The sequence below is a fragment of the Prosopis cineraria genome, unplaced genomic scaffold (assembly GCF_029017545.1).
Source record: "Prosopis cineraria cultivar Desert tree isolate PC_DT_omini unplaced genomic scaffold, ASM2901754v1 PC1, whole genome shotgun sequence".
NCBI classification, from domain to species: domain Eukaryota; kingdom Viridiplantae; phylum Streptophyta; class Magnoliopsida; order Fabales; family Fabaceae; genus Prosopis; species Prosopis cineraria.
The window spans coordinates 54,044,361-54,148,905 of NW_026555332.1; the positions used below are offsets into that span (position 1 = coordinate 54,044,361).

At 33.1% G+C, this 104,545-nt stretch overlaps 11 protein-coding genes across 25 annotated transcripts; 2 read left to right on the plus strand and 9 right to left on the minus strand.

Annotated features, from left to right (window-relative positions):
* Positions 1-8,136: 8,136 nt before the first annotated feature.
* LOC129285381 (TLC domain-containing protein At5g14285) lies at positions 8,137-9,551 on the plus strand. Its single transcript, XM_054921050.1, has one exon. The coding sequence runs from the start codon at positions 8,516-8,518 to the stop codon at positions 9,269-9,271; it is 756 nt and encodes a 251-aa protein (XP_054777025.1). The 5' UTR covers positions 8,137-8,515; the 3' UTR covers positions 9,272-9,551.
* A 2,635-nt stretch (positions 9,552-12,186) lies between these two features.
* On the minus strand, positions 12,187-15,374 carry LOC129306597 (lysine histidine transporter 1-like). Its single transcript, XM_054947276.1, has 8 exons — positions 15,214-15,374; positions 14,972-15,129; positions 14,495-14,878; positions 13,329-13,722; positions 13,123-13,228; positions 12,918-13,009; positions 12,624-12,692; positions 12,187-12,529 (listed from the first exon to the last, which is right to left on the minus strand). The coding sequence occupies exons 1-8, from the start codon at positions 15,325-15,327 to the stop codon at positions 12,431-12,433; spliced, it is 1,416 nt and encodes a 471-aa protein (XP_054803251.1). The 5' UTR covers positions 15,328-15,374; the 3' UTR covers positions 12,187-12,430.
* A 3,529-nt stretch (positions 15,375-18,903) lies between these two features.
* LOC129306656 (lysine histidine transporter 1-like) lies at positions 18,904-23,170 on the minus strand. The gene is made up of 8 exons (XM_054947356.1): positions 23,018-23,170; positions 20,804-20,961; positions 20,334-20,717; positions 19,841-20,234; positions 19,636-19,741; positions 19,461-19,552; positions 19,296-19,364; positions 18,904-19,190 (listed from the first exon to the last, which is right to left on the minus strand). Exons 1-8 carry the CDS (start codon positions 23,063-23,065, stop codon positions 19,092-19,094), a joined length of 1,350 nt encoding a protein of 449 aa, XP_054803331.1. The 5' UTR covers positions 23,066-23,170; the 3' UTR covers positions 18,904-19,091.
* Positions 23,171-37,272: 14,102 nt separating this feature from the next.
* On the minus strand, positions 37,273-40,841 carry LOC129322812 (uncharacterized). Of its 2 annotated transcripts, XM_054969229.1 has the most exons (3): positions 40,104-40,841; positions 39,146-39,998; positions 37,273-38,771 (listed from the first exon to the last, which is right to left on the minus strand). In XM_054969229.1, exons 2-3 carry the CDS (start codon positions 39,851-39,853, stop codon positions 37,488-37,490), a joined length of 1,992 nt encoding a protein of 663 aa, XP_054825204.1. In that variant the 5' UTR covers positions 39,854-39,998; positions 40,104-40,841; the 3' UTR covers positions 37,273-37,487. The 2 variants fall into 2 exon arrangements, with proteins under 2 accessions (XP_054825204.1, XP_054825196.1); XM_054969221.1 differs by having other exon boundaries at positions 39,146-40,841.
* Positions 40,842-45,642: 4,801 nt separating this feature from the next.
* Positions 45,643-47,065, minus strand: LOC129296328 (glyceraldehyde-3-phosphate dehydrogenase, cytosolic-like). Of its 4 annotated transcripts, none has more exons than XR_008589765.1 (5): positions 47,013-47,065; positions 46,464-46,854; positions 46,327-46,387; positions 46,098-46,187; positions 45,643-45,899 (listed from the first exon to the last, which is right to left on the minus strand). XR_008589765.1 is itself a non-coding variant. In XM_054934919.1 (5 exons), the coding sequence occupies exons 2-5, from the start codon at positions 46,498-46,500 to the stop codon at positions 45,857-45,859; spliced, it is 231 nt and encodes a 76-aa protein (XP_054790894.1). In that variant the 5' UTR covers positions 46,501-46,583; positions 46,716-47,065; the 3' UTR covers positions 45,643-45,856. The 4 variants fall into 4 exon arrangements, 2 of the variants coding, with proteins under 2 accessions (XP_054790894.1, XP_054790901.1); XR_008589764.1 differs by having other exon boundaries at positions 46,464-46,902; positions 47,013-47,064; XM_054934919.1 differs by having other exon boundaries at positions 46,464-46,583; positions 46,716-47,065.
* Positions 47,066-47,190: 125 nt separating this feature from the next.
* LOC129296307 (glyceraldehyde-3-phosphate dehydrogenase, cytosolic-like) lies at positions 47,191-48,710 on the minus strand. Of its 5 annotated transcripts, none has more exons than XM_054934895.1 (4): positions 48,372-48,710; positions 48,035-48,128; positions 47,814-47,913; positions 47,191-47,439 (listed from the first exon to the last, which is right to left on the minus strand). In XM_054934895.1, the coding sequence occupies exons 1-4, from the start codon at positions 48,457-48,459 to the stop codon at positions 47,377-47,379; spliced, it is 345 nt and encodes a 114-aa protein (XP_054790870.1). In that variant the 5' UTR covers positions 48,460-48,710; the 3' UTR covers positions 47,191-47,376. The 5 variants fall into 5 exon arrangements, 2 of the variants coding, with proteins under 2 accessions (XP_054790870.1, XP_054790878.1); XR_008589752.1 differs by having other exon boundaries at positions 47,200-47,332; positions 47,791-47,903; positions 48,035-48,199; XR_008589747.1 differs by having other exon boundaries at positions 47,200-47,332; positions 47,791-47,913; positions 48,035-48,199.
* A 3,623-nt stretch (positions 48,711-52,333) lies between these two features.
* Positions 52,334-55,742, minus strand: LOC129292219 (cytosolic Fe-S cluster assembly factor NBP35). 3 transcript variants are annotated; one of them, XM_054929798.1, is made up of 4 exons: positions 55,448-55,742; positions 54,811-55,085; positions 54,588-54,689; positions 52,334-53,553 (listed from the first exon to the last, which is right to left on the minus strand). In XM_054929798.1, the coding sequence occupies exons 2-4, from the start codon at positions 54,845-54,847 to the stop codon at positions 52,643-52,645; spliced, it is 1,050 nt and encodes a 349-aa protein (XP_054785773.1). In that variant the 5' UTR covers positions 54,848-55,085; positions 55,448-55,742; the 3' UTR covers positions 52,334-52,642. The 3 variants fall into 3 exon arrangements, with proteins under 3 accessions (XP_054785773.1, XP_054785766.1, XP_054785758.1); XM_054929791.1 differs by having other exon boundaries at positions 52,334-53,571; positions 54,811-54,904; positions 55,448-55,737; XM_054929783.1 differs by having other exon boundaries at positions 52,334-53,571; positions 55,448-55,737.
* Positions 55,743-61,867: 6,125 nt separating this feature from the next.
* Positions 61,868-62,889, plus strand: LOC129302489 (L10-interacting MYB domain-containing protein-like). Its single transcript, XM_054941429.1, has 2 exons — positions 61,868-62,185; positions 62,266-62,889. The coding sequence occupies exons 1-2, from the start codon at positions 61,868-61,870 to the stop codon at positions 62,887-62,889; spliced, it is 942 nt and encodes a 313-aa protein (XP_054797404.1).
* Positions 62,890-66,621: 3,732 nt separating this feature from the next.
* Positions 66,622-70,621, minus strand: LOC129303578 (F-box protein SKIP14-like). Its single transcript, XM_054942989.1, has 2 exons — positions 69,037-70,621; positions 66,622-68,392 (listed from the first exon to the last, which is right to left on the minus strand). The coding sequence occupies exons 1-2, from the start codon at positions 69,973-69,975 to the stop codon at positions 67,733-67,735; spliced, it is 1,599 nt and encodes a 532-aa protein (XP_054798964.1). The 5' UTR covers positions 69,976-70,621; the 3' UTR covers positions 66,622-67,732.
* A 2,244-nt stretch (positions 70,622-72,865) lies between these two features.
* On the minus strand, positions 72,866-78,669 carry LOC129294760 (glucose-6-phosphate 1-dehydrogenase, cytoplasmic isoform-like). Of its 2 annotated transcripts, none has more exons than XM_054933249.1 (16): positions 78,475-78,669; positions 77,679-77,910; positions 77,361-77,446; positions 76,906-76,972; positions 76,611-76,797; positions 75,927-76,084; positions 75,775-75,843; positions 75,477-75,535; positions 75,176-75,212; positions 74,845-74,916; positions 74,619-74,766; positions 74,314-74,409; positions 73,773-73,843; positions 73,569-73,684; positions 73,365-73,410; positions 72,866-73,252 (listed from the first exon to the last, which is right to left on the minus strand). In XM_054933249.1, the coding sequence occupies exons 2-16, from the start codon at positions 77,850-77,852 to the stop codon at positions 73,085-73,087; spliced, it is 1,554 nt and encodes a 517-aa protein (XP_054789224.1). In that variant the 5' UTR covers positions 77,853-77,910; positions 78,475-78,669; the 3' UTR covers positions 72,866-73,084. The 2 variants fall into 2 exon arrangements, with proteins under 2 accessions (XP_054789224.1, XP_054789218.1); XM_054933243.1 differs by having other exon boundaries at positions 77,679-77,926.
* A 9,345-nt stretch (positions 78,670-88,014) lies between these two features.
* LOC129287852 (plant UBX domain-containing protein 1-like) lies at positions 88,015-93,546 on the minus strand. 4 transcript variants are annotated; one of them, XM_054924107.1, is made up of 7 exons: positions 93,391-93,546; positions 92,099-92,195; positions 91,905-91,970; positions 91,092-91,159; positions 90,830-90,959; positions 90,219-90,323; positions 88,015-89,001 (listed from the first exon to the last, which is right to left on the minus strand). In XM_054924107.1, the coding sequence occupies exons 1-7, from the start codon at positions 93,472-93,474 to the stop codon at positions 88,793-88,795; spliced, it is 759 nt and encodes a 252-aa protein (XP_054780082.1). In that variant the 5' UTR covers positions 93,475-93,546; the 3' UTR covers positions 88,015-88,792. The 4 variants fall into 4 exon arrangements, with proteins under 4 accessions (XP_054780082.1, XP_054780077.1, XP_054780102.1 ...); XM_054924102.1 differs by having other exon boundaries at positions 91,905-91,973; XM_054924127.1 differs by having other exon boundaries at positions 91,092-91,169; positions 93,391-93,535.
* Between the last annotated feature and the right edge of the window lie 10,999 nt (positions 93,547-104,545).

Here is a 104,545-nt window from a genome sequence, read left to right on the forward strand (position 1 = left end):
CAAAATCCATCTCAATTTTTTAACATGATTCAATATAGAAACTTATGATGAAATTTCTGTAGCCATTTAAAAATTATGATTTCATTCTAATAATTAAATTTTATACTCTTATATTTCTATATTTTATTAATTATTTGTGATTTTAATATTAAGTTTTTTAAGTAGAATTAAAATTGTGATTTTTTTTATATACTTTGATTCTAAATACATGTAACTAATGCTAATCGGCATGTTGATGATATGATATTGATATTAATATTTTATTATGCGACAAATAAAAATTGAATAACTACGCTTTTTTAATAACATTGTATCATGTTAATCTGAATAATAAATTGAATAACTTTGCATGGTAAATGGCATTGTATGGAAGTTATAATTGTTTAAAAATGTCACCATGACACTCCTTTCATCTCCATATATAAGGTATTTTTTAAAAATTTATTTTATCTTTAAATATAAAAAGTGTTATGATGTTTTTAAATAATTAAATAATTTTGCCTTTATCTTGAAAAATGAAGGAGACATTAATTATGTGTTATACCAACCATACGTGACATTATTAGAGACAAAATTGAAAAATCATTTTAATGTTATATTATTTCGACTAAATAACAAACGTTTATTGATGTGTACGATTTGATTAAAAATATCTTATATATAAAGACAAATGAAAGTAGTCTATAAATAAACGGTATTGGTGTGGTAGTTATGATCGATTAAAAAATGGGTTAATGGTATTGGTATGGTGGAAATTTTTTTGGAAGCAATGTTATCCCAAAATTTTCTAAAATAATGTGATGTTTACTATTCCCTCCGTCAAAAAATATAAGACATTTTTTGAGGAGATAGATATTTAAAAATGTAAGGTATTTTTAATCTTTTGATGTGTAATCATTACCTTTCCTCTAAAAGTATCCATATTAATAATGATTTTATATTTATTATAAAGTATTTGATAGGGTGAATATGAAAAGATAAGGATTAGTTTGAAAGTAGATAGCTACTTTATTAAGGGGTGAAATTCGATTAAAAATGCCTTACATTTTTAAAAAGAGAGATTATTAAAGTCAAACTTTGATCGTAGAAAGTTTCACCTGGCTTTTTTCCCCCTTAATTTTCTCTTATTGATTAGGCATTAACCATTGCTTTGCTATGTCATTAATCTCTCCTTCCTCTTCATTCTTCTTTTTCTTCATCGTCTTCTTTAGCTCACGCTTTTTCCTTGCAGATCTTGGTTAGTCTCAATCACATTGCCCTCATAAGAAGCCCTGAAGATCTCCCTTTAAATTATCAGGATCGAGAAACACAATGCTTATGAGAAAACCAGGGTTAATGATCTTCTTCGATGAATCATATGCAGTTTTTAACACTCCTCCTTGCACAAGCCAAGGAGTGGTTTCTCATGACTATAGAACTTCAAGTTTCAAATCAAGGACAAAACCCTAGCCACCTAATTTTAAATCTTAGAGGTGTTAACTATTCCTCATAGGAGGTCATCCATACCCAAATCTGGTTCCCACTGCACCACCATTGATTTCTAGGTTATTAATTCTTCAAGCTCTTCAATGATTTTTATGGGTTATGGGATAAATTGAGGAATGAGCTTTGTCAAACATGGCGATGGTTGATTTAAGGGAAAGAATAATTTTGATTTTGGGAACCTCGGTCGAAGATGACAAACATTGAGGTTAAACTTGTAAAAGAGTACTAATCAATAGAAAACATGGACATTTGCGATGGTTTTGGATTTGTTTCAATTCATTTTATTCGATAATCCTAACTTGCAGTGGACAATGGGAACACACACATCTGCTGCATTAGGGGGACACGTTGCTCTAACATAATGATGTTCATGGATTGCTGAGAGGCCTTTTTTTGAAATATAAGAGGCAAGCTAGGCTTGGAAGAAGTTTAGCAAAATAAAACGGAGGTTAAATAAAACATTGATCCCCTAAGTACATAGCAAGACATTCATTAGGAACACAGGGTAGTAAAGTCGTCTCAAGTGGACTTGCTTGACCTATTTTAGCCATATAGTCTGTGCATTGAATAATCTCTCTGTGGGAATGTTGCAATGTGACTCCCTCATTTAGGAAGAGGAAATTCCTGATAAACTCTATGTCATCACGCAATGGGTGATCAAAGGCTTGGTCATAATTCAAAGTATGGATGGCTTCCTTGGAGTCTGAATATATTTTAATCTTTTTGGAGTTTAGTTAGTCGCAAACCTCCAGCCCTACTTTAATGGCTAATATTTCAGCATTTGTACTCTGACAAGGGCCAAGGTTTTTGTGAAAACCTATTACCCACTCGCCTTTGTTGTTCCTGATTACTCCCCCACAGGCAACGTGATGTTGATCTTTTACAAAACTATCGACATTAAGGCGAACATGGCTATTAGTGGGTGGAGTCCAGACGTCCTCCATGGACAAAGTGCTGAGGAAAACCTTGTGAATTAGTTAGTTGTTGATCACTTGTTCTAACAATAAATCAATGCACTTGTGTATTATCTCATTTGCTTTGGGCCTTTGACCTTCAAACACAAACTTGCAACGAAGGTCCAAAGGCCCCAACAGACCAGACTGAAGACACACGTCTAGGGCCATGATTTAAAGACACCATATCCTGGAGAGTGTGTAGAGTTCCAATTGAGCCAGACCTACAAATCACCAATAAAAAAACTAGAAGTAAAGTTAGGTGATAATATCCCTCTCTAAATTTGTTTCACTCATTCACAATCTCTCAATAAATGGATTAAACTTTCCTCATAATGACACTCGAAAGGGCCCTCAAAGTTATTTGTGAAACCTCTCAAGGCTCTGAGTGAGTTTGTAGCAACTCTCTCATGGGACACTTGCCACATAAAAAGTTTGATTTTTTCTAAAACCTGCCATCTCCATATTCTCACCCAAAAGGGTTCCTATTATTAGCAGAAGGTTAAGTGAGATAATCATAGGCGTTGTTCATTGTAAATTGGCCATCTGTAGATGGTCTCTACCAATACTCATCAGTTCTAAATCTAGTGGGTGGTTTGATAGATTTAACAACATTTATGACCCAAGAAGGCAAAAAATTATACCAAGGAGATATATTCCAAAGCCCATCATAAAGAAGCTGGTCATGCACTGTGGCTGCTTGGTTGAGGAGGTTAAGATTTTGTTCAACATAGCATATGAGTAGCTTGGGGAGAGGCATTCAGAGGTCAAGCTCGAAATGAGTGTTTTTGCCACTATTAATTTTCATTCCCGAGGCTTGCAAGAATATATCTCAAACCTTACAAATAGATCTCTAAGTAAGCGAAGAGTTTCTTTTTTTCTTCACAGATTCTAGGTGGTGGGGGTTACAATTATATTTAGCCTTTAAGCAGCAAACCCATAAAGTGTTAGGCTTTGTGATAAGATCCAACAAAGCTTGAGAATGAAAGCTTTGTTTTGATTACCTAGAGATCTAATACCAAGACCACCATCTTTTTTCTTATTGATCACTGTATCCCATGCTACCATATGACTACATTTAACATCTTCATTTTGAGACCAAAGGAAGCTTCTGCTGATTTGTTCAATTCTAGCTAGTGTACCTCTAGGCAATAGAACAAATTGCATCTGGTAACTGGGCATAGCAGATAGAACTGCTTTGATGAGAATAGACAACCCTGTTATGCTTAGGTATTTGCTTTTCTAACTAGATAGGCAGTTGCTAACTTTTGAACTAAGGGGTTGAAGGTGGCTTTAGTGACTTTTTTGTGGATGATGGGGACACTAAGGTACTTTCCCAAGTTCAATGCAAGTCCAATCCTTAAAGATTGACTGAGTTGTAGGGCATGATTAAAACCGACATTACGAGAAGCAAAGACTTTAGATTTATCCAGATTTACTCTATGACAAGAAGCAAGGCAAAATTTGTAACAGACCTGATTTTTACCATAATTTTTTTTTTACAAAAGAAAACCTCCCCCCTTTATTTTTATAAATAAATATTTTTTAAAAAATGTGCCTGTCCAAACAAAGTGATATCAAGATTAATAATTACCACTGGGTTTAGCGCAGATGAGGCCCAATAAATGATTTACAGCAAGTCCAGGGTTTGATAATAATTTATAGATATAATCAACTATGCTAAACACACATTTTTCTTATACCATTAATATGTACAATCCAAAATAAATAGGCTTGGCCTAATAGAAAACCATAGTCTAGATTGACATGTTTAAAAGTTATCCAGCTCAAACAAAAAGATTGAGTAGTTATAATCGAATAACCTATAACAATTATCTAAAATAAAATTTATAAGGGTCCTTAGGTCATGGTAACTATAATTACAAAATAAATAAAAAACTACATGCCAAGTCGAGAGAAGGGAGCCTAAGCTCACTTCTTCAGTACCTTCCCTATAACTTCACTTAACTACTCACCTAAAAATGATAACAAGTAACATGTAAGATTAAAAATCCTAATAACAGTTGGTTATTCTAATATATACCAACATATTTCTTGAAATCAGTTCACAAACATATCTATAGATATACACATGCATTTCATAATCAATACACAAAACAAGAAATGCAATATTCATAATTTTATAATAATTTCTCAATCAATGTCAAACTAAAACAATAATGGTACATTTTCCAACCTCACCCTTATGGCTCCCAACTCCCTTATTACCACTAGCTGGAGCCTAAACTGAGGTTATACCCGGTTAAAGGTACATTGCCATTAGAATAGGACTCCATTTCTTAAAAAAGGGGTGCCTATCATCTCAAAATGTCAAAGACATTGGGAACTACAAGAAAAAGCCCAACCACTATGCGCGTAGTAAAGGCAAACCACGCGATATAATATTCAATCATCAATCCCAAACAAACAATCATATTACTAGCCATCTTTATTACCTCTTTTGCATCACATAAAACAAATGTCACATTTTACAATAAAATCACACAAGTATTAATATATATGTAGACAATACTAAAAACCAGTATCTCAATATATGAAAGAATATTCCAATGTTACCTCTTCTTCAAGCTATAACTAACTCAGACTTGTAAGGAACTTCTTAACCACGATAATAAATTAATCTACGACATTGAATAATATAAATACCATTAGATATATATATATATATATATTGTAATTTATCAATTAAATATAAAATTCAACTAAACTTCCCAAATTTACAATCATATCCTTCCAATCTAAATCCCTCTGATAAAAACCCAAAATTAAATTAAATTAACTTATTTAAATCCTAAAAGCATAATTTAATCAATATAGATATCTTATACATCAAAAATCACAAATTTTATAGTTAAAAACTTAATTTTAAACTCTTAAATCAGTTAATAAAACAAATCTAAACTGATAAAATTTAAGTACTAATTTATCTCTATTAATTAATAGTTTTCGTTATTAAAAGTTAATACTTATTCTAAGTTTAAACTTTAAAATTTGCTTTACTTATCAAAATTTTACTATTATTCGAAAGTTTTGGATGAGTAGGAAAATATTTATAAAAGAAGTTTTTAGAATAGAAATAGTTTTTAAGCATAAAATCTTATTTCAAAAGCCTTCAAGCCCTTATCCTTCTCCTCTCTCTCTCTCTCTCTCTCTCTCTCTCTCTCATCTTGTGCGTGAAAATGAGATATATGAGAGAGCAAAGCCAATAAAATATATGTATTGGCCTTAATTTTCACCGCCTCTTCTTCTTATTCTCTCTCTTTTTTTTAACTTCAATACACTTCCTTATTAAGTCTTCTCTTTATTATATATATATATATAATCACTTATCATTATTATTTCCAATTTCTAAAAGTAAAACTTAACATGAAATTATATCCTAAGTTAAACAAAATCTCCTAATTAATTTATTTATCTTCAAACATTCTTTCAATTTTTATTAATTCTAATTAACTCTAAAAATTAAAGTAGAATGTTACAGAAATTGTGCATGACATGTCATATTTCTTCCATTTGGTCAATTGATGCTTCTGTGAACAAGATAAGGTCATCAGCAAAGAAAAGATATGAGATTTCGGGGCCATTCCAAGTGAATCTAAATGGTTTCTAATTTTTTGATTCACATTCAACTTTAATAGAATGTCCAAGCCTCTCCATGCATAAAACAAAGATATAGGGGCTAAGAGGGTCACCTTGTCAGGCTAAGAGAGTCACCTTGTCGAACGCCTCTTGATGGCCTAAACTCTTCACTTTATTCACCATTCCAAAGGATACAAATTATTATTGAATTGATACATGTCATAATAAGGTGGATGAGGTTCTATTCAAGGCTAATGCAATTTAGTGTATCTTCTATGAAAAGCCAGTCAAGTCTATCAAAAGCTTTTTTCATGTTCACTTTTACAGCAACATAACCCTTTTCCCTCTTGGTGCATCGCATGGAATGGATGACTTCTTGAGCTATTATAATGTTATCACAACTAGATCGCCCTGTGATGAAGCTACATTGCTCTTGCCCAATCGGTTCATCCATAGCACTCTTAAGCCTGTTTGCCAATAGTTTTGTGACAATTTTGAAACTCACATTACAAAGGGAGATGGGCTTGAAATCCTTTAAAGAAGAGGGGCTGTCACATTTAGGAACAAGAACAATGTTGGTCTTGTTGATACTAGTAACTTGAGAAGGGTCGACAAAAATATCTTTGATCAATTTACAAATAGATGTTCCGATTGTGTTCCATTGAGTTTGAAAAAGGTGGGCTTGATTGCCATCAAGACCAGAAGCTTTGAATGCAACCATAGAGAAAGCAACATTTTTTATTTCTATATCATCAACTTGTCTATGAATCTATGATAAAACAAAATCATGTAGCCTAGGAAAAGCAAAAAACTAACCATTTGGAGGTGGCACAGAAGGATCTTTACAATAAAGACTTTTGAAGAAATTGTGTGTCATTTGCTTAAGGATGGATTGTTCAGAGATCCACATACCTTCATCATTTTTAAGAGAGGTGATCTTCTGTCATTTCCTTTTTACGATGGTTGATGCATGAAAGTAGCTGGTGTTTTTGTCTTCCCATCGAAGCCAGTTACAACGTGATTTTTGGCACTAGATCATTTCTTCTTGATTAGAAAGTTTGATGTACTCTTACCAAAGCTTATCTTCAAGCCTTTTGAGCCTATTATGTGAATTTGTCTTTCTGCTCTTATCTATCCCTTCTAATCTTCAGAGAACCACTAGCTTTTTCTTCAAAATGTTCCCGACATAGGAATTATTCCATTCAGTGGTAGTTCTTTGAAAAGTAGAGACTCCATCAGTCCAATTTTGTTGATTCCAAGCTTTTGCAACGAGTCCTTGGAAATCATCCTCCATGGTCCATGCAGCTTGATATGAGAATCTTTTTGTTTTGGGAGGAAGAGGTTGGAGGCTTTCTGAGCTAAACAGAGTAACTCTATGATCTGATTTGTAGCGGAGATCGTGAAGTAGAGATGAGGTAGGAAATTTGTTGATCCAGGGGAAGTTTACAAAAGCCCAATCAAGATATTCTTTAACACTTGAGAGGGCTTTGAATATTGTTCAAATTGTTCAATTATTAGGACTCGAATATTGTTAATAACTTAAGTGCTTACAACTCTTTTCCACATCTGTTCAATTGTAGATTTTGATTGTTGTTGAAAATTTGGATTTCATTTTTCAGCTTAGTGCTATGGGTTTGATTTTAGTTTTTGGTGTCCTGAGTTTGATTTTGATTGTACAATGGATAATAAAGAAGCACACATTGACAAAGATGAAGCAGACTGGATGAGGATGCATTTTTTTCATTAATCAATTATCTATCTCAACATGCCATGTGTATATTTTCTGGTCAAACGAAGTTAAATTTCTCTAACTTAAGATTTAACTGTGGCAACATTGGTCTCAAAAAAATTTAAAATATGAGTTGTCTTTTGAAAAAAAAATTCAAAACATTTTTATCTTTTTACCTTTAAAAAAGTGCTTTTTATAAGAAAAAATCGCTTCCTCATTTATAAAAGATAGCAAAAAAAATTAACCAAAAAAACAAAAAAGATAAGGGTAATACCAGAGCATGATTTCAAATTCAAATTTATAGCCGAAAAATACCTGAACTCGAATATTGTTTCACATCACACGTCAGGCTAACTGCTCTTTAATCCAATCTTGTGGAAGGAGGTGGAAGCAGCAACCTCTCAAAATTTGTAAAATCAAATCATATCAAAACTAACGCCCGATTAGCCTTCCAAACTCAACCTCCATTGATTGAAGCTCCCGTCTGAGTCTTATTTTATCAGATTGCTTCTTCGTCGTCGTATCTACCCTCCCTACCTTGCTCTGCTTCTCGGCCTCTTGAATGTTTCATCCTTTCCTTCCTTCCCACCAAACACGACTATTGATACTAATGTGAGTTATTCTCACTCTCTTTCTCACCCACAATTGGAATCAATTCCTAATTTCCTTAGAGAATATTCTTCTGTTTTAATAATTCCCAATTCCCTCCCTACCTTTCGTCCCCTCATCCGAGGCTAAGGTTTTTCAGATGGAAACTTTTGCGGTTTCCGATTCCCGTTCCGTTCCCGTTCTTCTTCCTTTCTTTTCTCTCTTCCTACTCTCCTACCTCATCGCTTATTTCATCGTATTCCGTAACTGGAGCCCTAAGATCCGACCCGAAGCTTCTAGCTGCTTTATTTCTCTTCTTCACGGCACCCCCGCCGTGGCCCTAGCTACCATCGCCATCCTCTCCGACTCAAACCGCGGCTTCGATGGTTTGAACACCACGTTTCAGAAGATGGTTCTCGATTACAGCATCGCTTACTTTCTCATGGATCTTCTGCACTACATTGTCTTCTTCCCTAGCGATGTATTATTCATAGGTCACCACCTGGCCACCCTCTTCGTCATTTGCACATGCCGCTATGTCGTCTCGCACGGGGCTTTCGCAATTCTCTTCCTTTTGATTCTCGCCGAGGTGACCAGTTTGTGCCAGAACGTGTGGACGCTAGCCGGTGCGCTGAAGAGCGACGTTCAGATTGCAGCTAAGGTGTATGATCTTTTGTCTCCTCCATTTTATATTTTGTATTCGCTGGTTAGGGGTTTTGCTGGCCCCTATTTTATCTTTAGAATGGTAGTGTTCTATGCGAGCGGGCTTGTCGATGGTCTAATACCAAAGTGGGTTTGGATTTCTTGGGTAGGCGTGGTGTTGACGGCTATTGGTGTGAGCATTATGTGGATTTCGAATCTTTGGATTGAACTTTATAGGGAAAGAACCAGAAAATTAGAGGAGAAAATAAGATAGGGCTATACAGCAGCGTCTGAATATCTGTAACTCTGTTTTTCAGTTATTATTGGTACTGATTATAAAATACCACAATTTGGATCCAATTCCTTCTTGTTCCTCCTTTGGGTACTGGGGATGGTTGGCTCTAGTGTAACTAAGAACTGGGAAAGGGTGTGATGGGAAGTTCAAGGTTTTTCATGCTGTTCCAGAACACCTTTTATGTGTTTTTTTTTTTTGGGTATAATTTCTTTCTATGAATAAAGATATATAATCGAATTCACAGGAGTTTATTTAACAATCAGTGCCCATACCTGTGAAGCATGCTGAATTGATTTTTGACACCGCCTTTACTGCTTTTAGAATGGGGGAATAAGTTTTTGCTCAAAAAAAAAAAAAAGAATGGGGGAATAAGTTGTTAATCTTGGACAGATAGATTCATTCAAGTTGTTTCAAAGTTTTGGTCTGGGAGAAAACCATGTCCATGTTGAAGCGATCCTTAAAACATTGTTCGGCAGTAAAACGCTAATAAAGATTATGGACATTACGCATGGCATTTAAAGACTATTTAATGTCCTTAGCGTTGGTATCGTGGTCATTCAAGAACAGAGGTACGGACAAGTGAAGGGGGTAGAAAAAACACGACAAATGACTTTGACGTCACTGATAGGGCTAATCTCAAATGCGAAGGTGTGGGGACTGACGTCACGTGAACATAATTAAGTTAAGGGCAAAGTTTGCCGGTACAGAAATCTTACAGGTTGTGGGCATTCATTCCGGGAAGAACATTTAGAATCTCTAAAATGCACACGAGCACTTATAACAAAATTTTGACAAGTATTTGATTTGTGCACATTTTTATCTGATATTTAATTATTTTAGTGGTCATTCATTGATATTTAGCCTTCATCCCATGTGCAATGTGTCGCATTCTCACACACTAATCTTGAACGTGAGTGCGACCTCGAATGGCCTTGAGGAAATTTGACATTACATCAAGAAAGCGTGTTGATACGTAATAGTTACTCCTTTGATTCTCTTTTTAAAATTATTTCTATCAATCTTATCAATATTAAATTACTAATATAAAAAAAAATAAAAGTGTATAGAATTTTAAATATGTCCCTATATATAATAAATTAAAAAAATTAATCATTTAATCCTTATAATTTTGATTAAGTTATAATTCAATCTCTAAACTTTAATTTGTTATAATTTAATAGTTAAAGTATTGATTCAGTTGTAAATCAATTCCTGAACTTTGCTTCTTGTAATTTAGTCCCTATAGTTTTAACCTTTAAATATTGATTTTTATATTAAAATAAAATAAAATTATCAAAATTAAAAATATTTTAAAATTTTAATATTTATAATATTTATGAAGATTAAAATGGTTTAGTAATTTAAAATATTTGTAATAAATTTTAAAATATTTTTAATTTTTATAATTTTATTTTTTAAAATATAGGAATCAATATTTAAAAGATTAAAATTTTAGGGATTAAATTGTAAGAGAAAAAGTTTATGGACTAATTTATAATCAAGTTAAAATTTCAGGGATTTAATTATAATGAGTCACAAAGTTCTAGAACTGAGTTACAACTCAATCAAAATTATAAGGATTAAATAATTAATTTTTTCTAATAAATTTAAAAAGTAATGTTATACTCTTTCGTCTCAAATTACAAGACATTTTTAAAAGAGTTTTTCCTTCTCAAAATATAAAACACTTTGAATAGATTAAAATTTTATTAAATGCGTCAATTCTAATATTACCATTTCTCTTTATAATTAATTTTCATTCTTTTTTAATATATTAAATGATATGTATTTTTAAAAGTTTATATTTTTATTTTAAAAAGATAAAGTTGTTAAGCGTATTTAATAAAATTTATTGATATATAAAATTTTATTTAAAAATATTTTATAATTTAAAATAAAAGGAGTATTATTTTCTTCCTGGAGAATAACTTTTAAAATATTTTTAAAATATATTTGTTTAAAAAATCGTAGCGTAATTTATAAAGTGAATCAAATATGAAGGAGGGTGTAGATGGAAAACTGTCACTTTGGTATATTCTGGCCAGGGTGTGGTTAAGCATTGGTGGTCGAGTAAGCTTAGAGAATTGAAAACGAAGAAAACAGAGAACGAGATAAAGGTGGGCCCCTACGAAGCTGACACCGGCGGCAAACCCTATGAATTTCGTTTCGTTCAAGGACAACAATTTGGGTTGTCAGTTGTCGAATTGGAGAAAGTCGCCTTGTTTAATTTTCTTTTGGTTTTAGTGTCTGGAAGGACATTATTTTCTACCGTCTCCATTCTCTGAGTCTCAGCAAGGTCGGTTTATTTTCCGCTGAATAAAAAAGAGATGGATAACCACACAAACTACATGGAGAGAAACAGAGGGAACTACGTGATTTGTTTGTCTAAATTCATAATTTATCTCTAAATCCTATGAGTATTTGATATTTGATCAAGTTACATCGTGCGTTATTAAGTTACTGATGTGTCTTGTAATATTCAGTTATCAGCATTCGTTTAATATATAAAATACAACTAGTAATAAGTTATATTTCCAAGTCATGAAAAATTCAAATCATTTTTCAAACATCATGTAATACAGGGAAACATATTTAGCAGCATGATAATAATTATCCAACCAATCTTGTGACTGTTTTTCTTTCTTAGTTGCAACTTGTTTGTGATCGACTTTCTTTTCGGTTGAAAAACGAAAATATTCTTCCGTAGAGTATATCGCACTCCGTGCTGAAACGTATTGTGTTTGTTTCTTCCTTGATCATGTCAGTTTAACTTTTTCCGATCTTTCTGGAAACTAATTAAAAAAATACAATACCTGAGATTAAATTCCCTTGCGAAAAGCATGCACCTAAGCTATTAAAAAAAAAAAATTCACGGATCTCATACGCACATCGCATTATATCTGCCCGGGAACAGTGTGCATATATTATATATCGATACATAATTAAAACTGTAATCAGACACAAAACAAGCCGTGTGCAGAGAAAATCAAAGCGCAATACAGGGAAGGAAGATCTCCGTGTTTTGATATATATATATATATATATATATTTTGGTCACGTAACTGGGTTCCACTAGTGCTTATATTCGTAGCATGATAGAAGAGGATGGGTCTTGGTGACTGGGCAATCAGCATCATCTTATTGGTAAAATCCATAGGTCTTGGCATTGAGTATAATCAGCCTTAGTCCTCCGATAGGTGAGAGAACCATCAGTAGAACTCCTAGAATAATGCAGATCTGGAAACAGTGAAAACCAGTGAGTAAACTAAGATCCCTTGATCAAATTTATTCAGCAAAAAATGATAGAAATGTATCATTCAAGTGAACGTACCCAATTGGTGATCCAGGACAAGCTGAACTTCCTAGGTTTGTAAATAGCAAGCCATATTATGCAGGGGAGCTGTCAATTTAGATTATGTCGCAAAATGGAGTTAGCCAGTTATGACCTATCTCGTTTTTTAGTAGGAACAGAAATCACATAGGATTTTGGTTAAAGTAAAGTTCTTTAAGAGTTACATATCAAGTACTGTTGAACTGCAAAATGTGTCTGGTTTTGTCCAAAAAAAAGAAAACGATTAAAAAAATTATATATTGATTACGTATAAAGGAGCATTGAGGGATTTACAAAGTAGGTTGTTGGAGCAAAAGCAAATCCTCCGAAGAATCCAAGAAGAGCGCCGAAGAAGGGGAATGTAATTCCCACAAACATAGTGAATGCTGAACCAAACCATTAATATGCTAATGAGAAGCAGATAGATGTGAATCCAGTGAAAGGAACTTGACACAACTAACAAAGAATGAAAAGAGAGAAGGGATTCTTCTGCTCTCACCAACGTATAAATTGCGAACAACAAAACGTAGCAGACGGGAGGGTCTGAAATGCAATTTCTTTACCATCACAGTCTCAATCATGTCAAAAACAGGCATAGCATATAGCTGCAGAGCCAGAGACGCGGAAAGAGGCAAGAAACTTAGAAATGATTCGATCATAAAGAAGAAGAATTATTTTCGTAGGGAAATCACTAGTTGCACGTACCTGGTAGCTTCCAATGACATGAATCACGACAAATAAGTTTGCGGCTACTATGAGCCAAGTTGGCTTCTCCAAAGAGATGAGGATGTTGTCTGCAACTGCATTGCCAAACATCCAATAGCCTATAAGAGCGACAGGGAAGTAGCACAAGGCCACAACTATGTATGCTATGAGCACTCCTTTCCACATAGGTCCCTTTGATGGCTTCTCAGGAGAAGAGGGGATGGTGGCTTGGATCTCCAACACCACATTGTGTCCGGCGTAGGCGAAAGCGACGTCTCCCAAAGCATTGAAGAAACTGAAAACCGTACCTGGTGAAGTACTGGCTTTGTACCCATACTGCACATCTGGTTGAACACCCTTGTGCACAGAAGCAGCCCAGGCAATAGTTGAGTAGCTGCTCAATCATGTAACATCCCAAACATGTTTTAGTTAAGTTTGAAGACAAGAGGGTCAAGCAAAGGAGAACGGAATCAGAAGACTGTTCTATCAGGAACCTGTACAATTTCTCACATCTGTGATCTTAGTTCAAACATTTAGTGACGTTTCTAGCTCAAAAGTCTGATGAATGATTAGAAAAATGTCAACAGAAAGGAAAAGGGACGGAAGAAAATTGTGAAAGCATTTATCTTTTCAGGGAGGTATTCTTGGATAACTTATGTTTACAGCATCAACTATGAATCACACTTCGTCAGAAAAGATTGGAGGAATGCAAAGTTGTTTACATGACTAGAATAAACAAAGTTGTCCCTTCTTATAAAGTGTTTAGTTTTAGTCTGCAAAATTAATGAATGCAAAAGTAGTCCTAAAAAATTACAAAACACATCATAGGTCAGACATTTAGTATCCATGAATTATTTGACAAAATAACTAGGATGAAATTAATGTCATTTTCAAGCAACTTGCATGCTTACTTATTTTTAACAAAGAATGGATGGCTCTAATAATTCAGAAACCAAGCGTTTTTATTGACAACCTAGCAACACTACTCTTTTGTCCTTGATAGCGAAAATAGTGTTAACATTTCAAAAGTGGTGGCCCAGGTTTTGGAAAATAAGGAATATAGACATAGAAAAAGAAGATGGAAAAGGACATAAATGAGACATCTTTGGTTTACTTGAGCGAATGGGTTGACTCGCCATAAATGAAACGTACTAGTTAGTTCTCACCTCAAAGACATGACTGCCGCAGCGAGAGAAATTCCAGCAATGGAATTGAAATTGGGAAGGTGAGCGAGAACGAAGTGAACGGAGGCGAAGATCATGATGAAGTAAGAAGTTTTAATGGCCTTGCAATTATGACACAAAAGGTTATGAACTTTCTGCAGAGACTTGCCTCCGGTGACCATATAAACGATGTCAACACCAACTTCACATATCAGTTGCTGAGGCACCACAATCCACAGACCCAGCTTCTCTCCAAAAGCATGCTGCCCCAACTCATGGTATCTGTCAAACCTCTTTCCCGGCACCATCTCATGCATCTCCACCATTTGCCACAGCGTGTACAGAGTTATTATCCATGACAGTATCAGAATCACCACACCAGGTCCCCTGTAATTAATACCCAAAAAAATTGGACCTGGACTGAAGATTTGGATGAAGAGAATGGCAAGTGTTGTGAAGATGGTATGCTATAGGATGTACCAGCCGAGATTTGACATGGCGGAGGGGAGACTGAGGACGCCGGCGCCAACCATGGCGGTGACGTTGTGGAAAGCAGAGTACCACCATTTTGCGTTCCGGGAAGATGTGATGGGAAGCCATTCATCTATTGCCTTCAGCTCCTCTGTTCTTTTGTCTGTCTGCCATTTTTTTTTTTACCATATTCAACAACAACAACGAGAACGAGAAGGCAGAAATAAGCAAACCAAACACAACAAATTTACCTCGAGCGACGGGAAAGAGGCTTTCTCTGTCGCTGCATCATGAGCAGTTAGATTCGATGCAGACTCGGACTCTGTTCCCATGGAGATCAAGGTTGGAGTTTTGCCATCGCCCATCCCTGAGTGGAAGGAAATGAGCTGTGAAACAATGAAACGGGAGATATATTTTAAACTTAAGCTGAAATCAACGTCAACGGTATTGTAGTCTGACGAAGACTCTCAAGATAAGTCCGTCTGCAAAGACAATACACGTATCTTCCAAGTCGGCAATTTGTTTCATACCATCAACAATTAATTCCTTGACAAATATATATTATATCACACCATATTCGTCATTCATGTTCTGTGTTAATGCGTAATTAATGTATGATTATCTGTTCAAGTGATTAACGTGCATGCATTTATGCATGAAAGGTAAATATATATAACTGTTTGAAAAATACTTTAATACATAGAATGCATCACGTCATTTATAATATATTCAATTAAAATATAATATTTAAATAGTATTAAATATAAATTAATTTTAATATTAATAATAATAAAAAAAAAGTAAAAAATTAAATATGTATCATGTTATAAAAATAAAATTAATTAAAAAAATATCACATAAAATTTTATCTAGATTATTTAAAATATTTAATTAAACAGAATACAAATCACAGTAGTGCATATAATCTACTTAAGTGTTTCTCTTAACTGTTTATATACCGATCATTAAGTACAGGATGAACAAAGGGCGAAGAATGAACGTATCACCCTCTGTATTCAATGAACATAAAACTAAATACATTTTCATACGTTGTACGTACAACAAACGAAGAGTTTCATGATCTTTCGCTGCTGCCGTAAAAAAATCAATATATTGTTCTGTGACTGTGGTGGAGCATTGCGCTTTTCAAGCTTGAAAAATATTTTTTGAGTTTTTTAAAGAATAATAAAATTTTTAGTTTTTTAAGTTTATTGCTTTAGCTATTGATATAGTTCTTTAAATTTATTTTTTTACCATGTTAATCCCTCAATTTTTCTTTAAATGTTAATTTAATCTTTATTATTTAAAAAAATAATATTTTTAAAATACACTGACATGAATAACAAATATTAATAACAGTTGTGTATATTAATAAAAAATATAATTATTTAAATAGAAAAAGCTCAATTTTTTTTGAAAAATAAAAGAACAAAATGCAACATGAGATATTATGTTGATAAAAATTAAATTAATTCAGAGATTAATTTGTTATCGTAAACATACCAAATCACAACATACTTTATTTTGTAGTAAACTTATATGATGCATATTTTACATTGAGATTACTAGATAGGTCTACATAAATTAATTTTGTAGTAACTAGAAACTTTTTTGATTGCAGATTGAACACTAGAAAAATCATGATTTTGATAGCCAAAAAACTACAAATGATTGCTAACCTCTCACAAAAGAAGGCGATCGTTAATTAACATTGGATCAAATACAAGTCTTGTCCTTTAAAAAATTAATAGCATTAAATTCTTCTTTTCTATATATACCTTCATAAATTGGAATGTAGAAAAAAATTAATAAGAACGAAATTGAAAGTGATTAAGATATAATGATTTTAATTAGAAAATAACTTTAAAAATAGTTACAACTTTTTATTATCATCATAACAATACAAATCACTTTTAAAGGGAGTTAAAACCGAGAAAGAAAAAAATAACCTTCGGCTGCAAAGCCTTGTAAAGGGCGTTGTTCTAAATTTTGACTGAAATTTCTGATATATTTTGATAGAATCAATTCTCGAGGTTAATGTTTTTCAGTTTTTGTAGTACTTACGGAGTGGCACGAGGCGACAACTCCCAGGCCCAAGTATACACAAGGGAACACGGTGCTTTAATATTATTAAGAAAAAAATATACATTTAAATTCTTATATTTTACTTAAGTTTGATATAGATTTTTATATTTTTTTTTAGTATTTTAAGTTCTCACATTTTTTATTTTTAAGTATTTTGGATTCCAATAACACTGCTCATGAAGGGATTTCAAATATTAAAAAATAAAAATATAGAAACTTAAAATATTTAAAAAAAATGCAAGGATCTATAATAAAATTTAAATAAAGTTTAAGGATCCAAAGCCTTCCTTTGATTAAATAGGAAAAGACTTGTGTACTTGTTACTTAGTCTTGTGTATTTAATATATTTTTTACCCAATCATATCAAGAAATAAATAATTTGTAAAAGATTCACATATTGTAATTTAATTGGAACAAGCGTCTTAAATATGTAAGATTAAATATATAAATTTTTACTGAAATGAATAAAAATTGGTGTTAGTGGCAGGGAATCTCTTTACTTAAGTAAATGGTTGGGGTTTTGATGATTTAAATCTCAACCTTTGTATATGCAATTTAGTTGAAAAATTTGTACATCACTACCATATGACAAAGAGTTGACATTGTTGTATTCTTTATGATATTTGACTATCTTCTTCACTTTTTTTATCGCTCACAAGTATTCTCTTATTGAAGATAATTTTATTCAAGATATAATTAAATACTAAGGTTATGTTTGCTTACTAGAATGGAATGGAATATATTAAAAAAATAAAAGTAAAAATAAGATGATAAAAGAGGATAAGTAAGCATATTTAGAAGGGGGTAATTTAATTTATGAAATTAGGAATCATGATTCATGAGATTTTTAAAGGATGTGATGATTTTCACATTTATAGTATATATTAATAAGTTTTATCATACTTACCATAGGAGAAAAAGTGATTTAATTCATTTTTGTCTTGATTTTTTCAATCAATTTTATTCTATTATATTCTACTATGTAAATGTGACCTAATTGCAAGCATATCTTCCAACAAAAATTCAAATTTTGATTTATCACATTATGGGATAAGTAGTTTTTTCTATTAGACTCAACTCTCATTAATTATTATATACTTCACTTTGAAAATTAAAACATTGTTTTTGGTTTGATATATTAATCCGAAATTTATTTTCCTGATTTTTAACAAATATATGTTGCTACTAGTGCATTATCTGTTTTTGGTTTGATATATGTTGACTTTGTTGAGATTATCTTTTACATATTTGATCATCCACTTCCTTGCTTATCTGAAAGGGGTGAATTATGAATGATTCAGCTCTTATTTAATCTTTTGACTTGGTTGTATTTCTAGTTATGAATGCATTTCAGTTTGATTTTTTTAAAAAAAAAAATTGGTTATTCCATGCGGTACCGATGCAACGTCGGGTGTTAGGCAAAAATGGAAATATGAGATCTCCCTGCATTTTCCAGCATAGTGCTGCTAATCAGTTTTTAAGTTCTTTGATTTATTATTGCTTAGTCTCTCCAACAATTAGTTTATAAACCTTAAATGACTTCATTGTTATTGTTTTGATTATTATTTTTTTACATTGTACATATACGTTCATTTCCTAAAAATAAACCTGTTTATTTTGATAATTAATCAAAAAAGGAATAAAATTACGTAAAAGCCCCTTATAATTTATAAATGTTCCCCATCCCATTCCTTCCTGGATATTTTTGTAACTGAAACAAAAAGACAATGGCACATTTTTGGAAATTTAATGTGAATTCACCAAAAAAAAATTACCATTCCAGTTTTTCCAGGACATGCACAAAGGCAATATGTACTTGTAATAATAATTAAGAAAAACACACGAAAGCCAATATATATAATAAGACCCTCTGGCCGTAGTTTTCTTTAATTTCCACCAGCTGGTTGATAGATACATCATGAGCCAACCTTTTTCAATCAGTTGTGAAGATTTGCAGGTACGTCCTACGAGTCTGGCTCTTCACTACACAACCATCTGTTTCATCCGTTTCTCGCATTAGCATCACTCTCCAGTGAGTGAAGGTTTAAGAGTAAAATTTGTAGGTCTTGGCCTTAATTATGATTGTCCTTAATCCTCCAATGGGTGATACAATCATTAAGCACAATCCAAGCACAATGCAGATCTGAAACAGTGAAATCCATAAAGCAAGAGTTCAATCCATTTAATCCGATTCATCAAAAAGCAAATGATTAAAACAAAGGAAACAAAGAAAGAAATTGTAACATACCCAATTAGTCCACCAGGACAAGCTAAATCTCCTTGGTTTGTAGATAGCAAGCCACATGATGCATGGAAGCTGAAAGTTCAAAGAAAATGCATTGTTAGCACGAAAATGTTAGTCCTCAGGAGATCTTGCTGACTACATTGAGCTTTTCAATCATTCGAGACTTACGAAGTATGTTGTTGGAGCAAAAGCAAATCCTCCAAAAAATCCTAGGAGACCACCGAAGAATGGGAAGGTGATAGCAATAAACATGGTGATTGCTGCAACAAACATTGTGCACGTTACAGATCATAGCATATCGACTGAAAATGGTATAGAAGCCCCTAAGAGTGAGTGTACTCACCCACATACACATTACGCACAACAAATCGAAGCATTTTACTAGGCCTGAATTTCAGTTTCTTCACCAGCACGGTTTCAATCATGTCAAATACTGGCATTGCATAAATCTAGATCAAGAAACACAGAACAACAATTTGGTTAGTTTCAGGTGGAAAAGGGAGAGCTGCAGCCTCCAAAAAGTACAAGTCACAGCAAACTATCTTCACCTGATAGCTTCCAATGACATGGATAACGACAAACATGTTAGCCATAGCAATGAGCCATGCTGGTTTCTGTAACGTGATGAGAATGTTGTCCTCAACCTGGTTTCCAAACATCCAATAACCAATGAGAGCAACTGGGAAGTAGCACAAAGCCACGACTATATAGGCAACAACTACTCCTCTCCACATGGGACCCTTGGATGGCTTCTCTGGCGTGGATGGGATTGTTGCTTGGATCTCCAGCACCACGTTGTGCCCGGCATAGGCAAAAGCCACATCCCCAAGGGCACTAAAGAAGTTAAACACATTTCCTGCAGTGCTGTGACCTCTGTAGCTATAATCTACGTTGTCTACAACACCCTTGTTCACAGAAGCTGCCCAGGCAATTGTGGAGTAACTGTAGCACGAAGAAAAGATATGCAAAATTTGTTTGTTTGGTCATGTGTATCTATCTATTGGAAGCAAGCTAAAGGAAGGGCCATATACGTAAACACACCTCAAGGACATGACCGCTGCTGCCAAAGATACACCTGAAATAGCGTTGAAGTTGGGGAGATGGGATAGCACAAAGTGAGCAGAAGCGAAGATCATGATGAAGTAGGTCAATTTGATCTTATGGCAGTTGGAACAGACGGTGTCATGGAACTTCTGCAATGACTGTCCTCCAGTGACCATGTAGACAATGTTGACCCCAATTTCAACCACAAGCTGCTGAGGCACCACAATGTATAGGCCCAGCTTTTCACCGAAAGCATACTGACCCAGTTCATGGTATCTGTCAAAACGCCTTCCCGGAACCATTTCGTGCATCTCAACCATTTGCCAAAGAGTATAAAGAGTAATGATCCATGAGAGGACTAGTACAGTCACACCAGGACCCCTGCGGAAAGAAAAACATTGTAATCGTCAAATGGACAAACACCTGGCGTGCACTACATGTTGCTTGAAATGTGGCAGTTATCTTACCATCCTAGCTCGGACATGGCATAAGGGAGACTGAGCACACCAGCTCCAACCATGGCTGTAACATTGTGAAAAGCTGAGTAGTACCACTTCGCATTCCTTGCAGAAGTAATTGGAAGCCAATCATCTATTTCCTTCTGCTTGGCTAATTGTTCTTCAACCTGTTGAATTCACATAAACGAATAAATGAACACAGTTCATCTCATTCACAGGAACAAAATAAACAGAAATGTAATAATGAATCAGAAAAATCCAATTGTGATGGAATTTAAAAACTCGAGAAAGGGGGGGTTTGGATTTTGGAATCTTATGGGAGTTGCCTTTTCAAGGGGCATTCGAAGTAATTGTTGAATGTAAGTGAGGATTTTTTCGCTTTACATACATGATTGCGGGTCCAATGATCCGTCTAATCAAAACCGAAACACGGACAACACACTAAGGGAGTCCCAAACCTTTCGGAGGTACAATACAAAAGCAAAGGCTATTCGTTCGCTCGCAAAGTGCTTATCTTCACGCGGGAACACACGACAACAGCTACGACTTTTGGCATCTTCTCATGCCCCACAAAGCTTGGCTACAAATTTCTTTTTCCTTTTTTTTTTGGTCCCCAGAAGAAAAATCTTGATTGATTCGCAAAGAAACTACTACGTCAGAAAATATGTTCGTTTTAACAATATATATATATATATATATTACATTATAAGAAAAAAAATAATTTAGCGTCATGTAGAGATAATAAAATTACATCAAATAGGTCAATTAAACCTCTTTATGAACTTTCTATCCTTCATAAGACAGAATTTGAACCGGAAATGAAGACAGCAATTCGCCGAGATTTTGACAATTATTTATATAAACCTGTATCTCATGTCATGTACTTAAAGCATCACCCAACTGGCTAATTAAAAACTGATGAGACGAAGGTTGGGTAACAGTGTGGAAAAAAATGAAGGAGCGTCGCCAAGCCTGCCATTGGAATTACGATAACAACCTTTCCCCTCTATACAACACACCACATAGCAAGGGCACATTTGGGCATATATAATTAACGCTGGCATCATATTTTTTAATGCTCGCCAATCAATTACGGCATTTACTTTTTGTTATCATGCCAAGTGGCAGCAAGATAAGTCAAATAGTGGCGAGACAGTGATGTACTTTTATTTTAAAAAAGGGGACTAAACCAGCGTATTTCACGTATCGGCTACTATTCAAATAGGACGAGATGTGTTTGACACGTCCTAGTGGGCTGGATTATTGATTTAAATGTATGCGTCCACTGTCCCCGTACTGATTTTTTTTTTTTTTTTCAAAACGTAAATTCGGAATAACATTTTGGTTAGACATGGGGGAACGCAGGTCGTCGGTTCTCTCCCTGGCTGTCATCCTGCTTTTTTTTTTTTTTAAAAAAATAACAATCAAGATCTGTTAAAAAAAATTTATATTAATCAAGAATAAATTATTGCTAAAATTTAAATAAATGATTGTTAATTTAAAATAAATTATTATTTAAAATCAAATAGATATTTATTAATAATAGACTTATCTAAATCAATAAATATTCATTTAAATTTTTATAATAAATGATCATTAATTGATATAAATAGTAAATTGATATTTTTCTCTATTTTTCAGGAATAAAATATCTTAAGGTCCGCTGGGAATTTCTAATTAAAAGGGTGAGACTATTCATTTTCAAAAACACTATTAATTCAACGACCTTTAAAATTTCTACAACTACCTCCGATCGATGGCTGAGTTGAAAGGTCGGTGGTGGTTTCCCAATTGCACAGTATTTGAAACTAAGGGGGGTAGAAAAAGGCAGCATATGGTTCAGGAGAAGATCGCATTGCCCCAGAATAGTGCAGGATTATAGGATGTCATGCATCACTCACCGATATCACGTGAGTGTGCTGCATCTGAGACGACAAAAAGGTCATAGATTCATGTTATGAGAAGATTCAAGAAACGAGAGGCCATTTCCAGGGCAAGGGGGATCACGGAGATGAAGGGAAGATCAGACGTCAATCGGTTGGAATTGGATATCACCCCTCCCCGGCTTGTTTTCTTTAATTTCTTTGTTAAGTACATATTTCAGAAACATTCGCAGAAACTAAAATAGGAGCAAACAAGAAAGAAGTACGGTAGAAAAAATAAAAGGAGAACTGGTGGGAAAGCATGAGAGAGAGAGAGAGAGAGAGAGAGAGAAGGACATACAGAGTGAGAGCGAGCATAAGCATCGTTGCTTGGTGCTTGAGTTCCCATGACGAAAGAGAGGAAGGCAGAAAGGAGAGATCGGCTCGGCTCTGATAAAATTAATTGGAGGCTTCAGGGGGATCACAGGGCACGCGTCTTGTATATATAACAAGCGATGAAAGCCAGTTCGCAAGCTGGGGAGAGAGTGATTGTGACGTTCAATTTGTTGACTTTTCAAAAGCACGCCATTTTTATGTTGTACACTTTAATTTAAAACACAGTGCGTTGAAATTCACTAATTATCTCCTCAATAATTTGATTTTTTATCATAATTTTCAAAATTTAAGTCAAATTTAATCATGTGATTTCTATAATTCTAATTCCATTCGTGCTACGTTCTTAAATTTTTACTCCGTGTATTTTATTCATTTATATATATTGCTTCCATTTTTTAACTAAAATAATTTTTATGATCCTTGCCGATATTTTTCACCTAAAATAATTTTATAAATACATTACAAAATACGGCTCAATTGAAAATTTTATAACCTGGCTGTAAAGTATATTTTAAAATAAAATATATATTTTATATTAATATTTTTGGCCAACATATATTTTTAATTAATTACGTGAAAGGATTTCTTCCAGTTTCAGATATTCAATGTGAAATTTTGATAATTTTGTTTTGACAAGTGATTTTGGATAACTTGGATCTAATCATTCAAAATTTTACAAGTGATATCGGAAAAAAAAAATGTTAACTTGCTAATTTATTCATTTTGAGTGGACTTGTAGACACCTTTTTTAAAATTAAAGAATTACGGACTCACATTTGTTCTTCAATAAACAAGACACCAAATTCGGGAGAGACTTCCAAAAGAGGCAACAACATTTGTTTGGAAGTAAATTTTGCGTGTAATTTATCAATATTTGTTTTACTATTTTATGACTTATTGATATGCATGGCCTTTTTTTCCCGTATTTGTTTAACCTGACACGACTACGGTACTTGGTAATTAATAGTAATATTAATATTAATATTAATAATAAGAGGAAAGCGTTGATTAGAAGAGGAGGACGCGCTTTTCCCTATTTGCAAGATGTGGATTCTGTTCCACTCCTCGGCATAGGTCATAGGACAAATTTGATAAGCTTCGTTTGTATTAATAAAGGTTAGTTATAATTTTGAGATTGTAAAAAAAAATTGTAACTTTTAAATTTTACTGTTTTTTGTAATTAATGACCATAATAAATTATTGTTTAGAAAATTTAAATGACAATAAATAAATACTGGATAAAATTAGAAAAAATATTAATTAATCTAATTTTCGTCTTATATTTAAAACAAAAAAAAAATCATTCAAATGTTATCTTATATTAAGGGTCTTAGGGAGTATGCAATGGAAGTTGACTGTCGAAGGTGGACGTCCCACAGGATCCGCCCCAGGGTTTTCTTCTCTCTGTTTTTTTTTAAAGAAAACTCTAAAAAACTTCGAACTCCATGGTTCACTTATTGCGAGACACTTATTTTGAAGTACTGTATTATAAAATATAGTCAATGAGGAGGTGTAATTAAAAATATTTGTTAATTAAAATATATTATTAAATAAGAATAAATATAAAAAAACGTATAATTTTAAATGTCATTTTTATATAACAGAATACAATTTTAATTTAAATGTCATTAACTGATTTTATTGAGAGTATAAATTAGTAAAAAGAAACGCCTCACAGTAAAAAAAAAAAATACCCATACCATGTATAAGCTCGGGTGAAGATCATGTGTTTTTATACAAAAGTAATTTAGAAAAGGTGTTAATTTATTTCTTCAGCAAGATCACGGGAGACAGGCTGCGGGTGGTGAACCCTGAAAGTGGGCATATCAGATGATGGAGATTGGAGGGTGAATGAATCTTCGAAGGCAGTTCCGCTGGCGTTAATTATTATTTTATTTCATCTAACTTTTGGCAGATGCACCTCCTCTTGGATCCTCGTACTTGTAACGGTACTTGTCGTCTCTGCTCTCAAGGATCATCGTGAGTTTGAACTTGAAATCGTCTTACACTGTGTCTAGTATACATGTCCTTTTCCTTCTGCACACGGGAGACAAGCAAGAATACATATGCCAAAAAAAAAAAAAGATATGGAAACAGATCATTAATGATTGATGACTGTGCAGCGACTCCAAGAAAAAATATCTTTGCATTGTTACGATGCCCTAACTTTCATAGGTTTCAAACACATTTTCTTTGCCTCCCACTGCTCTTCATTTCCTGGACTCCCCTTAACATATTACTATATTTTTTGATAATTTTAAATATTAATAAAGTTCAATTGTTATAACTGACCTAAATTTTTATTGAATTCAAATCTATCAAGCACCAAACATATATTTCCACACCACATCGAAACAATCTTGTACACCAATGTCATCAAAACATCCAGCTAACTGTCACCATGTTTTTCACTGACATATTAAACACTTTTTTCATTTAAAAATATAAAATATTTTTAATTAAATATAACGCTTAATAAAGTAATTATTTATTTTTAAATTAATATTATATTTCTATATTTATAGACATTTAATAGCGCATCAAGGCCGTTTAAATCTCAAGGCCAATTAGGCTGCTGCCTTAGGCTTCCAAAAACAAAAATAATATCCGATTTGTGTGTGTGTGGTATGTATATAATTAATGTTTGTATTGTTATATATTTAATTATAGATTACAGAGAATAAAAAGTATTGATTGTTTTTTTAATTGAAAAAAATTTCAATCACTTTCAATATAACTTTAATTATTCGACTGAGCCTATTATGATAAGAATCAAAGGACGAGTTAAGATCCAACATTTAATATCTTTGATTCGTTGCAGAACATTAAAGGATCAATAACTATATCCATAACAAAGAGGATGAAAGAAGTCCTAAATTTATTAATTAAGGGTGTTCTAAATGATTAAGAAATCTTAAAGGCAAATGAAGTTATAAAAGATCAAAAAAAGACTTTTAGCATATTATTTTTTAAAGTTTTGAAAATTAGTTTATTTTATTTTATTTTCATATTTAAGTTTAAAAGAAATTAATTTATTTTGTTTTAAATTCAAATAAGGATAAAACGTAATATCCGTCTTGATATTACCAAAATACAAAACACAAACACATAACACCATTATGATAACCACAATTAATTAATTCTTTATATAAAATTATCATAACACAAGGGTTTACAAATCAAGTTTAAAAGATTTGGGATCCCAAGATCCTTTTTGAGAAGATGTTTGAACTCAAACCTTAGTTTAAGACAAGTAAAATGAAGTAATGGAAGCATAAGTATACAAATTAATGCATATAAGGATTAACAAAGGGCAATTTGGACACTTCCTAAATTGCACCATTTGCCGTGGCACAGGTGTCATCTGTCGCCGTGGATGGCATGGAGGGCTCACTCTCTTCACTGTATAATACACCATGGCACATCTCTGTTGTCGTAATAGCACTTTGGGACCAACTTTTAGAGTATGTTGTTTCACCATTCAACATTCGATTTGAGTTATTCAAGTATTCACACATAACTTTTAGAGCCACTTAGCCAATAGCACTAATTTCACTACAAACAAATTCCCCAAATAAAAGTTAAACACCTAGACATAAAACTATCATTTTTCCTTTCAAAACACACATAAGGGTGTCCAAACTTGTCAACCAAGTGCTAATAACCCTAAAACCACTTGAACCAACTCAAATAAACCACGATTAACCTAACTGAGCAATCATACAATAACAATTACATCCTAAACATAAATTGGCCATTAAAACCTTATTTTTACAATAATTCCAAAGGATGGCAATAACCACATATATCAATCCTCTTAACCAATCAACTACACAAACAATACAATAACATTACCTGCAGTCTTGCACTAATATATCAAACCCTTACAATAATCTTACCATAATTACATTTTTATAAGTCAAGATATCCATAATCCACATATATTATCATGCAAGTGTATCAAACAATATATGTCCAAAAGTTGGCATATTAATATAACTCATTCATTACAACTATTAAAAGAAAAGGAGAATAGTTATACAAACTTAGGCTCTTCAAACTCCAGCAGAGTATTCCTTCCCTTGTCTCTATCGAAGTCTTCACCTGTAAAATATAACTATGGGGGTGAGTCGAAGACTCAATAACTAAATAATCTAATTTATTTACCAACATACAAAAATAGCATATGAGTGTGTGAAATGGTAAATAAAAACATTTGTTAGATACATTTTCAATACATGATATCATATAACAAATTATATAATACACGATTAATATTCTCCACCTTATTTTTTTCCTATTGAATCTAAGGACTAACAATATAATAGGACTAAGTCTATGTAACTGGACTATAGTATAAGCTCATCAATTATGGGAAGCAGCCCAGCCAAAGCGCCTTCGTCCATTGTGGACAACAGATTCCCCCTTTCATCAAATATTCGAGATATTGTATGGCCAATTTATCTCAAATAGTACTAAAACTTTTAAATAAGAATAAAATTGTGCACTAAGACCTTCACGATACCAATATATCATATGAATTTTATACAAATATCCCCTGATAATTTTAAAGTAAACTCTCACCCTCTCACAATAATCATGCTCATACAATGCCAACATTACATATTATTCACAAGAAATGATCTTATAATATTTACTCGCATTTTGTAGTCTTATCCGATTTCGCAATTGGTATAAACACATATAGAAAGGGTTTTTATGCATATAATAATATCAGTTTAGTACTACTTCACATAAGTTTTTCAAAATATCAATAAGTTATGCATAGTTCAGGATTTTTCATAATGGAACATAAATATAATTTCACAAACTGATAACCACTCAAGTATACAAGCAAAAAGATTTCATTTTTTGGTTACCTTAATCTTTTCGTCACAAAAAGTATCACCATAGAAAAATTTGACTACTCCACAAATGTCTATTCGTACAACAATACACGATTCATATTTAACCTACAAGATTAAACATTAATCATCAATTATAACTCTAAATAAACCCTTTTTTACATAATTTTGGGTACCCACTATACCCAAAATTCTACTTTAACACCATTAATACTTTTGTTACACTCCATTAATTTTATTTAGCACCCAAATACTTAGATAAGCACAAATTTCCCCCCACATTGCTCCCAATCTCCCAATTTCATATCAAGTTCATCAAACCCTAATAAAAAGGTTTAAATCACTACAAGATCCTCAATCCTAGATTTAAAAGCTTAATTTAACTCTTCAAGGCCCTATCTAGGTCAATTAGTTCATTTATAATCCAAAATAAACCAAAATCAACCCTCAACAGTATCCAAACTCCTAAAGATTTCACATAGGAGGAGGGAGTGAAAAGAAGCTTGCCTAGAGATGATTCTTGCTCAACACGTGCTTAAAGAGCCCAAAAGGATGATGCCCAAGTAATTCCAAGCTCCTCCTTCATTGGGTCTATCATTTTTCTCCCTTTCCCTTCTATTTTCAAACACATGCAATAATATGATATATTCAAATTTTTATGCATCTGTCATGGCAGATGGCATAAAAAGACTCACACATTTTGGGCCTCTCACTCTGTGTTCTGGTTAGCTCAAACTTTAATTTATCATTCTTGAAAGGCTGTCAAATGACTCAATAATCATATTAGTAGTTCAAAAATATCATTCATAAATTGCTTAATTTTACCAATTCATCCTTATCAAGCACTTAAATTTCAAAGTTTAAAATTAAGGATATTACATAAAATATATCCATGAGGATATGATCTATTCATTTGGAATCCTAAATTAATTAGGATAATTCATTTAGGTTTTCAAAAGTCTATTTAAATAGTCAAGTGTACTTGATTGAATTTATGAATTGATTTTTTTTTCAATTATTAGGCTATTTTGAGTAGTGTTGTTATCTGTGAGATAACATGCCATGGGATTTTAGATTATTATCAGCTATCGTTCGATTGCCCTGTGTTACATTATTTACTTGAAAAAATTAGTGAGATCCATGACATACAAATTTACATCATATTATCCTATCAAAAAAATAATTTAATGGCATCACTTTACTTTAACTTATTTTTACAATCTCACTTTTAATTTAACTTTTTATCTTTCTATAGTGACACATGATAATAGATATTATTTTGTGTTTGAAAGAAACAATTACACACATCAAGCTTTGTTAAAATTTTTGCTTCAGGCTTCTAAATTTCTTGACACAGCCTTGTAAAATATTTTTGTTTTAAAATAAATATAAAATAATTTATTTATTAGGGCATTTTTATATAAAAGAAAATGATTACAACTTAAAATACTAAATGTTTTATACATTTTTCAATAAAGAGAGCATTTTTTCCCCTAAAAAATGTCAAACTGTGATGAATTTCTTTGGCCATTTGAGTATTGATTTTCTATTTCTTTTTTCTCATGTTGAATCATCATCAATCATCGATATCAACATAAAATATAAAATACGTGGTGTGTTTTAATTTACAGGTGAAATTCATCATATTGCGATCATTATATATATTTTTCCAGGAGCTACATAGGCGGAAAAAAGTCCTGAAGTTATCTACGGAGTAAGAAGGTTTATTTAATTAGTCTATGTACAAAAACGTCCTTAATGCCATTTTATGCCGTTTTCATTTTTTTAACATTACGTTGTCCAGCAAATTCCTAAAGTATATTATAATAATAATTAATAATTAATAATTAAAGGTTAAAACTTGACATTGGTTAAGTTTTTAAGTAGAACTATACTTGAGATAAGAGTTGAAAATGTACAACACCACGTGATTATTTTTTGTTAATCGGATGGAGTGGGCATTTAAGAGTAGTCAAAACATTGTGAAAAATAATTATTACTACCAAATCCATATTATTAAATTAAAAATGACTTGAAATTTCTAAATAAGAAAAATAAATAATTGCTTTCATAAGATGCGTGGCAATTGCCTCCTTGCAGAGGGACCCTAAATTATTCTTTTTTTAATAATTTTATAATTTGGCTATCCTTTTCCTTGGAGCCTAAACAGCAGGGTCTTCAGCTCCCCTAATCTATTTATATTTAATTTCAAATATCCATGTATGATCTGGATTTGGTTGACCGAGAATATCACAAAATTGAAAAATAAAAAAAGCTTGAATATTAATATCTCCAACAAAAAATGCTAACATCCATCTGGCTGGGACAGTTCGCATCTAATTAGGTTTTTAAGAATAATCTCACCAAAAGAATAAGAATAATTGAGTTCCCAATCAACTACGTTCCTATGACGCATGTCATTATAACCTAGTGTTTAATATTTTGCCCTCTCTTTAACTAAAAACATTTTACCCATTTCACCATTAATTCTGAAAAGTACTTTAGATTTTAAAAAAAAATCAAAAAAAATTGTCATTATTATTTTAGCTCTAAGTAAAGTCAATTTTTTAATTAATTTTAATGTATAATCTCTTTCTAATTCTCTACAACACAATAAGTACAAATCTTCTATTCATATTAAAGATCACAGCTGAGTAATTTCATAATTGTTTGCTTTCCGACTAAATTAAAGTAGCCCGCAGATCAACGACTGGGTCAATTTTTGAAAGTTCTCTTCATTACGTGGGACGCAACAAATTCCGTGATGCAGGCAATCACAGTTTATTGGAGAATAGTTGCAATGAATTATCACAAAGAGAATCTCCACTTTTCTATATCATCAAATTGAATTGATAATCGGGTTCAAATATTTACAGCTTCTGAGAAAGTTCGTCAACATCAATTTCTGTATCAATATTTAGTACGACATGTATACGTGGAGCCCATATCGAAACACTGTTATCCCGTTCACATTACAAGTATAATAGTCGTCGTTTGTCAACTGCCTCGTCATCCTAAATTAATATATATATATATATATATATATATTCACACCGCTTATGAGTTCAGCTACATTTCTTATATGGGTATTTGTATAGAATTTTCGTGAGGATTATTCATGTGAGGGGCCATGTGAAAGAGAGTAAATTAAGGCAACGAAAGCGAGGTTTTGCCATCCACAAATGTTAGGCACGTCTACCCTGTTGCTTAATTTGATCTGTTCTTGGCGATGCAGCCAAATGGACGGAACACAACACATCCATGGTACTTCTATCGTGAAGAATAATATTTTTAATTCCCCTGTTTCCTTCTCTCTGTTTTTTTTTTTCCTCTGGTTCGTTGGTGGTTCGTGGAGTGTGAATTAAGATCAACTCTCTCTCCAAGTGATCCTAAGTGTGTGTCTTTTTAAACGTCGAGCAAGTTGACATGTCGATGACACCTTTTTTCGCCCACAAGCTGCCCAAGTTTGATTCCACGTTCAAGCAAAACACGCCCCCATTTCTCTCCCTAGTCGCCTTTGCCTTGATCTCTCTCAAATACTGGTAACATACACAGATTTGAAAAACATTTTCGTTGACCATCTTTGTGGTGTTGTTGTTGTTGTTGTTATTCAATTGATATGATCTCTCTGGATTCTCTGGCAATGTGTACGCAATAATGTGATCCCGGCTTTGACTTTCAGTTGTAGGCGTTCAAAACTTCAACGCTGTCCATGTTGACTTGATTCTTTTTAAATCATTTCCCCACTCAAATGAAAAGAATGAAATTCTTCATAATAATGTAGTTAAGTAGCCTTAGATCAGAGAAATAATAAGAGTGCATCCACAAAGATTCCTGGAGAAGCGTGTCTTGCCTATGACCGTTGATCCCATGTTGCATTGTGAGTGGGAACGATCACTGTCTAGCGGGCCGAAAGAGAAATAATTGGATGAACAGGGCCTCGCTCGAAATTCTCAATATATGCGTCATATAATCTTTGAAAGTCAAACCAAGAGCCAGATGCTATGTGACTGTGAAATGACGGTGCAACTCTGAGGTCCCTGCGACGAAATTTCCTCCCAATATCGTATCCCTGATGGCCGAAGACCAGAAACTCCGAGTCAATGCTTCGACCGGACGAGCCGTCGTAGCATTTCCTAAAATTAAAATTAAAAATTTCCTCATTTTTTACGTTTCTTTCTTTTTCCCTCCCTTTCTTAAAGTACCTTCCTTCCTTCACTTGCTGCATTCCGCGCGTTTTATTTTAATATTAATTATTGACATTTGTTGCTGCTATATCGTATTATAATTTTAAAGGAGAATTATAGTTTGGTTTCACATAAAAAAATTAACTATTATAAAATTTATTAACAATTAAACTAAACTGTATTAATAATTAATTGTGTTGTTAATACATTTTAATTTAATTATTAATAAATTTTATAATAATTATTTTTTTATGTGAATCTTTAATATAATTGTCTCTAATTTTAATGACAATTAGCTCAGATGCTTAATTGTTATGTCATCCCGTGTCATCAAAGCTCCCCTTCACGTCCCTGTAAATGTGTCAGACGCGTATTCTAAGTAGAACTGCCTGAATAGTTAAAGTGCACATGAACAGTCTCCAGTTTTGAAAATGAAAGAAACGGGATTCAAAATATTTCAACTTCACTTGAATATTACCTAGAAAAGAGGCAGATGTGAGCCCCGCACATATGTCACCGTGTAAATTATGGAGAAATCCTTCGATCGCGTCATCTATTTCTTTTTGCGTGATATGTCATATATGGGCTCCTCTTTTACATTTTTTTCAGTAATTTTTTGTTAATTCTTAAGTTCATGATATATAATTTTTTGGGTCAACTAACATTTATTAATAACAAATATAACATTGCACCATTTTTAAATATTAAAAAAAATATTGTACTGAAAAAATTAAAATATTAAATGTTTTTTACAAGTAGTTAAAAAGAAAAAAACGTGCTTTAATTCAAGATTAAAATTCAGGAATCAAAATGATAATTTAGGTAAACCTAAACAAGCAAACATGTTATTATCCCAAAAACTTATATTTTAAAACGGAGAGAATAAATGATTAAAAGGAGAAGTGTGTTAAGAAAAACGAAAAACTTTTTTAACAAATTATTAATTTAATTGAGTTTTTAATCAATGTAAATTATTAGTTCAACAGATCTCACATTTTTTTAAAACGGAAGAGTGCATGTTAATTATTTCTCAAACAAAATTAAATGAAACTAGAACTACATAAAAAACATACCATAGTTTAGATAAAGTACTCCACACTCATATAATGCGCATGCATATTTTTATTAGAACATTTTTTATAAATTATTTCTAATATATTTACTAATACCAAAAAAACTTAATATTATTAACTTTATATAAAAATTAAATAAAGTATTAATTTTCTCTTATTAAATAAACGTATTTTATCAATATATTTTTTTTCTAATATTTAATGAAAGATGAAAGAAAAATTTGTGATAAATGAGATGAAAAAAACTATTTTCTTTCTATAAATGGGACTAGATGGAGTATATGTATATTCCACTCTTTTCGTTTTAAATTATAAAATATTTTTAAATAAAATATCATATACCAATAAACCTCATTAAATATCCTTAACAACCTTATCTTTTTAAAATAAAAATATAAATTTTTAAAAATATTCATCATTTAATATATTTAAAAATGGATAGAAATTAATTGTATAGAGAGAGAAATAATAATATTAAAATAAGCCTATTTAATAAAATTTTAATCTTTTTAAAATGTCTTATATTTTAGGATGTTGAATCTATTTTAAAAATATTGTATAATTTGATATGAAAAGAAATATATATATATATATACACACACTCTCTATTAAAAAATATAAGGCATTTTTTTGAGGAGTTGGATGTTAAAACATGTAAGACATTTTTAATCTTTTGAGGTGTAATCATTATTTTTTTTAAAAGTACCCTATTAATAATAACTTTATATTTATTGTAGGATGTTTAATAGAAATAAATATAAAAAGACAGAGTTAGTTAGAAAGTAAGTAATTACTTTATTGAGGGTGAGATTCAGTTAAAAATATTTAAAAATATATATATATATATATATATATATATAATATTGTTTTGACTTTGGATAAGTGTCGATGGGTTATAATGGAGTTGAAATCTTAGGGCTGAGCGAAATACGAGTGTCCAATTATGACCCAAACCACGAGCGGATTGGTTGAGCATATTTGGGTAATCAGTTTAATTCAAAGAGAAAGCCAGGGACGTGAAGGCTGAAGCTTCATTCTTGCTTGAGTAAGCAATTAGTAGGTGGGTACCAAGAAATTATGTGCAATAATTTCAACTCTAGCGCTAATTAATTAAACTTGACACTCCAGTGACAATGATGTTTCTAAATGCCTCCATCCTCATGATGTTAACACCTACGATTTTATAACGTGGATTTCCCTAATTTCCCATTTACTATAAAATAACAAATTAAAGCGTGTTTTTCTGGGGCATGACATCACGCGCAGGAAAATCATGAACGTCTTGTGATTAATTAAATGCAGCAAACTTTGATGTTGTGATTAATCGTCCCACCACTGATCTAACCACAATGTACTGCAATATGTGAATACCGTTAGTAACTAACCCCACCCCCATTAGGCCACGTATCGGATGGGGTTTTTCATTCTCTGTGCAGTGCCTGTCGCTTGATTTTACATATTCCATCCGCTCCAAATCCAAGTGCTCGAGCTAGTTAACTAATTCGTAAAGATTAAGAAAATCCGTTAAATTAGTTATTTTTAAAAAATATTCCGATTTTTCTAAAACATTCACCCTTTAATCACGTATACTACAGTGTCACTAACATAACTTATACTTTATCCCAATTTATACGATATTTTTAAACAAAATTATGTAAAGTTTATTAAATATATTTTATAGTTCTTTTTTTTCAAACTAAAAGAATAAATTTTTAAAGGTACCCTTCATTTAATAAAAATAATAATATTAAAAAATATTTTTAATATTATTTTTATAAAATTTTTATTAAAATGTTTTATATTTTAAAATTCGAATCTCCTGCGTAAATGTCTTATAAATTTGGATATAGTTAATACATTTATAAGAATGTAACTACAAGGTAGTTTGTAAAAATATAATTAACGTGAAGACAAAAGAGATTGAATTTTTCTATTTATGACTGAAAAACTCTGATTAACTCCTACATTTAGCACAGGAGAGATTAATATTCAATTTGAGCTCTGTTTATATTTTAGGATATGTTGAGCCGAAGCCTGAAAGTGTGGGCGGGGGGAAAGTGAAATGGACTTTGATGCTACTGTTCCGGGTTGGCCCACTGGGCTTTTCAAGGCTTCTGTCAACTCTCTTTACAGCAGGCATGTTGTGTGCTTTTGCCGTTTCCTTATATGGCCTATATTTGCTTCTTTATTTTATTTTATTTTTAGTAAAATGCTTCTTCTTTTTGGCCAAGGTAAAATGCTTCTTTAAGCTATAACTAAAACTACATTTCTTTTATCACATATGGTAGCTAGTCTTGGAGTTATATATATAAAAACATTGCTTGAGAGATCACAGTTCCAAGTTAGATAAATTTTCTCTATCAAGTGAAACATGCGAAGAGAGATGAAAGCTGATGTGTATTATTAGTTAAAAATTTTTTTGTTTGTCTATTAACATAGTCTAGAGTAAAAGTTTATGTGAATATTTTTTTTTTAACCTAATTACGCTAGGTACTGTTATAATATGTGAATCCCAATACTTGTGAAAAAAAGTTAATACATATATCCTATAGTTTTTTTCAATTTTGATTTAAGTCTCTGTAATTTATTTTGTTTTAATCAAACATGTGTAGTTTGACTGATTAAATATGTTATTCCTCAAATGTTAAAATTCTTAATTTTTTCAAAAAAAATGAAATTGATAACTTTTATATTTTTATCGAAAGATTATATAACTTAAAAATTAATTGCATGATTTTCATAACTAAAAATTTATATAATTGAATTATGTTTTATAAATATTTTTACGCACAAATATTTTTCATAAAATATTTAATAAAGAACATAAAAATTTTATTAAATTAATTTTTTCCAAAATTCTAAATCAAATTTTCTCTAAATTTTAAAGTGTTTTTTAAGTTAATAATTCATTAATAATTTAAATATTAAATGACTAGCATATTTAATTGATAATTATATATATATATATATATATGGATGTGTGTTATATATAAAATTTATTAACTTGTTTATAAGATATAAATAGTTAATTTTTCAATTTATATAAAGCATGACATACAATTGTAACTGCATCTAAAACCTGCTAATATTTGCTTTAAGGTGGCCTTGTGTGAAATCAAATAAGCATCTCTCTCTCTCCCTCTCCCTCTCCGTGCATTTTTGTTGGGAATAACAAGGCCATGAAAAGAACTGTAAAAAAAAAGGGGTAAAACTTAAGTTAGGTCAAAAGGAGATAAGACCCTAACTAAATTATAATGACTAACTTGGTGGGCAAGCCAATCAACATAATTGCTGGCTTCTCATGGTTCCAATCCTGCAGGGTAAGATTTAATATCTTATTTAAAGAATCGATTAGGAGATAAACAAGGACTTCTTTAAATATATCCTTAACAAAGATGGAGTCTTTTGCTTAGTACATGTTTAGCTACTGAATTTTGCTGCCCAAAGTACTTTCAGGAAACTCACTTTTGCTTAAACTGTTAAGTTAACTACCTTCCCCTCTCCCTTTGCAAAATCGTCTGTAACTGTACCGCTAAAAGGCTAGTTTGCTAAACTTAAATCAGAGTTGCTTTTAGCAGAAGTGAATTTTTGGGAAGCCCTTTTGGGAGTCGAAACTGCCTGCTCGTGGCATGCTTAGCATTATGAAACACCATCGGAGCTGTTGCACAAGTGCATTTAACTAGATAGCTGCTTCCTTTTAGATATATATATGTGTATATATATATATATATTATACATATACACATAAATAAAGGATACTCTTAAGTATTTTATGCAATTAAAAGAAGTTAATTTTTTCTTGATATTTAAAAAATGAGATGCATATTTTTTATTGTTAACTTTTAATAATAATACAGCTATATTAAATACCTTCATATTAATTGAGAAAAGGATAAAATTAATAAAATAATTTAAATATTACAAGGTGTTTTATATTTTGAACTAAAAATTATTTTCCTACAAATAACAGAGAGGGAAATATATATATATATATATATATTAAGTTCCATCTATTCAATAATGCAGTTGTGGATGCCAAAAGCGTATTACGAGTGCAGGAACCATGGCAATATGAATATATGATGCGGAGCATAATTTAACACAACATACTTATCATTAACAAGCGAAGTCTCGTACATGACCTAGTCATACACCAACGAAGTATAATCTATAAAAAGACTTACATTACATCTAAGGAACCAGCTGCTCTTTATTTCAACATAGAATTATACATTAAACAAGCAGCTTTTATCCCTTGTGCCCTCTCTCACACTTGTCAGGAATTAGCTATAATCTCATTTCTCAACCTATTATGCCACCGAAATAACATAATTCTTGAAGTCCTGGCTCTCCTGCTGCTTGCTGCTACTTCCTGGGTTTTTCACACTAAGTCCTGCTGCACCAAAACAGAAGTAATGCCCTCTCAACCTCTGACTCACAGAGGCACGCTTCACCATGCGTGGCGATTCATCTTCTTCAGGTGTTTGATTCGAGCAGGATGGTCCTGCTATGTCATTCTCAATATAGACACCCTTTTGCTTGTCCCATGATCTGGGCGACGAGATTGATGATTTTGAGAATGAACTGGAGCGAGACCTGCCTGAAACCTTCACTTGTGGCACAGACTGCATCACTCCATGCACTAACCCTGAAGCAAACTTCTTCTTTGCATTTGGACTTGACTGCTGACTCCTCACAGACAGTGTTCTTTTGTTGTTTGGAAGCGAGGATGGCCTAGAAAATCTCTCCCTGAGAGGGGTTGGAGTTTCTCCATTGAATCTCTCAACTTTCTTCTCCTTCCCGCGAGGCCAATGAAGTACTCTTTTCAGTCTTGCTGCCGTGACAGAACTAGGCCTCTTGCTGGTGGCTGAACTACAGTGGTTCTCGGCGTTGGAATTATATGGATTGTGTTCTGATAAAGATGGACTCATTCCTGAATTTCCCTGATCAGCAAAGGCATGTGAAACAGTATTCTCAATACCCGTGCACAGAAATATCTCCGTGTCTGAGATTCTAAAGGACGTCCCAGGACTGCTTCCACCTTGCTGCTTCAAGTGGGAAGCTATGGCTTTTCTTGAATCATGATCTCTGCAACCAAACATTCCCCCAGCCGAGATCAGCTTTCTGATGAGTATATCAGACGATGCTGAATTGGGGCGTTGCCTGAGATAATCTAGTGGGGTCATGCCATCCACGTCACAGGCATTCAAGTTGATTGAAGGAGCTGTCATCAAGAGTTGAACAAGATCGGTGTGGATGTTTCCTATGATAGCCATATGAAGAGCTGTTCTTCCGTCATTGTTCTTCACATTGATGATTTCCTGTGTGTGGAAATTCTTCCCACTAAGTAACTGCTTCAGAAGTGCTACCTGTCGGTCCAATCTCCGGAACGCCGGAGTCTGGAAACCAGACACAGCCTTGTGGAGAAAGGTTTCTCCTACGTTGTTCGTCTGAGAAATCAAGGTGGGATATGCAGAGATTAGAGCTTCAACTGCAGCTAATTGACCTCTATAAGCAGCCACATGCAGAGCTGTGTTGCCCTGATGGTCTGTGGAGTTGATAATGTCAAATGTTAATGTTAAGTATTTGATCACCTGCATGAACCCCAACAAATTCAGTTATTCTTATAATCTCAAATCATCAGCCTAATATATCTCATGAGAAAGAAGGCATCATCTTCATAAACCTTTGCAAAGAGTCCAAGTTCTTTCTCAATTTCGTATACTCATGCAAATTATTCTTTTCATTAGATAATCTTTAAGGGCATACTCCGTCACATTACCTAATCTTTGCTTGTAATGTTAATGCAACAGTTAAACCCCAAAATCCAACATCCTTAAGAAGAATCAATTTTTCACTTGAACAAATACCAGCTTCCTTATAGACTCGCCACATTCTATCAGTATCTTGGAAACTGTCAATGAGAAATGAAGCGAAGGAAAGAAAGGGACAGAAGCTAGAGCCTTACCTCAACCTGTCCTCTACCTGCAGCTGCATGCAAGATAGTAGAGCCCTGAGCGTCTCTATAGGCCAAAACATCAGAACAATTGGCAAGAAGCTCCGCCAGAATCTTGACATTACCTCCTCTTGCGGCTGCATGAACAGCCCGATTGGTCATCTCCAACCTATAAACAGAAGGAATGTCCCCAATATGCTCCACCCAAACACCATCTTTTCCAGTGAGAAACCTGGGCGAAACCGCAAAATCAAAGAGCAGCCTGAAAACATCACAGTTCTTGCTCCTCGCTGCAGCATATAGGATATCAGTGATCCCATACTCTCCTTCCCCAAAAACCAGAAGTGGGTTCCTCTCGAGAAGCTCTTGAACAAAACCCAAGTCTCCGGCGGAGGCAGCAGTGTACATCAGCCATCCACCATAGCCTGCACGAATGAGAGAGTTCTTGCTTTTCTTGGATTCACACTCCTGAAGCAGCTTCTGGGCCACCTGAGAGCGGAACTTGGCAACATCATTGAACTGTTCTTCGTCATCCCACACCGTTTCCAGGCGCCGAATACGGCGGAGGGAGGTCAGCTTGAAAAGGTGGTTGCTATCAATACGAAGCAGCTCGCGAACTAAGTCATAGTGTCCATTAGCAGCAGCCCAGTCGATCGGCGAAGCATACCACCATTGGTCACCGGTGCTCTCCCACCGAAGAGGGAAATATGTAGGAGGCATTGCGAAGATTGAAATACTGAATACTTTTGTATTCAGAAAGACCAACAAGAATTGAAGGAAGATAGATTGATGGTACGTTTGAGATGAACAGAACAGCCCAAATCAGCTAAATCTGACACAAAGGCAGATCATTTGCCATCGAATTCTGCAATTCGAGATGGTAGTTCTGTAAGTTAAAGATTGAAAACGACCTTACAGAAGATGCAGGACCAGTATGAGGATAGAACTAGCACAGCAGAAGAAGGCTTACTGGGAAATTATGACAGTGGGCAACCGAACCAATTGAGTATAAAGGGAAACGAAATAACCACATGCCATAAATATAGAAAACCACTAAATCACGCACATGAAGACAACATAAGAGGCTAATAATAAATTAAGTGGTTCAACTATCAGCAAAAACCCATAAGAGCATCGACTAGTTATTAGTAGAGGATATTAGAAACACGATAAAGGAAGAAGAGCGGTGTCCTTTATGAAGATACGAAGGTATGAAGGATCATGATTAATGATATCAGGTCGATGGGATGGGAAAGGAAACAGCCATGATTGCTCTCACAAAGGAAACCAGAGAATGGAGCAGGTGTTTCAAAGAAAAGAGTAAAAGAATGTAGCTTTGAGGGAATCACAACACCATTTGCAGAAGATTATGGACCAGAGGAGAGGATATTCTCAATAGATTATTGGTCGTGTCAACAGAATCTCAAGGGAAAATAGGATGCTAATAGAGATTTCAGGGATGATTTTTTTTTCCCCTTTCAGAACAGTGAAACTTAATAAGGATGCACGGGACATAATAATGAAAGAGGGTTGGGGGGAGGGAGAATAGTTTCTTATTAGTTGTCTGCAATGATGGTGGAAAGTTGGAAGCTGAACCAATGCAAGAGACTTTTACTGTACACAAAGATGTTGAAGTAATTAGGTAGGCCTTGCTGAGGTACACTGCCCTTTCTCAGCTCGCAGAGACAGAACTGATGACACCATCGGATGGTGTGTGCTGCTTGTAATATGATAAATTATCTTAGTCTTCGGACAATCAATTGTATTCTATAAGGACATGGTTAAGATGATAGTTTAGTTCTACAATCCACATCTTATCATTCCCAATTATTCCACCATTATATTATTACGCTTGCTAATTCCGTTGAAAATAAGGTTTCAGTCTCCAATATTTCCACATTTTAAACCCAGCAAAATCGTTGTAATTCGTCTTTGCTTTTGAACCTAATTCTAATTGCCGACCTACAAATTTCGACTCGTAAACCAAAATTTTTTGGGCCCGAATCGTCAACTAATACTTTAATGCCACGTATAGGCATGAATTTCCAGAAATGATTCTGATCATAGCTCCCAAAAGAGAAAAAATATCTCCACGTATGGGTATAAATGCGCGCGATGTTGGGCAAGGGAGGGTATGCCTGCGTACACTGTACGCGCTAGTAGTTTATCCTCACTAGTCAACATATTGCGATTCACGGTGGAGGAAAAAATTACAGATACATCGTCGTACACAACTTTTCTACTTCTTACCCAATTCTTAGATTAATCTTACCTTCGATCTCTGTCATGCTGTTAATCATCACCGAGCATGAAGATTCTCTTCTATCATATGAGAACTTTGACAAGAACGTGTAACAAAAAGAAAATACAGTTCCTAGTTTTTTCAGGAGCCAAGTATGTTCCTGGAATTGAAATTTTCATTTGTTGGGAAGGCCTAAATTTAAAATGAACGTGGCAACTTGGGCAACAAGGTACTAGACTCTGCCAAGTGCCAACGTCAAGTAGCTCGTGTTGAGAAATGAAGAGAATGAACATTAAACAAAGTGGTAGAATCAGATTAGGCAATAATTTGGCAGGTAATAGGATGACGGACAGAAACAACAAATTATGGAGTCAATTTCAAGTCGTCATGTTACACATCAATCCGCACGCAAGATCCCAAATAATGTAAATGTAAAGAAAGAAAACGCGTGGTCGCTATGGCTGATGGCTCTCTCTTAAGATTACATACAATGAAGCTTGAATTATTTCCTGTGATCTTATCGTCTTTCGACCAAATTTTTCTGGGGACAGAGCAAAAGCATTTGGTAATGGCGGGGGCTTGTTACCATCATCCATCACCATCCATCTTTAGCTACTTTGCTTAATATCTAACACCTCTGATTCTGACAGATTTTCTTATTTTTTCTTCCTGTGTCTCACTGACCATCTTCCTCAGGAAGCAAAGGCAGAGGAACAGTTAGCATTGTGGGTACAATTTAGCCAGATACAATGGAACTTGCTGATAAACATTAACTAACATTTCTTAAACCTAATAATATCATCTCAAAATGATAATTGATATAAGAATTTCAGTAATCACAAGATGACTAGGAACGAAGGAGGGGTTGGTGATACCTTATGACAGATTGATCACCTTGGTTAGTACATGATCCTGTTAATTAAGCATTAGATCTAAGGATATGGTGAGCTGTCTTGGGTAGGGAGGTTCATGAAAAAGGGCCCAAGTTCAACCACTCGCTGGTGATGGAATGAAACACATCCTAAAAGCAAAAGTGTAACATGTGAAAGGCAGAAAGGCAGCTTTTCAACACACCAAGTAGTGTATCAAAAAGCCTTAAATAGGGCAGGTTGGCCTCTTTTGAGAACAATGATGCATGTGAGAGTATGTGATGTTGAACTCCCTCCTCCCTCTAATATCAGTGTCTTGCTTCCCCTAGTCTCTTTCTTCGCTTTAATAAGACTCTTGAAGCAGCGTCTTCACATGGGCATGCAAGCACCAACACCTACCACTGTAACAAAAACAAACCAGCCAATCCTAGTTATAACTTATAACTACAGGGTTAGTTTTTTTATTAAGGTTCTGCATTACACAAGCCAGGGACCACTAAAGCCACTGGAGGTGAAGTAGCTAGAAAAGTTGAAGACTCATCAAAGCCATTGCTTTATGAGAGTATTCCCGTCCCGACCCCAACAGATGGCCCACCAAGTTCAATCATAGATTAAAAGGGATCACAGCTTATTCATTTTTTGTGAATATCCAAAAGCAGGATGGCATTTTCACCCCTGCCTGGGGGGCAGAAGGAGGTGGCTTCCACCATGAAGTTTTCAATATCGAAGTCGAAACTAGGACCCATGTCCATAGAACGATACATTATTTAATTCATAAAATGCAAACTGGAACTAGTTTATGTTTCTCAATTATATTATGCCATGCTTGTTTCCAGCGTAGGAGACTCCACAAGTGGGAGCAATGACAATTGTTTCCAAGCCCCCTCCGAAAGTTAAATTCCAAATAGTTTTCTGCACAATAATTCAGCTTTAAGCTTGTTCAATTTTTAGTTCTGATGTGTGATCCAGGAAATGTTAGTGGGAGAACTCTTGAAAAATAAATTATATTGACAGTCGCAAGTCATCTTGTCTGAAGTGAAGGGGCTTTGCCGCCATTTATAGACTAACATTATAAAGGCAGCCTCATCAGTGGTAATAAAGTTAAGCAAAAAAGAGTCTCTAGACAGAATTCTATTATGTTTCTATGAGGAAGTAATCTTTTCAATCAAGAAAAGACAATGAGCTTTAATTTTCTAAACATGCTATGGGAGAAGAGAAGAGACTAATGAGTCAAAAGTAAAAACAATCAATTACTAAAATATGCCTTTTCTGCCTTCCTTTCCATTTTAATTCAGTCAGTCACTTAAAAAAGGGGAAAGCAAAGATGCATCGTAATTTGGCAGAGAATAGACTCTTGGCTCATGTTTCCCCTATGTGAAGTTCCTTCTGAATCCGATGCCGGCCTTAGCAGAGTAATTCTCCTTGATTCCTGCACTGTTATCCAGCTTAACAAAGCGTTTGAGATCTTCACAAGAAAGTGTTTCAATATTCTTCCCACGTAGCTCGCTCAGTGCTAAGCATTATCAAGTAAATTACAAATTACATTATTTGCATTTACGCATTTTAAGAGACGCACAGACCAAAAAAAAAAAAATGAAATCACATGTGGGATCTATATCATGTGATTATTCATGTTTTTTTTTTTTATCTCCCTCCAAATATATTATATACATTAATTTCTATAAACATAAACAAATTGGATTATCTTGCTAATGGTAATCAGAATCAGGGGAAATTCTTGGATGAACTCCATCCCTGAGGATGTTAGCCAGTACAAGAATAGTTGATTTGGCTTGTTTGCTAAGAGATTCTTTGGATAGCTTCTATGGTTTGGCTAGCGGCAGAAGTTTGTTGGTATGCAACCACAACTACTTTTTTGTAGAGGTGTTCATAGGATGAGACAAGATCAGGCCACCCTTGTCTCATGTCTTGTCTCAAAAAATAATTAGAATTAAATTTTTGTCTCGTGTTTTCTCTGATTTTGAAAGTCATCTTGTCATGTTAGGAATCTGAATGGGATCAGGATGAGATTGGGATGTCCTGCTGTTCCGATAAAATGGACAATATGGGAGAAAGGTTTAGATAACAATATTCATCAAAATTTTAAATCACATAACTTTCTAAGTTTAAAACCAAAATAACACAATTATATAAATTACAACAATTAAAGTCAATTATTGAATTACTTCAATCACAACTATAAATATACAACTTAAAGTCAAGTATACATGAGATATAAACATAACATATTATGATAGTAGTTATAAGTAATTTTTAGATTATAAGAGCAACAACAATAAACAAGTAAGGTACAATATCACATCAGTGTTTTTTTTCTTTAGTTGATATATGTTAAGTTAATGACTCTTTCAAGAATAAAGCAAGGAATACAATATAAACAAAATTAAATAGATAGATAGATATAAGAATAAATTATATTAATATTATTAATATATTGTAAAAAAAGAGATCACCCTGTATCACTTACCTTGTGTCATTAAAATTATCAATATAAAAAAGTTTTAGATTTAAATAGGAATTGCATGTTTTGAAATTATAATAAATACAAGTATAAATTATATTAACATAATTAATATATTTAATGCATATTTTTAAAATAAAAAATAATGTATATATATAATATTCGAGATGAAACAGGATGAAATGTCTTAAGGGCAATCCTATGTCTTATCTCTTTCTAAACCCCTTTCTCATCTTGTCCTGTTTTTTTTTAGGCTAGAAAAGACCAGTCCTAATAGGAATAGGACGGAATTAGGCTAACCAGGATTTGAACACCTCTACTGTTTGGTGGCAACAATAGTGTATTTCACTGTCAAACCATGACCATCTATCTCAGAAGTAAGTTTACATGCCTCGAGGAGCGGTGGAAAACTTGTTACTACCTACTACTTTTAACAACGTTTCAATTTTTAAATGGACTACTTTACACATCTTCACCTAAATATTATGTTTAACAATCTTTTCTACCACATTTATCTTTTGACGTCAATTTCCATTCTCATCTCTCTATTATTTTATGGCTCTCCTCTCCCCATCATTCACATCTTTCTATCAATCCATGACCTTATTTTAATCCATTTTATTCTCTACTAAGTACTAACCCATTTCATTCCACTCCAACAGCCAAACGGACCTCATATTCTTAGATTGAAAATTGATACAGCATGACTCCCAAATCTCTAGTCTTCATTCGTTATGTTAAGCGGTCGACGTCATTGCATCCCCCCTCTAATCACCCACAAGATGGAAAGTGGAAACTGAACTCCATTTTTTAATCATTTGAAAGAAAAACTAAAGAAACCAAGCCTTGGCATCGCAGTGGAAAAAGAAACGTGAGAACTTGCGAGATTAAATAGATCAAAAGGAGCACCAAAAGATTAAAAGAAAGAAGTTTCTCATAAGATATGATTCGTATTATCCTAGACAAGAAGAAATCTGATAAAATTAACCTATCTGAAGTAGAGGTTCCCACCGTTTCCTCTAGTGCTTATCATCTTAGAATTATGCATTATTCCAAAAACTTATAAACCTAATGGGTGAAGTGAGTTGAATGCTAGCTTCAAGATGCAAGACTTGGGCCGAATGCAGTTTTTAAACAGAGGCAACGTGTCGGATAGGGTCAACCACACGGGAACTGCATCAGAAACAAACATTGGAGATGACAGAAATGGCAAATATTGAAGATGATCTGATAATTAGACGGCACTGTTAATAATTTTGTTGTCAGAGAAATGGATTATAAACCAAAGATCCACTAGTTTAATAGTCCACTGATTAAACAAAATACTAGCTGAAAATAAAAAAATAAAAAAGGCATAAAAATCTGTTTTACCTGTAGCCCCATTCGTTGTCATACCAAGAGACAAGTTTCACAATATTGTTACTCAAGGAAATTCCAGCCTTTGCGTCAAAAACGCTTGACCTGCCAACATGTGGTGGATCAAAAATTAAGACTTGTCTTACCAATCCACTCACAAGACTTTATAATCACAGTTCACGCATAAAGAAACTGACATGATCTAGCAACTAGACGATATGCCAAAAAGAAGAGTAGAAGCTACCAAGAATTAGACCCAGACAGCGGCATACGTCCAATTGGGAATCTCAATGGCGTATCCTTAACTGAAAACAAAGAAACAGATAATCTTAAAGAGCGCTTGACATTTTAACACGGTATTTTTAGTATCAGTATCATCACCTGCAGTCACCAACAAAATCAGTGGACACCACATCATCCTCAGTGTAACCAAGAATTCCCTTCAAGCTTCCCTCAGATGCCTCCTGGTGAAAATGATAGAATTGCTTTTGCTGCCCAAACCTACAAAAGGAAAACTGAGAAGCAGCATAAAAAGGAAAGATGCTTTCAGACGGTCAGAATGTTGACCCGACTCATCCAAAAATTAAAGAGCAAGAAAATAAAAAATAGGGCTGCTTTAGAGTTGCTTTTGACCTGGCTTAGGAGAGGGCATTTTTGGAGTCCGTAAGGGCTCTCTTTTGGTTTTACAGTGGCGCTTGAGGCCCCAAGGAGATTATGCTTCTTCTTCTTCTTCTTCTTTTTTTTGGGTATCCTGAGTGTTGTGAGGAGAGGACTGGCCTCTCGAAAGCCAGTGAGTGTTCTGTCTTAGTTGTTGTGATTCCTCCATTGTAACAAGGGAATACGGTTTTATATTGAATCAGGGAGGCCCCTTTTGTAACTCTGATTCAGTATATTAACATATTAATATTAAAACCTCGGTATTTCCCTTACCTGTTCTCTGTTGTTGCATTCTTTCTGTTTTTTGTGGTTCATTTAATTCACAGGGCCTGACCAGAAAATTTATAAAAAGATGAGGACTTGATAATGATGAAATGCTAAAGTTTAAACATCTAAATGAACAAATAAAGAGGATAAATTAGTCAAAAAAATGCTATTCTCACTTGACTGCAGCTTTAATGTCATCATAACTGGCTGCCTTCTCAATTCTAAGTTCTTACAGTTTGGTCAACCACTGAAACATCAACAGTAGGAACACGGAGAGCCATTCCTGTCAACTTTCCATTTAGAGAAGGCAGCACCGTACCAGCATCCTGCCACAATTAAAGAATACAACAGCCGGTAAGCACGCGGTCATTTACCATAGAAGACTTGAGTAGTACAGCTGCGAGACATAAATGATTACCTTCTTTGCACCACCCTAAGCATCAAAGAGAATAACCACACAAATAAGAGAACAAACCAGTTTTGATATAAAACAGCCGAAGCTACCAGTTATTTGAATGTTTCCAGAACTTGGCCGAAGAATTCAAGAGAAATATAATAAACGTAAAATGTAAAATTTGTAGCAAGCTGCCTTACAAACCACAATATAAAATTTATTGAAGCCTACCTAATTTTGAAACAAATATAATCAGGATAAACTTATTTCCACATTATTTCTGTTTCCAAGTTGTTGAAAATTTTGTAAATCATAAAAAGAACTTGTCAACATATTTATTGGGAAAGTTCCAGTTCACTAAAAAAGTTTTATTTGTGAAATCAACGCCACCATGTGAGCGCTTAGTGAGGAACCTTCAAGTGAGCAGCAGCCTCGTCTTTGTCAGTGAAAACCCCAGTAGACTCAACAACAAAGTCAGCTCCAGCCTCACCCCAAGGAATTTCCTGTGTTTTCCTAGTAATTAGAATACGAAAATATAATTAAGTCTGATAATTGGCCCAATAATTTGTTCGTAACTTTGTTATGAAACAGAATCATATACTTTCCAATTATTAATTACAGAAGCAGAACATACTTTATACCAAAAACAGCGACAGGCTTGTCACCAAAGAGAAGGGTTTTTGGAGTCCTTGACCTCAATGCCACGGTGCTTCCACTGCCCATGAACACTGTCGTACTTGAACGTGCAAGTATGTGGCGTGCAATTCCAAATTAATTTGGGCAAAACTCAGAAACATGACTGAAGATAGACAGAGAAAAATTTAAGAACAATTCAAAAGAAAAGGAAAAGGAAAAGGAAAATTTCTTAGCAACTAGCACAACAAAATTGTTGATGTATTGTAGCCTTTCCCCTTCTACGTTCAACCAACAAAATAAAATCATGAATGATCGAAACAATCAATTCAACTTACATTTACATGCAGAGGCAGAGCTGGCAAACACTTGCCATGTAATCCGTGGTGATGAATGGATCGTTAACAGCAACTGGATCAACATCATCTCTCATCAGAGCCAACCTGGCAACTAAACCGCCAATCCTTCCGAATCCTTCATCATCGCAATACCCCACACACACAGACGTTAACTACGAAGCAACTGAATACAAACACAAGTAGAAATGGGATTGGCCAACTATAGATATCATTGATTCCAATCTTGACCCTCCCACCCATGACATTCTCTTGGAACCTGAAACGAGTAAGAGATTTCAATTATGAAGCAAGGCAGTGACAGGGGATCCAGATCCTCTCAGGAGCAGCATGCCTCAGCATAGAGTCGGTAATTCGACCGAGCCGAGCACAATTAAGGCCAGACTTATTTGAATCGAGTATCATACTCCTTTTAAAAAGCTCATATAGCCAAGCCCGACCCTAACACCTTAGGGCTTATTCGGGCCGGCCCGAATACCCAAAACTTTTAAAAAATATTTTTTTGTTGATTTTTTAAGCCAATTTTAATTTTTAGATAATTATATTAAGTATAAAATATTATTTTAAATTTAAAAGAATAAAATAAAAAATAATTTATCAACTTTGTACTTAAGTAGCTCTGTTCCTTTTTTGTTGTATTATGTGTCATTTACTCATGAATTTTTCTTTTACTTATAAATTAATATTTTATTTGTTTAAATACTGCTCTTATCATAGTTATATATACATGTTTTATATATTTTAATTAAATTATATTATTTTAATTATGATTAAGTTGATCTTAATTCAATCACAGTTAAACTACTGACTTAAAATTATTGTCTCAATTAATTCAAAAATTTTAGTAACTTTTGAGTAAATTGTACTTTTCTTTTTTATAAATATAAAAAAATACCTATCATTATATCATATAAAGAAAAATTATTTAGTTATGAGTAAAATATTATTATTTTTTTGAATCATTTTAATTATATTATTTAACCCTTATATATAAGGAAATTGTACTCTAATTTATTTTTAATATTTAACCAAATCTAGCATAGACAATAACTAAGTAATTATTCAAAAATATTATTTTATTTATTTTGTTTATCTAGTAGTAGAGTCAGAAATTTATAAATGCCTGAATTTTATTTTTAAAATTATTTTTAATTTTATTTTTACTTGAAAATTAATTATCTTATTTTATAAAAAATATAAAATTAATTTTTTTATACACAAATGGTGTGTAGAACTTAAAATTTTTTTACAAAAAAATTGGGTCTTAAAAATATAAAAGTAAATATTAAAATATATTTTAAATATTATTTTGACATATTTTATTGATTAAAAATAATAAAAATATAATATTATAACTATTTTAATTTTTTTTAAAATAACTATAGTAATACACTCAAATATATAATATTTTTAGTATAAAATAACATAAAAATTTAAAAATTAATTAATATTTATCATATTTTAAATATTTTTAAAAAATTTATTTTTTAATTCGAGTATTCGGGCCAACTGAACATTAAAATATTAATATTTTTTTGAGTTTGGCCCTAAATTTTTTGGACGAGTTCGGGCTAATCCGTCGGGCTTAATTCAAATTATCGGCTCTGCCTCAGCATCTCAAATCTCAGCCCTCCAATGAATATTCAATTCATATGTTTCATAATTTATCATCATCTCATAAAAAAATAATTTTATTTTAAAAATTGATTCTTTCAACTTAATTTAAAAAAATTCTCTTTAATTTTTTTTAAATAAATCATGTGATAGTTTGAATAAGCAAGATCATAAGTATTTATTTATAGTTTGACTTACTCTATAATTTTTTTAAATAAATTTTTATTAAATAAATCATGCCAAAATTTAAATGAATCAAATTGTAAGTACTTGCTTAGAGTTTAACTTACTTTATAAATTTTTTAAAACATATTTTTATTAAATAAGTTAAGTTAGATTTTAAATAAGCTGAATTATAAAATTTTCTTGTAAAAATTTTTGTAGAGTAACTTTTTAGAATAAATTTTGAAAATTCAAAATAAAATAAAAAATTAATTTAATAAAAGAATTAATTTTTAAAATAAAATTATTTTAATATGAGATGATACGATGAAATATGAGAGATTAAATAAGAGTATCTGGATCCCAGTAATAGGCGAGTAGAAGCAGGAGGGCACGTGGAAGTGAAAGTGCGTGCACCTATATATGTATGTATATAGATATGTATGTATGTATGTATAACATATTATATTCAGACGTTAAGAACTGAAGAGACGAAACAGCCGAAGGACGGTGTACCGCGCGATTAACTGTCAATGGGGGAAGTGGTGGGGTTGAGTGATAAATGCGGCGGCACGATTCCCGCGATCATTCATTTTGAGAGAAAGCTTCGATGATTTCTGTTCTCTGACGCGGCGATACCCCTCGAGATCACCGGCTTTCTTTAGAGCCAATAAAGAGTAAACCAACGACAATAATCTTAATTTTTTTAATGTATTACCCTCTCATCTTATAAATAAGCGACTTTTAACATATTTTTTATTAAAATTAAAAAAAAATTTAACTTTTAAAATTTAATAAATTTTTATTTTTACGTTCAATAAATATTTTTAAATTTTATTACTAATATTTTTATTTAAAATATTTAATAAGAGTAAAAATGTAAATAAAAGCATTGAAAATTAACAAATACTTTATAAATAAGATCAAATTTTTTTATCTCTTTACCTTATAAATAGAACTAGAGAAGTATTTATTTAAAATAAATTATTGTAAGTAATATTATTGAAATTGTAAAATTCACTTTAATATTTGTATTTGAAAAATATGGAATAGAGCAGATTTTTAAATGAAATATAAATTATCTTATGGAAATGATAAGATGAATGATTAAATTATTTTTATATAATTATCTACTACCTAATTTAAAAATTTTTGAATACCAACATATTATTAAGGGTAATTCTACTAATATGATTTTTATTTTTTATTTATATACATATATGATGGTAACTAAATTTCAATATATTTATACCACATCACGAAGACTAATGAGAAGGTTTGATATATCCAAAGTATTTTATTTATTATATTTTGAAAATTTAGTAACAAAGAAATAGTAGAATAATTTATTTTATTTTTATCCATATATTAATTACATCTAATTAACCATCAATGCATTGAAAGTTACTTATAAATATTAAATTTTGACTTGTAAATAAGATTAAATAAATAATTTCTTTTTTATTTGAGACTCGATTGCAATTAAATTTTTTCTTAAAAGTTTCAAAGCACAAAGTTTCCTTATATTTGTTTGCACTTTAATTTTTTTTTTAGGACCAATTGCAATATAATTTTTAAAAAAAAAAGTTTAAAAGCACAAGGCTGCCTCATGCTGGTCTGCACTTTAATGACAATTCACGAGCACAGGAATATTAGCCCGTTTGGTTCAATTCCCGTAAGGGTCGTAAGACCCATGCAATCCTCATTCTCACCACTTTTGTCCAACAGTACCCCTCTCCCCTCCATTCATGCGTCCACCTCCTCCTCCCTTTCTCTTCCCCCTATTATTGTCTACCCATTGCACCATCAAAATCATTACCGGCGTTTAACTTGCAACTTTCCTCCACCTTCGACGTCTCCTCCACTGTGGTCAACTCCTTCGCCACTGCCCTCCTTCCTTTCCCTTTGTGTTGCCCTCTGCACCTCCATCCTTAGCCTTCACCGCCACCTGAAACTCACAAGACCTGAAACACAACTCGTCACCCATTTTATTTTCCTTCCAGTTTTTAAGCAAATATCCATTTTTTTTTTATATTTTGCAGTTGGATTTATTTTGCATCTGAAAGGGAGTAAGGTGATTTTTTGGCACCGGCGAGACTAGAGGGGGATTTTTTCGCTTTAGGGCATTTTGGTCTTTTTGCTTCTGTGTTTATTAAATTGGAATTGGATACAAAAAATTAATTATATTCATTTAAGATCCACAGAAACATACCAAACAAACTCAATGCAATCAACATTGCATTCCCTACTATTACATTACAATCATATCCATGAACCAAACGGGCCATAAAAACTGGCAAGCTAGTATCAACAGGAGAAATCTCACATTATCCGTATTGAGTAACCTAGTCCTGTAATCGAACAGCTAAAAACCTCATATTCGAAAGTTCCTCGCCATCATATCAAATACAAGGGCATGCAAATCCATTGGATTAAATTAAGTACTTTTATATGCATCACCTGTCAAAGCAAATCCCCTATGCAACACTGTTAGTAGACGTTGATAGGCCCTGATTTTCCATCAATTTCTCGATAATCTTCTTCAATGCTGGAGCGCTCACGCTGCAATTTTTATCAGCAAAGCAAGATCTGCCTTCTTCAGCTACCTTACAAAGCTCCGGATCCAATGGAACCTTACCAAGAAAAGGCACCCCCATTTCATTGCACATCTTTGTTGCTCCCCCACCACTACTGTCAAACACTTCACTGCAAGCAATCAAATTTAGCATTTCTGGTGCTCTCTCTCTCAAATACTCCCAAACCCACCCTGTGACATCTCTCTGCTCGCCTGCGTCTGTCATCTTCATAAACTTGAAATCGGTGATAGGTTGGCAAAGACCACTCATGTTCTCGACAACCCCAAGAACCTTCACCCCAACTTTCTTGCAAAAACTCACCTCCTTCCTCACATCAATCAAGGAGACTTGTTGAGGTGTGGTAACTATGATTGAACCATCTATTGCAGTGGCATCAAGGCACTGGACAATTGAAATGTGCTCATCTGAGGTACCAGGAGGAGCATCAACAACAAGAAAATCAAGCTCCCCCCAATAAACATCCTTAAGAAACTGCTTGATAAGCCCATTTTTGCGTGGACCCCTCCATATGACAGCTTCGTCAGGGTGAGGAAGCATAAACCCAATTGACATGACCCCCAAGTTGGACTCCACATAGACAGGAGACCAGCCAAGGTTGCTCTGATGTATCTCTTGCCCTTCTAGGCCTAGCATCTTCGGAATGCTTGGACCACAAATATCAATGTCAAGAAGACCTACCTGAAAATCCATTGCTGCTAAAGCAAATGCCAGCTGGGCAGAGAAAGTGCTCTTGCCAACTCCTCCCTTGCCTGATAGAACCAATATCTTATGCTTCACAGTAGCCATTCTTTCTGCAATGGATACAAGATCTGTGGAAACAGATGCAACAAATGCAACTAAACTTTTTAAGGCAAGGAATATCAAAAGCAGAATTAAAAATGTCATACCAAATCAATAACATTTAAGACAATATGACCTACCAAAATATTGAGTTTGTTTGCAACATAAAATATGTATGTGCTTACAATTCAGAGTCTCATCACCAATAAGCATAACAAAAAGGGAAAATTGAAAAAGACATCAATACATTTAAATAACTTAATCACCTAATAATTCATTAATACAATATTGGAGAGAACGATTTAGATAAAGCATGTCATAAGCTATGTCTTTTTATTTTACATGGACAAGTTCATTCAGGATGAGACCCCATTCTAAGGCCAGGGCATGCCTTAACCTGGGTCAAAATACCATCCTCTTGTTGGGTAAAGCAAGGACAACTCCAATTTACAGCAGTACACACAACTGATAAATTGGATATGTAACAGTGAACAAGCTCACATACTTTTCTTCAGAAATAATTAAACAGTTGCTATGACATCTCTCAATTAGGCAAATTTATTTAAACAAAGTGGAACCATAAATCAGGAAATAAATTCCTGAGTTTCACATTAATCTAAACAATTTTAGTCAGGAGCTAGTGCTACTAAAATAATTTGAACATGTGAGATGTTCAAATGGGCAACAACCAGCCAAAAAAAAAAAGAACTTCCACTTCTATGGCACCTGCCAAATCCAACATATCGCACGGTGTGTAGGACACCATTCTCTCCCTTATACACACAAAAAATAAATTTTTACATGGATTTCGTAGCAAATCATTATTGACCATTTCAACCTTATTCTAAGCCCGAAAGTAAAATTCATAACAATAACCAGTGTCCTCGTTTTCTAACTGAGGAAGAGGTGAGGAGGGAGATGAAAACAACATAAAACCACAAATTTCTCATCGAACAAACTTAGCAGAACTTGAAGGTTCAAGAAATACGGATATCAAAGCTTAATGTGATTTTAGTCATAAAGGCAAAGATGAGAGAGAGAGAACCTGGGTCAGGTCCTTTAGGAGCAGTGGCACAAATTTGTTGATTGGGGCATCCTTCGCAGGCGTCGGATTTTCCTGCAGACTCAGATTGAGGGCCTGGGCAATCTGAAAGTGAAAATATAGAACTGTATAAGCAAACCTAATAATTTTTTCATATATAAGCAAACCTAATAATTTTTTCATATATGAAACAAAAAGGCATAAAAAGCAAGAAAAAAAATCATACGCTCGTTGGCATTCTCTGGAATATCTCCATTCTCCATGGCGACTCCTGCAGTCTCGTACTTCAAATTGGTATAGCAATTGTCCTTCTATATATTCTGCAAAAGATCAGAAGAGACCACAATGGGAGGTTCCGTGGAGGAGTTTACTTTAAAAGCGGCGTCGTTGCTCTGGAGAAACCTAAGCTAAACGGCGCGTGCAAAGCCGTCAAAACGGCTTGGGTCGGCCTTCATTGATCCGGTTTGGCTTGACCCGATTCAATTGTGTTTAACACTGCATCTAAAATTTTTAAATTTTTCACTCAAAAATTTAAAGCAAAAAAATCATTTTCGCCAAACGACTTCCAATTACAAAAACAATATTCAGCAACCAAAAAAAAAAAAAAAGTAGAACTCAGCTAGGGACGTGCGAAGCGCTTGGTGAGAAGACCAACAGAAAGTAAAGCAATCTAATTTGAATGCAATCAGAATCAAAGTTTATAAGTAAAGCAGTCTACATCATGCATGAATACAGAAGACCACAACAACAAAAAGAAATTAATTAGGCTCGAAAGTATCAAATAGTATAGCAGCAGTCCAACAGAAAGTGGAGAGGAAGCATGGCGATGGAAACTGAGACTGAGGTTAAGCCACAACACTTACAGATAAAAGCCCTGATGCAAAATTTTCCTCTTTTGCTTGTGAATCGCAGCTGACTGAGACTGAGATTTAGCGAGATTCCTGCCTTTCTGGATACAAGTCACGAGCACAGATAGCTAATGACGCAATAAACGACGTCGTGTGTGGGTGAGCCATGAGCGATAGATGGAGATTGAGAGATTGAGTGCCGAGAGGAACAGGCGACGGAGAGGCGAAGCCAGGGAGGGAGAGTGGGACAAAGATGGAGATTGAGAGATCGAGAGGCAAAGGAAGTGGCCGAGTGGGACAGGTGATTGGGAGATGAAGCGATATCAAGGGGTGAAGAAAGTGAATCGTGGGTTAATTAAAATAAATTCATTTAATCAAATAAAATTAATGATGGAGATTGAGAAAAGGAGGGAGAATGAGAGAAAAGGAGGGGGAACGAGAACCCCTCCTGACACGACGGGCCGATGGATGGGAGTGAGACAGAGGTTCAACACACAGCCAAATTCTGAATTTACAACCAGTACCAAACTTTACCACACCAAATTTTATTATATTCTGATTAATTTTTAAATATTTTTAGTCATTATGAATTTTTTTAAAATAATAATTAAAATTATAAGTAAATATGTACATATATCGATTATAAAAATATCTCAAAAAAAAAAATCAAACTTGAATCGAGCCTAAAACAAAACTGAACCAAATTACTAAAAGACAAAATCAAACTGATCAATGAAAAAAATCAAATAAGTCCAAAATTTTGATGAACATGTTGGTTTGGTTTGAGTTAGTGTTTCTTCAGGGTCAAATCAAACCAAATCCATAAACACCTTGAGATACAAGGTGGATAAGTCTCATCTGGTGATTAGGGATTTAGAATAAAACTATATAAATCTAAGCAATTTCATGATGCACTAGTAATTAAATAAAATTAATTTCAATTATATTTGATTTTGTGTTAGATATCATATTAAAAACAACTAGTTTAAATTATATTAAAATTGACATATTTTATGTTATATATTTAATTGAAGATAAATTTTATGTTATATTAGATTACATGTATATACATACATGAAGCTTTTATAGTAAATTGAAATATAGGGTTTAGGGTTATTTTTATCCTGAATTCAATTGTGAGTCATTTTGAATTTTGTTGTAATGTTAATGCGCTCAGAGATTGTTATATGTAATATTTAAAAAAAATTAAATAATTAACTTAACCATGATAAAAAAGTATCTATCACGATAAACAGAAGTTAACTAGTCATTTATTTTTTTAAATAATTCTATAACTTAAAATACTACTATAATAGGAAATGATAAAATATGACTTTATAAAATATTACACCTTTAAAATGACTACTATAACAGAAAAGACTATGGTGGATAAATAAGTACTATTATGATAAGTAAAATTTAAACTTTTTAAATTGTCATTTTTAAAATTTGCGATCCTAGGCATTTAAAAATAAAATAAGTGTAAAAAGTCCAAAAGATCTTTTTTAAAATCAAAAACATGATAGACACAATAGATTGAAAAAATATAAATAGTTATGCATTTTGAAATCTTATGACCACTTATCAATCTTTCCAAATAAAAGAGAACCACTTTTGATTCTACTAATACACATCTACAATTATAATTAAGTTAAAGCCACCAAACATAATTTGTATCAATAAATCAAATATGAAAACAGCTAACAATTTGCTTAGATTTATACAATACAACATTTCAAGTAAATTTTTAACTCTCGCATGCCATTAGACTAAAATTACATTTTTCAATCTTATGCTTATAATAAGTGCAAACTATAAACCAACAATTAAAATAGATAATTTAATCAGTTTCTAAAACAAACCAATTATATGGCCCCTGAAATCATGCCATTTCAAACCATTCAAAAATAAATTAGATATTAAAGCTACAGTCATCCAAAATGTACCAAAAGTAAAAATAATTTAAATGACATTATTACATCATTACATTTATATAATTGTCAATAAACAAAAAGATCTAGCATTGACAATATAGCACATTAAAAATTATAATTTAAAAATTTCAAAAGAGATAGTGGATGTACACCATTAAGTTTCAGATGCTCCTTCACGCACCACTCATGGCTTTCTTTTGAAAAGTGTTAACCATGTAATGAGACTCAACCAGTGTCAATTTATGATAATGTATGTAAATAGTTAAATGTGTATTTGCTAAGTGAAAAAACAACAATCATATAATTCCCATAAAAATATAAAGAGATATTATAATGCATGACAAATAATCATTATTGTTTCCCTCAATTAACCTTAAGCCGCAACTTTCACTTACTGTTAAATTATTTGATCAAAGATATATTAACCCAATCCTTTATAAGCCACCTATTAGGCCTCCAATAGAGGCGTGCCATGTGGTACACAAAAAAATATGGCAATAATAATAAGTCTTCCAACACCTCTCACAAGAATTAAACAATTGTATATTAATATTGTACAATTATGCAGCATTATAATATTCACAATTTTCTTATTTTCAACAACATTACAACATAATATCCCACTTGACAAAAATATTTTAAAATATATATTCACAATTTTTTTATAAATATAACAAAATAATTTCTTAATAACAATTCATAATTTTTTCAATAATCACACAATTAACATAAAGTAATACTAATCATAAATTAAAGCATGATTATCTCATGATTTTTTTAATAAATTATTCCTTGCAATTTCTCTTCTACCATAATTTTCCTCAACACAATCTACACATAATGCAAATGGTACATACATAATGGTTGTTAAATGTGTTAACGTTGGGGATGACAAGTTAGGAAATTTCAAACATTTAAAGATAAAAATAACTCTTAATCTTATAAGACATGGCCAAATAGGCCAAATCTTTTGCAACTAAGCCTAGTCTACTTAATTAAATAGAGCTAGTGCCCGTTTGGTTTGCGTCAATAATCGATTTTTTGGGGTTTAATCGATTTTCAAAACAAAATTTGCCAAACAGCAGAAAAATGCAATAATTAATTAGGGAGGTTAAACGCGCGTTAATTCTTAATCTACCAAAACCAGCTTCAGCTTTAAGCTTTTTATCATTATTCACGTGCTCTTTATCTGTGCCCTTCACGTGATTGAGTTCTCTTCTTTCTGATCCTCATTTGTCTTCTATCAGTCGCAGCTTTCTTTCTGTGACCTCCTCTTTCGTTCGGCTCACCAGTCGGTCCTCACGGTGGTGCCGTCGCTCTGTGTAACATCCTAATTTTTATATAATAAAGAAATTGTAGAATTTAGGTTTTGAGGAAAACAAATGATAATAATAGGAATTTATATTATTTGAGGTTATTTAGAAATGATATTATGGTTAGGTATTTAATTATAAATTTAAAAATTTAAATTTAAAATCACATAAGCAATATTTAGTTAAGATTTAATACATAAATAATTTTTTTATGTGTGTTAAAAAAAGAGAAGGTAGAAGGAACAAAAAAAAGGGGGGTGGAAGGTTGTTGTTTCTAAGTCCCACATTGGTTAGATGAGGAAAGAGAAGAGGTGCCTTCATGTATAAAAAGGAAGGGGTATGTGCATTAGGAAGCATGAGAGGCTAAGATGCAATTTAGAGAAAATTGCAACTTTTGGCCCAAATGTTTGAATAATTAAATTCAAACCTATAGTTTTTTTTAATATAATTTTGGGACCACAATCCCATTTTTATATTATTTTTCTCTCTTCCTCTCACGTTGCTCAGCGTTTTCTCGCAAGGGGGGATTATTTTCTTTTTCTTCAGGTATGTTCTAATTTTTCCTGTTTAGATTAGCATTTAAAAATTTATTTAATTACAAAATTAATTTTATAGTTATTTTCTAAATAATATTAGCTTTCTAGTGATATGATTATTTTGCAGGATAGAGTAAATATTTTGATTAGAATTTTTCTATAGGATAGTTAATCTGATGATATGATGGAGTAAAAATATAGGTTAAAACTCTTAGGGATATAATAAATATTATAGAATATTTTTTTGAGATTGAAACTTATGTTTAAGAATTTTTGAGTTAAAATCTAGATCTACATGGTTGAATTTATGTGGAATCTGAGATGTAGGGATAAACCTATGATTGTTAAATATTTATTTAAATATGAATAGGTATTTTGAGGTTATAGAAAGGTGATTTGAGGCTTCATGATAATTTTAAAATTTTTAATTTATTTTGGATGAATTTTTAGAATATAGAAGGATGAAATTGTGATACTAGAAGTGAACTGAGGATAAAAAAAATAGTTTATTAGGGTACGAGAATTTTAAAAAAGAATTTGAGAAGTTAAATGAGGCATAAATCTTAAATTAGTGTTAATATGGATTATAGATCTAAGACTTTCTAACTCTTTAAATTAGAGTTATTTATTTTAATGTAAAATTAAGATATAGTATTGTGAAATAATTATGTAGATTATATTGACAAAGATAGTGGTGAAAAAGGAGTTGTGAAGGGGAACTTGTTATTCAAGACACAAGGTAACCATTATTAATGTGTTGTGATGAGTGTGTTTGTGAATGGTTATGTGTTGTTTTGTTGTTTGGAAAAATTATGAATTATTGAAAATAAATACTGTATATACTTGTTTGAAATTATTGCCAAGTGGGTTAAAAATTTATTTTTGTTTATCATGATGAGATATTATTGTTCGGATATATTCCTGTTTGGATATTTGAATGATGCATGACTTGTCAGGGTATTTTAATGTATGGTGTTAATGGAAATTTCTGTTCGGTTAATTATTACCACGTGGTAAGCCCTCATTGGACCCAATGAGTGGCGTGTCGCTTGGTCCAACTCACCTTTAGCCGGGTGATTTGGCGTCCGAGCATGGCGAAAAGAGGATATAAGGTGCAGTCATGCAAATTAAATACTTGTTCGGTTTGTTTGAAAATATTATTCGGTTAAATGTTTTGTGTGCCCACTTAGCAATCGCATGATTAGTTACATCCGCATGCATCATTACATATTAATTTTTGATTACTGGGACTTTTAAGTCTCATTCCCCGTGGTTAATATTTTTACAGGAGCGAGTCCGGCCGAGAAAGCACCAGAGGTGTAACTATGGTGTATGAGACACCATCTTTTACGTTGCCTCTTATTTTGGATTATACAATGTATCTTGTGCCAACTTAGGACATTTCTTCTTTGTGAAGCATGTAAACTCTAATCCTTTTTATTAAAAGTATTTATTTGACCAAGAGGATTATGTTTGTCTCTCTTGATTCATGACCTAATTTAAATATCATGCCATGAGGATCCTGGCTGTCTCTCATGGTTCTAATTGCTTTTTTTTGAGATATTTTAAGACCTGTGGTATATTGTCTTGGATGTATCATGGTAAAAATTTTTCTACCATGATAAGGGTATGATAAGGGTTCAATGAAAAAAAAAAGAAAAAAAATGATTTCTTGAATTAATAATTTACGAAAAATCGGTTTGTAAATTTGAGGGTGTTACACTCTGTCGTCGTCCAGCCATCCCCAACTTAGTCACCGTCCACCATCTCCCGTCGTGCCGTCTCTGCTGTCGTCCACCCACCTCCAACAGGTGTGCCGTCTCACAATCGGTTCTCACAGAGGCAAGGATCTTTCGACCATCTTCCAACTCTGTGCAGATCTGTGGTCCTCGTGGCATCACCTCCTCCGTCCACCATCTTTGAGTTGCTTCCAGTGGTGGTGATCTCCTGCTATAGTCGAGGAAGGCAGTAAGCTTTATCTATACTCTGTTTCCTCGATCTGCTCATGGTCCTCCGTCTGTCGCTGATCTGCTCGTGGTCCTTCATCCGTCGCTAATCTGCTCGTGGTCTTCTTCAGTCGGTCTAACTCAGAGGTAAGTAATCTTCTCTTTTTGGACGATCTTGTTCAGGTTTGATCTTGGTCAAATTTTGTTTTCCTCTCCACTCTGATCTATGCATGGATGGATTTGTTCTCGAGACTGCTGGCTTAGTTTTGTGTGGCTTGAACCATTTACAACTCTTGAACATTTGCAAATAATAAGATGGGTGAAAGTTGATTTTTTATGCTATTTCTGTGTTAGTTTTGTGCCTAGTTGAACTCTGTGCTGAACATGGGAGACCTGTTAAAAGTTAATTTTGTAGCTATTGAAACTTGATTTTAGTCAAAATCTATGCATTTGCAAATTGTGGGAAAGCTGGTGAAAGTTAATTTTGTGCCAAGTCGAACTCTTTGCTGGTTTTGGTTTGTGATCACTGATTACTGGAGCTTTATTCTCAAACATTATGTTTTGCATATATAGCGATCATTTAGTCAAATTTTTTGCTGTGTGAGTCTCTGTTGAATTTGGCTCCTCTGAAAATTGCCAAGTTTTTATCATGTAATATTTTAATTATAATTCCTATAATTAATATGTTAGTTTTTTACATAGTATAATGAGTAACAATAAGTCAAAAGCTTCATGGGATCGAAGAAATACTAGAATCTTTATTAACATTTGTTTGGACCAAGCTCGAAAATCGCAAAGAAATGGTGGTAGTTTTACCAAAGCAGGATGGCTCAGCATAATTTCTACCTTCAATGAGAAGATTGGACAGAAATATGACAGACAACAATTCAAGAATAAGTGGGATAATATGAGAAAAGAGTGGGTACTGTGGGATAAGTTAGTTTCAAGTGAGACAGGATTGGGTTGGGATTATACAAACAATACTGTGGATGCTTTAGACGATTGGTGGGAGAAAAAGATATTGGTATGATGTTATTATATGAGGCTTTATATTTATTTTATTTATTTGTGTATTCTGTAATATTATTGATAATTTATGTGCAGGAAAATTCATTATATGAGAAATTCAGACATAAAGGATTACCATTTGCCGATGAATTAACCGAGTTGTTCCAAGGTACTATCGCCAATGGACCTAGAGCATGGGCACCTTCAAGTGGAGTTTTGCCTAACATTTACAATAGGAATGAAGGTGAGGATGAAAAGGTGTATCGGCCTGATATGGCAAATGAGGGTATTGATTTGGAGGAAGGTTCAGGAGATAGTGATAAGATTTTAGGAACTACTGGAGTAAGCGGTGAATTTAATAGAGTAGTTCTAAATACTTCTCAAGGAACCTTAAGTGGAAGCAGTGGTAAGAGGAAGAGGGGCGAAAGCAGTAATGGTAGAAAGAAGAACAAGTTACCTAGTACAAGTCAAATAGTAGATGCAATGAGTGTGATAGCTCAAACAACAAAGGAAGAATCTCAACAGGCTAAGGAAACATCAATTCCCAAAGTCATGTCTATAGTCAAACAATGGGAAAAAGTTGCAACTAATAAACATTGGGTTTCACGATGCATTTCACTCTTCATGTCCCGAGAGGCTAGGGTGATGTTTTTGACGATGAAGGATGATAAAGAAAGCGTTTTGGAGTGGTTGAGATATGAATGTTACAAAAATGGTTGATTATTGGAGTTTTAAAACTTATTATGAGTATATGATCTTACTTAAAAAGTAATCTAACATGTTTGTATTATATTATAGAATTTAACTTATGTAGCCTCTTGAATTACTTATGTACTTTTTATATATGGTAATCGAGTATTACAATGTTGTGGAAAAGTCATTGGTATTTCTATAGATGACTTATTTAGATGTATCTATAATTGAAATTAAGTGCACGTATTATTTATGTATTTGGCTAAAGATAGCAAGACATATGGAAGAGTCATCTAAAAAAAGGCTACATAGAGCCCAAAAAGTTAGTGCTCTCATTGGGTTGTATGCAACAAGACATTTGTGCAAAGAGCCACGAAGAAATAGTGAATATATAGGTCATTTGTGGGTGAATGAAATTTTAGAAGGACACCCAGTTCGTTGCTATGAAATGTTTAGAATGGAACCACGTGTGTTCCATCAATTATGCAGTGAATTGACACGGCATGGATTGAAGGATACTAGGCGAATGAAAGTACAGGAGATGGTTGCAATTTTTTTAAATACAATTGGATATGGGTTGGGAAATAGGATGGCACAAGAAAGATTTCAACATTCAGGAGAGACTATTCATAGACATTTTCATAAAGTTTTAATGGCTTCCTCGAAACTTGCAATGGAATATATTAAACCACAAGACAAGTCCTTTCATCATGTATCAAACAAAATAGAAAATGATAAGCGATATTGGCCATTCTTTAAAAATGCCATTGGAGCAATTGATGGCACACATATTCCATGTGTAGTCCCTGCTAGTGAAAAATCAAAATATATTGAAAGAAAAGGAATCCCTATGCAAAATGTAATGGCTGTGTGTGATTGGGACTTGTGCTTTACTTTTGTCATGGCTGGATGGGAGGGCACTGCACATGATGCTCGTATTTTTCAACATGCCCTGACAGCTCGATCCATGAACTTTCCACACCCGCCTTCAGGTATTTTTATTTGTTCAATTTATTTGTATTAGACTTTCCAGCTTACAAGCATTAATAGTAATTTTTTTTTACAAGGTAAATATTATTTGGTAGATGCTGGTTATCCAACACCAAATGGATATCTTGGTCCGTATAGACGGGAACGCTACCATCTTCCTGATTTTAGAAGATCAATTGGATTTGCAAATAATAATGAGGTCTTTAATTATTTTCATTTAAGTTTACGGTGCACAATAGAAAGAACATTTGGAGTTTGGAAGAAGAGGTTTGCAATTTTATGCAACATGCCTAGCTATGACTACGATATACAAGTTCAAATCATTGTTGCATCAATGGCGATACATGATTTTATTAGAAGACACTCTAACTCTGACGCTAATTTTATGCATCATGAGATGGAAGATCAGGAAGACTATGAGGACCAAGAAGACCATGGCGTTGATGGATATTCATCCATGACATCTTCTTTATCAGCTATGACTAGTATTCGTGATATTATTAGGGACCAACTTGTATATTATCATCTTCATTAGTTGTTGTAAAATTACTGTTTTATATTTAAGAATTTAATTTTCTTGTCTTTTATTGAATTTATTTTAAGCAAGATATATTTAGTTATTTATTTACATAAATTTAAATGTTAATATTAATATAATTTAAATTTTTAATTAATTATATATGTAGTTTAAATAATATATTTTGCTTTTTAAATAAAATGTAACAACTTTAATACTATTACATACAAATCTATCATTAATTTAAATTTAAAAAACAATGTCCTTTATGGTAATTTAAACAGCTAAAATTAATTCTAAAAAAATTATCCAAACATCTTCAGTTCTGTTAAAATCAATTTTAGAAAAACAGCATCCAAACATATTGCGTTCTAACATAATCAATTATGATTAAAATCTATCACTTAATCAATTATTTTCATAATCTATTATGCCCGATTGAAATTCAAACGGAGCCCTAGTTATAAGTCTTAGCCTAACCAGGCTATGGGTTTGCCAATAAACTCCTTGCCTATTTTCATCCTAGTAAAGATAAGACTTAAGAGGACAGAAAAGGAAGTCTGATGATCCATACGAATGAAAGTGAGAAGAAAGAAACGTGAAGTGGCTGAGCATCAGGGAAGAAGCGCTGCGAAATAAGTTATTATTGTATGAAATAATAAATTTATTTATAACAATAATATTAAATCATATATTATAAAATCTCACACCTTACATTTGTTAAATTATTTTTATTTAATATCACATCTATTATAATATTATTCCTATAAATATATTTATTATTTAATACAATAATAACTTTATAATACAATAAATCTCAACCATTGAAATTGAGATACGAGGGTAGAGAAGCTAGGAAAAGGAGTAAGGGGAGTGATTAACAAGACTTAAAAGAAACGGAAGTCAACTTCAAGCGCTGCAAGCTTGGAAAAGGAACATTTAAAAAAGTGAGAGCATTGTTATCAAATTCTTAAATTAACTATATGAGTTTATTATTTTTATATTTTTAATTTATAAAATTATATTAATTTATATATAAATTTAAATTAAATAAAATTTGGTTAAATTTACAAGTTAATTTTTTTAAATTTATTATTTTTATTTTTTTAACTTATAAACTCGTTGAACAAAATATATATATATATATTATAGAATTTGATTCATAAAAATAATAGGATCTGATTCAATTAAAAAACACTAAAAAAAACTAATATTAATCAAAAAGAAAACCAAAAATACCAAAATAAGTTTCTCTCTTTTAAAATTTCTATATTGAGTATGATAAATTATGAATGTAGATTAAATTTAATTTTAATAATTTATTTTTAAAATATATTTAAATAAAATTATGATCATGTTTGATATTTTAATTATTTAATTATATATTTTTAAAAACTATTTATTAATAAAGATAAACTCTTATAAATTTACAATCTAATTTTACATTTGGAGTTTATGTCTTGGATTCTTGATCATGAGTTTAACAACTTTGAGTGAGAGTCAGGAAGAGTCAATGTTTTTTGGCCAACATGGGAGGGTTAATTGTAATTATGAATATTATAATATTATTGTGCTTATAATAATATTATAACAATGATTATTTATTATCATAATTTAAATACCATAATATAACACGTAATTTTAAAATGTTCTGAATAGTTTTTATCTTTATTTTTTAATTTAAATATTTTTATTTACCAAAAATAAATTTTATATCATATAGTATAGCTTATATTTATTTTTTATATATATATATATATATAATTCAAGTTTTCAGTTTTAAACTTGCTTTTGAATTATATTATTTAAACAAATTTCAGTTTTTTAAATTAATTTTTATAATATATATATATATTTAAATACAAATCACATTAGACTTGAGAAACCTGTTTTTTTTTTTTTTTTGGGTTTCTTGAGAAACCTGTTTTCACCTCATTTTCCGTCTGTAAATTTCAGTAACTGAAAAATTCAATTTACAAATTCTAGAAATCTAAAAAATCCTATAGACGTATTTTCCAATTTTCGTTCGGCCTAATTGAAAACACCAGCTCGCGTCAAACTAGAAGCTAGCAAGAGATAAAGGCACCCCAAAATAGATTAATTTTTCCACAAATTAATTCTAAAAATTATTTAATAAATACAAATGTAGTTCTGCTTTGCTAGCGCTGTAAGTAAATTTCTCTAAATCTCACAAAAATCTTAAAGGACTAAAATTCAAGTAAGTCATATTTCCCCTCTTTGACAGATGAACGTTAGAAGCATCAGAAAACCCAATATATCATGAATAAAAGATGTTGGAAGTAAAGCAACATGGCAACTGCGCACTTACGTCCTAAATTTCCTGCTGAAAGAAAAGATACCGTAGCTAATTGATGGTTTCCGAGCTCAACGATGAACGTATCTTAGGAAAAGGTACACGTCCCAAGTGTCAATCGTATGATTTTGCTTCATTTATTACACAACCACAGATAAGAGCAACATTAATATGTTCTTCCGGTTTATCTTCAATTACAGGCAACATCAACAGCAACACCTCCAACAAGCACAATTCTCCCCGCTCGAAACCCAACGTCATGCAGTTGCCGTCCTTCAGAGAGTCCCACTCCAGCCATCATTGCACTGAACCACAGCAACACACATTTGTATTCTTCCGATGAACTCGAGATGATTTCCATTGCAGGAGGCAACTTGTCGCGAAGGGATTGCTGAGAATGGGTGTGCACAAGCAACATGAATACGCTGATCTTCAAGAACTACACATTCTTCACGTCAGTGAACTCTCTCACGCAACTTTTTCCTGCAGAAAGCTCCGCATCAAGTTGCTCTAGTTCAGTAAAGGCCATAAGCCAGCGTCTCGTCTACTCCACAACTACATTAAATTATCATTTCTGTTTCTTTTTCTTTTAACGGAATATAATTTCTCATTTCCCTCCAGAATCATCAAATCTTCTTTCTTCCTCCTGTCTTGAGCAGTTAAAAGCGATCCATCTGCAGACAGTTCAACAATTTGCACATGATACAATAGGAGATCAGCTCTGAAGAAATTTAGTCCCCTCGCACTTTAGATGTTATTGACTGTTGGTAAGTGTGTATCATTTCAATGAATACTAGAAGATTGTTCAGCTAATCGATGGCATCATTGCAGTGGAGTTATGCAACGACTCCCGATACTTATCCCAAAAGGCCAATTTATCAGGGTCAAGACTGGCCATCTCATAGATGTTTGTGTTCCTCAAAAATGTGAAGCTTGAACCTTTATATGACTTGACTTTGCAATCATCCTATGCAATGGTCAGTTAGCACAGGAGGGCCAGAATCCTTAACAGAAGTAACTTTCATCCATAACTGGTTCGACTTCTGCATTCAAGATCCAGACAGCTGAGTTTGCACATTCTGGTTCAAGCAATCTACAAATATATCGCTGCTTGCGCCAGGCATAGTCGAGTTTGCACATTCTGGTTCAAACAATTTACAAAACTTATACATAGTCCTTGGACTAATAACAGTGTGCCTGGAAGAATTCTTTCCAACAGGCTCATCTGGAAAACTCACCAGCTGGTGCCAACAATTCAAACAAAGCAAGTCCAGACAGAATGTCTCTTCATACTCAAGATCCTTAATGCACTTTCCACAATGGATGCACCGTTCTATGCACGCCAAGCAACCCCTACACAACTGAGAAGCCTGTTGTTTCTGTTGGCAACTCTCTGCAGGGCAATCATAGACACGTCTTGGCCTCTGGCATAGAGGACAGAGCTCTATGTCAATTGCACGGTCATCATCACACAAGGTGTCCAAGGCATACGGATACCATCCCTGGTAGAATCGTGGCCTCTGCACTCTCTGTTGCAAATACCTGTCCACATCTAGTAAGAACTTCAACTCTTCAAAATCCTTGTCTGTTACATTAGGAATCCCACCAATTTCTATGTGCTTTATCCCAGGTTTCCCTGATGACTTTAGGGCCCTCAATTGGATTAAAATCCCTTCAACAGTCAGTCTAACACAACCAGGGACACTTAGCTGAAAGAGGGAAAAACACATGTCTAAGTTCCTCACTTAAATAGAGACGGACATATTTATTCCATGATATAAGATATATTTGTATAGAATCATATGATATCAAAACAATAAGCACAAAGACAGAAGAGTTGCTGCAAAATATATGATAGAGTATAGACTGATTGCACTCACAGAAAATCAGTAGAAATAAATAGTATATACGCAAGTCAAAGCATCTTCAATTGTCATTTTTTTCCTATATCAACCTATGCAAAGATTCAATTATGCTTACATTGCCTTTATTTGATGTGGCAATTGATCGAGCAGATCATTATCCTCACGATAAATAATTATAAAAGCACCATGTATAAAGATTCTAATCATCACATCTCTCAAAAGCACATAATTTGTTTTTTCTGATATTCTCAAGTCTTCAATAAATGATTCAGATTGGATCAACCCTACTACAATAATGCAATTCTTTTATAGCTGAAGATCAAGAGAAGAAACAAAGAAAAAGACTAATTGCATGCACTTGTTTAGCACACAATTCTAACTGGACATCCTACACAATAAACAGATATATTGAAAGTGAGTGACAATGGAAAATCTTCAGATAATAAACAAGCACATGTCAGGTTTGAGATCACGTTACAAATACTGACCTTTGTTAGTCTAGGGTTGCTTTGAAGAACACGTCTCAGACCACTGTCTGTGATCCTTATGCAATTAACCAGGGTCAAGGATTGAAGAAAGCCTTGAGCCCTGTTAGTTAACTTAACCAGTATACCATCCGTAATCTTCAAACTCAATGACTGATCTATGTGTATACTCCACCATAACAGAGGATTAGCTTTAACACAATCACGCAAAGAAGTGCAAACCTGTTCAACTGAAAGAAGGTCCGTGACACCTAGATAATTCAACACCAAACGCATAGCATCATGTGGACTACCTGCTTCACCATCATAATCAATTTTGGTTGAATTTTGCACTTCAGCTTCACCGCTCGAAACGCTGCTGTCTTCGTGACTAGCTGGTAAAAGCGTCTCCACATTTCCATCTGATACGAGGCCGCTATCAAACAACCAATCAAAAATCTGAAATCTGTCGAAAACTTGATCTGAAACAGACATTTCATTGGCATCGTCGTTGCCTCCGGAAGGGAAACTACCAGCACCAGCACCATTCCAACCCCAATATAGATCCGCAAAAAGTTTACAGTCAATCTTTGTATGGGTTTCATCCGCCCCAAAGACATCATACTCTGACGGGAAATGCCAATCAAAATCTTGAATCCAATCCGAGATTTCTGGGAAGGTAGACTTTATTATGTTCATGCCAAATGGATCCCTGGGCAAGCGATCAAGAATATCATCAACTACCACTGCCGCCGGGTCATCGAAATCCCCCAAATCAGCATTGACTAATTCATCACATGGGTTATCTTCCAATGCCTTATTGAAACTACAAAAGCTCCAAGAATTACCAAAACAACCAGATTTCTTGAGCAAATAGCCATCGACGACTGGCCCGATTGACCGATACGTACTCTTCTCCGGCGAAGCCGGAAAGCTCAAATCACAGGAAAAATTCAGAGCCATTTTCTAATAATAGTCTCAGCACCTAAGCGGAATTCCACCGAAACCCTATTACAAGATTATAAGCCCAAAGGAAAACCCCATTTCGATGCGGATAGATGCTTCTGCCCAGGAAAAACAGAAAACCCAATTATGTACGGTACAAGAGACCCTTTTTCACCCGGCCAACATACACTAAATGCATGGTTCCTGAATCTGGGCAGCCTAATCAGCAATACCCATGCTTTCAGTTTTCCAATTGGGTTGAAGGGAAAACAAAAAATCACACCTCGAACGCAACGAACAAATAGAATATGGCGGAAAAGAAGATACGAAGCTACAAAGAGATGAGAATAATGACGAGCGCAAGGAAGGTAAGGGACCTAATCAATTCATTCCTAGATCTAGAGTTTGCAGAAAGTATCGAGACGCCATAAAAGGGAAGTATAGAATAGCAAGAGAGTTCGGGAAGTTGGATTTGCCGCGAGAGATACAAGATTAGCAGAAAAAATGGTTTGGACAGGAGAATGTAGGGTTTGACCCACCCCACTCATGCAACAACACAATCCAGGGAAGAGGATGAAGGGAGGGAGGGAGGGAGGTAGAGCAAAATGTGAGGGAAGAGAGGGAATTGGAATTTGGAAGGCACGGAGAATTTAAGCTCAAAAATAGGAGAGAGAAAGGGAGGGAGAATGAGGCGGGTCGAGAAGTGAGTAAACAGAGAGACGCGTGTAGGAGTAGGAACAAATGCGATTGAGAAAGCAGCCAATCAAAGATTTCGAGTTCGTGACTATGGCCTTCGGATTAGATTGGATTGACTTTCAATCCCTTCATCATTTCCATAATTTTTTGTTATCGCTTCTCCGAAATCACAGAGGTCGGTATATTAACCGTCTTTTAACCGCGTATTTTCGTCATATTTTTTGTATTTGTATATTTATATAAAAAATGCAACATTCATATGTTGTTAACAGTTTTTTCTTTAAAAAAAAAACTTAGCTAAAAGTCTAAGTGTCTAATGTAGTATTTAATGTATTTAGTATAGCCTCGTATAATTATATTATTCATAAGTTAATATAATGATTTGGTCCAAAAAAATGAGAGAATTACTTGTCAATGACATTTAGCAGGTAGGTCTTATAATAATTAATTTTTTTATATAGAACTTAATTATAATTTTTTTAAAAAAATTAATATAATGATAATGATCTTTTTTTTTTTTGATAAAACATTGATAATGATAATGATAATATAAAGTACAGGCCTACATTCTTAATAGACTGATTTTTTAATAATTATTTTTTATTAGGTTGAAGTATACTTTTAATCATTTAATTTTTTTAAAAAAATTTTATCCTTTAATTTTATAAAATATTTTTTTAATCTTTTAACCTTAACACCATTAATTTTAAATAATTATTGTTTATACTAATCACTATTATTTTAAAAAATTAAATTTAATATGTCAATATTTAAAAATATTATATCAACATTTAAAAGTTTGATATAGGAATTTTTTGTTTATAAAACTAATGATGTTAAGATTAAGAGATTTAAAAAATATTTTATAAAATTAAGAAATTGAATTAAAATTTTATATAAAATTAGATGATTAAAAGTATATTTTAACATTTTCATTGTGAGCAGCTCAAAATTTTAAAAATTATAGCAAAATACATTATGAAAAAATATAAGAAAATTAAAATTAAAATTTAGTTGTATAGAAAAAGGAAATTATTAATGTATAGTATAAAGGTAGATATAGATCGTACGTAAACATTTATCGTGAATTATTAATAGACTGGCATAGTTTTTGTTTTAAATGGGAAAATATAATTCTCCTCAGCAGACCTTGAATTGTCTTGTACAAGTATCTGGCGAAGTTACAGAGATAAGCCAGAAAGACTTGGAACTACATCTATCCTAAAGTCGTGATTTTTCATATAATTTATTATTATTATTTTTTTGAATTGGAGGTCACAGATAAATCGTGTTAATTGACAAGATGAGTCATGTCAATATATAAAATATTACAACAACCAAGCAGGCGAGCCATATAATTTATTTATGTTAATGATAGATGACGATTCTCGATTAGCCAGAAACAGAGTAGCATTCATTAAGAAGATTGATTATGATTCTGTTTAAAAGTTACTCGTCACTTTGAGGCAGACTTAGCACTTAAGTCTGGCGGATATCACTGTTGACCTTGAAAGCTCTCCTCTTACTCATTCGGTCTTCTCAAGCTCAAAAGTCTCCTTTTCTTTTCTTGGTGCCCGGCCAGCAAACAGAGTGAGGAATTGATGCAAACGTTTCTGTTTATATTGATCATGGCAAAATAAAACTCGTAATGCTGCCAAAAATATTCATGGTCCCTATAAAATCCTCAATCACCATCACTGTATCTATACAAGTTACAAGAAGTGCTCTTCGAAAAATTTGTTTGAGTCTCGTGCAGTTTTTATTTTCGTTTTTAACTCATTTTATATTTTCCTCACATTAAAGGTTAAAAAGTCTAATTTGATGCTTGAAAAAAATATTTCATTTATCCATTCATCAAATTGAACTATTCTTGAAATACTAAAAGAAAATAAGAAAATTACATCTAGGTCTTACAGAAAAAAAATTTATCATCAAAAAATCTCATGAAATTCACAAAATACTCTAAAATTTAAAATTCTGTGTGTTTACTACTAGACCGCAGACATTTACAGCTTGCTGTTATAAATTATCATTTTCCTTCATAAATTGTAAATGCTCTTTATCAAATTGCAAATTCTTAGGAGTATTTTGTTAATTTTATAAAACCTCTTAGTAATAAATTTTTTTTTGTGAAACCTAGATGTAATTTTCCCAAGCAAATAACCATGTTGAGTTGGAGATTACAAGAATATGGAAGACAGTAGCAAAGCTGTTGATCAGTAAGAAACTGAGTTTTATTAGGATTGAGTGAGAGTTTTAGGCAACTACTTAATCAGCTGATTCTCACGCCATACAAACTGTGTCAAGCTCTTGTAAATTTTATTCGCCTGCTTTTTATGAACACACACACAATACAAGAAAGTCGCTTCATAATACAACATTATAAAACTTATTGTTGTGTAAGCCCCAGAACAGCCTCAAAATGTGCACTTTATAAGGTGGGTGGGATCCATATATAACCGTGTGTTTGAACATAGCCTGCTCTTTCAAGCAACTCATCAGCTTCTGCAGGACCTCTGCTTCCTGGTTTGTAAGGGATTGACTTGAACTTCCCTTCATCAATTTTGTGCAGAAGTGGCGTGAATATCTCCCACGATGACTAATATCACACACAGAACAAAACAGTAGATATAAGGTTAGGAATCAAGAATCAGGACTCAAAAATCTCTTTTATTGCAGTATTAGCAAAACAACTCATGCGATGATCTTACCTTCAACTCGTCTCTTCGAACAAAATGCTGCTGATCTCCTCTTATTCTGAAAAACAAATACAGATTCCCATTATAAGCCAAAAATTTTATTGACTAAATCCTAGTACTCCAGTAGTCTAAGCTTGGGGGAACTTTGCACGTCTGTGTTATGCATAAAAATAGATTAACAGTGCATAAACATGAACTTTGGATAAAGGATAGTACGTGTCGAGAATTAGACGCTCGTAAGCCTCTGGGATGGTGACACCTTGATAACGCTGCCTGTATGACAAGTCTAGTTCACTTTGCACAGTTGACATCTCCAGCCCAGGTTGCTTGACCTACAAGAGACAATGAACCAGTCAGTTCACTGTTATTGGAATCGGTAGAATTATTCTTATAACAAGTTATCAAAAAAGAATGACTCACCGTAAGCTTCATGTAAATAGCCTCTGAAGGCTGCAGTCGTATAACAAACTCATTTCTGCCCTGCTTTTTACCTGAAAAATTTTACATTGAGGTTTATGCCTAAGCCAACATGGAAGAATAAAACCTACCTAACGATTAGTAAAAAGCACAAGCAGCTCTATTTGTCACCTCTCTGTTCATGGATTATAAAGATGACCAACGCCTTTAAACTTTTAAATTTTCACCAGCATGACATACTTAAATGTACAGACAAGTTAGTGCATGAAATATGTTTGAAAATAACTATCGCAACACCCACTGACAGTTTCAGTTCATGCTTCAATAGCACAAGGATAGTCCGTGCATTCATGAAAATACTATGGATACCAAAATGAAAACATGTGCTCCACGGAAGTATCATAGCTTTCAGAGTGATGGGTTCTATGATTTCTCTGATTCCACATTCAGGCTCAAGATCAATTAAGCGTTCATAACATAAGATACATGAAAAAGCTTGTATCCAAGAAAATTCACCCAAATATCCAAAGGTCTGGTGACATACACTTGAAAATATCACCGGGAACATCCTTGAACTGAAGCCGTATCTCTGCCTTACTTGAATTTAGGGCCTTCCCTGCCTTTAGAATGAAAGGAACACCTGAGCGAAAAGTTTGGTGTGAAGATGTATCAAATGTTATTTGATTGATCAAATGAACAAAGATCTATACCATAGAATGGAAAATAAACACTAAAATGAATATGGGTTATCTCTGCAATATTTATCCACATCATTTAGAAAAAATAAGTAAAAGAAAGGTCCAAAAAATTGGGTTTATTCAGAAACAAAAGCAGGAATTTCTCTCATACCTTCCCATCTTTCATTGTGTACTCGCAGAATAACAGTAGCAAATGTTGGAGTGTTTGAATGGTCAGGTACAGTTGGGTCATCCTTGTAGCCTTCATATTGTCCAAGAACAACCTCATCATCTTTCAGAGGAAGGACTGATTCAAGAACCTGCACTCAACATAGTAACTAGTAAGTAGGATAGAGGAACACAGAGACCCATTTTAAATAGAATGAACAGACACACACCTTCACTTTCTCATCACGAATGTGCTCTGGCTTGAGAGAAATAGGTTTTTCCATTGCGACCAAGCAGAAAACCTGAGCAGGTAGAAAATTAATGATCAACATACACAAATTTATGATCTAACAAGGTTGTGGAACCTCATAGATAAGATAATGCAATGTAAGTGGCTAAGTGCACTAATGCTTTAAAAATAAGATTGAAACTTAGAATAGGAGGAAATATATGTAATATTATTACATTCACTTGCTGGACAGAAGTATCATCTTGACAATCTAACTTGGTGGTAGCAGAAACATAAATGAAATTTGTTTTCAGTTAATATGAAAGCCTCACCTGCAGCAGATGGTTTTGAATAATATCTCGAATAATCCTGTCAAATAGAAGTCATGAATTAATTAGTCATAGTTTTAGCCATGAAATAGCTATTCAATACAAAACAAGTCAACAACACAAATAACAGCAGGCATTTGAGATAACATTTAGAAGCCTGATCTCAATATTTGATATGAAAATAAAATTGAAATACTCAAGACTTGTTTTCTTAATGTTCTTCATCTCAGAACTGATAGTTGCCATAACTTGTCATTTGACAACATCTTAAGCAAATTAATTAGGGACAATTCACCACACATACCCATACTGATCAAAATATCCACCACGACCTTCAGTTCCAAAATTCTCACGGAAAACTATCTGCCACAGAACCAACATCCAAGTATCCAAGTTAAAATTGGTATCATATACTTGCAAATATCTTAGCTGAATTAGGCAAAAGTAAAAGGAAAGCACACTTTGACAAGGCAAAAAAATAGTTAGACGTGATTAGAGAGACTGTTAATTGTCAAGCACACTGCACAAAACCTGCCTTAATTTCAAAATCATTACAGATGATTATCGATCTATTGATGTACCCTCGACAAAAGAACACTCACCTGAACATTGTCAATGTTATCGCGATTCCAAAGAGGTAAGAAAAACCGATTTGCAAAACGAAGTACTAACTGCCAATATAAGTGAAATAAAAAGGAATTAGAAAAGTTCAGGGAAAGAACAAGAAGCAAACCATTATATACTAATTTATTACCATATTCTGCACTAATTCCTTTCCCAAGTAGTGATCAATACGGTAAATCTGTGGTTCCTCAAACAACTCTCCAATCTGGGCACTGAGTTCCTCAGCAGACTGTAGATCCTTGCCAAAAGGCTTCTCAACAATAACACGGGTCCATCCTCCAAGATCAGCTAAGAGATGGAAGTAGATGAAGCCATCATAGAACACATCAGATGCTTTTTCAAGGAAAAAGAAAAAAAGAAAGGAAAAGAAAAAGGAAAAGGAAATATGCCACTTTCAAGTCACAAAAAGCTCTAGTATGTATTTGTTCGAAAGGGAGAGACTAAGAAGAAACTAGAAGCTCTAAGATCAGTTCTGTTGAAGCTAGCTATCTAAGGAACATGTACCTTTTTCCCCAAAAATCTGTCCGAAACTTGCAAAACCAAAATCTATCCAACACTTAAACATTAGAAGCAGCTACGTGATACATGGTATTGACTTCAATTGACATCCAGTATTTACCAAGAAACCTAGAAAAGGATCTGGCAGAAAATCAGAATAGCTTCCCTAAATTTATTCAAGGTTTTCAACAGATGCCAAACTAGGGCATTGAAAGTTTCATTCCCCGCGCCCTCAAACAAAAAAAGAAAAGCTTTTATGTCACCAAAAAAATCATGTTGATCGTACATGTGGCAACCATAGATTATACAATCATACATTTATTCATGCAACAACGCTTGATCATTCTGCAAACAGAAGGGTATACTGAAGGAGGGAGTGCAAGATAGAAAAGCCTTCGAGATGAACCCTCCACGCTATTTTTTGAACATTCTTGTCGTGAAATCTCTTTATCCAGTAGGCGGAAACCATCCTCAGAATCATAAGATCCACTTACGTATTTGATCTATAACGAAGAGGAAAAGAGAAAGTGAACATTAGACAATGAGAAGAGTGCTTTATATAATTAGTGAGAAAATTAAAAAGATTCTATAAATTAGAAAAGTGTGCTTACTAGTTGCAAAAACCTTGCAACATCATCCAACTGCTCAGGGGATGGATCTTTGTCCTTAACAAGATAGCTGCATCAGATCAAAATTTCTTACACTCATAAGCATTTGAAGCGCTCAAGGATGAAATCAAGAAACAGTAAGATGCACCACAAAATAATAAGAAGGTTTGTGAAAGCAGAGAATCAAGCAAATCGGTACAAAATATTGTAAAACTACTCTTTAAATTGTTTCAGGGAATTTAAAGGTGAGGATCCAAGAAATATACATAATTATTTGCATAATCTGAAGAACAATAATAAAATTGTAATTGCACTTTTTTTCACAAAAAGATTCTCTCAATAATCGAGATGTAGCATAGACTGAATTCCAAATGACATTATTTTATGAGAAATGTTTTTTTTTTTTTGGGGGGGGGGGGCGTGGCGGGCATTTTAAAATTATCAGTAAAATACCTTACCTACGTAAGCGGTTTCTCAATTCATCATCAGAGATTTTTGTCCTTGCATAGCCAAAAATGTGAACTTCATTTGGTGGTAAGAACCCCTGCAAATAAGGCCACAAAGATCAAAAGAAAAATTAACCCTGGTTCTTGGTTATGGAAGAGAAACTTCTGGCCGTCAAAAAAAAAAAAATTACAGGTAGTCTTCCATTAAATGTAAATTTGAAAGAAAACTACTTGATTAGAATCACTGAAACACAGATCCATTTGGTTAAGGATTATCAATATGATAAACAACGATTTAGTGTATGATTCATAAATCAGATGCTAGTAAACCTGGCGATATAGGTGGAAAAGTGCAGGAAATGTCTTCTTCTTAGCAAGATCACCAGAAGCACCAAGCACGGCGATGGAGAGAGGCCCAGTTTCGGGTACATTTTCTATGTCTCCTGGAAGGGAATCACTTCTAAAGCTAGATCTTTTTTCGACAATCCATTGACTTGATCCCATCTTCTGACAACTAGCAGAACCAGAAGGATAGAACAACTTCGAAATTTATCGGTATGATCTGCAGCAGATTTTGTCTGCGTCAAATTACACCAGCAGTAAATAAATAACTAAATATCCTATATTGATATTGATAACAGAAACTAAATTGCAAGGCAATGATGATGATAAGTGCCCAAGCCCCAGACTGAAACAGAAATGACAGATATTGAAAAGGCCGATGGATGGGCAATCAGAACTAGCACAACAGACTGTGCACATCATCCTGAAAAATCAGAGGTGAATGAAAAGCTTGCCACAAGTTTGCGACAAGACAATACAAAAATGGTAATAAAAGAGGCTGCAACACAAGAATCATACTTTCCAATAAAGCAAGCGGAAAGGATATTGTTGCTTGGATCTAAAATTGATCACAAGACAAAGAGGCAAATCTATCCAGGCTCGTAACGCATGTCAAATCAAAAGATATCTTTCAAAAAAATGAAAGCCGCCCAGAAACGACAATCAACAAGTTTGACTCCGTGAGATCAAACCCATGATCAAAATTAAACTAGACCACAAGGAGAACTGGAAGGGCAGAAAAGAAAGAGAGAGATTAAAGCCGAAGAAGAACTGAAGAAAGTACCTAATGATGCGAACTTGGCGGGAATAGAACTGAATTGATGAGAGAAATAAGAGCAAATCACGAGGATTTAGAAGCTGGGTATCCCTTTTAAGGCTCAGCTCAGAGGTAGTTGATGGGCTCAACAACTTTCTCCTTGGTCATTGGTCATTGTGCGTCATTCGGCCTGAACCCGAAGTCTGCACGGTCGCCGCAGAATGGCGATGCTGTTGGAAATTCGTTTTCAACGCATCTTTTCTTATTTATGTTTGTGCCCCGCTTTTTGTGCAAATTATTCGCTGTCGCTCCTACTTCGTACGCATGCATTTAAGGAGACGGTTGGGGGCCAGAAAGGAAGAAACGGCAGAACCAGAGATGTTAATCCACTTGATAAGGAATTTGACTTATAATCTATAAAATTTGCAGGATCAAATTTCATTGTCGTTTTAAAAACCTTGCTAGAGAACAACCTGCAAGTACTTTGCCACCCGTACCTAACTTCATCTAAGCTTCTTTAAAAAAAGAAGAAGAAGAAGAAGAGTGTAAGAAATCACAATAGGCCAACTTCTTACACTTCTCTAAACCACAATATAATTACACAACCTCATTGAGATCATGTTACTCACTCTGGTCTTAATTAAATGCATGAGTTAGCAAACTAATTTGTATAAATTACAAAATAATTAAGTTTTTTTTTGGTAAAAATGTCCCCCGATTTTATTGAAAACTTTTCCTAGTGACAAAACATTGAAACCTTGCTAGAGAACAACCCGCAAGTACTTTGCCACCCTTACCTAACTTCATCTAAGCTTTCTTTAAAAAAAGAAGAAGAAAAAGAAGAAGTGTAAGAAATCACAATAGGCCAACTTCTTATACTTCTCTAAACCACAATATAATTACACAACCTCATTGAGATCATGTTACTCACTCTGGTCTTAATTAAATGCATGAGTTAGCAAACTAATTTGTATAAATTACAAAATAATTAAGTTTTTTTTGGTAAAAATGTACCCCGATTTTATTGAAAACTTTTCCTAGTGACAAAACATTGAAACCTCTTTTAACATGTACAAAATTAATACGATGATTTGAAAATATATAAAAGATAGGGAAATTGAATTCGTAGATTTAAAGTCAAATCAAATCTTTTAGTTAGTTCTTATATTTAGGACTGAGAGTATTATATCTTGTCCAATGAAAGAAAATGATTGTCTAAAATAATGAGATATGCATGAATACTGACAACTTTGATCTGCTTCAAATAAAAGAGGGGAAGATGTGGCAAAAAAAAAATATAAAGGAAAGAGAAATAAACAACATCTATCAACTATTACCACTTTTTCCAAAATTGCATTAATCAAAATAATTCAAGTGCAAGATGTTACATTAAACATTTACGGCAATGCGTTGTTTAATTATGATAAGTTTTTTTTTTTGGCCAAAATAACTGTGATGAGATTTGATAGGTTGGAAAATGATGATGAAATTTATCGTGGAAAGCAAGTTTTTGTTAGAAAAGGTGAGCCTCAGTGACTACTCTCATTCTACTCCATTGTCGTCGTTCAGAGTCTTTGGACCATCCAATCCGCAACGACACTTCTACTAATAAGGCTTATATGACACTGAGAACAAAATGGCACTAATAGATATTTTTTAAAATTTTATGTTACCCTGGATTGAAATGAAATATTTATATCAAAATGAAACTTGACTTAATTTTTTTTTTTTAACAAAAACACGCATTTGCCAACAATTATTCAAAACGACAAATGAAATATCTTACCGAGTTTACAAGTTCTGTTGAGGAAGGAAAGTGGGACCAGGCCATAAAACTGAAAAAGTATATGGTCTTAATGTGCAAAATACTGGAAGGTGTGGGGCAGTTCGAAGCGAATATAGCAATAGTATCTTTGACGAGCGTGATATCATAATTGCAAGAAGTCCCTCAGTTTGTTGCAGCGAAAAGGACGACTTGCAAACATCTTTTATATTAACTTAATTAACTAACATGTATAAAATAAATAAAATCAACTTTCTTTTTAACAATAAAAAAAGAAAAAAGGAGTTCGACTTTCTTGAAGAACAGCGACGACGCGACATCCAGGATTTGGCAATCGAAATTAATGAACGCATATCGAATACAGATAGGAATTTGATCCCAGAAAAAAGAAAAAAAAACATAAATAGAATTCACATCTTGGCTACCACTCCAGCATCACGGCTGAACTTTTAGCCATTCTTGATGGACTCTAGCTTTGTTGAAATATGTGAGTTTTTAATATCAACATACATTCTGACTCTATGAAAGGCCTCTCGCTCATTTCGCATAATCTTTCTGACAATCATCCTCTCTCTGAACTATCAATAAAATTAAAGATCTTGTCATGAGAGATTGGATCATTACTTTCGACCACATTTTTTAGGGAAGCGAATAGCTGTGCCGATTTTCTCGCTCACCACACCACTCAAGATAATTTAGATCTCATCTTTTTAATCATCCACCGTCGGGATGCAGATCCCACCTAAAATCTGATATGTTCTGATTTGTAACACTCCAGCACGAATTCCCGTGGCCTTGTATTAAAAAAAAAAAAATCTTATACATATCTTCTACCATATGCTTTTCCTAAAGCTCGAGGATCTAACTCCGCGTATCTTTTTATATTGCACATTCTTTTGTTTTTTTTATATTACATGTAAAAAATCATAAATAAGGATTTTTTTAATTACACATAAATTTATCCTCATAAACAGACTGGTCCCTAGTCCCTGGAGGCGGACCCATGCAATGTGCGACAGGGTGTGGTGGAGGTCTCGCAATATTTGACTTTTAAAATCAAATATAATATAATTAGGCAACAAAATTAATAAATGAGCCGTAGCTCCTTAGCCGCCACAATGAGATATACGGTTATTCAATTAAATATAAATAGGGATGCCCGTGGGCACCCAAAACTGACCAAGGGCCATCAGATTAAGGCATTGAGGACCAAGGTTTATTTTCCAATTAAAAATGTTTTAATTTTATTTCAGTTTTTTCCGCTTTCAATTGAAAATTAAAAATTTAATTTATTTCAGAATTTACAAAACTTATCAAAGTATTAAAAGTAAAGTTATCCTACAATTAACATAGCTGCGGCAGTTAAAGTTTTAGTGTAAAAATTACAGGTATGTATCTTATGAATCATATGAAATTCCATAGTTTATAAAATGTGGAGGTTTTTTTTTTTTACTTCGAATTACTTATCATTTTTAACATATTTCACTAATATTAATGAAAAAAATTAAAACTTATGAAATTTGCAAAAATTTAATAAATTTTTAACTCTATCCCTATTAAATATGTACTATTTAATAATATATTTTTCCTTTTCAACTTAACATTCAACATTTAACATAGAGTAAAAATAATTTTAACAGAAGTTTATTAACGTAACTTATAAACATAATAAAAAAACCTGCTCTCTACCCTAATATAGGATATAAAAAAATATTATTTAGACGAGAGGAATAAGGTTTTTCATTTCCATATTGTTGGTGAATTTATTTTTGCCACATGCAGGTGCATCTGCCAGTCAAGCTAGTTACCTACTCCGGGGGTAGTTATAATTGTTAGCTGTGCTTATATAATTACTAACAAAATTTCAACTAATGTCTACTGTGCAAGAGCATGAAGATAAAAAAACAATTATTGTGCACTGTACCACTCGATGGTATATATGCTTATTCACATGATCACATCCCTATGTGCATGCATCGTTATGCCGGAACAAGTTCATCACAAACATTGCAATTCAACTGTGTGCAAAGCATGGGCTTGCAATCTAATTTAATAGTAACGATAAAAATTATTTAAACTTTCTCATCACACAAATTCATGCACATATAATATGTTTGAGAATGTTTTATTTGTCTATGTTGATTAAACTTTACTTTTCACCGACTCTTGGCGAGTTTATTTTATCGAAATACTATTTCGACTGCTGGAATTATCATCATCATATATATCCACGAATTTAAAATGTTGCAAAAATTAAAAAAATAGAGGAAACAATTAATTGCTATATATTGGGCTGGAGCTCATGGTTTTAACGATGGTGGAAGGAGAAGGGTGCGATGCAGTGACAAGTGAAGCAGCAAGAGATAGAAACGTAAACGAGGAGCAACAGTTTAATTAAGAATAAATAATGGACAGTAATTGACTTCCCAACGCGTTGATGGAATGGAAGAGCACAATTGAGGATGAGGAAGGACTCTATAGGCTTGTTCCTAATTAGTATCCACGAGGACGGACAAGTACAAAGATCATGTGAGGCACTGTCACGATTCACAGGTACCAGGTACCAACTTCATCTTTCTCCAAATATATCTTGGGCAAACCGCATTGCAGGTCTTAAAACAGTAAAAGAATTTAGTTTTAAGTTCAATGCATTCTAATATTACACTGTAGATTTAAGGGTTTTTGTTGCAAATTTTCTTAAAAGTGAAAGTATAATTATACTATTATGTAATTTCAAAACTCAGATCACGTATAACACAATATTTATGGATGCACAACACGATATTTATATGTATCTAATTGACCTGTAGATTAAAATATACATCATACAGACCATATACAACATAATGTTCATGGATGCACAACAAGATATTTGTGAATTCTCAACACAATATCTATGCATATTTAATTAATTTATATGTTAATTAAAATAAAGTCACGTAGAGCATGTACAACACGATATTTATGGATGCACAACACGATATCTATGTGAGTCCACGCATAGACATTTAGTTAAGAATACATAATATTGTGTTGTACATTCATAGATATCATGTTGTATGTTATGTGTATCACTTATATATTTTATTAAATTTATTAATCAATTAGACACGCATGGACATTATATTGTGCATTAATAAAAATTGTACTGTGCATGATCTAAGCTTTTAAATCATACAAGAGTAAAATTATACTTCCACTCTTAAAGAAAATTATAATAATGACTTTTGAGCCTGCAATATAATAATAAAATATATTAAATTTGCAGTATAATTTTTTATTCTTTTGAGGCCGCAGTGTGACTCCCCCATATATCTTCCAATGCCACAGGCCCACAACTTCGGTTTTCCTTCTTCTCTCTCATTTGCCCCCACCAACAGGCAACACCGTCCTTGTTTTCTTCATTGCCACAAATCACTTACGTCATCGTCACCTCAAACACCACCTTAGGAGGGTTCCGTTATTCGTTGTCTTCTTCAAGATTTTTTCGGTAACAAAAATTATATAATTTCAACAAGTGAACGCGGCACACAGATATTAGCAATTTCAATTTCAATCCCTTAAGTATCAATTCAGTGTTCAATTCATGCTTGGATTCATTGATGGATCAATGCCACAACTGCAAATCTTTCCACCTGACTCGTCATTGCATCGATCATTTTTTTGACTATCATGCAATAAACCTAAACCCTGTGGACACCTTACAAGTTGAATGAATAATTGAGGTTACTTTTTTTATATCCGAAGAATCATTTATTAATATATACAGAGTATCGAGGTGTCAGGATGAGATGCCATTGATCGAAGGCATGTCCTTGTCCCTTACTGCTGTTGCATATAAGAAAGTTAGTTGTGTGATTAGGTTTCGTTTGACTAATTAATCTTCCCATCGATAACTAATTAGGCAAATCATATTAGTTGCCCGAATCATATATCAAAAAATATAGTTTTTTTATTGTTTGAGCAAACCTCATATACTTTACCTTATGTCGTTAATGTATTTTCCTCCAATATATTATTGCCACTGGATGTTTTTTGTACAACTCACGAATTACACTCCTTTACTCCTTTTAACAGAGTTTTCTACCATTAGCAATCAAAAATGAAAAGAAGAGTATTTGACAGTATAAAATTTATATTCATAGTATTAGGAAGACAAAACTAAACTATAAATAAATTAAATATCAAGAATATGTGACAGCATAAAATTATTTATATATAAATTAAATAAATTATAAGCAAATAAATTCACCCACCAATGTATCCGTGATTCACTCACCAATTCAGTCACCAATGTACATCCTCTCTCCACCACTTGTTCCTCAGGGATGCAATTTTCACACAAAAAAACACTCCAAGCTTCTCACTCGTTCTAATCATCGGACAAGAGAATTTGTCAATTCCCTTTTTACCCCGAAACAATTCTTGCGGATCCTCAAACGATTGAGAGGGAAGAATGGTGTCCTCGAAAACTCGCAACGGTAACAGTGTATATTCACGAGTGTACAAATGCCTTTCAAAGCTGGTAACAATTCCTCAAGGATGAACATAACAGTGTCCTTGAAAATTCAATATGAAGTTATAGTTAAAAAAAATTAAAATTATAATTGTAAATGGCTGATAAAATAGTTATAAATTAATTATTTGATTGGTGAACAAATGTATGTTAATAAAGGTATTATTATCTTTACAATCTAATTTCAAATTACATTCAAGTTTCAAAAGACTTGATTAAAGTTTTTAAATTTTATAGAACTTATTTGTGAATAAGTACGCTTCACAAGATTTATATATATATATATATATATTTTGGCCCACACTCTAACAATTTAAAAGAGTATTTATTATGCTTTAAATATAAATTTAACAATATAGCCAATATTTCTGTATATTAATTACATTTCTCAAGTCTAGCTTTAAATTTCAAATTTTATTAGGCATAGACTGCTCAACTTACAAGTTTGGACTAATTTAGCATTAAATATTGTCCAATATAAGCATCATAAAAACAGTATCCAATCAATTAAATTAAATTATTACCTGAAAATGGACTCCTCCATCACATGAGTTTGTTTGAGTTGATGTAGATGCATCGTAATTTAGTAATACTCACTTAAACTCAATCAAATTGGATTGATAAAGACCTACCCGTTGAAGGGGAAAAAAAAAGGCGGCCCACATATATAAGCTAACTTGTTTACAAAATTTATATGTGAGATGGACTACTGGCTATTCCTAGAGCTGGCTGTCTTGGCTTGTATATAATTATTTAAAAAATAAAAAAAATAAAAATAAAAAAGACATACCAAGTAAAGGAACATTGCACGTGATTTGCTAAATTTTAACGCTCCTTTAATCCTTTTAATAGAGTTTTATACCATTAATAATAAAAAATGAAAAGAAAAGTATTTGACAGTATAAAATTTACACTGATAGTATTAGGAAGACAAAACAAAACTATAAATAAATTAAATATCAAGAACATGTGGCAGCATAAATTTATTTACATATAAACTAAATAAATTATAAGCAGATAAGTTCACCCACCAATGTATCCGTGATTCACTCATCAATTTAGTCACCAATATGCATCCTCTCTTCACCACTTGTTCCTCAGTGATGCAATATTCACACGAAAAAACACCCCAAGCCTCTCACTCGTTCTAATCACTACACAAGAGAATTTGTCAATTCCCTTTTACCCCGAAACAATTCTTGTGGATCCTCAAACGATTGAAGGGGAAGAATGATGTCCTCAAAAACTTGCAGCGGCAACATGAGTTAATTGGATGAGGGTCAGAACATTGCAGCGAGGACAGGGATTGGGACAGAAATTGGGCTCATTAATTTTCTTTCCATTTTTTGATTGCTAACGATGGAAAAGACAGGGAGTTAATTCATGAGTTATACAAAATATTCAAGTGACAACAATACATTAGAAAAAATATATATTAAGGACATAAGCTTAAGGGAAACTGACAATCAGGTATCCAAGGCCATTAGTTACAATTAGAGATCCAAAATTATTGAAATTTTAACAATAAATCATGATCCTTACTTAGAATTAAAAAAATATGGATAGACTAAAATGCCTTTCAGAAATAACTTTAATAAATTTCTAAATGATTATTGTATATTCATGAGTGTTCTTAAAAAGTTTCTAAAGGAAATTATAGTTTTATACTCAAAAATAATCCATTCTCAACCATCATTTTTTGGTGTTTCAACTAAGATTAATAATATTTTTATTTCATAATGGTAATTTTAACAGTCTCATTTCTTTATTTTTCAAGTGAAAGCATTTTTGTAAGCTCATATATATTTTTAATTTCAAGTCAGGACCATGATCCATTATTAAAATTTTAATAATTTAAAATCTCTAATAGTAATTAATGGCATCAGGGAGTTCCTAATTGTCATTTTCCCTAAATTTAAATACATAAATTTTGCTTATTACTGTTTCAAATAGGCACAAACAGAGCACATTATTTTCGTCAGAATGTTAACGCACAAGCCAACTAGTCAAAGTGAACAACCCATGCAATAGACTTTTTTTTTATGAAAAAAATCAGATATAAATACATTGAATCCGATGCTCGCACTCTTTTGATATCGATATGATGCAAATTTGTAAGAAACTAAAGCTATGCTTGGCTAAGTGAATTTGAATTAGAAATTTATAAATTCTAAATTTTTTATTTAGATGACATAAAAAATTTTAAATTATAATATTAAAATTCTTTGTTTAGATCTTAAGAAAAATTTTAAATTTTAAATTATACTTTTGATTTTTGAATTTAAAAGTAATTTGAATAACAATGGTGGTCCGATCCTTATCAAAGTCGACAATATGGATCACCGATTTCCACCTAGATTGGAATGCCAACATCTATCGAGATCGACAAACAAACTTCCACCAAGACTAGTTCGTCGATGACAATTATGACTAGACAATCGACTTCCATTAGGGCTAGACCATTAGTACTAACTAGGACCTAACTACCAATGTGGATCAGGATCAAACAGTTGACTTCCACTGAAACCAAACTGTCAGCACCGATAGGTACAGGATTGCTAGCACCAACCAGGACATGACTGCCAGTATCAACCAGGATTGGATAGCCACCTATGATCAAGATCGAATGATCGAATCCCACCATGGCTGAGTTCAACAACTTTGATCGAGATCGAAACAACGACCTCGACCAAGATTAGATTGCAGGCACCGACTGAGATAGGATAGCAAGCACCTACCAAGATCAAACTATCAGCAATCTACTCTCAATTGAGGTCATTGTTCCAATCTTGGTGACAATGAGAGTTGGCCATTAAATCCTGATTGCAAGCTGCTATCTAATCCCGATCGACACCAACAATCCTGTCTTGGTTAGTGCCAATAATCTTGTCCCAACCAATGCTAGCAATTTACTCTTGGTGAAAGTCAACCGTCCAATCCCAACATAGTTGTTGCTTGCACTCCAGTCCCAATTGTCACATACAGTTTAATCTCGATGGAAGTTGATCCTAGTTGGCGTAGATAGTTCGATCACAATGAAAATCAATCTTCCAATCCTGGTTGGTGTCAACCATCCATTCCTAGTCGGCAACAATGACTTAATCCCAGTCGGCAATGTTAGTAGTCTAGTCCCAATTGCCGTCGACAATTTGGTCTCATTCAACACCACCGACAAGCCAATCAAATTACAAAGAGATTGCAATAAAATTTAAAATAAAAATTTTGAAAGAATTTCAACTTACAAATTACAAAAAATTTAAGGTAGAACTTAAATTTGAAAATCTATACATTAATTTCAAATTTCAAATCCAAATATATGCATTAATTATCTAAACAACAAATTTAACCCAAATCCAAATCTAAATGCCTGTGCATCCAAACATTGTGCAAACGAAATACAAATCCAGGGTTTTCATGTGCTGCCAATGTGGCTGATAATTCTCCTCAAGAATGTTCATCAAGAAAGATGACTAAACTAGGCAACATACTCGGCATCAACAAGTGCAGGTACCTACACAATAGGCATATCCTGATCCGTGCAGGCGAAACAATACCTTACGCTCTCGAGTTCTAGAAGCCCACAGAGCAGACGAACTTACAGGATAGCATTAGCAAGAAGCAACAGCCATCTCAAGATTCCATGCTTGCATTAGAGAATGTTCACCATTTTAAAAAAAAAAAGTCTCAGGCGTCGATACCTTCTGTGATGCATGCAACATTAGCAGAAGGAAGGAAAACCACTCAGGGCTACAGATAATTATCTACAAAGTACTGACAAATGGAAGAGAGAAGCAACTAGGCAGCATGCTTTTGGATTCATCACGAGACACTGAGGAAGGTTCTTGTGTACCCACTTCAACATAAACAATCATAGAGGTAACGTTAATTTAACCACATGAAAAAGCCGCCTCACGGGAACATTAATTAATCCATATATAGTTCCACATCAAGCACAAGCGAATTTCCCCTGCAGCAATCACCGCCCAAAGTCATGATCGCTACCCTAAAGAACAAATGCAGGCCCCTTCAACCATGAATAATTGATGTCACATTTTTAACCACTTCGGCTTGACAAGCTTTTTATCAGCAGGCTTGCGTTCTTGAACAGCAGGGGTTTGTGAAGCTTCAACAGGTTCAGGTGCAGACTGTACAGGTTCAGATTGCTGGCCATGGTCATTAGTTACATCCAACCCCTTCAAAGACACGACATCCTCTAGTAGGAAGGGCCCTGTATGTTCAGCCATGCTGCTTTCACCTGAAGATTACATTCAAACAAGACATATTAAGCACTGTTTTCCCCCTCATAGATGAGGCCCGCAAAGAGCTACAGAAAGAAACAACAAAGACAACAGAGTCTAATTCAATAATGTTTATTACTAATTAATTATAATTGTATTAGTGTAAAGGCTGTGGTAAACTGTTTTCACTTTCTAAGGTATTAATTATAATTGTATTAGTGTAAAGGCTGTGGTAAACTGTTTTCTCTTTCTAACCTTTGAAAGTGAAAACAGTTTACCACAGCCTTTACACTAATACAATTATAATTAATTAGTAATAAACATTATTGAATTAGACTCTGTTGCTTAGAAAGTGAAAACAGTTTACCACAGCCTTTACACTAATACAATTATAATTAATTAGTAATAAACATTGGCCCTGTGCATTTATATGAAGTCTGACATGAACCTCATTGTTCACAACTAAATAATAATCTACTAAGAAGGGTTGAGCGAGAATCTCACTCTTCCAATTCTATCAGCCAAGGAGACTAATAACACCCGATGACTACTCCTATACCGACCAAAAATATTTATAATGCTAGAAAATACAATAACTAAATAATTAAACACTGATAAATCATGCAGTCGTGGCTAAAGTGGTGGTGGTGGAACCTCCTCAAAGTGATGTGCTAGTTGTTTCCTTCCCTCCCCTCATCTCCACTTTCTATGCTAGTCATGTTCCCGACTGGTTGATTGTGCCCAGGTCCCACGTTCATCTCCTCAATTCCATCCTCTAGCTGTCTAAGTGCCCTACATTCTATGCTAGTCACGTGGTACTCTATCAATGTACTATGCAGTAAATTGAATGTAATTTTACAAATTGCTAAGTGTAATTAAATTTAAGGGGCTAGATTGATAACTAAGATAAATTTGAGGGATTAAAAATTTCATTATCCCAAATTAATAATCTGAACAGCGAATGAAATTCAAAGGAATTTAAAATTAAAAGATATGTAGTCATGCATATTATAGAAAATTAGAAAACCCTAGTAAAGCCTCACAAACACATGTCCATGCGCCTCACAACAATCAACCATAGCAACCGAACCATGACATCAAAAAGAACATGTGGGTTTGCAAAACAAAAGTCCTGATCACCCAACGAAACTAAACTTAATAAACACACTGTAAAAATCAAGAACAGGTCAAAGGACAATATGCACTAAAGATTCCACTGACTGCATGAACTCACCTAGGGGAGTATTATGAGAAAAGTACACGATGGCACCGGGACAAAAGCCAGCAGCATAAAAATCTTGAGACATGTCTTTAATCAGCTTCCTTGGGGGAGTAGTATCTGCATCACCCCCAAAAAAAAAAAAATTTCGAAGGGAGGCCATATAGAATAACAATATAGCTTATGATCCATATCAAGATGTCAGATATGACTTTGGGCAGAGTGAGCTGGTGGTAAAAGAGTTAATGCTATGTTTTGATACATTTATATTTGGGCCAAATCCTCTATTTGGGCACTTAAAAATTTATAGATTTGGATTTACATTAATTCCTTCATAATTTAAAATCTTTTATAAATCCTTGTTATTTCAAATTTCCACATGCATCCTTGAAATAGTACCTAATAGTAATAATCTTTGTCATTTAAACTACCCAAACAAATAATTAAAAATACATGGATTTGCAATATGAGATTTAAAATCCAAATTTCAAATCCAAACCTACCAATCCAATCACTACCTAAGGGTATTCAAATGGCAAAATTGGTCATTATCCATTCCAAACTCCAAATTGAAGAGAACTGTCATTTAAAAGTTTTGACCTGATAGAAGTTATCAATATGCTTACATATACAGAATGGCTGTTCTGGTTGTGCAATCACTTTGGTGAGTAAATCAACTAAACTTTGGAGTGTTTCGGAAGGGTGAAATGTAGCCTCTAATGTGTGATTATCAGGAAAGCGAACTCTAATAACAGCCTGGACACATGATCAAATAAATTTATAAGATAGGCTTATCTGTCAAAGACTTTATCATTCTAGCAGTTACAAATTTTATAACTCTTTGAAAAAACAAGTAAAGACTATCAAAATAAAAAAAAATGACAATACTTTGGTCATTCTTGACCTACGAGCCGCCTCTTCTGCTTCTCGGATCTTGCGAGTCTTCAAGAATTTATCTGCACAGAACTAATATACTTTTTCAATATTCACAAAAAAATTGAATGCTCATTCTGTGTGCATCCTGAAACATCACTCAACTTTAATGATTTTCCTAAAATGTACACAATTTTCCTTCATCCTTACTCCTTTCATTCAAAAATGTAAGGCATGTTTAACTGAATCTCAACTCCTAATAAAGTAATTACTTGTCTTCAAATTAACTCTATTTTTCTATATTTACCTCTATTTAATAGGGTGTTTCACCCCAAAATAAATTTAAAGTGATTTATTTAATAGGAGCATTTTTGAAAAAAAAAAAAGAAGTAAAAATTACAACTTGAAAAACTAAAAATATCTTACATTTTTTAACATCCAACCTCTCAAAAAACGGAGGGAGTATTAAATATTGATTGAAACTATTTACAATGTGAATGGATGCCCATGCATGATTACAATAAAATACACCTCCAAGTAGAAGGTAATATGTTTAGTGGTCCTTGGAAATAATTATCCTTAGCATATTAGGCCTATAACAATTCGGATGGTGCCCCAAAAAAAAAAAAAATTCAGTTTTACAAACATCTTTAATAAAGCGCAAATCAATGTGGTAAACATATATCTCCTTTAATTACTAATTAATTAAAGTTAGAATTTAAATAAATTAACATATCCTTCCAATAAAACAGAACCATTAATATATGGCAGTTTGTGGCCGATACAACCTCACTTCTTGGGTCATAGGAAATGAAGTATAATTCTTACCTTCCTTTTTAGTAGCCAACAGTTGATAATAATCTTCAGCGGTGAACTCATAGAAATCATCAGTCTCTTCTGCCATCAAAATGCCAACAAGAAAATACAGTTCATTCAGGACACCTGAGTCAGATTATATATATATATATATATAACTCTTTATGCATAAGATCTAGGGGGTGTAGAAGTTAAGGTGCCATTACCATTGTTAGCTGTAGCATTTGGTGCTGCAGAAACTGAAGATGTTTCGAATACACGGATCTCTCGTCCAAACCTTTCCTTGATAGCTGCAAGCTTGGCCTGGTGGCATAAAATACAGCAGAAAAGAAAGAACATTAAGTAAAACAGCAGATCAAGTAAACAATTGTGAATCATTCAATTGAATAAGTCAGTTGGACAAGCAAGGGCTGGACCCAATAAAACTTGTCTGTAATATAAATAACCAAAACATACAGCTAATTTCAGAATTTAGAGTAGAATTTGTGAAACCTCACAGAAGACTTAAGGTAACTATTACTTTAGGGGAAAGGGATGAAGGCATAGTTATTCAGGAATATTACTCTAATCACATGGAACAAGATAATTAATGATAAATGATACAATAGTACATAATCTGCATCAAAGTTGAAGAATATCAGCACATTTGATTTTTAAAATTTATGCAGTATTGTTATTGCATTCAGAAGGAAACCTAGAAATTACCACAATTTTCTACCACCGAAGCCTTTTGTGTGACAAGCCAAGTCATTACGTGAATTTGCAGGAACAATGCTAGTTACAGACAGAAGAAAGCTCGGTTTGAATTTACCTAGTTCTAAACGGCTACAATCTAGTTCTAAGAGGACAAGGCACCTGAAAGGAGCCAGAAAGCGGATTCAAGTCTTGTGAATTAGTCTTTTGAAGAAGTTGGGAAGGAGCCGAGATTAAGGGCTACAAAGAACTAATATTTTCTATTTTATACTCACCATTAAGATATTAAATAACAAATAATTCACGTACAATTTGAGATGGTTGGACCTAGCATCGAGGACACATTAACAAAGAATGGATTCCGCTTCACCACCCGATTAAGGGTCGACAATATGTTAAAACACTTATTTACGAAGTGTTATCTTAAAACGCATTTTTTTACACTTTTTGCCTAAAATCAATTATAATCAGCAGTGTTCCAATCCTGGTTGTTTACTTCCTGCAAGTTTCAACATGTTCCATCATCAGGTATCAAAAATCAAATCCCATGCTTCACCACTAATGATAGATATTAATGTCAAGCCAAGGAAACACTTTAACCCACGGATAATACTAAAAACCAGAAATTCTTAGCTTGCCAGTGAAGGAAATAATAAAGAGAAGGAAAAAACTAAGAAGAAGCCCTTCGAACGAATCTAGAGGCAATGAGAAAGTAAAGCACAAAAGGCGAAAATAAACCAAACCTAGAAGCGGGGAAAGAAAAGGAAAATTATCAGACGAGAAAGGAAGAATCAAAATCGATAACCTTAGCTGCTTCAGCATCCATGGAATCAATGGCTGTGATCCGCCTCCTCTTCGAGGTTAAAGAAAGAGGATCATCCAAAATCATGAGAGAAAGAGGAGTAGGGAGCGAAATCAGGGAACGCTAACGCATAGGTAGCCTCCACGGATTTGTATCTGGGCTTTGGGTCACCAGCAATTATAATGGTCCAGCAACTCTGCCGCCTTTTTCTACCCCGAAAAAAAAAAAAAACTTTGTCGCCTTTAACCTTTGTGAATTAGGGCCCAGCCATCGGGGGTGAGGCCCTAAAACTAACATTGTTTTACTTAATTATATTTTGGAGCTCTATTTAGCCTAATCCTGACTTTTAAAGCTGAAGGATTGACCCTCAAACCTTAACTCTATATTTTTATTTTTTAATTTGAAAATTTAAAAAATTTATTACATTTTACATTAAGTTTAAAAAATAAATTTAAATTAATATACACAACAACAAGTTTAAGTTTAATAAAAAAATAACATCATCACAAAAATTTACACCGATAACAATCAAACTTTGCTAATATCATTAACTAAATTTTAATTTTTTTAACTATCATCAATATCAGTATAATTTTATCATTCTTGATGTAGAGCCTTATCAACGATAAATATATTAAGCTTTTCATATATTTTTTTTTTATTCTCGTGAAATGAGACTAGAGTTTTAAAATTAATATAGTATTTAATTTTTTTAATATTAAAATTTAAAAAAATTATAAAAGGGTTTAAAAGAGCCAGCCAGCCCTTTTATTTTTTGACTTAAAAGAACCTTTTTAACCTTAAATTATCATTTTATATTCTAAAGTAATAGCCTAGCTCTGAATTTTTTTAAGCTTACTGGGCCAACTCTAATTAGTGACCCTAATCACTTTTAATGCTGGCACCAACAGATTTCCCCACTTGCTTAGTTTGCACTCACCCGTATTTGATCCTTAATTTTTTTTATTTTGATTAAAATCATTGTTTATTTTTAATTGATGATTAAAATTTTTGCTTCGTTTATCGATTATTAATAAATGAATTAGTGTTTTAAGCCTTTTGTTTATTGTTAAATAAAATAAAAAATATATTAAAAAAATCGAGTTATCAACTAGCAATGTACTGATGCAACTTGTTTCAATATTCACACCCGTACAACATTAACGAATATAGATTGATGGGATTTATAGGCCTTTGCCCTTTTTATATATATATTTCTTAAGACATATGAAATGAAAGTATGTGACCATAAATTGCCTTGTAAATGATTCAAGTTTGCTGAGATTATTACATACATTCAGAGAATATCATGTAATCCATAATATTTTTAATTTTAATGACAACAATAATGAATGGCGATGATATCAAAAGAAGAGGCACAAATACTTTAGTGAGAAAAAATATCTTGATTTAAAAAGATACTTTACCTTTGACATTCATTAAAAAATATTTTTTGTTTTAAATCTGTCTTTTTTATTAGGCATATTAATGCAAATAGCATAATTAACTACAAACGTTTCCATTTATCAAACCAATTGATGCATTTCTTCCAAGACCAGTGCTCGAATCATCTGTTTTTCGGGCCCAAGACGAACAAATCAATGTTAATTATCAATTATTGTCAATAATATAGATATATTAATAATAGATCAAAGCATTCACAATCACAGGTCACCACAAGCTTTGTGCACAAAAAAATTCAGCGACTGGCGTGCACGGTACGCGCTGGACTAACAGACAGTCCGGATGTGGCCCAACTGGCACCACGAAGCTTTCTCTTGAAAATTCGATGTCAATTTTAAAAAGTTTTTCTGTTTTCATCCAAAAACAAAAAGAGAAAAGGTTTGTAACTGGTCGAACTTAGATAACGTTAAGCCCATCTATCGTAATTGAGGCACAGTGCTGGGCTGGCCCGGTCGTTCATGTTTGGGCTGTTTGGCAGCCCAAATATTTGCAAGTATTTTTTTTTTGAGAAAATTATAATTAAGGACTTGGAAAAACTAGTAACATCACACAATTATAAAATTGAATTTAAGAATCATGGTCCTTTTTTTATAAAAAAAATTGATTAAAACATCTCCCTTTCTTTGAAACGTAGTTACTTAATTAGCAAAAACAGTTTTTTAGTCAGAATATTGTTTTTTAGGTGGCAAAAGAGGACTATGGTCCTTAAATTTAATTTCAGGATTTTGTTGTCCTTGATCATTATTATTCTTTCTTTTAGGTCCTTGATTATAATTTTCCTTTTATTTTTTCACCATGCAAGAAGCAACTGTCTAGCGTTAGACATTTCTATGGAAAATGAACAACACTTAAGGATAAGGGGATAAAAATGTAACAAGAAGGGCGAAAGTCAAGCAAAAGGCAAACAAGTGATGATAATTCAATTGAAAAAGTACTTCTCAAAGCTTCATGTACAACATCTAACGGGATATTAATCAAATTTTTTTAATGTTATCCACATTTAAATTTATTAACTATGAAAAAAGATATAATATAAATTTAAAAATTTCTCATTTAGATAGAAATAAAAATAAAAGTTTATTCTATTCGTAAATAAATAAAATTTATCACTTAATCAGCCCTCATTAATTACGGTAAGATAGTTAAAAATGTATTAGAATAAGGACAGAAAAATATGTTGTTAATTATTCGTTCGTGCACAGTTAAGGGGAGTGAAGATATTACATAAGGTTTGCGAAGTTGAAGAATGTGTTTAAAACTTAAAAGGTAAGTTTTATGGAAACTTGTCTTGGGCCTTTGGTTTACTTTAAAACCACACGACGTTAGTGCTTTATTTCCCTTCAATCAAAAAACAAAAGCAACAAATGACGTAAATGTCAACATGTACACCCGATGAGAACGAAGAACTGCACAAAGGCCTGACGAAAGTAGTAGCTTCGATCGCAATAAAAGGTGACTTTAAAGAAAGAAGCAAAGTTCAGCGATCAGACATTAAACATTACTCATTAGCTTGGCTCAACTAAAGGAGCCCGGCACTCATGATTTTCCTTTGCAAGCGACATTTTTTGTTTTCTTGCACTTTTTCTCCTCATTATCACTTTCTTCCTTTCCAAACATTTTGTTCTGATAGAATAGCAAAATGGTCAAAAAATAATTAATCAATTTAAATTAAATCTTAAATATCAAACTTAAAAAATTCACAACTCAACCTCTTAAGCTTGCAATTGCATTATGATAAATTTATGATTTTTTTCAAAAATTTTAACATAGTGAAAGAAAAAATTTATTTTTTCTGTTGAAATTTAAAATATAACCTTATCATAATAGAATTATAAATTCTTAAAATTTGACATTTATAATCTAACCTTAATTAATTAATTTTTTAGGTTTCTCTATATCATTATCCCATTTTGTTCCCTCTTATTCAAGCTACCCTGTGGCCCGTCATGCCTTTCAAGCCTCTACTCTCGTGAAAAAAGCACTTCGCATAGTCCGCAGCACAGATGTCTTCGAGGGTATATCACACTTTTATTTATAAGTAGCTTTTGACTAATTTACACAAATAACAATAACAGATACTATCAGCTAAAATTAGTTGATGTGCGTAAAATGATCAGAACTTTCAAAAAGCGTTGTTGATTAAATTAAATGAATTCTGACATCATTTTGAACATCTTCCTCAGCCTCTCTCTTCATTATAATGATACACTTTATTTTTTACTATAGCTATTTGACTAGACCGGATTTAAGTTTTTGTTTTAAATTTCAATTGAAGGTTACTCTTTTAAATATATTTAAAAAATATAATTTTAAATTTTTATACTTTGTTCAAATTTTATTATAAGTTTTTTTACTTTTTTTTATATTATAAATCTTTATATTTTTATTTTTTAATATTTTAAATCCTTATAATATCACTCCTGAAAGAATTTAAAATGTAAAAAAAATGTAAAAATTTATAATAAAATTTGAATAAAATATAAAAATTTAATATTATATTTTTTTAAGATATTTTTTACATTCATACATGTTTAAAGCAGAGACTTTATGTTTGAGCAGTCTTATGTATTTTATTATAACTAGCTCCTATTGACATGTTCACTTGATAATATCCATACCAAGAACAGTATTCAAAACATTAATTACGTCATCTATTTTGCAAAAAAGTTTATAAATATAAATAAAAGAACGAGAGGTTAGATGATTTATAAATATGGATGGGTATATTTTATGAAACCAAATGGACTATAAATGATTTATATACAAGACCCCACAAACAAATTTAAAAAAATTTTTGGATTGCAAGGGGCTAAAAAAAAATTCTCATAAAAATCACAAGCAAGATAATATCTTTAAGGAATTAAACCTACGACATAAACCAATACTTTAGAAATCAAAATAGACAATAATTATATTTCATTTAGTCTTATTTATAAGTCATTTTATCAATTTCATTAATATTAATATAATAAAAGTACAAAAAATAAAATCTAATAAAAATACAATCATAACCCTTAAAAAATAAATAAATTATATAATATTAGTTTTTTTATTTCTCTCTCTTACTTTTTAAAAGTAATTTAAATATTTTATTTAGAATAAAATATCATTATCAATTTAATGATTTATAAAAAAACCACTTTATTCTTTTAAAAAGTGACAAATAAAGTGGATTGAAAGAGTAAACATTAGTAGGTCAATATTTTTACAACTATCTAGTTGGATTGGTAGTCGAAGATAATATAATATTTAAATAAAAAATAATATATATATATATATATATATAATATTAAAATCTTAACGGTTAGCAATTCGATCAATCTGTTGGATCGATCAATGTCTTAAAAATATTAACATAAAGTAACCATTTCATACTACTAGCTAATATATTTGCCAACCATTATTTGTTTCTAAATCACTAAACAGATAATTTAATCTAGCCTTAAAAATTTATTGATAAAAAAATCCTTTTAACAAGCGATCTTCTTATTTTGCTAATGTACAACAGTTTCCAACTTACCCTCATCAACTCAAATAAAAATATTTTGATAAAATTTTTTATTAAATTAAACTCATTCAAACGAACTTCATGCAGAGATGCCTCATTAATAATTGTATATGCATTGTTTTGAAAGTTCGGCATAAACGTTACCCCTTTCTGTAGATGAAAAAGGATAAACGAAATATATTTTAAAGAAAATTAATTATTTAATCCTTATATTTTTAATCCAATTGTAATTCAGTCCTTCAATTTTGATTCATTATAACTCAATTTCTAAAATTTTAACTTAATTATAAATCAATCACTGAACTTTACCTCTTATAATTTAGTCCCTAAAATTTTAATCTTTTAAATATTGATCTTTATATTTTAAAAAATAAAATTATAAAGATTAAAAATATTTAATATTTTAATATTTATAAAATTTATAAAGATTAAAAGGGTTTAATAATTTAAAATATTACTAATAAATTTTAAAATATTTTTAAAACATAAAGACCAATATTTAAGAGGTTTAAACATCATTGCCTAAATTATAAAAGGCAAAGTTCAGGGACTATTAATTTTTTTTTTTGCGATAAAAGGGCAAGCAAGGGCTTGAGAAAATAAAAGAAAACACAACTAAGCATCTACAAGTAACGACTAATCATGAGATAAGAATTCCCTGTCTTCCCTAAACATCTACGCACATCCCATTGGCACATCTTCCACTAATTCCACCCTAAAATCACTGGCATGGGCTTCATTTATCATAAAATCAGCATATCGAATGGCTAACCTAGGCGAAAAAATAATCTTGGCATCCTAATGATCATACGGCATCTCTTGTATCATTGAAATCTCCCCTCTTAGTAGATGATCAAAAGAGACATCCCTTAAAAGAAGATTAACAGCATCCAGTGAATCTATAAAATGTTAGATCTTGGTAAATCCAATATTTCTACTAAATTCTAACCCCATTTTAATGGCTAATATTTATGCTACAGTAGGGCTTAGACAACCGAAGTTCTTTTTAAAGCCTATCATCCAAGCTATTTCTACATTTCTAATTACTTTACCACACGTGGCATAATTCTCGTTCCAGACCGACCCATCTATATCCACTCCAATTGTATTGGATGGTGGGGGTGTTTAGCATTTAGTTTGATCACCAGCAATGTCAAAAATTTGATGCTTCCATATAGTAGTTGCTACATCTTCATAAAGGAGATGTTGGCAGTTACAAATGATTTCTTTCGCTGATTTAAATTGCTCTCCAAATAGTTGTTGGCATCTTTGTGTCCAGATCATCTAGTAAGCATAACTAAAGATTCTTGTCCATTACCATTTGTCCACATATTGTCTCCTAGGCTTGTTCCTTGCATTCTACTGGAGCCAATCCTATAAACTAAGAGGGGAAAACAATTGAAATTGTTAAGAGTAATCAAGGATTTCCACACTTTTTTTACTCTTTTACAATCTCGAAGCATATGAATGACACTTTCCTCACTACCACACTCAAAAGGACAATAATTAGTGTTTGATAATCCTCTCTTGGCTCTGAGTGAGCTAGTAACAACCTTTTTATGGGAAATTTTCTGCATGAACATCTTTACCTTTTCTAGTATGTGCCATTTCCATAGATGTTTCTAAAGGGAGGTATCTCTTATTGTCACTGCTTGAGAGATAAAATTATAAGCACACTTGACTGAAAAGCAGCCATCAAAAGATGGTCTCCAACACTATTCATCTTCCCTATCATTACTTAAAGGTTTATTATTCATTAATTATTCAACCACTCGTTGAGGAAAGTGCATGGTTCATTTACTAATATCCCATGTCCCATGTGATGATACAAAGTCACGCATAAATGTATTAAGCTAAATGAACTGAACATTACATTCAGTAAGCAAGCTCAATGGTTGATTTAGATAATTCCATTTATCCCATCAAAATTTAGTATTTCTACCGCTATTGACTTTCTTACCCAAACTTGTCCCAAAAAGGTCCCATACCTAGTAGATAGATCTCCAAATAAGAGATGAGTTTTTTCTTTTCACCACCATAGGTAGTGGTTGGTCTCCATACCTATACCTGGCTTTAAGAATTTTTACCCAAAGTTTTTCCTTATTTGTAACTAAGCCCTAACACGATTTCATAATGAAAGCTTTATTTTGATGGCTGAGATTTTTAATTCGTAGCCCACCTAAGGCTTTATTTTGTGAAATGGTCTCCCAAGCTATCAAGTGCATTTTATAAACCTCCTCATCTTGACTTTAAAAAAATTGCTTACTTATTTGCTATAATTCCTCAAGAACCCCTTTAAGGAGAAGTGCTAATTGCATTCGGTAAGCTGGTAGAGAGGATAAAACAGCTTTGATGTGCACAATCCTACTCGCTTTGTTTAGAAATTTATCTTTCCAAGAAGATAGCCTCTTCTTTACCCTGTGGACAATAGGGTTAAAAGTGGCCTTAGTGACTCTAATATGGATGATAGGTATTCCTAAGTATTTTCTTAAATTAGCAATTATGCCAATGCCTAGCCTTAGACTTAAATCTAGTTGCCTATTAAGGTGTACATTCTTGGAGAAGAAAGCCTTAGATTTGGAAAGATTAATTTTGCGACCTAATAAGGAACAAAATTGATAACTTATCTCATTTCTTTAATTTGATCACTTGAGGCTTCATTAAAGAGGAGAAAATCATTCATGAAAAATAAGTGACAAACACTCGATCCCGCCATCTTAAATTTGAATAGTTTCCATTTATCTTGGTCATGCTCACTCTTGATAAGTTGGCTTGGTCTTTCCATACATAAGGCAAGGAGATATAGGCTCAGTGGATCACCTTGGTGAACTCCCCTTACAGGTGAGAGGTCGGGCTATATTCCCCATTCTAAAGTACACCCATTGAAGCCATATTGATGCATGCCATTATAATCTAAATGAATTGCCTATTAAGCCCCAACCAGCAAGAGTTTGTTCAAGAAAGCCCCAATCCAACCTATCATATGCTTTTTCCATATCAACCTTCACTATGATAAAACCTTTTTGAGTTGACTTAGTTCGCATGGAGTGAATAGCTTCTTAAGCAACAATGATGTTATCACAACTAGTACGACCTGGGATGAAACTACATTATTGTGCTCTAACTAGTTTATTCATGAAAAGTTGGAAGTGACTTGCTAGTAGCTTAGCAATAGTCTTGAAGCTCACATTACGAAGAGAGATAGGGCACATGTCTTTGAGCAAAGTTGGGTTCTCAATTTTTAGGATAAGTACAATATTAGTTTAGTTAAACTCATCAAATTAAGGAAGGCTTCCTTAACTAAAGAACATATGTGACCACCTACCAGATCCCATTGTGATTGAAAGAAGTGTGCTGCAAACTATCCGAGCCCAAGGTTTTAAATGCATCCATTGAAAAAGCAGAGTTTTTAATCTCAATGTCATTTACATCCTTCTGTATCCACCAAATTTCTAATTTAGATAAACCTAGGAAAGTTGTAGGCCAAGCTTGACTTTGGACAATGTCTTGATCCTTAGTGTAGAGATTTTTAAAGAAATCACTAGCCATGCTTTTCAACAATATAGAGTCCATGTCCAATCATCATTTTAAAATGATGTCACATATTGGCATCTCTTTTTTATTTTAGCCGATACATGAAAAAATCGTGTATTCTTATCCCCCCATTTGAGCTATTTATATCTTGATTTTTGAAACTAGATCATTTCTTCCTGCACATCAAGCTTATAATATTAATCCCAGTGTTGTTTCTCCAATCTTCCAAGCTTATTATTTGAATATTTTTCCTTATTCTTTTCAATGCCTTCCAGTCGTCTAATGATACCACATTTTTACCAAGGAATGTTACCCACTAATTTCTCATTCCATTCAAGAGCATTGGTTTGAAACACAGGGACTTCCTCCAACCCGTTCCTCTTATGCCAAGTCTCTTTAACGATCTCTTTAAACCCATTTTCCAGCACCCAAGCAGCTTGATAAGAGAAATATTTTTGTCTAAAGGGACATCCATAAGGGAAATCATGAGTACAATTTACAATAATCACTTTGTGGTTAGACTTATAGCAAAGATCATGAGTCGTTGAAGTAGCAGGAAAGGACTCAAGCCAATAGCTATTGTAAAAAACCCAAATAATTTATTCCTTTTCCCCCATTTTACTCCAAGTCAAATGACTAATAGGGTCTCCCATTTTTAATAGCATAGTATTATTGATACAATCAGAAAAGTATTGCGTAGATAAAAATAAAGATGTTGATCCTCCATTCTTTTCAGCAGGGGAGAGGAAAGAATCAAAATCACCTAATACTAACCAGGCATCATTTGTCTCATTAGCAATTAGCCTTGGAGATTCCCGCAAAAAGCTGTGTTTCTTGTAGGTAGTTTCTCCATAGACAAATGTGGAGAAGAAGAATTTGTTTGTATATCGGTCTAGAAATTTACAATGAAGGAGTTAAGTGGTCGAGGAAAGATAGTCCATTAGGAAATTAGAATCATTCCATGAGAGCTAAATACCCCCAGCAAACCTTGTAGCTTTAACATAAATCCAATTACTAAAACCCAACTCGAGAAAAACTTTATCAACTTGACTCCCACTCGTGCGGGTTTCATAAAGGTAGAGGATATTAATTTGATTCTTTCCAATAATATCTTTCATGAAAATAGGGAAAGCTCGGCCACTGGCTCCCCTACAATTCTAAGATCATATAATCATGATTATCAATGCAACATCGGAAAGGGAAAGACTCACCTTGACATTGTGTCGCCTATGACTAAAGTAAAGGCTATCTTTGAATCATTCGGCTACATGTTTGAACCAACTTCCCTTTCATCCTCTTCCACTTTAAATCTTTGACAAGACGAGTCAGGTGGTTCATCATCACCAAGCATTACATTTTCCATAATGGGCAAGTTAGCCCTTGGGTTTGTATCACTGGTTGCTTCATTCATGAGTGGTTGAATGATAGGCTATGCATCTATCCTTAATATTGTCCATACTTCTCCATATTGGGCTTATTTAAGCTCACTTGGTCAATACGACTACTAACAACAACATGAAGTCTTTGTCCCCTTTTATTGTGTGCTTTATTCTGTTAGCTCAAGCTGTTTAGCTCGTTATGATGGACCCCCTTGTGCTCATCCATATTTTGGGCCTTATTTTACACTAAGTTGATTTCAGGCTTAACGTTCTCCTTTCCTTTAGTCTTATACACCATTTTACTTTTTGGCTTTGCATACGTATCAAATCTTGAGGATCCCTTTTTTGTCAGCTTTAAAAGTCAAAGCTTTCCTCTCTTGATATACCACCAACTCCCCTTTGTCATTTTCCAGGTTTATAATAGCCCCCATTTCGCAAGTGTTGATTTCCTTTCCTGATCCCTCTTCTTCTTCCATGATAGCAAGTACCTCAAACCTTAAGGTTGATAGTTGTGACATCTCTTTTCTGACTCCTTTTCTACCTTTTTGCATAACTTTATGCTTCGCCTTTACTCACCCTATCTCGAGACGCAAGCTTGGATTAACTAAGGTAGTAGCAGCTAGCCACCAAATGGTTCTTTCTTATCGGTGTCAACTTTTTTGGCACTTGAATCTATCTATGGATCTCCTCTTTACCAGTGCACCTACTCATAAATTCAGAGCTAGAGCTTTTCTTTTATGGATATTATTCTCGACGGTGGCTGTATCGACCATATTCCAAGCAAATAACATTCAAACCCTCATATTGCACATCAAACAATTTCCTTGCTGCTATAATTCTCAGCACAAGTTTTTTCTGCAAGTCAAGCTCTACACACACCTGAGCAAATCTCTATCACTCAACCTTTACTTCTCTAGTTGTGAAATTTGCTATAGTATGTAAATCTACCTTGAGTGTCCTCTCGATTCTGTCACCTAGTCTGGAAATGAATCAACTGTTGTAATAGTGCATCGACGCATATAGAATACGAACCCATGTTGCTATCCGTCTAAAAGGGTTGCATAATGGGTCAAAGTATGGGGACCACTTTTGCACTAAGATATAATGTTGTTTCACCATCCATGTGCCTTCATATAACACCTTATTATAATTTACCTGCTAGTTTTCATTGTTCATGAACTTTATCATGAAGTTGTTATTTGGGAGGTCGACTGGATCAAACTATGACACAAGTGTTCCAGATATAGCTTCAACTTATATATATTGAGCTACA

Bases quoted from the DNA above. Each gene is read 5' to 3' on its own strand.
- LOC129306597 (XM_054947276.1), bottom strand. From the start codon at position 15,327: ATGGGCGATGGCAAAACTCCAACCTTGATCTCCATGGGAACAGAGTCC. The intron at 13,723-14,494 runs GTGAGAACTAAC...ATGATTGAGCAG, and splicing joins GCGGCAGTCATGTCTTTGAG to CTACTCAACTATTGCCTGGG. The intron at 13,229-13,328 runs GTACGTGCAACT...CTGGCTCTGCAG, and splicing joins ATGTCATTGGAAGCTACCAG to CTATATGCTATGCCTGTTTT.
- LOC129285381 (XM_054921050.1), top strand. From the start codon at position 8,516: ATGGAAACTTTTGCGGTTTCCGATTCCCGTTCCGTTCCCGTTCTTCTT.
- LOC129302489 (XM_054941429.1), top strand. From the start codon at position 61,868: ATGAGTAACAATAAGTCAAAAGCTTCATGGGATCGAAGAAATACTAGA. The intron at 62,186-62,265 runs GTATGATGTTAT...ATTTATGTGCAG, and splicing joins GGTGGGAGAAAAAGATATTG to GAAAATTCATTATATGAGAA.
- LOC129287852 (XM_054924102.1), bottom strand. From the start codon at position 93,474: ATGATTTTGGATGATCCTCTTTCTTTAACCTCGAAGAGGAGGCGGATC. The intron at 91,160-91,904 runs GTAAGAATTATA...AGTTCTGTGCAG, and splicing joins GTTGGCTACTAAAAAGGAAG to ATAAATTCTTGAAGACTCGC. The intron at 89,002-90,218 runs GTGAGTTCATGC...TGTAATCTTCAG, and splicing joins TTCTCATAATACTCCCCTAG to GTGAAAGCAGCATGGCTGAA.
- LOC129303578 (XM_054942989.1), bottom strand. From the start codon at position 69,975: ATGGCTCTGAATTTTTCCTGTGATTTGAGCTTTCCGGCTTCGCCGGAG. The intron at 68,393-69,036 runs GTCAGTATTTGT...TCCCTCTTTCAG, and splicing joins GCAACCCTAGACTAACAAAG to CTAAGTGTCCCTGGTTGTGT.
- LOC129292219 (XM_054929791.1), bottom strand. From the start codon at position 54,847: ATGGAGAATGGAGATATTCCAGAGAATGCCAACGAGC. The intron at 54,690-54,810 runs GTATGATTTTTT...TTTCACTTTCAG, and splicing joins TCCAGAGAATGCCAACGAGC to ATTGCCCAGGCCCTCAATCT. The intron at 53,572-54,587 runs GTTCTCTCTCTC...CTGTTTCCACAG, and splicing joins TCCTAAAGGACCTGACCCAG to ATCTTGTATCCATTGCAGAA.
- LOC129296328 (XM_054934919.1), bottom strand. From the start codon at position 46,500: ATGATGTGGTGTCCACTGATTTTGTTGGTGACTGCAG. The intron at 46,388-46,463 runs GTGATGATACTG...CTTTGTTTTCAG, and splicing joins GATTTTGTTGGTGACTGCAG to TTAAGGATACGCCATTGAGA. The intron at 45,900-46,097 runs GTAAAACAGATT...TTTCTGATGCAG, and splicing joins GACAACGAATGGGGCTACAG to TTCCCGTGTGGTTGACCCTA.
- LOC129294760 (XM_054933249.1), bottom strand. From the start codon at position 77,852: ATGGGATCAAGTCAATGGATTGTCGAAAAAAGATCTAGCTTTAGAAGT. The intron at 75,213-75,476 runs GTATGTGTGGTG...TCTATTTGACAG, and splicing joins GGATATTTTGATCAGTATGG to GATTATTCGAGATATTATTC. The intron at 73,411-73,568 runs GTACTATCCTTT...TTTGTTTTTCAG, and splicing joins GAGCGTCTAATTCTCGACAC to AATAAGAGGAGATCAGCAGC.
- LOC129322812 (XM_054969229.1), bottom strand. From the start codon at position 39,853: ATGCCTCCTACATATTTCCCTCTTCGGTGGGAGAGCACCGGTGACCAA. The intron at 38,772-39,145 runs GTAAGGCTCTAG...GGGTTCATGCAG, and splicing joins CAGGTAGAGGACAGGTTGAG to GTGATCAAATACTTAACATT.
- LOC129296307 (XM_054934895.1), bottom strand. From the start codon at position 48,459: ATGATGTTGATCCAGTTGCTGTTAACGATCCATTCATCACCACGGATT. The intron at 48,129-48,371 runs GTAAGTTGAATT...CAAGTACGACAG, and splicing joins CTCTGCCTCTGCATGTAAAT to TGTTCATGGGCAGTGGAAGC. The intron at 47,914-48,034 runs GTATGTTCTGCT...TCTAATTACTAG, and splicing joins GTCGCTGTTTTTGGTATAAA to GAAAACACAGGAAATTCCTT.
- LOC129306656 (XM_054947356.1), bottom strand. From the start codon at position 23,065: ATGGGAACTCAAGCACCAAGCAACGATGCTTATGCTCGCTCTCACTCT. The intron at 20,718-20,803 runs GTAAGATAACTG...TTCTTTCCGCAG, and splicing joins GCCATGTCCGAGCTAGGATG to GGGTCCTGGTGTGACTGTAC. The intron at 19,191-19,295 runs GTATGTTACAAT...TCACTGTTTCAG, and splicing joins TGTCCTGGTGGACTAATTGG to ATCTGCATTGTGCTTGGATT.